The sequence below is a fragment of the Momordica charantia genome (assembly GCF_013281855.1).
Source record: "Momordica charantia cultivar OHB3-1 chromosome 3 unlocalized genomic scaffold, Mcharantia_2.0 BLBB01000003.1, whole genome shotgun sequence".
In the NCBI taxonomy this organism is placed as follows: Eukaryota; Viridiplantae; Streptophyta; class Magnoliopsida; order Cucurbitales; family Cucurbitaceae; genus Momordica; species Momordica charantia.
The window spans coordinates 14,101,775-14,237,251 of record NW_028275161.1 but is presented as its reverse complement, the minus strand read 5'-3'; the positions used below and the strand labels follow the sequence as shown (position 1 = coordinate 14,237,251).

The 135,477-nt window shown below is 36.9% G+C and overlaps 8 protein-coding genes and 2 long non-coding RNA genes across 23 annotated transcripts in view; 7 read left to right on the top strand and 3 right to left on the bottom strand.

Annotated features, from left to right (window-relative positions):
• Positions 1-16,576: 16,576 nt before the first annotated feature.
• Positions 16,577-19,604, top strand: LOC111020490 (pentatricopeptide repeat-containing protein At2g13600-like). 3 transcript variants are annotated; one of them, XM_088121889.1, is made up of 5 exons: positions 16,577-16,814; positions 17,335-17,484; positions 17,926-17,955; positions 18,072-18,243; positions 18,751-19,602. In XM_088121889.1, exons 3-5 carry the CDS (start codon positions 17,927-17,929, stop codon positions 19,456-19,458), a joined length of 909 nt encoding a protein of 302 aa, XP_087978015.1. In that variant the 5' UTR covers positions 16,577-16,814; positions 17,335-17,484; position 17,926; the 3' UTR covers positions 19,459-19,602. The 3 variants fall into 3 exon arrangements, with proteins under 3 accessions (XP_087978015.1, XP_087978013.1, XP_087978014.1); XM_088121887.1 differs by having other exon boundaries at positions 17,926-18,243; positions 18,751-19,604; XM_088121888.1 differs by lacking the exons at positions 16,577-16,814; positions 17,335-17,484; positions 17,926-17,955 and having other exon boundaries at positions 18,108-18,243; positions 18,491-19,600.
• Positions 19,605-20,213: 609 nt separating this feature from the next.
• On the bottom strand, positions 20,214-48,377 carry LOC111020456 (calmodulin-interacting protein 111). The gene is given in 13 exon segments (XM_088121469.1): positions 20,214-20,781; positions 31,668-31,855; positions 31,947-32,137; positions 32,285-32,365; positions 32,548-32,974; positions 34,033-34,168; positions 34,170-34,449; positions 35,210-35,417; positions 35,898-36,102; positions 43,339-44,183; positions 46,995-47,153; positions 47,297-47,586; positions 48,195-48,377. Coding segments are annotated over 12 exon segments (3,114 nt in total). The 5' UTR covers positions 47,585-47,586; positions 48,195-48,377; the 3' UTR covers positions 20,214-20,675.
• LOC111020457 (uncharacterized) lies at positions 24,201-31,661 on the top strand. Its single transcript, XR_015789675.1, has 4 exons — positions 24,201-24,498; positions 24,590-24,667; positions 28,328-28,435; positions 28,512-31,661. It is a non-coding gene; the product is annotated as an uncharacterized LOC111020457 (long non-coding RNA).
• A 9,601-nt stretch (positions 48,378-57,978) lies between the features above and the next one.
• On the bottom strand, positions 57,979-61,447 carry LOC111020489 (psbP domain-containing protein 6, chloroplastic). Its single transcript, XM_022297171.2, has 3 exons — positions 61,051-61,447; positions 59,351-59,667; positions 57,979-58,268 (listed from the first exon to the last, which is right to left on the bottom strand). Exons 1-3 carry the CDS (start codon positions 61,352-61,354, stop codon positions 58,098-58,100), a joined length of 792 nt encoding a protein of 263 aa, XP_022152863.1. The 5' UTR covers positions 61,355-61,447; the 3' UTR covers positions 57,979-58,097.
• An 11,552-nt stretch (positions 61,448-72,999) lies between these two features.
• LOC111025730 (pentatricopeptide repeat-containing protein At2g13600) lies at positions 73,000-78,642 on the top strand. 4 transcript variants are annotated; one of them, XM_088121478.1, is made up of 5 exons: positions 73,000-73,382; positions 74,420-75,603; positions 76,123-76,272; positions 76,927-76,956; positions 77,074-78,642. In XM_088121478.1, the coding sequence occupies exons 4-5, from the start codon at positions 76,928-76,930 to the stop codon at positions 78,434-78,436; spliced, it is 1,392 nt and encodes a 463-aa protein (XP_087977604.1). In that variant the 5' UTR covers positions 73,000-73,382; positions 74,420-75,603; positions 76,123-76,272; position 76,927; the 3' UTR covers positions 78,437-78,642. The 4 variants fall into 4 exon arrangements, with proteins under 4 accessions (XP_087977604.1, XP_087977606.1, XP_087977605.1 ...); XM_088121480.1 differs by lacking the exon at positions 76,123-76,272 and having other exon boundaries at positions 74,420-74,495; XM_088121479.1 differs by lacking the exon at positions 76,123-76,272.
• Positions 78,643-79,380: 738 nt separating this feature from the next.
• LOC148212439 (uncharacterized) lies at positions 79,381-120,849 on the bottom strand. 3 transcript variants are annotated; one of them, XR_015789678.1, is made up of 5 exons: positions 120,664-120,849; positions 119,162-119,237; positions 118,054-118,963; positions 80,155-80,454; positions 79,381-79,934 (listed from the first exon to the last, which is right to left on the bottom strand). It is a non-coding gene; the product is annotated as an uncharacterized LOC148212439 (long non-coding RNA). The 3 variants fall into 3 exon arrangements; XR_015789677.1 differs by lacking the exon at positions 120,664-120,849 and adding an exon at positions 120,274-120,657; XR_015789676.1 differs by lacking the exons at positions 119,162-119,237; positions 120,664-120,849 and having other exon boundaries at positions 118,054-119,155.
• LOC111025799 (psbP domain-containing protein 6, chloroplastic) lies at positions 83,054-84,951 on the top strand. Its single transcript, XM_088121703.1, has 3 exons — positions 83,054-83,076; positions 83,203-83,512; positions 84,595-84,951. Exons 1-3 carry the CDS (start codon positions 83,054-83,056, stop codon positions 84,763-84,765), a joined length of 504 nt encoding a protein of 167 aa, XP_087977829.1. The 3' UTR covers positions 84,766-84,951.
• Positions 86,302-94,800, top strand: LOC111025708 (protein RDM1). Of its 6 annotated transcripts, none has more exons than XM_088121484.1 (7): positions 86,302-86,551; positions 89,213-89,288; positions 91,141-91,213; positions 91,291-91,364; positions 92,628-92,762; positions 93,805-93,979; positions 94,133-94,800. In XM_088121484.1, exons 6-7 carry the CDS (start codon positions 93,823-93,825, stop codon positions 94,498-94,500), a joined length of 525 nt encoding a protein of 174 aa, XP_087977610.1. In that variant the 5' UTR covers positions 86,302-86,551; positions 89,213-89,288; positions 91,141-91,213; positions 91,291-91,364; positions 92,628-92,762; positions 93,805-93,822; the 3' UTR covers positions 94,501-94,800. The 6 variants fall into 6 exon arrangements, with proteins under 6 accessions (XP_087977610.1, XP_087977608.1, XP_087977607.1 ...); XM_088121482.1 differs by having other exon boundaries at positions 91,099-91,213; positions 92,654-92,762; XM_088121481.1 differs by having other exon boundaries at positions 91,099-91,213.
• LOC111025707 (ubiquitin carboxyl-terminal hydrolase 5-like) lies at positions 98,020-114,951 on the top strand. 2 transcript variants are annotated; one of them, XM_088121523.1, is made up of 13 exons: positions 98,020-98,324; positions 98,932-99,186; positions 101,241-101,385; positions 101,509-101,568; positions 101,677-101,772; positions 107,098-107,505; positions 108,711-108,851; positions 108,927-109,097; positions 111,301-111,558; positions 112,024-112,172; positions 112,609-113,178; positions 113,930-114,203; positions 114,518-114,951. In XM_088121523.1, the coding sequence occupies exons 1-13, from the start codon at positions 98,200-98,202 to the stop codon at positions 114,662-114,664; spliced, it is 2,799 nt and encodes a 932-aa protein (XP_087977649.1). In that variant the 5' UTR covers positions 98,020-98,199; the 3' UTR covers positions 114,665-114,951. The 2 variants fall into 2 exon arrangements, with proteins under 2 accessions (XP_087977649.1, XP_087977650.1); XM_088121524.1 differs by lacking the exons at positions 98,020-98,324; positions 98,932-99,186 and having other exon boundaries at positions 101,266-101,406.
• Positions 120,850-130,245: 9,396 nt separating the features above from the next.
• The window catches only part of LOC148212438 (psbP domain-containing protein 6, chloroplastic-like), a 5,416-nt gene continuing 184 nt past the window's right edge, over positions 130,246-135,477 (top strand). The window contains exons 1-5 of the mRNA XM_088122224.1: positions 130,246-130,375; positions 130,508-130,813; positions 132,301-132,588; positions 133,972-134,288; positions 135,372-135,477. The exon at positions 135,372-135,477 is cut by the window's right edge and continues 184 nt beyond it. Coding sequence (XP_087978350.1) covers positions 130,246-130,375; positions 130,508-130,813; positions 132,301-132,588; positions 133,972-134,288; positions 135,372-135,477 — 1,147 coding nt within the window. The remainder of the gene's footprint in view (positions 130,376-130,507; positions 130,814-132,300; positions 132,589-133,971; positions 134,289-135,371) is intronic.

Below are 135,477 nucleotides of genomic sequence, written 5' to 3'. Positions count from 1 at the left end.
GGCGAACTTTGTCTTGAAAACCTACTTCAAGCCACTTGCACTTTTGCCTTTCGGTAAGTCCACTATTTCCCAAGTTGCATTCTTCTCAATCAATGTCAATTCTTCCACCATCGCTATCTGTCATTCTTTCTTTTCTGTTGCTTCCTCATAGCACATTGGATCTGAAATCATTGAAGCAAACTGATAAGATTCATAAATGTCAGACAAGAATTTAAACTTTCTTGACAGTAATTCTTCTAATGATCCTGTAGAGTTTAAACTCTAAGGCGATGATAGGGGACTTTTTGAAGGTGTTGAATTTGGTGAACTGGTAGAGGATCCATCGGATCTTGATGAAGTCGGTCATGGATCTTCATTTGCTGATTCTTCATTCACCAAAAGAACTTGTTGCTGCAACCTTTCTTCATTGTTCTGCCAATCCCAGCTTGCATTCTCATCAAATACTACATCCCTTCTTGTTAGAATTTTGTCATTAAAAGGGTTATATAATCTATATGCTTTGGACTGAGTACAATAACCAATGAAAATACAATTTTCAGACTTTTCATCAAATTTTTGACGAACTTGGGAATGTACCAAAGCGTAAGAAATGCAACCAAAAACTCTTAAATGACTTACAGGTGGTTTCCTTCCATGCCAAGCTTCATATGGGGTTTCGATTCATGACCGCCCTTGTTGGAGATATGTTCAATAAATAGATAGATGTCGCTACCGCTTCTACCCAAAATTGATTCAGAAGCCCCTTTGCGTGTAACATGCTTCTCGCCATCTCCACAACGGTCCAATTCTTTCTTTCGGCGACATCGTTTTGCTTTGGAGTATAAGGAGCGGTCAACTCCCTGTGAATGCCACTTTCTTCAACAAAAAACTTGAACTCATTGGACAAGAATTCTTCACCTCTGTCACTACGAAGAGATTTGATGAATCTTCCACTTTAGTCTTGTAGTGCCTGAACTTCTCAAAAGCCTTCTGACTTGCTTTCCAAAAAATACACCCAACTCATTCAACTATAATCATAAATAAAAAGCAAGAAATAACGTCTCCCACCAAGAGACTTAGTTTGCATAGGTCCACATAAATCGGCATGAACCAATTCAAGGCACTTAGAGGCTCTCCAAGCCTTTCCACTAGGAAAAGACTTCAGGTTTGTTTTCCATAAATGCACAATTCACATAAATCAATATAGACAATTTTCAGTAGCCCAATAACCATACCTCTATGATTTAGCCATGACAGACCCTTGATGTTGAGATGCCCATATCGCAAGTGCCACAACTTCGAGTCATCTTTTCCTTCAACAACAAGAACAAAACTTGACACATTTGAGACTTCTGATGGGAACATTTTGTGTTGGGTCATCTTAACCCGAACCATCTCTTGACATGTCTGCTTATCTTTGACCACACAGGCATCATCATCAAATATTATGGAATATCCACTAGTCATTAGTTGTCCAACACTCAATAAATTGTATCCTAAACCGCGTACAAATTGAACATTATGAAGGAGCTTGAGTGTACCATGGCTAGTTTCAATACCCACCGTACCTTTGCCTTCAACTTGTAATTCCTTGCCATTTCCGAGTTGCACCTTCATATTTTTCTGTCTCATCAAGTTCTCTAAAGATGGATTTTGTACATGTCATGTGATTCGAGCAACCACCATCTAGAAACCAGATATCAGTTGGCTTTTGGTTAGTTTCTACATGAGCCGTAAAAAGCTACTATCTCCAGCATTCGTCGATACTTCATTCTCTGCAAAATTGACTCTCTGATTATTGTACCAACAGTCTGTCGTGGTTTCGCTCCCTCATTCGGATCTCTCAAATCTCGCTTCATATTTCTTAGATTGTCTCTTTCTCGCTCAGATCTGTCTCTCTCTCGTTTTTGGTGCACTCTTGCTCTCGCTCTCGTTCTCGCTCTTACTCTGGCTCCCATGCGTTGTCGTTCTTGATTTTGGAGCACTCTCGCTCTCAGTGCGTTTCGTTCTTTCTATCAGTGCAATCTGCTCTCTTTTTTGTGCGCTTCTACTCGCAGTGCACTCTCCCTCTTGACCCAAGACTTTTCATATCAACGTTCGGTGCTAGATTTGAAGTTTAGAAACAGCATCCTTTTATCCTTTTCATTTTATCTAATTTCTCTTCTGAAATGTATTTCTAAAATGCTAGCTCATTGCATTTAATTTCAAACTACTCTGGTAGTATTTTCCTTCTCTTGAGTGCATTTTTTGCGATAAAGCATTATCCATGTCATCTTATGTAATATCTGCCTTATATCCCGAAAATATAAGTACCATCGATAAAAATGAAAAATAAATTTACAAGACTAGTGTGAAAAATAAATAAAAACAAAGAATTAATATAGAGATTTTGGGGTTTGTTATTATTTTAGACAGAGTAAAAGAACAAAGGCACAAAAAACTCATTTTTGAGAGAGAGCAAGGGTGTCTTTCTTTTTTTTTTTCTTTTTTTTTTGTAACATAGCAAGGTTTTCTTTTAGAGAGAGAGGGAACTTGCTTGGTTGAAGATATATGTCAATTACCATTTAGCTATGCTCGCTTTGACTAGAATATAAAGAGTTAAGAATATGTATAGTTTTGTCTCTTTGTTTCCATGAATTAATTAAAAAGTTATAACTTCTTTTAATTATAATTAATAAGGAATTTCAAAGTTTGGTAACTTTTTATTTTCTAAATTACAAAATAGTTTTTTCTTACTATTTCTCTCAACTTTTTCTTCATCAAAACATGAGCTTCTTTTCTCTTTAGGTATGTTTTCTACTTTAGTCAATGCCTTGTGTTTTCTTATATTTTAGTTAGATTGTTTGATCCAACATTCAACTTTTAGTTTTTTTTTTCAATGCAATATATAATTGTTATTTTAAAGTATACTTGATTACCTACAATATATAAGTAATTTATTAAAAAAAAACTTAAGAGATGACATATTTGCCCTTTTTTATCATTTTCTTTTTCAATAACTCAAATAAGAAATCAAGACAAAGATTTATTTCATTTTATGAAAGAAGCTCAACCTCGAGGTTGAGCCTCGAGGTTGAGACTCTCTCGAATACCTCGAGCTCAACCTTGAGGTAACCTTGAGATTGAGCCTCGAGGTTGAGCCTATTCCAATTACCTCGGGCTCAACCTCGCCCGAGAAAATAAATAAAGAGCACAAACCCTCATGTAACTTTCAAATTTCTGTATATTGTATATTTCTCATCATATATTTTAGTGTGAACTTTATTTGATTTAATCTGAGTATACATGTTTGTGTGTATTTACTTATAGGAAATGGAAATGGTATCGAAGGCCCCTCCCGCAATGTATGCCTCGTCCCAACTGACCTGTCCATCGCACTTAGCGAAGACAGTCGAGATCATTAAAAAGAAACTTACCCCCCGTCAGATGCGTCTATTTAGGAAGACTGTAGTTGGCCATCTGCTTGATGTGGACCTCGTCTTTAACGGGCCATTGATTCATAGTTTGCTGCTTAGGGAGGTGAACAAGAGTCGTCCAGACTTCATTAGCTTAAACTTATTTGGGAGTAAGGTGTCCTTTGGTCGGAGAGACTTTGACATAATTAGCGGCCTAAAATATTCGAGATCCCCCGTTAGGAAGAACACCTTTCCCCTTAGGCTTAGGGTTTTGTACTTTGATGATAATGTTGACCTGAGCTTGGGTGAATTTGAGAAGAAGTACGAAGTTATGAATTTTGAGGATGGTTGGGATGCGGTGAAGTTTGTACTTTATGGGGTGGAGAGAAGCTTGAAATACGACAGTAGTCTACTTGGAACAACAAACGATTGAGAAATGTGCTGCAACCATGACTGGAGACAACTATCGTGTGAGAAGACAATAAGAAGTCTGTAGCTAGCACTGGCGAAGAAGACACCGGAGGGGACATTGAGAAAATCATACAGTCTATACGGTTTCCCGTGGGTGTTCCAGGTAAATAAATATATGTTAATCTTCACATTAATTTGGACCCAGTAATTGTTATTAACATTCTTTGTAATTTGTACAGGTCTGGAGGTATGAGACTATATCTTCTATGATGAGACGAGTTACTAGAAAGATTAGTGACGATGTGATCCCCTGTATGCTCCGGTGGAGGTACGGTCTCTCGACAGGATGGGTCGTGCTGGAGAGGGACATCTTCCAGTCTACAACAGTAATTGACACCCTTTATTTTTACTTGATTTTGAATTGTATCGTAGTGATATCATTTTCTGTGCAGGCCACAATCAGGAGCTTAGAACCGACTGAAGCGGAGATGATGTTTTTGAATAGGGTATGCGAGCCACTAGCATTAGATGAGGTGGAAATTGATGAAGAAGTCCTCAAACCTTCAGAGACTACATGTAGGGGTCAAGATGGAATCATTGAACGTCCACCAGCCAATGTTGGTGCTCTACCGATGCCGCTGTTGATGATACACAGGACGGAGAGGCCACAAAGAAGGAAGATAAAAAGAAGAAAAAAAGTAACAAGAAAGTGTTCAAGCGGCTGAGAAGTTTGGACACGCGTATGGGCGCTATGGAGAAGAGATTAGAAGGTGTGGAGCGTGAGTTGAAATCCATACGCAAGTATTTGAGACGGGTTGCCAGGGTAAGTTTTTTATTAATTTTGTATTATATAACATTTTCACCATCGCCCTCATGCAATATGTCATTTTATGTACAGGGTCCACCAGTTGACCCAGCCGATATGCAAAGAGGTAGGGGAGGTGACGATGTTGGTGGAGTGGGAAGTGCTAGTGATGAAGGGCGTACTCATTGGGGTGCAACGGACAATTATCCTGAAGGCGATGGATGTGAAGATGTAGTGGGCAATGGACATGGGAATGGTGCGTCAGATGTCAATGATGACACAATTGTGCAAAATGTCCGAAAGGAACCAGTGGACCCCAAAGTAGCAGATGTTGACACTGGTGCAGTTGGCAATGAAAAAGTTGTGGACTTTGAGGTAGCAAACGTCAACACTAGTGCGGTTCGCAATGAAAAAGCCGTGGACCCTAAGGTAGCAGATGTGCATCAAGGAAGGCCTCTTGATCATCCGAAGGATGTCCAGAGTATGGGCGTTAGTACATCGAGCATGTGGGAGATGTTGAGTCCGACGTCATTCGGTACCAGTCACCGATACAGGTATCTGAACTGCTGCGCACTAACTTATTTTGTTTGGGGTAACTTTGACGTCGTTCTAACAATAACATCTTTTCAGGTACAAATTCTTGATGATTTATCGGACACCAACACTGACTCAGATATCGTATCCCAGTCACAAGCGTCCAAGGAATTCCAGTCGCAGGCATCCGAGGAAACACAATTGCAAGGAGAATCACAAGGCCAGACACATGTTGATGACGACGAGGTACGTGTGTTATCTCAGCCAGTCACACGTCCAGTCGTGGAGAACGAGAAAAGAAAGTGCCATGGAAACTTCGAGGCTCGTACGAATTTAAAGTTGGCAGGAAGCGAAAAAGGATAATCGAGTACAATCCAGTTCCAAATCTCCCAACCACACAGGAGGCCAAATTCCAAAAATGGATTGAAGATTACGAAGAAATTCGTTCGACACGAAAGACACCATATGCTTCCAGAGGAAAGCAATGGTTTCGTGACCTACTTAAGCCGAACAATTGGTGCACGAATGAGGTACATAGGCTTATAATGATGTTTGATATTAATTCCTTTTTGGTTTTGCTGTCTATTGGCTTTAATATTACGGTGAGACAAGTAGGTTGTTGATTCACTGGTCATGTTCGTGCGAAAGAAGCTGAAACAGCGTCCAGACCTATGTTCTCGCAGGTTCACCACGGAAGAACCGTTTTGGCAGTACGTGCCACTAAATGCCTCCTTTTTTTTGTTACAGTACTTTTTTTATTTGTTTCTCTTGACTAACAACATCCGTATTGAATGTACATAATTTTTTTCGGCGAACTGATGGCCTATACGAGTTCGTGAAATCAAAAAATTCTCCACCGTCAAAGTGGTGCAAGAGTACGACTGGGATGGGCCGGAGAGTACCATCATGTCATACATCGACGGAAGTCATTCGGACTATCCGCTATGGTGGCGTGAGGTGGAGGCTATCTATTTACGAGGTCTCTCTATGTTATTCCTTCATCAACATTTAGACCACCCATAACGCCACCTTCATATACAATGCCTGTTTGATTCCACTGACCCCTATAGCTTACAAAAAGGCGAACCATTCTGTCCTGCATTAGAAAGCACAATTGCAAGATAATTAGTGATGAAAAAAATTGTATATGAACATATACCCCGGCCAATAACTACATTTTCTCGTCCGAGGTGAGTTAAATCAACATTCTGTATTGATAAACTTTGACCCCGAGCGAAAACTAAGGCACCCCGCCCGAGGTTCATGAAATACATGATTTTTGACCGAGAATCAAATAACCCCGCGCGAGAATGGCACGAAAATTACACCAAAAAATGCAGGAATGGAAAAATGGGTTTCAAAATAAAAACAAATGTTAGTCGCACTATAATAAAAACAAACAAAACGAGAACCGAAATAAAAAACAGCTTTCAAATGTAGACTTCAAGCAAGGTTCTTGAGAAAACTGAGAAAGCATCAAAATTAAAGCACTACATCTTTCAAAATCTTGAAACTTCCAAAAAGAATATTCAAAATACTTTTCAGATTTTCTAGGATTGTGCAGAGAGAATGTTAACGATAAGGATTTTGTTCTCTGACATTAGTAATGACATGTACTGATTGGTTAGGTTAAACTTAATATGACTATAGTAGGTTGGTGTGAATTAAAGGATCCTCGGGCGGGAATTAGAATTACATCTATCCGGGCGGGACCTCGGGCATGAATTACATCTACCGCCTCATCAATGCTTAAAGTGGGTCATTTGGGCTCAATAGTGGGTCATTTGGGCTCAATTAAAAGGGTGGGTCATTCAAACATTTCAAAAACTTTCCAGGGTTAGTCAATTTCCCCCAAAAATCCCTCTTCGATCAATATGTGTTTCACTACCCGCCCCCTCTTCGACCATCTTCGATAGTAGCGACCATCTCCAGCGGCAAAGGTTACCGTCTCCAGTAGTGGCGACGTTCACTGTGAACAACCCTGCTTCCATTTTTAATGGATCTTCTTCCTCCTTTGCTTTCATTCTAAAATCGTAGTGGACTACCCTTCGTCTCAGTTCAACTCTCACCTCGCCGAATCTCTTCATCAGTGGTACGTCTTGTATACAAAATATATTTCTGATTTTACACAATTAGGTTTTCGAGAATAGCGTGGAAATTTGATATTGCTGTTTAGATGCTGCCATCCTTTCTCCCTTGCGTTAAATGGGTTATCTTCTGCTGTATTCGAATTTCACTTTGTTTGGTGTTTCTTCTTGTACGATAATCCAAATTCATGTTCTAAGAATCTAATAGGGACAAACATCCATCGTTTGCTGCAGTGTCGTAATAGAATCTCATTAGTTGCTCCGAAATTACCCCCGCGATACCGATTGTTATTTGAGTGCACTGCTAATAATCTGAGTGTTTCTAAAACTGGGCATTGCTTGAGTAGTTCCGTGCAGGAGTTGGCCTTTGAGAATGAAGATGTGTAATAGCAAGATAGCGATGGGGTTGAAGTTGTATCTGTGAGTACCCAGAATTGAATTGTTTGATTAAACTCAAGTTTGTGATTCAAATTTTGTTTTGAGCATGAGACTGAAATTTCAAAATGCATTTTGTTTTATGCTTAGTAGAAGCATTTGTGCATTCTTTAAAATTTGAAAAAAGGAAATTAGGAGGAGAAGAAGTGGGTGGAGATTTGGTGGGACATGGGAGAGGAAAATTAGGAGGAGGAGAATAAAACTTAGGGGGAGCCACGACCTTCGATGCGGGCAGATGCCTCGAAGTCCAATGAGTTCTTAGCGTGAACGAGTAAGATTTCTATTTAGTAATTTCTAACATTTCGTTGTTTTTGCTTCGAACTGATTTATTTTAATGTTGTATATACTTTGGGTATTTACTCATGAGATTCGATGATGTTGATGTGCATTTTCTTGAGGAAACGTGGAGTACTAATGATTCTGTTCTTAGTTTGAGTTATATTATTCCAATGTTGATCTACATTTTTTTTAGTGTAATAATTATTTTATTAGTTTTTGAGTTGAGTTTCTTGACATTTTCGGTTTGTTTTTATTTATGAGGTCTAATTTTATCTTATTAATTCACAAGATGGCTTCATCAGAGTTTTCCAAAACAAGTCATTCTAGTCAAAGTGTTCCATTACTTGAACTTGAACTTGATAACCCTAATCTTGCTACTAGTAGTAAAGTAGGATTGCTTGGTAAAAGAAAACAAAAATTAATTAGTCAAAGTTTGCATAATTATGAGCAAAATTGACGAAGTATGCTCTCTGCTCTGCTCTTAATTCTTGTGCTAAGACTTTGAATTTGTTTAATGGTCTGCAAATTCACGCTCAGATTGTTAAAATTGGATTTTAAGAGAACTAATTTTTTAACAGCATTTTACAGTCTTAAACTCTTCTTTTTCCTTGGCCAAGATTTCCTGTTCTCTCCTAAGCTCTTCCAAGAGGGAATTGTACTCAGCTAATTGAGCATAGCAAGTCTCAGATTTTCTGGTGACCTCCGCGAGTTTAATTTTGTTCTTTCGCTCAGCAATATCACTTTGGGAGAGGTCAATTACAATAGAAGTCATTCCACGACATGAAAGGGCTAAGGCGTGAAATTGAAAATAAGGCACAGAAATCAAGTTCATCAGTACATATACAAACAAATCAGGTAAGATAGCAGGAATTACCCTTGAGATGCATGAAGCAGCTTTCGTGAAGAGTTCGTTAGACGATGAGGGGTCGACGTTGCGAGCATGCTTGTCCAAACCTTTGGAAAAGAAAGAACAGAGCTTGTCTGTAAGGGACAAGACGTCCTCTCCACGCAAGTCATACAGAAACGGAGGAATATCAAACGAGTAGGTAGAGAACCAAATACTTCAAAGGAATTATCTCTGGTGTTCAAAGGACAAGCAGCAAAAATGGTGTTTCCCCTGTCGACATTGTCGACCAAAGGGGAATGAGATTGGACCTCGTCGAGATCTTGGAACGATTTACCAGGATCGTCTCCTAAAGTTTCAAATTCGAACCCGGACCTTTCGGGATCTCTAGGAGGTGGGTGGATGACCTCATGAGTGGCAGGAATAGCAGGTTCGGTTTGAAAACCCAGGGGCACCTCGAGTAGAGGGTGTTCAGAAGCCGGGATGACGAGAACGTCCTCGTTGTCCACCGGGCGAGGGTCGGGTCGGCTACCCTCGGTCGCGGGCCCGCAGTCCCTCAAGTTCCTGTTGGACAAAAGGTCGGGACTGTAACGATCTTTGGCTTATAGAACTACACAGCCAGCTAAAACCGACCAAGTCTCCTTAGTCAGTTCCTGTAGAGGGTCAATTAGAGTTGCGGATCAAGAGACTGGTTACTGCGATAAACACGACTACGTGCAAGAAGGGAAAGAAGAGATTGAAGGGCTTACTTAATCTATTAAATTCCATTAGAACCTCACAATAAGGGATTCCTTCACTAGTGGTCATTAACTAGTTCCCCGGAATGTAGAACCACCTATATTTCCAGTTTTTTATGAAGGTGGGGTCGTTGACGATTGAAGAGAAACCCTTTTTCATCACTGGGTCGTTGACCAACTTAGCAATACCAGGGAAGTTGCTTAAGTAAAACCGGCCAGGGGCCTTAGAGGACTTCTTAATGGTATGAATGGCTAACATTTGTTCGACAGACAGGATGCAGGTTCTGTCTTCACAGAATCTCCACCATAGATACTAGAAGCCCGTACCCGCTGTTAAGGAAAAATAGGACAAAAGGATGTAGATGCAACCTAACTCCATACTCAAATATCTGTGAGGTAGAAACTAACACAGCCCAGGGGGAGGGTTTGTTAATCGTTTCATCCACAACAGGGATTCTTAGCTCAATGTCACGGGGAATGGAATAGTTATACCTAAGTATTCCTAACAGTTTCTCAGGGCAATTTGAATATGAATGGTCAGAACAATTACCACTAATTTCGGACGACTCGCTTCGCCTACGCCGACGAGAGTTTATGCCTCTAGTCGAAGGGTTTTCTGAAGGGGTCTGAGAAGACGGAGGCCTATAGGAACTAGCATCGAATGATTTGGTCCTAGCCATTTACGAAACTCAAAAACTAGAAGGAGAAAAGGAAATTAAGTATCAGTACGAGGGTTACCTAGTACAGAGCAGGCAGAGGGGGCAGTAAACTCCTTTGATTCGTGCCAATCGAAGGAGAAAATTCCTTGACCTAAACGTTCAACAGGATACCCGAGCGACGAAGACTTACCAAAACGAGCACCAGAGCGTTATGAATACCTAATGGAAGACAGCACCAGCTCGGAGAAGTGGAGGAAAAACGAATTCGGGTCCACAACCATACAAGACGAATTGAAAATTAAAACCCTTGAACTTTCTTGAAGTAGGGGGCTATTGTTTGGCTCTTGATTTCGCGGACACGTCATCATTAAATTCAAATAGAAAAAAGGACGTACAGAGAAGTGTACTTGAATTATACTACCAGTTCGGACCAAGATCGAACTAGATGCTAATCAAGTAGAGTTCATGTCGATCTCCCACCCACGTGGTGTTCAAACTGTTTCCCCCACTAAGTGTGCGGTTTCCCATTTTCACGGAAAATAAACTGCATGATTCAAACGGGAGGTTCCATCTCGTTCCAACGGTTACTTTTTCACCCATTATAAATACCAGTTGAACGAAGGAGAATGGTATTCGAAAACTGATTGACTATTTTACTTATCAATTGCCATTAGCATAAAGATTAACAAGAACGTCGGAGTGCTAACTTGTTTTTGCATGTTTCTTTATCTTGGAGTGTTCTCGAAGATTTATTGTGACTATCAATATTTTTCGGTACGACAAAATTATTTTCATCATGTTAAAACTAAAACTCCTAAACATGTCCTAATCTCAAACATACCTCGGAATATTTGAGAAAGTACTTGTAGAATAAGTGTTTGAAAGAAATGCCAGATGATTAAGGTAATTTTAACAATGACAAAAATGATTTTAAGACCGAACATTATAAATAATATTAGAAATAATTTTTAATATTATGCATCATAGTATAGCTCTTGAAAACACTTTCATATGTAATTTTTTTCAATTTTGCTTTTATCTTTGGACATTTTTCATTTTTTTTATAGCTGAATATTTTTCAATTATATTATTTTTATGTTTATGGGTGAGTTTTAAAATGAGTTGATGATAAATTTACATGATACTTAAAAGTATATTGGGATGAACTCTCTAAGTAATTTTAGAGGACCAAAATATTTCTTTTTATAAATCCACAAATAAAAATCATTTTGCAATAATAAAATTGATTTATAATCATTTAGAATAGTCAGTTGATTATCTAAAAAATGAGTCTAGAGTGATGATAACGTATAATTGTGTAGTCTTAATTTATAGTAATATTTACATACATATATCCGTGTTGTTAATTTTGACAGTACGGATTTGAAAAGTGGTACGATTAACTTAGACGTGCATTAAGAAATGTAAAACTAAAGAGATACAGAGAGAATAAAATTTGTAAGATTTGCATATATCAAAAACAATTTCTTTATAAACTATATTCTTTGTACGTAAATTATTATCATGGTCTATCGGCTTGATCCGAACTTTTGTTGTCTTCATCGAAATTCCTACAACATTATATTGGGCTTTGTGAAGGAAATAAAACATTATAATGGTATTGTTATTTCTTTCTATAATATCAAGACATAAAATATAAATCATAAAATTTGTGATAGCACATATAAAAATGGAAAGTTTAATAATGTGTTCAATTTACCTACACTTTGATGAACATCAACTTATTACTGGAAGGTAGTTCCAAATGTGAGGTTCAAATGAAATCGGTCACGTTAACCTTACTAAAAGGTTATGGTATAAATATGAGAATCCAACATACAAACAATTATAAAAAGAAAAACGAAAAATCAACTATAATATAATCTATATGGTTGAAAAAGATAAAATTTGAAAAATTATTGTTGTTTGATAATTTAGTAACTTCTCATACTAAACTAAGTATCAAATTTATGTGAAATTTTTTAAAAGGAATGTTTTTTACTTTTTTTTTTTACTAAATGTGGTTGTCATATCTAAAAAGTCAATTACAAAAATAAAATTTGTGTTGTCATATCATAAAATCCAAAGTATTAAAAAAAAATTTAAATTTGTGTCGCGGTCCCAAAACTTTCAAAACATATATTCTTTTTAAAACGGAAACCTCCATTTTACGCATTATATTAATTAATTAAGTGCATAGTAAAAAAAGTTTTGACATAACAAAAAAAATATTTATTATTTTAAGTTTATTTATTTTAAATTAAATTACATATATAAAATGGATCATAAAAAATTGTAACTATGGTTAAATATTTAACTTTTTTTTTTCTTTTCAAAACATTTAAATATTTCCTTGCTTTGAATAGGCACCTAGGAGGACTAATTTATTATTTTCAATTTAAAAAATGAATTTTTAACCTATAATTAATATTGTTACCATATCTAAAGGTCAAATTTTCAAAGGCTAACATTATTAAAATATGGGGCGAAAATATGGAATAATTAAGAAATACTAATTTTGTAAATCCTAATTACCACATTCTTAATGATTTAAACCATTTTTTAAAATCTATACTTAATCTTTTTTCTATATCTAAGAAGTCAAATCTCAAAAAAATAATAAATTAAAATTAATGATTCACATTAATAAAATATGCGATAATGAAGGAATACATATTTTTGTTTCCATATCACACACGTTTCACCTATAAACTCTAACCTACAACATTCCATTTTTTTTTTATGAGATTGCACCATATGAATATAGAGAAAGACAATGATTTAGAGTTGTACATGATAAACATTAGAGAGTTCGTGGTTTTCCTAGATCATCATTTTGTAGTATTGTTTCGATCTATCAAATTGTTTCGATCTACCAAATCTGAGGCTAAAATGCGGTAAAGTTTATTTACAGTTTTGTTTTAAATCTTTCCATTTTATATCTATTTATGTTTTGGTATTTGCTATCATACTGTTCCTCACAACTTATATCTTCACTACTTATTGAAAATTTATAACTATTTTTTTTTGGTAAAATAACAAAAAAAAAACTAAAAATTAAATATAATTTAGTTTTACCTCTAATCGGCTTGATCTTGAACTTGTGTCAAATTTGAAACTCGTATCAAAGGAGATCTACCAAGAAATAATATGTATTTCTAATGGAAGAGGTAAAAATTATGAAAAGAAGCTTCGTGCTAAGAAGCTTTGGTGCAAAGAAAGGTAATATCTAATACTTTTGTTAATTATACTCATAAAATAGACGTTTTAGATGAGGAAATATAGAGAGGCAAAATATAAATTCATTAGGATAGTATTAAATTAATGGGTTTTAATCATAAAATTATATTAATTTCCCTCTATTAAACCTTTTAATCTATATCTACAGTATATATAAAACGTGGGATGAGGAGAAACTTTTTAGGTCAATTTTACCCTTCTTCAATAACTCATTTTTATAAAAGTTTGATGGTAAATTTGTTATTTACCTCTCCTACTTTCTTCCTCTCTCTCATTCCCACGCCCACTTCCCCATTTATCTCTTTTTCTTTTCTTTGAAAATATTTTATCTCCACCTATACAAATTCCTTTCTTGCATTCATTTATCTTAATTCTTTCACATTTACTCTCTGTTCATTTTTTCTCCACCATCCAAATGCATTACTCAAATTAACCTACCCAAATAATCATTTATCTTTTTTTTTTCTTTTAAAATTATAATTTCACTTAATCTTGTATTTAATCTTGTATTTAAAATGTTTAGAATATGAAAAGTTTTATGATCTATTTAATTTATTTTTTACTCCTAGAATTTGAAGTGTTTTCTCCCCTCTCTCTCTTCTATATAATTAACTCTATATACCATTTTTGCCCTCTCACTATAAGTCTTCATTTTTCTTTTGATGATAATTGTGTCATTTAAATACAAACTTTCTCTCCCTCAATTAATCTCTTCCCTCTCGATCTCACCCCTCTAAATTCCCCTATTTTCTCTTACTAATCTTCTCTCTCTTAATTATTCTTTCATTATTTTTATCTTTATTTTTTTCAACTCCTTTCATCTACAACATACCCTCCCCCAATTCTTTCATCTTCCTATCCCCTTCCAATTATCACATACCCTCTCCCAATCCTTTCATCTTTCAAACCCCCTTTCAATCCGTATATAAATATGTGTCCTCTCTTTCTCATGACAACCAAAAATCAAGAGGTGGTGGATGGAACAAAGTGGAAAATTTTCTAAGTGGTGTGAAGGCATGAAGATTACTCTCTTGTTTTAGCAACGACAACAACAATGCACATATGGGTGATCGAGAGAATAATTGATAGTGAAGAGAAACCAAATTAAAGCTAAGTTGATGACATCAGTTCGCTTTCTCTAAATTTATCATTGTTCAGATTGAAAGAAATTCTAGAGTACGATGTGTCGAGATGGTGGTCGATGGAATCGAGATCAAGCAAAATTCGATCATTCTCATAATTTGAATAATAAGAATGCTTATGAGTTTGATTTTTATTTATTTATTTTTTAAAGTGATGCTTTTGATTTATATATGTGAAATGTTGTAATTATTTTTACAAAGTGAGGGCAAACAATTTTTATCCCTCTCAATATCATACCTTGAATTTATATTTATATATAATCACTTTCTTTCTTTAAAATGATAATATTATAAACTTAAAAAATACTATTTATTTTACTTTAATTTAGAATATAAGATTCTACGTGCAAGACACGTGTTTCTTACTAGTATCTAAAACGTCCACAATCTTCCTTTTTTTATTATTATTATTTTTTAAGAACGTCCACAATCTATTTCCGTCCTAATTTAAAAAAATGATGGTCCTTAGTCACTTGACTTGTAATAGTTCATTATTATATTATTAAAATAAATTAAAAGTAAGAATATCATGGATCTATTTTCCAAAATCTGATGAATTTCTTTAATGAGTCTCAATAAAAAAGTGGTACTAATTCAAGGATAAAATGTTGGAATATGAAGCCTAACATTTATTTCCACCCACTATTCATCTATTTATCGTTTAATCTCATCTTAATTAATCACGAAATAATTATAGCTGCAGTTTTTTATAAATATAATTATAACTAATGAATTTGATACATGTAAAAGGATCAATTTGCCATCAAATTCATATTCAAATGGGTAAAAAACGAAAGACAAAAACAGCCAAAAAAAAGTTTCTCTAATCCTGTTATTTATATATACTATAGATTTTACATTTGTAGAATTACTTTTAAATTTAGTGCGATCAAACAAACTCGTGATTAAAATTGATTTTAAGAATAGGTAACAGAACCCGCAAATTTTTTAAATAAAACTATTTTATAGAAATTGTTACAACAAATAGTACTTTTTATAAACGCTCAAATTAGAAAGTATTGTCAACCTCATCCTCACTAAGTTGAAAAAAAAAAGAAAAGAAAAAACTAGAGGAGAAATTAGAGTACTTAAGAAACGAGAAATTGAAATTTTCTACTAACTTCATAGAAATTTGAAAAGAGAATTAGAAAATTTCCCCTAAAAAACTAGTTTAATTCTTCTTCTAAATTTCTACGAACTCATTAACTATCATAATTTTATCATTAGTCAATCATAACATTCGTCATGAAAAAATAATGATAGAAAAATGTTAAAATGCAAGGGATTGAATTGAAACTTTTTAAATCATAAGTCTAAAAAATCACTTAAGCATACAAATAATATATATATATATATATATACACCTTTTAATTTAATTTTTAAACATACTGGACTAAAAATAAAATAAATATATATGCCCTTTTCAATTTAATTTTTCAATGAGTCCACACATGAAAATGTTTACCGTCTTTGATAGTGAAATAGGATAAAATAACATTTATGAATATTAGTGTAATATTAATAAATAAATAAAATCAACATCTCTTTAATTTAATTTAGTCTGGTACCTTTTAAATTGTATTTAATAAGTCGTTAAATTTTAAAATGTCTAAGAAATTTTTAAGCTTTTATTTTTACTTTTCTTTCTAATGGTTAGTTTAGCTTTAAAAATATATAATAAATTTCTGAATTTTCAATTTGTGTACAAGATTTATGACTTATTTAACCTTTGGTTAAATTCACAAACCATTAAACATAAAATAAATAGACTTAATATCTAATATAATTCTAGTATTTTAATTGTTTTTAATAGATACGTAAATTTGTAAAAAAAAAAATCTAATAGATCACTATAAAAATAACATATTTTTATAGTAACATATTATCTCGTGAGATTAGTCAGAGTTTGTGCAAACTCACTCGGACATTCATATATATAAAATAAAATAATAAAATAAAATAAAAATAGAAGATATTAAATAATATATAATTTTTAGACTGAGGGGCCAATTCTAACCTCGCTCTCACTGGGAAATGGGAATTTTGTTCCTTTGGTAAAACACCTACTTGTGTATACCGTCGCCCTCTTCGATCAATATGAGTTCACGACCCCCCTTCACTCTCTCTCTGCGACCATCTCCGGCGGCGGCAACCATCTCCGACGGCGGTGACCATTTTTAATGGATCTTCCTCCTCCTCTGCTTTCATTATAAAATCGTAGTGGACTACCCTTCGTCTCAGTTCAACTCTCACCTCGCCGAAGCTCGGTACGTCTCGTATACAAAAGTTGATATTTCTGATTTTACACATCTGGGTTATCGAAAATAGCATGGAAATTTGATATTGCTGTTTGGATGCTGCCATCCTTTCTCCCTTGCGCTAAATGGGTTAGCCTCGAATGTATAGAACTAGCTGATCGTTAATATGTCGAATTTCACTTGGTTTGGTGTTTCTTCTTGTACGATTATCCAAACTCATTAGTTGCTCTGAAATTACCCTGGATACCAATTGTTATTTGAGTGCACTGCTAATAATCTGAGTGTGTCTGAAACTGAGGGCATTGATTGAGTAGTTGCGTGCGGGAGTTGGCCTTTGAGAATGTAGATGTGTAATAGTAAGATAGCGATCGGGTTGAAGTTGTTTCTGTGAATACCCAGAATTGAATTGTTTGATTAAACCCAAGTCTGTGCTTCAAACCTTGTTTTGAGCATGAGACTGAAATTTCGAAATGTATTTTGTTTTATGCTTACTAATAGCATTTGTGCATTCTTTAAAATTTGAAAAAAGGAAATTAGGAGGATAAGAAGTGGGTGGAGATTGGGTGGGACGTGGGAGAGGAAAATGAGGAGGAGAAGAATAAAAGTTGGGGAGAGCCACGACCCTCGATGCGGGCAACCCACGATGCCTCGAAGGCCAACGAGTTCTCAGCATAAACAAGTAAGATTCTATTTAGTAATTTCTAACAATTCATCGTTTTTGCTTCAAACTGGTTTATTTTAATGGTGTATATACTTTGGGTATTTACTCGATGATGTTCGATGATGTTGATGTGTATTTTCTTGAAGAAATGTGAAGTACTAATGATTCTATTCTTAGTTTGAGTTTTATTATTCCAAAGTTGATGTGCTTTTTTTTGAGTTTAATGATTATTTTATTAGTTTTCTAGTTGAGTTTCTTGACATTTTCGGTTTGTTTTTATTTATGAGGTCTAATTTTATCTTATTAATTCACAGGATGGCTTCATCTAAGTTTTTTAAAACAAGTCATTCTAGTCAAAGTGTTCCATCAGTTGAACTTGATAACCCTAATCTTGTTGCTGCTAGTAAAGTAGGATTGCTTGATAAAAGAAAACACAAATTAATTAGTCAAAGTTTGCAGAATGTGCAGCTTAGGAGCAAAATTGACGAAGTATGTCTCTGCTCTGCTCTTAATTCTTGTGCTAAGACTCTGAATTTGTTTAATGGTCTGCAAATTCACGCCCAAATTGTTAAAATTGGATTTGAAGAGAACTTATTTTTGAACAGTGCACTGGTTGATTTATACGCCAAATGTAATGCCATCGTGGATGCAAAACGAGTCTTCTTTGGCATGAGAACTCACGATCAAGTTTCTTGGACTTCTATAATATCTGGACTTTCCCAAAATGGGCGTGGGAGCGAAGCCATCTTCATGTTTAAGGAAATGTTGGTAACTCAGGTTAGACCCAACTGTTTTACTTATGTCACCGTTATTAGTTCATGCCCAACACTAGAGGATGATCTTCAGCTTCGTCTTGCAAATTTGCTTCATGCTCATGTTATCAAATTTGGTTTTACATTTAGCAGTTTTGTTATTAGCTCCACTATTGATTGTTACTCAAAACTAGGAAGAATAGAAGATGCTGCTCTGCTTTTCTATGAGACAAGAGTGAAGGATAATATCATATTTCATTCTATGATATCAGGGTATTCTCAAAACTTATATGGGGAAGAAGCATTGAAACTGTTTGTAGAAATGAGGTCTAGTAATTTGAGCCCAACTGATCATACATTAACCAGTGTTTTAAATGCTTGTGGGAGTCTAACAGTGCTTGAACAAGGAAGGAAAGTGCACTCTCTAGTTACAAAAATGGGATCAGAAAATAATGTGTTTGTGGTCTGTTCTTTGCTAGATATGTACTCAAAGTGCGGGAGTGTTGATGAAGCCTTCTTTATATTCAATCAGACGGTCGAAAAGAATAGCGTGTTGTCAACTTCGATGATCATGACTTTTGCTCAATGTGGTAGAGGCTCAGATGCGTTAAAGCTCTTTGAGATTTTGTTGATTGAAGAAGGTTTCTTGCCAGATCATGTCTGTTTTACTGCAGTTTTGACTGCCTGCAATCATGCTGGATTTTTAGATGAGGCAGTTGAATATTTCAATAAAATGGGCAGCGAATACGGATTAGATCCTCAAATCGATCATTATGCTTGTTTGATTGATCTCTATGCCAGAAATGGCCACATAGAAAAAGCCAAGCAATTATTGGAGCAGATGCCTTACGAATCTAATTACGTCATGTGGTGTTCCTTATTAGGCGCTTGCAAAGTTCATGGCGAGGTCGAGCTCGGGAGGGAGGTCGCATATCGACTCATTGAGATGGATCCAAGTAATGCTGCACCTTATGTTACACTTGCTCATATCTATGCTAGAGCTGGTTTGTGGGGTCAGGTGGGAGATATTAGAAAAAAGATGCAACAAGAAAAGGTAAGGAAAAGTGCAGGGTGGAGTTGGATTGAGATAGATAAGAAATCTCATGTCTTCTCAGCTGGTGATGCAACTCATCCTAAATCCTTTGAGATTTATTCAAAACTTGATCAACTGGACTTGGATACGAAATCAGCTGAACATGCATCAAAAGCACTTCAGTATGATGAGTTTTATTGCCACTGATGGAATATAGTTGTTATTGGAACTGAGAATCTTGTTCTAAAGTAGAATCATGTTTGCAATGAACTTTAGGATGAGTGATTCAATCTACTATAATCACACATGTTCTTCGATTCCCAATCGATTGAATCGTGTTCAATTTTGAAGTTTTTTTTTCCTGTGTTTGAAAAAAGTTCTCTATTTTGACGATAATTTGTAAAAGTTGTTTTCGAAACAAAAAACAATGGCAAATATTTTATCTGGAAATGTGATTTTGTATTGTTTTTGTGTTTTCTAAGTGTTTGTAAGGGTGTGTTTGGGAGTGATTATGACCAAAATTACTCTTGCCATTGTCAAATTTTTTTTTTTGTTAGGATCCATATTTGACAAATTAAAAAAATTGATTTTTGAAAGGGTAAAAATATTTTTAAAGTATGACTCAGATGATAATTTTTAAAATTCAATTATATATCTCTTTTTTTCAAAATTAATTATTCTACCATTACTCCCAAATACTGATATTTGATTTCAAGATGGAAATAAAATTTTATTCATAACTCTTTTGACACTCGTTCTTTTTTTCTCCCAAAAATTAATGGCTATGATTGAGATTCATAAAGAGCGTAAACTAGTATATTTGAGTCTAAACTCTCTATTCAATCTTATCTACTACTTTCAACTCAAGTCGCTTGCTTTAATCCATTTGCCAACCTGAGCTCAAGTTAGCGGTAACTCAAAATGAAAAACAACTTGAAACAAGAGTTGTCCAAATTTAAGAATACAAGAAGCAAGAGCAATAGTTATTCAAATTATATACTATATATCTCAAACTAAAAAACTAACATAAATCACTCCAATTCGAAAAAAAAACGAGGGATCTTAGTTGCTAGAACTTTAGTAGGATAAGATAAACCGAAATGAAGGTATGATACCTAGTCGAGACCGATACCTCCTCTTAAGACCTCTCCACATTACTGAACACTCACTCCAGCCATATATTTCATAAGACCACAAAAGAAACTGCAAGACAAGGAGTAGAATAACATATCCATCATAGGTTTTGACACAACTTGTGCTACAAGTCCTCTACACTTTTTTCCACCATTTCTGCTCGTGCTACTGTCCCGGAAATTTTTGAATTTCTTGCTATATGAGATTGAATATCATAAATCTGCACAAGTAAGATTGCATACTTGGTCACATGATGCTATGGAGGGTCCCACTCTAGCATCCGCTTCAATTTATGCATCAACTACGGTAACAGCAAGACATTTCCATGATGGCAGGTTGTTTTTTCTTTGTTTGCATCCACCCCACGAGCCTCGTAAAAACTGTCCCATATCACACCTGCAAACAAGCACCCGCACAATGATACTTCGTCAGTTCTCTAATTTTTACCAACTTCATTAATCCATCCTTGACTATAACTAAATAGCTATCCTACATTATATTCAACACAAAATGACCAGAAGGAGAGAGAGTAGATAAATTTCAAACTAGAAACTATATGCTCAAAAAAGAAAAATGAACAAGAATCTGTAAGGAAAGAAAATGAATGCACACCTCCAGAGCAGGATATTTTCAAGGAACATGGTGAATGAAATCATGCGAGCCCACAATGTGTTATAAATGGTATCTTCATACTTGAGGGGACAGCATATTAAACATCGTCTTCAAAAAGAATGTGTTGGAGCACCCAATTTTGAGAAACCTCAGTATTTGAAAAAACCATTGTGAGAAACCTTGTTCATGATTGAGTTTGCTGGAGCACCCAATTTTTTGCTACTCATTTGAAGCCTTCGAGCATGTGATGAACACGAGCTGGAAACTGAGAGAAGAGCGACAAAGTAGATTTTACAAGGGACCTACTTTATCAATCAAAGAAGAGTTGTGGAGAAAAGAATTAGCACTAAATAAAGAATTACCTCACCACAAAAGACTGAAGAAAGAAATAAAAAGACATAAATTACAAGAAGGGAGGACTCCAATAATTAAAATTAAGGGCCATTACAAAACTCTTGAATCACATGCATTCAAAAGAAGACGTTGGACCTAGTCCTAGTCCACCTCATTGGTGTTTTATAAAGCTCGAGGCTCATTAAAGCGTAATAGCCCTCGAGAGTTTAAGTGCAAAGTGCAAAAAAAAGCAAGGAATTTTTTTTGTGAGGCACACAATAGAAAAACATAATTAAATTTTTTAGAAATTTTAAGAATATAGAATTTTTGTGAGTGATTGGAGACAAGATTCTTCACCTCAAACCACTTCCCCATTCTTCTATTTCAGGAGAATGCCAATTAAGTTTAGGATTGAAAATATGTGGTTGACGCACGCCTATTTCCTCCCTTAGAAAATTGGTGGAAAACTCAGATTGTGGGATGGCCCGGGCAACGGACAGATGATGAAATTCAAGCAACTAAAATCTGCTCTCAAATTCATGGAAGAAATAACATTTTGGCTGCATCCATACAAAATATGTCCCTCACATCAGAATTGAAGGCTATCAACTCCTAGGAAGATACGACCCTCTTCCTCTGAATCATACAAAGAAAGATCCAAAATCAGGGAACAGCTCCTCACACTTGCAGCCAAGGAGGAATCTTTCTGGAGACAAAAGTTTAAAGTGAAAAGGCTTGGAGAAGGAGATAAAAATACAAGATTTTACCAGACTGCTTGCCTCCAAGAAAAAGAGAGGATCCAGAGGTTTAATCACAAAAAGTCTCCATTGGAGAGACTTCACTGAAGCAGAGGTATACAAGGGAGTTATGGACTTGGGTACCAATAAAACCCTCCCGCTAGATGGTTCTACAGCAGAATTTTTCAAAAAGTATCATCGAACATCATCACAGTTGATATTAGGATGAAGTTCCAAGATTATTATTATTTTTTTAAATGAGATCATAAACATCAGCCGAAACCCATATATGTCTTATTCCCAAGAAAAGGGACGAATAACAGTACATGACTACAGACCCATCAACTTGATTCTATGCGTATAAAATTCTTGCAAAGAGTTTTATCATAAAGGCTTTAAAGCTGCCTTGCCATATACTATATTTGCCATTGTGGAAGGAAAACAGATTCCAGATGCATCTCTTTTTCTTTTTTTTTTTAATAAGAAACAAAGACTTCTCATTAACAAAAAAGACAGCCTAACAGCAGGGCCGAGAAGCCCCCCAGAGCAACTGCATTACATTTTGCCAATCATGTTGAAACAAAGCTATACTGTAATTACAAATTTTCTATAGGTAAGGCACCACAAGGCCTTAGTAAACTGAAGTTTCTCACAAAAAATGTCAAAAGAGAGAGCAAGATTGTTGAAAACACGTTTGTTTCTTTCCTTCCAAATGCTCCACAAAAGCGCCTGAGCTGCACAGCTCCACAAGATCTTCCCTTTTCCTTTCAAAAGTCCCCCTTGCGTTACTTCCATCACCCAATCCTCAATCGAACGGGGGAGACAGCCTACAAACCACACCTTTGCATGATAAAGATTAAAGACCCACCCTTGGTAAGCAAAAGGGCCGTGTATAAAAAGATGGTCTATATCCTCTGCATTTTTGAGACACAAAAGGCAGGCTGAGGGGGATAACATCCAATTTGGGAGTTTTTCTGAAGCTTCTCATGTGTATTAAGGCTTCTGTAAGCAATACTCCACAGGAAGACTTTCACCATCACCTTCTTTGGGCAAGGGAATTTCCAAATGGCCTTAACAAAAGGAGAGAGGAATCTTGGAGTCACTTCCGTTAGCTTGTGAAAAGCTGATTTCGTGGTGAACTTCTTCTCCCCTTCGATGCTCCATTCTATCTTATCCTCCTCATTTCTTAATCGAAAGGAAGCCAATAAGTTCACTAGCCGAATCCAACTATCCACCTCGTGGTCTTTTAGGCCTCTTCTGAATCCCAGGTTCTAATCCGCCTGATCTTCCGACCAACAATCAGCCACAGTACTATCTTTTTTATCAAAAATGCTAAACAAAACGGGGAAGCTAACCTCAGAGAGTCCTGCCCAATCCACAAGTCTTTCCAGAATCTACCTTTTTCCCATTTTGGTCCTCGTAAGAAGTGAATCGAAGAAAGACCAGTGTTTGTTTGGCAATGTCAATCCAAGGCCCGCCACTGCCCTTCCTCCTCGGTAAAGAAGGAAGCCAACTCCCATTTTCTACCTCATAAATACTAGTTATCACTTTTTTCCACAGCGGGTCTTCTTCTTGAGTATATCTCCAAAGCCATTTCTATAATAAGGCTTCATTCATCTGTTTGAGATCTCCTATTCCAAAGCCATACATTCTTGGGAGTGTACTATCCCAATTTACTAAATGGCGTTGGGGGTGAAGACCATCTCTGTGATAATCTTCGAGGGGGCCTTAAAAATTGAAAAGGCATAGATGGGGATGCTACTTAGAACCGACGAAGCCAAAGTAAGTCTTCCTCCCTTCGAATGCAACAGATTACTGTAAGGGCAACTGATTTCGTTTGGATCTCTTATTGCAAACGAAATTGTTGATGACTGGATCTTCAAAAGTAAAAAATGCCTCGTGCTCAAGTTGGACCTCAAGAAAGCTATCGACTAAGTTGAAATGGACTTCTCAGATGCAATTCTATAGGCCAAGGGCAGTGCTTTCAAAGCACAAAATCTTTTAATCACCTCAAGGCGAGGAGTGATAGAAAGGCATTGCTTGAGTGAAGCAACGCGTACTTAATAAAATAGTAAATAATAAATAAATATCATCTTACGTTAGATATCCTATAAATGAATTAAATACACCCTAACTCGTCAACTTAATTGTTAGGGGAAAACAAGAGCTTTTGCCAATTTAGAAGCTTGAGCGTAAGAGAAGAGTAAGGCGAAGAAGAAGACGACACAAGGGTTTAAGTGGTTCAGCCTAACGTTGGCCTACGTCCACTGTAAGGCTAATCTTTCACTTCTTTTAGAGAGAATTACAAAGGGAATTTCTTCATAGTTCTTCCAGAAGTACATAATGAGCTATTTAAAGGGCTTTAGCCTAATAACTAACTCTTTACAGAAGTACTCTGTTTTACCCATAGTTTCTGTTGTATTCAACCACGGTAAATATTACAAATCTCCACCTTTGAAGACATACAGAAGGTGAAAGACCAGCCCTTTTAACCTGCTTTTTATCCTTTCTCAGGTATGTAGATTCCAGCCAATCTCAGACAATGTTCAAACTTTGCTTGGGTGACTGTTTTAGTTAACATATCTGCAGCATTATCAGAGGTATGGACTTTTATCACTTCTATTGTACCTTTTTCAATTTGTTCTTTGACAAAATGAAACTTTACGTCAATGTGCTTGGTCCTGCTGTGGAATTGTTGATTTTTCGACAAGAAGATTGTACTTTGATTATCACAGAAGATTTTTACTTTGGATTGATCAAAACCAAAATCTTTCAAGAGACCCTTCAACCACAAAGCCTCTTTGACTGCTTCTGAAAGGGCTATAAACTCTGCTTCTGTGGTGGAGAGTGCTACCACTGATTGGAGTGTAGCTTTCCAACTTATTATGTTCTCTCCAACTAGGAATAAGTATCCTGATAAGGACCTTCTCTTGTCTAAGTCCCCCGCATAGTCAGAGTCAACATAGCCATAAAGTTCCAACTCTTGTCTTTTCACTTGCTTGTATGTAATGCCTACGTTTTCAGTTCCTCTTAGGTATCTCAATACCCATTTTGCAGCTTCCCAATGTCTTTTTCCCGGGTTTGACATAAATCTACTAATTACACTGGTTGAGTAAGCCAAATCTGGTCTTGTACATATCATTAAGTACATTAAGCTGCCTACAACACTTGAATAAGGTATTGAGTTCATGTACCTTTTGTGTTCAGTATCATTTTCATCAGGTGAATTTGTAGATGACAGCTTGAAGTGTTGAGCCAAAGGAACTTTTACTGGTTTGGCTTCATTCATCTTGAATTTCATAAGTATTCTTCTGCTATACGAAGTTTGAGTAACTCTCATCTCAGCTAGTTTTCTGTTTCTATAGATTTCCATGCCTAGGATCTTTTTTGCTTCTCCTAGATCTTTCATGTCAAATTCAGCTTTCAAGCATTTCTTCACCTGTTGTAAATCTTCCATTCTCTTGCTGGCTAATAACATGTCATCTACGTATAGTAGTAGAAAAACATTATTTCTTTCTGAAGTAGTCTTCACATAAAAACAACTGTCATATGCACTTCTAATGAAACCCACTTTTGTAATAAATTCATCAAATCTATGGTACCAACATCTTGGTGACTGTTTTAATCCATATAAGGATTTGTTTAAGAGACAAACCTGGTTTTCCTTTCCCTTTTGTTGGTATCCCTCTGGTTGCTTTAAAAATATTGTCTCTGTCAAATGACCATGTAAGAAGGCTGTTTTTACATCTAGTTGATCTAGTTCTAACTCCATTTGTGTTACTAGAGCTAGAAGCATTCTGATAGTCGTTTGTTTCACAACTGGAGAAAAAATTTCTGAGTAATCAATACCTTCTCTTTGTGTGAAACCCTTGGCAACTAGTCATGCTTTGTATCTGGGTTGTTGGAATCCTGGAATTTCCTCTTTGAATTTATAGATCCATTTGGATGCTATCGGTTTGTATCCCATAGGTAGTGGTACTAGGGTCCATGTGTTATTAACTTCTAATGAGTGCATCTCATCATTCATGGCCTCAATCCACTTATGAGCATTTGGCCCATTTACAGCTTCTTCAAAACTTTGTGGTTCAACATCATTTAGGGTGTGTGCAACACTCAAGGCAGCTGCAATTACATTGGAGTCACTATACCTCTTTGGTGGATGAATTTCTCTTCTCTGTCTGTCTCTAGCAAGTGAGTAGTCAGCCAAATCAGATTGTTGCCTAGAGGTTTCACCTATATGTTGAGTTTCATCCCCTTCCACTACTTCAGATTCATCGTGACCAAGACCAACTTGATTTCTACTAACCTTTATTTCAGTTGGTAACTCCACCTCAATCTTGGATTGTTCAACTGCTTTGGTAGTTGATTCATGAACTTCTTGATACATAAACATATCTTCTTCTCTAAAAATTACATCCCTGCTGTTTATGCATCTCTGATCAGTGGGATGCCACATTCTGTAACCTTTAACTCCCTCAGTGAACCCTACAAACATACATCTTATCGCTCTTGGTTTTAGTTTACCTTGGTTTATGTGTACAAAGCCAACACAACCAAAGATTTTTAAATTGTTAAGCTTTGGTGGACGCTTTGTCCATTTTTCTTCAGGAGTTAGAAAACCAAGGGATGTATGTGGGCATCTATTGATGGTAAACACTGCATATGAAGCAGCTTCTGCCCAGAATCTTTCTAGTAGGCTAGCATCTGATAAAAGACACCTTATTCTCTCAGCTATTGTCCTGTTTAGGCGTTCAGCCACACCATTTTGTTGAGGTGTGTGTCTAACGGTCTTGTGATGAGTAATGCCATTGTCTTTGCAAAACGAGCTAAACTCTTCCCCACAGAATTCCAAACCGTTGTCTGTTCTTAAGTATCTTACAGTTCTTCTAGTTTGATTTTCAACTAATTTCTTCCAGTCTCTAAACCTTTCAGTTGCTTGATCTTTAGTCTTTAGAAAAAATATCCATGTTTTTCTTGAAAAATCATCAATGATAGTGAGAAAATACCTCGAACCGCTTAATGACGGCGTTCTGGCAGGTCCCCATAGATCTGAATGGATGTAGTCCAAAATTCCTTGTCACATGATCTGATTTCTGAAAGCTCTGCCTTTTAGCCTTTCCGACAATGCAGTGTTCGCAGAAACTCAATTCTTCATTTAGGCCTGTCGGTAGAATACCTTGCTTACCTAACTCTTGTAAGCCTTTACCACTTATATGAGATAAGCGTTTGTGCCAGATATCTCCTCTTGAAAGACTACCTTCTGACGATACAAGTGCCGCTCCTACTGACTCTACATTTTGGATTACATATAGACCATTGACTTTCTCACCAACCAATACCACTTTTGAATCCTTTTTTACTTCAAAAGTACCTCCAGATCCACTGTATTCACAGCCAATGGCATCAAGCATGCCAAGAGAAATTAAGTTTCTCTTTAAGACTTGGAACATGTCTCACATTTTGGAGCAATTTCAAAGACCCATCTTTCATATTCAGAGATACAGTACCAATACCGACTACCTTGCAAACATGATTATTTCCCATATATACAGAACCACCATCCCATTCCTTGTTAGTTCTGAACCAAGCTTTCGAAGGTGTCATATGGTAGGAGCACCCCGAATCAAGAACCCAATCTTGATTTTCTTGAGATCCACTTTGTTCAGCACTGTGATAAATTGCAGCTAGAACATCTGAATATGTGAGGGCATTTTCACCAACTGAGGCTTCACCAGATTTGTTTTTCTTATTTTTCCAGTTCTGTTTTCTTTTAAGGAAAAAATAGTCTTTCTTTAAATGTCCCTCCTTATGACAATAGCTACATTTGATTTTAGATTTTCCTTTATCATCTTGTTGATTTTTCTGATCTTTCCAGCCGGTTTTATTTTTGTCATTTGCAAAATGACCTTCACCGTTAATTCTCTCTCTTTTAGACGCCAATAGCTCTAATTCTTTGGTTCTTACTCCTGAAAGTATTGCATCAGTAGATATTGATTCTCTTCCATATTTCAAGGCCACTTTCACTTCTTTATATGCTTCTGGAAGAGAGTTAAACAAGATAAAAGCTTCATTTTCATCTCCTATTTTTTCACCGAGATTTTTAAACTCTGAAGATAGTTTCTTGAAATCATCTAAATTCTTACTCAAGGATCTTGAATTATCCATCCTACATGTGAAAAATTTCTCTCTGATATACGCCTTATTTGGTAAATCTTTAGCAAGATATATCTCATCTAATTTGTTCCATACCTTGTATGCAGTTTCGAGATCAATAACTTGCCGTAGGACACTATCACTAAGATTCAGAATGATTGCCCCATAAGCGATCTCTTCCATTGTCTCCTTTTCTTCAGTTGACATCGACTCAGGTAGCTTTGCTGGATCAAGAATTGCTTTGGAAGCTTTCTGCTGTCCAAGAATAGCTTTAATCTTGATTTTCCACAGCTCAAAGTCGCCTTTTCCATCGAACTTCTCAATCTCATACCTCGCTACAGCCATCGCTGGATCTTGCTTCGTGAATTAACCAAAACTCCTGTGAACTGTGGCTCTGATACCAATTTTGTTAGGGGAAAACAAGAGCTTTTGCCAATTTAGAAGCTTGAGCGTAAGAGAAGAGTAAGGCGAAGAAGAAGACGACACAAGGGTTTAAGTGGTTCAGCCTAACGTTGGCCTACGTCCACTGTAAGGCTAATCTTTCACTTCTTTTAGAGAGAATTACAAAGGGAATTTCTTCATCGTTCTTCCAGAAGTACATAATGAGCTATTTAAAGGGCTTTAGCCTAATAACTAACTCTTTACAGAAGTACTCTGTTTTACCCATAGTTTCTGTTGTATTCAACCACGGTAAATATTACATTAACCTTTTGGGTTCATGGATAATTTAATCATGTTTAAGATGTTATCAGAGCATGAGGTCTTGGGTTCGAACTCCTCTATTATCAGTTCTTCCCCATTTATATTTATTTCCACTTGTCAGGCCTTATGCAAATTTCCAGACCCACAAGTGAGGGAGAGTGTTAGTGTTAGATATCCTATAAATGGATTAAATTTATACTCACTTTAAGCTTTTGAGTTCATTGGTGATTTAATCATATTTAAGATTTTATAAATAGATAATGAAATAAATACTCAATTCTAGAAGCATAAAAATATTTTTTTTCTTCCAAAAAAACAACTTTTCATGGATAGATGAAAAGATACGAAGTGTTCAAGGATACAACCTCCAAAAGGAGAAAAACAAAAACCAACTACCAACCAAATAAACAAAGCCAAAACAACTGCTCCCAAAAGAAAAAACAAACCAAAAAACCAGACAAAAAACCACCAAACTAACCAGAACTAAATACAACTCCAGCTTAACAAAACCTAACAAAAGAACAGCAAACCAAAGCCTCAAGAAAAAGAAAAAAAAAAAGATATGAAACATAGCTAAGAACGTGTCGTCTTGGAAAAAGAAGCTAAGCTCTATCTATCGGAACAAGAGTAATGCCCACTTGGTTGAAATAATCAGACAAATCTTTGGGGATCGAACATTCGCCGAAAAACTCTTGCAATGAGTCATCTTCAGACGGTAAACAAGAAATTTCTTTTATCTTCAGTCTTGTTGAAATTTTACAAAACTATTGAGTCATCTTCAGTAAACAAAATATATCTTCGGTCTAAAAGCATAAAAATATTACAAAACCATTTAATATTTTTTAAAAAATAACTTAACTAATATAGAAAAAGTGGGGATGTAGAGACAATCTTTTTAAATATGTTAAAAAATGTGGTCGAACCATATCAACGATTAAAAAATATATATATTTGATAGCTCGGAGTCAAGCTTTGCTCTCCTATATCCGAGGTACCCGCACCCGCCCCAAGGCCTGGATCTGGAAAACATCAAAGATTTTTTATATTAAGCTCACTTAAATATTCGAACTTGAGACCTCCAAATCGGTATAATCAAGAGGCCCCAAGCCCTAGCCCTATAAAATTATATTTATGAGGAAGAGATACTGCCATCCATGACTCTTCTTTTTATACTTATTTTCTTCCATATTAAGAAGACCCACGCAATCCATATAGGCTCCTTGACTCTAGCCAAAATGCCTTTTAACTCTATTTTTAGAAGGCCCACACACCCGATAATCCAACTTGATTAATTATCTGAGAATTTGAATGAAATGACATCGTAAACACCCCTCTAACCACGTCCAAAAATGACAACCTACAATCATCACAAATAAACAAGATACTCAATAAAGCACCATCGACTTCAAGAGCATCTTACTCCACTCCATACCTACTCCGAACTTTATTAAAACTCACGGAAAGGTTGACTACTAGGTTTCTTCTTTCAATAAGGATTGCAATATTAGGACCTTTCTAAGAGCAATTCCTTAACCGATTGCTTGCATCTATCCCTAGGCTCCTTGGGTCCCCGAATAATTTTGGAACATTTACAGATCTAAATTCTAGGAGCTATTCCCAAAAACAACAAGAAAAGAACAATAAAATTGGGTGTATTAATTCATGCATCAAGTAGGATTTTATTAGCCTCATACATGCCATTGCTTTGATGATGTGTGTATCATAGCAAAAGGAATGGCAGAAAGAACTCAACCAGTGTTTCAAGCAATGAAATCGCACTTGTGTCAACAAGGCAAATCATCTACTCAATTTTGATAGCAAATGAAGCAGTAGACTAAAGAAGATATGCAAGGAAAAAAGAGTAGGTATTCGAAATAATACTGAAAGGGCATTAGACATGGTAAATGGTGGCCGTGTCGGACAAGAAAGTTTTGCTCTAGTTGGATAAAATGGATGCAGTCGATTTCAAATACTAAATTCTTCGTTTTTTTTTTTCTATAAATGGAGAGCCAAGAGGTAGGGTAGTGTACTAGCATCACAGTTGAGACAAGAAAACCCTATTTTCTCTTTTCATTTTTGTAACCATCAGTGGCATATTTGAGTACGTTGGATTGGATCAGAGAGCAATACAACTCTTAAGCTTAGTTTTCTCTATTTTCGAAGGAATCGCCGTAATTTGGATAAAAGGGTTAATTTTGTCCTTTGAAGATTGATGACCTCACTAACTAAATCATGCTCAAAGAGTTAAATTCATTCAAGTGTTGGAAGTTGCAAGTTACAACACATGTCAATAGGTAACACAATCCTCACCTATTCACATAGTTGGACATGTCTCACATATGGTACAACTAAATAAAGACCTTAACTTTTTGACAAATTTCTAATTAGACAATTTAAAATATTAACAAAATATAAATATAATGCAATTTACATCAACAATAAAATGGCTCGACTTCATCATAACAATTCCATGAATAGCTCCATCTTAATATGAATGTTGTAATTTTAAATAATATATTCCATAACGTAAATTTCCTAGATACCCAACATCGTGTTCAGAGGAAATCACAAAAATACTTTCCAATTGACAATGATCAAACAAAAAAAAATATCTGCAATTTCCTTTAAGTGTATTAACCACAAATCTTATGCAACATAAATTACAAATTCAGTGAACAAAAATCTAGCCTATCCAACCGTGCATCAACAACAAGAAGTTAAAATAAATAAATAGGATATACTCACCATTTAGAAAGCCAGTTAGATTGTCTTGCGCACTGCTGATACACTACATCAGTTCCTTGTGATGTAGAACAAACAAGTCTTTGAAACTTGGATGATAACTCTTGATAAGGTTCAGTTTCAGATGGCTTCACGTGTCTAACAGCAGTTTCTAAATGCAACATATTTATTTTTGAAGCCTCAAGGTTCTCCTAAAAATAAAAGTAAGATATACATTAAAATAATCAATGAATCTTTAAAATTGAAGTTCGAAAGACGGGGAAGAACAAGAACTCAATAAACCTCAAGGGCTAATAAAGCTGCTTCTCTACAAATTAATGATATGTCAGCCCCTGAACAGCCTTGAGTAAGAGAAGCTAACTTCCTTGTACTGACATCTCGGCTGCACGGAACTCTGCACAAATGGATACGAAATATCTCTTCTCGTTCAGATTCATTTGGGGGCCCAACATATAGCAGCCGATCAAAACGTCCTATTCAAAGGTACTATCAGCTAGATTAATACAATCATTTGCTTATTAAAACCAGAAGCTGGGCACAATGCATTTGTTCCGGTGCATGTGTTGTATTAGTAAATGGGAGGTGCATGAGTTTAGAAATGTTCTTATATGGGGTAATACCTGGCCTAAGAAGGGCTGGATCAATCTTATCTGGCCGATTGGTAGCAGCAATGACAGTAACACCAACTCTCTGATGTAAACCTAAATTTTAGAAAGAAAACACAAATGATTAGAATAAAAGGCTAAGCATATCTCTAAAAACATTAAACTCCTAATCTCTGTTTCTCTGTGATGAAAACTCATCAGTATTATATAGTATACTGTATAGCTAGTAAAAGAACCAGAAAATATTGAAGATTGAATTAAACAAATGTTCAACTGACCATCCAATTCAACAAGAAGTTGACTCATAACTCTATCAGAGACAGAAACTCCATCACTTTCCTTCCCACGAATGACAGCAAGACCATCAATTTCATCAAAAAATATTATTGATGGTGCATTAGCTCTTGCCTTAGCAAATAGAGATTTAACAGCCTTCTCAGATTCACCAACCCATTTACTGAAAAGTTCTGGGCCTTTTACTGCAAGGAAATTTAGTCCTGCTTCAGAAGCTACAGCACGTGCCATGAGGGTTTTGCTGCATCCAGGAGGACCAAACATTAACACTCCTGTTGGAGGTCGAGTCCCTATTCGCTTGAATGCATCTTGATGTTTTTGAGGCCATTCTACTGCTTCCATTAATTGAATCTTAACCTCCCTTTGTCCACCAATATCTTCCCATTTTACCTTTGGTACCTCAAGTATGACCTAGAATGAAGTGGTCTTTAGTGAGATGTTTGACCAACATATATGATTTGATAAGAAATTAACTTTCCATAAAGAAGTGAAAAGAACAAGTTTACAGAACACTCCAAATCTAACGGAGCTAATGAAAAGTTGATAAATTCGTATTAATCACAAGGGAATCACAACTACAAAAAAATTTACAAAAACAAGAACAAGCTAAAAATGAATAAGATTGAAAGTTCAGGCCCATTTCTAAATTCATTTTCATGCGTATATAGGTTTATTTCACAAGAATTTTCCAAAGGTATCTAAACTACACACAACAAAATACTCTATAATCTTTTCCCATCATATACTAAGCTCGTCCAATGCTTCATAATGTAGTTTCCATAGAACCATAGTTTTATAATATAGGGTCAGATGTCACTAAGATACTTTTGATGAAAAACAAAACTTTCATTAAGAAACATGAAAGAGATACAAGAGCATATAAAAAAACCAACCTACAAAATACTCCAATCCAGAAAAACAAGGTCTAACCTATAATAAAAAAAACTAGAACTTAAAACATAAAAAAGAAGCCCTAAATGCGTAGACTACAGCTACTGTTTTCTGCCTTTCCCACGACGAAACGCATTAGACTCCTTCCCCAATTGCTTTCCCTGTCACCGTTAGCCTTTGCTGCAACCACCACTTCTGTCCATCTTCGCCGCCACCCACCTTTGCCACCTTTGTAACTATGTTCATCTTCAGCTTCCCCATTATTTTTGTTAGTATTTCATTTATAATTCTATTTTTACTTCTTTTTATTTTCTTAACTTCGTACGAGTTAAACTAAATTAGAATAATTTTCAACTAAATTGCTATGGCCGTGTCTCGTGTCCATGCCTGTGCTACTTAGGATCTAACTTATTACAAAACAACATAGAAACTGCCTAAAGAAAAGAGTTGACCCTAACCACAGACCTCTCAACCGCTTTGAAAATTCTCCCATTTCTAACTAATAACTGTGCATAATAAGACCTGTCAGTTGTCGCTAACATGATCATATCAAGACAAAAAAAAAAAGGTAGACATACCTCTCGCATAGCACTAGGCCTCACTTTCATTCTAGCCATCTCAAAATCTTCAAAAACAATCTTCAACCTACACCTGATTCCAGAATAGTTATAAATATCTGCATTATCGGCTACCACTTCGTCAGAAAGGATGAAGATGCAAATTTTGAGCAACCCCTGAGATACTTTTTTCATCTTTAGAGAGAATAGGTTCTAAAATCACATCATCAAAATAGCCTTCATCCTCCACCTTGGTAAACTTATGATAACGCCTTATACAAACTAAGGCTGCCTCATTGCAAAGGGCAGCCAAATCAGCACCCACAAAACCATGTGTAACCGTAGCTAGATGTTGAACTTGCAGGTCTGACAGAGAGTGCTTCATTTCACTTAGAATTATTTGTAGAATATCCAACCGTTGATTGGGAGATGGCACACCTATATACACCCAAGCGAAGATATAAATTTCTTACATGTTTCTTCCATAGTAACTAGTAGAAGTGTGCGAGCTTCTTCTGTTCTTTTTTCATCAAATGTAGTTTGAAGGCTAAAGGTGCACTGAATTTAGTTTTCATGTGCGTGCGTGCATGCATATTGCATGCATACATGTATCCATATACATATGTAAATTATTTCCATCATTAAGAGCATCACGTTACATTGATTAACTAAACTACATATATTTCCTATTTCTTATTAGAAAAATAAGATTCCTATTTCAGTTTCTCAAATTATTATACATATATAACTATTTTAAAACTAACAAAAAATTATCCAAAAAAATTTCCACATAATTGCAGTTATCTCTCATCCCAATTTGGGATGGGATTGAAAGATCATCTTTTCTCTATCCTAATTGAACTTTGAACCATTACATGTTGAAATCAACCCTACAATTAACACAAGTTATAAGATCATACTGCTAACCAATAACTTGAATCAAACAAGCAATTCAAGATTGCAGACATATGGTCGTACAAGCCACAACAGGATTTGAATTAAAATCTTAAAAATTAAATAAAGGAAAAAAAAGCATTAGTGTCACACTGATATAGACATAGACTTGCTGTCCTATAGAAATTTTGATACTATTACTTGGCACTTCCTAGCAAGGAACCAGACACATAAAACAAATTAATTCATGGTATGTATAATATACTATCAGAAATGGAAAACACATGAAGAAACTATAAATCACCAATTTCAATTTCTCGATCAAGTCTCCCAGGCCGCCTTAGCGCAGGCTCAATGCTATCAGGCCTATTCGTAGAAGCAATTACAAGTGGCCCACCACTTCGATTGATCCCATCCATCAGATTAAGCAATGTAGCAACAATTCTTTGAGACAGCTCTTCACCTCCATCTTTTCTTGCCGGCGCAATAGCATCCAACTCATCAATTAATATCTGGTTATAAAAGTTATGGTGGAAAATTAGCCAGCTTCCAGAATAAGAATTAAATGATAGGGATAGCCAACCACTCAATGAAAAATGTCAATCATGCAAGTTCATTTAGTCCAACTTCTTGTCCACCCTTTCAAATTTGCTTTTAGAATTGAACACGGGGCAGGGGAACGAATTTAGAAATGCAGGTGAAGCTAACAACCCAAACGATGTTTTCTTTGTCCACCCTTTCAAAATCAACACCCATTTTAAATTAAATGTTAAAAGAACTACTCATTTTCACTTAACAGATATATGTATGTGCAGAGAATATGAACAAAGCATACCGTCAAAACTATATTCAATCATTATTATCTTAAAATATTATAATATTTGATTGTGAAACTCAAATATTAACCATAAAAACAACTTTAAAAAATTTATACAACTTGAAGGATAATCAAGACATCCATGGCAAAGAATTCAGAATTCAAGAAATCTAACCACAGCAGGTGTAGCTTGGCTTGCCGACTCGAAAACTTCATGCAAGGCCTGTTCACTTTCCCCATGATATTGACTTATAATTTCAGGTCCATTCAAATAGAATAAGTTGACACCAGCATCATGAGCACATAACTGAGCCAAGGAAGTTTTTCCAGTACCAGGAGGACCATGGAGAAGTACTCCCTTCATAGTTCGTAAACCAAGGCTAAATAGGTTCATGGACAATTATAATTTTAGATAATGTTCATGGAATAGTAACAAAAGGTGCAAAAGTCTAGAAAGCCAAGGATATACAATAGATACTTCCTTGCTGAGTGGGGGAAAAGAAAAATCATAAAACTCTACAAATATTCAAGAAGGGAAAAGAAGAAAACTTTTAGTACTTGAAAACCATGAAGCTACAAAGAGACAACCATAAACCTAAACTAAATACAAAAAAAGGCTCAAATCAACCCAAATATGACCTAACAAATAATTAATAAAAAGTTAAAAACCTTTAGAAACAAACACCATTGAAAAGCATTGAATCTAGCTAGATTTGTCAAATCAAGCATAGCTCAACTAGTTAACCTATCTCCGACTAAAAGGTCGTGAGTTTGAATCCTCACCCCACATGTTGTACTAAAAAACTAACTAGATTCCGAACCACAAAGCTACATACAGGTTTAATTAATCTCACATTCTCAAATATGTAAAAGCCCCACTTTTAGTCATTCAAGCCGATGACAAGCTATCCATATCTCAAATCAAATGACATATAATTTTAGATTTTCCCTAATAACATTTAACAAATGTTCAAAAATGAAATTTAACGTAGAGCTAGTTTAAGAAAACTCTTTGCATATCATCCAATCCGGCTAACAAATCAAACACAGATTACATCACAATCAGAGTAAAGATTTTTTCTCTCACCATGAGTCTCTCCACTCCTCCCTCCCACCCTACCACAGTCCCCACCTTCCATCCATCTCCGACCACATGCCGATATTAAGCTTCTGTTAACCATGACCAAATAACCAGAAACAACCCACAGATCCCCAACGATTGAAAGGAAGCATTTCTCGATAGAAGTGGACCATAGATACCGAGGTAGTTGCCTCAAACTTTCAGAGATCTCAAAGGATAAGTCCTTCTTCATTTCCCTACACTGGTCCTCCATAACATGACTCACCTCCTTTTTCTCCTCCCTCCTGACTGTCACACTCAATTAGAGATTCTTTAGAGAAACGAGGATTGACAATCAGACCATCTGGGTTGAAAAATCTTCAATAGGAAAGGCACCATTGCGGAAATATTTAGGCTCGACAACAATAGGAGTATTACAAAATTCTGGTCCCTGTGGGAGAAGAAATTAGAGGTTGGCACTCTTTTTACAAGCTCATTAAAGACTTCTCACCAAACATCCAACCCCAAAAATTTGTTGCCACACCACAGGTTAGTCAACAACAACCCTCTACCTCGTACTGTGATCTCTAAAATCAGGCGCAACCTTCCCCATGGAAGATTTAATGAACAAACCAGGACCACTAGAATTGAGAAAGGTACTTCACCCCTATTTACTCCCACGCAAACCCGAACCTAAGCTCTTCCATTATTGTCTTTAGAAAGCACTTCCACGATGACTGGTATAATTTAAAATTATGCGGGCCTTCCAAGAACACATTAACTACTTTTGCTCCCTTAACCCTTTTGGGGCTGACAGAGTCCTCCCAAGATGTGAAGGTAGTGAACAGCCCAGGTCCTCACCAACTTCAAAGACTGGTATAGAGTGGGAAGCTTTGATCTCACCAAACTTCAAAGCCTCTTACAAAGCCCCGGTAGTCCCCTCCTATGGAGGATGGATCCGCATTAGAAATCTGCCTCTCGATTGCTGGGAGCCTGAGATATATAGGCGACCTATGTGGAGGTTTCCTAGAAAAATCTAAAAAGGCACTACCAAGGCTGGATCTTTTGGAGCCTATGATTCGCGTGGAGAAAAATCCCGTGGGTTTCATCCAGCCACAATCTCTTTAAACTCTAGAACAACGTAATCAATACCCATCCTAATTGACCCCTATTTCACTAAAGAAAATAACATAGGTTATGCGGTTGGAATCAATGGAGATAGATCGCCAAAAAACTCATCCTATTGCCCGTTGAATAAAGGAGCTGGCAATCCTTGGGTCGTACCCTCCAGACATGCCCCCTGACAAGGTCAGCGACAGTGTTTCAAAAACACAGCAAGCGCTTTCTGATCCTAGTATAGAATTCGACTACTCCACGGCAAATGAAGCTTTTATTACGACAGCTGTCCAACACTTAACCCCTGCCAATGCTCAAAAGGGAAGAACCCTAAGGAAGAGAGCCTAGAGGTTAACTCTCTCCTACCTCACCCTTGCCCCCCTTCGCCCCTCTCTATTTCCGTACCTATTCAGCCAGCATCCCCCCATGCGCCCTCCCCCGAACACATATCCCCATAACCCGACCCCTGTCTTATCCAACACAACCCTACAAGAGCCATTGTGATTGAGACAAAAAAGGCCTTTTTCGTACCTGACACAAAATTCTAGACAAATCCCCCTCCCTCCGAATCAGCTATGGAAAACCACCTTTCCAATCCTTATCCAACCTCTCAGGCCTCTCTTTTACACTCTTCTCCTCCTCATTCACCCACCTATCAACACTCTCCTCCAATCAGCCCCCAACCAATGTGGACTTCCTAGCTATGCAAGTTATCGATGATAGATAGACGAACTTGACCCCCCCTCCTCCCCCCTCCTCCCATCTTTCTTGACCCCTCCATCCACCCCTCTTTCTACCTTAAACCAGCCGTCCCCTGGTTAGGCATCCTCCCATTGCCCACTAAGACCCCAAAATTGAACAAAGAACAGAGATAGCAATCTAAGTTCGTAAGAGCGCTTTCCGACCTTTATTCATCCATCAATTATGATGGACCCTCTTCCTCCCTCACCACTGGCGGACCCTCCCTTTCTATATGAGCATTCTCTCTTGGAATATTAGGGGTATCGGCTCTAGAGAAAAACGTGCCCAAATCAAGAGCATCATCCAACACCTCAACACATCCATTGTGATTCTTCAAGAAACGAAGTTGGAATTTGCTGACAGATTTATAGTCAAATCTCTATGGAGCTCTAGAAACGTTGCTTGGGCTTTCAAAGGGGGCAACGGGGACATCTGGCGGTATCATCATTCTTTGGAATGATCCATCCTTCTCGGTGGCAAATATTACTATCAGTACTCACCCCCTTTCCCTCAAGATCGCTCTTTTGGATGGGTTCCATTTTTGGCTATTTGGGAATTACGGTCCATCTAGAGCTAGGGACAGACACCTTTTCTGGGAGGAGCTTCAAAATCTTTCCCTGCATTGCTCTGCATCATAGTGTCTTGGAGGCGACTTTAACACCACCAAATGGTCGCATGAAAAATCCCATCAACAGAGAACTACGTGCAACATGAGACTTCTCAACGATTTCATTGAAGAAGCCAATCTCAGTGATCTCCCCCTCACCAATGAAACCCAATCCAGCTCACTTTGGGAATTAATCAATGGGTCCTTCTCCCTTCCATTTCGAAAACATGTGGATGCAGCACCCATCATTCTCTCCTATTGTTCCTATGGTGGAATAGTGGTGGAAATCAAACCCTTTGCAGGGTTGGTCGGGCGATGGTTTATCCTAAAATTAAAAGGCCTAAAAGCAGTTGTCAGATCATGGAAAAAAGATACTTTCAGATGCATCCACAGGCAAAGGGATCAACTTCTTATGGAATTAGCTGCGCTAGACACAGATGAAGAAACGGGGTCTTTTCAACCTGAGGAAATCCCCCGGCGAATAGCTCTGAAAGCACAACTCCTTTCATTAGCTGTCAAAGAGGAAACACATTGGCGTCAAAGATGCAAGGTGAAATGGCTCGATGAAAGAGATGAGAATACGAGCTTCTTCCATCGACTGGTGGCTGCTAGACATAGAAGAAGCACCATTTAGGAAGTGTTTTCCCGAGATGGCAGAAGCTTGACAGAAGACGGGGACATAGAGCATGAGTCCCTCTCCTTTTATGAAAGCCTCTACACAAAGAAGGAAGGTACTAGATTTATTCACTATCCTCTTCAATGAGATCCCATCTCCTCTCACCAGAGAACCCTTCTTGAGAGTCCCTTTACAGAAACAGAAATTTGGCAGGCCGTGAAGGATTTGTGACACAACAAAACTCCTGGCCCCGATTGTGAATTCTATAAAAAATACTGGAACATTCTTAAAGAAGACATCCTTATGGTGTTCCAAGATTTTTTTCAGAAAGGGATCATAAATGTCAGCCTCAATGAAACATATATCTGCCTAATCCCCAAAAAAGTCGATGCTCAAACAGTCAGTGACTTCCAGCCCATTAGATTTATTTCATCTATGTACAAGATCATTGCTCGAGTCCTAGTTGAGAGTTTAAAGAGGGTCCTTCCATCCTCTATCACTCCCCAACAATTCGCTTTCGTGGTTGATCGACAAATCCTAGATGCTTCTTTAATTGCCAATGAGCTCATTGATGAATGTAGGCGGAAAAAGGAGAAAGGGGTGGTGATAAAATTAGACATTGAAAAGGCCTTTGACAAGGTTGATTGGGATTTCTTGGACGGTATCTTAGAAGCCAAAGGTTTTGGACACTGTAGGAGGTCATGGATTAGAGGTTGCATCTCTTCCACGAACTTCTCTATCATCATTAATGGCAAGCCTAGAGAAAAACTCAAGGCCACTAAAGGCCTTCGACAAGGTGAACCCCCTTTCCTCTTTATCCTTGTTCTGGACTGTTTAGCCGTCTACTCTCACATGTAGCAACATCAAAGCTGATAAAGGGCTTTACGGTGGGTCAGAACCAATTGGAGATTCACCGCCTCCAATTTCCAGATGACACCATCCTCTTTTTTCTCCTTGGATGATTTTCATCTTACAGATCTTTTCAACACGATTCGGATCTTTGAGTAAGCATCCGGCTAAACTCCAACCTCCAAAACACTGAATTATTGGGTGTCAACATGATGGGTTCTGATTTAGACCTCCTAGCCCGAGCGGTTTTTTTGCAAAAGGGGATCTTGGCCTAATTCTTACCTCGGCCTCCCTCTGAATGGTAAACCTCAATCGGTCTCCTTTTGGGATCCCATCATGGAAAAGTTGAGGAAAAAGTTGAGCTCTTGGGCAAATTATCCCATTTCAAAAGGGGGTGGCTCACCCTCCTCCAAACTACTCTAACCAATCTTCCTATTTATTACCTATCCATCTTCTCCATGGTGGCCAAAGAATTGGAGAAACTCATGGGGCATTTTCTTTGGAGTGGCACCAACACAAAAAGGGGACAGAACCTTGTGAGACAGGAAAAGATCATCCATCCCACAAAAGATGGAGGGCTAGGAATCAGTAACATTAAAGGCAAAAACAGAGCCCTCCTTGCTAAGTGGTTATGGAAGTACCATGTGGAAGAATCCGCCCTTTGGAGGAGAGTCATTGTTGCAAAATATGGGCCCATCAACCATCACCAAAACACCCTTCACCATTCCCTTGTCACGGTCCCTGCCCCTTGGAAGTGTACCCTCAGACACCAATCGCTTATCATGGACAAGAGCATCTTCAAAATAGGTGATGGCACTAAAACTTACATTTGGAAAGACATTTGGCTGGAGAACGTGCCTCTGTTTATCGCTTACCCGCTTCTCTTTGCCTTACACACCAAAAAATATGCTTTTGAAAGGGATATGTGGTCATCAACAACAAGCAATTGGGCCTCAGTTTCAAGCGGAATCTTAAGGACGCAGAAATTACTTAATTAGCATCGCTCCTTCATAGTCTTTCTTCCTCTCACCCAAACCAAGATAGTGACAGAATCTTTTGGAGGCTGGAACCGTCGAAATCATTCACTACCAGATCTCTCATCCATGATTAGCCCAACCACACTACCTCACCCAATGAAGCTTTCCTCTACAAATCGATCTGGAAAGAACACTACCCAAAGAAGATCAAATTCTTTCTCTGGGAGGCCAGTTCGTCTGCCTTAAACACCCATGAAAAGCACCAAAGGCAGCCATCGACTTGCCTTTCTCCACATTGGTGTGTTCTCGACCGTCAACATGGTGAAACACAGGGGCACGTATTTGTTACTTGCAGATTCGCATCCTCACTATGGGACACCCTCTTATCATCTTTTGGTTGGCCAATAGCCTTACCATCAGATTTACACATCCTATAATCATCTACACTAACAGGTCACCCTTTTGGAAAGAAGGCAAAAATCCTTTGGATGCTATGCTTTGGTCGATATGGTTGGAAAAAAATCATAGGCTCTTTCAAGGCAAAGAACGATCCAATAGCAACATTTTATATTCTATAGTGTCTTTGGTTGTATCTTGGTGCAAATGTTCTCCTATCTTTCAACACTATAGTTTTGTCTCTCTATTAACCAATTGGAAAGCCTTATTGTAGCTCCAATGGTTTGGGATTCTCATCCCCTTTTGTACATCTTTCATTTCATTACATTAATAAAATCGTCTCTTTTCCAAAAAAAAAATCATTCAATCTGGATCAAAGAGCCTATTTACTTTAAGTGATCCAACGATTAAGTGACAATTAACTAGCAGTTGGTAACTAATAGATAACCTAATACATACAAGAATACTTTGGAAACAGTCAAACTAACACATCCTAGTTAATCAGTGCTAACTCCAATCTTGAAAACCTAAAAACCGACATCCTCTTAAAGTACTACATTATATACAATTGACATTAACCATGAAAATAGTAATATAAAGAAACATTGATAAATTTTAAATTAAAAAATAAAAACAAAGCCAGATATAGAGCATTTTCCTTTTCTAATAACTACAGAGCAATCACAATTACAACTCATGACAAGACATCCAAAATGCAAAGATGAAAATGTCTTCAAAAATACAAGACACATACACCATGCAAGGAGACTAATAATAAACAGACAAGAAGTTGCATATGGAGATAGTTCATTCTCAAAATTAACTAGGCAATCAAAGCATATGAAACATGAGGAGTGGAACATTAAAGGAAAAAAATAATTTATCATAAGCCAAAGTTTTAAAGGAAAATATTATATATTATATCATCTTAATATGACCAGATCTTTTAAATGACAAAGCCACACCATTCTACTCCAAACTAACATCTTATTAGACAAGAATTTTGAGACAGTTAAGTTAGCAAATGCTACAAGATATCCTAGATTTTTTATCAAAGAATACAGACATAGAATTCTAGATTCAATTACAGTGGATAGATAGCTAACAGCACATCAAATATGGAGTTTCTATTAGCAAGGGTATGATTTATTGACACATTTATAACAGTTGCACAGTCAATCATAAAAGGAATAGGATGCCAACAAAACGAAACAAGGTTAATCAAAATAACAAATTCAAGTTGTATACACATACCTTGACACAGTGCCATTTAATGATGAGGCAATTATAATATCCTTTAAAACTGAATATTCTTTAGAAAGACCGCCCAATTTTGAAACTTTACGCTTTGCTTTAGCTGTAATATTTAGATTTTGAGATTCCACATTCGATAAAACTCTATCTTGCACTGTCTCCGAGACTGTAGTTGATTGAACATTTATAAATACTTTTGTCAGCTGGTCAATTTTGAAAGCATAATCCACATATTCATTTGACATAGAAGGTTGAGAATGATTGTTACTTCCATTGCACACGGAATTATAAGAGTCATCATATGCTGATGGTCCTTTACCACCCCTCACATGGAATGTACAAAGATCTGAAAGCACTGGGATAGTTACAAGATTTCCACGGAGCAAACAACGTTTATACAACTCATTGGAAGCAATCGTCTGCAGAGTTTTTTTAACATTATCATCTCCTAAGGCTTCCTTAATAAGTGAGTGATCGCAAGGACTCTCCACAGGTAAATTTGACACCATGTCATCACAATTTGGAGATGCAGACATCCCAGTACTTGGTGATGATAAATTACCATTTTCACCACGATCATGAACCTTTCTTAAATAAATAGAGGAGGAAGAGAATAAGTTGTCTTTTGTGGATTTATTGGATGAAGAAGCCAGCTCCAAGAACAGTTCCTTACAATTATATATTCTCAGAGATTCAACGTCTGTGCTCTTTAATTTCCCATTTTCATTTAACTTACCATTGCATTGGTGGTTTTTTAACGGAAATATAAACACAACACGGCCTGATCTAGGACAACCCAAGGTGTATGAGAGATTTGTTGATAATTGCACTCCATCATTTAACTCCTATAGAGAGAATAAATTAACATAAGAACAAATTTCAAGCTAAAGTTTCTAACATGTTCATATTTCCAAAGTGAATTTTTTTTAAGAAACAACCAAAGATCTAGACTCGACATAAGATTTTAAAAAGTTTGCAACATAAGAGCATAGCTCAGCGGTAATTGGCATATACCTTCAACCATGAGGTTGTGAGTTCAATCCCCCACTCTCACATGTTGTACTAAAAAAACATAAGAAATGTGAACAAAATATATTCTACAATGTCTATACCCTATATAACAAGGGTTATATAATAACAAAGCTCAAATTTGTGAAGCCCTCTTCCCCATTCCCCTCTTGCTCCTCTTGTTCATTTATTAGTTTTTGTATCGACTGAGTGATAGGCCCTTATTAGATTTACTTATGCAAGAAGAACTAAAAGGAGGGCCTGTAAGGAAAATTAAGGTAGTAATTAGGCGGAAAAGTAGTTAGAAGGAATGTAAAGAGTGGCTATGCCCATGTCAGTCAGTATAAGATGAAGGTATGTAGCCAGAGGAAAATATGTGCACATGATAGGAAAAATCTAAGAAGTATTTTGGGAGAAAAGAGAAGCTCTCAAACTCTCATCTACTACCAGCCGTTCAAGAACAATTCCCTGCAATTCTACCTCAGTGTCTTTTGAGCACAGGGGTAAAGTTAGACCTCCAATTAAAAAATTACACGTTAGAACGGGTAGGGAGGATAACCACATAACTCTTACTTAGTCATTGATTCAAGCAATTGCTATGGGACGTTAGTTACAGGTAGGCTAGTTAGGCAAGTTATACAAGTAAAAGATCATTTTGTAATGAGGATTTTTTTTTTGTTTCAAAGAAAGTTAATGTTGATAGAAGAGATTCCAGGCCTTTCAAATTGGCCAGAAGAAGATCATCTTTCTTGGGAATACCTCTAAACTAAATAAATATATCAATCCGTGTCAATAGTCAATCATTAAACCGGTTCGGCTTTTGCGACCCCGTGAAAATGTTTTGAATGACATCTTGATGAATTGTACCAAGGCAAGGATTACCACAATCTGAGGGATATAATACACTACTTTGCTGGTTATGAATTACTGAACAAATGTAATAACTTGATTAACTTCCTTCGAAATTTTCGCTTTCTTATTTTGGACTAAATGGTTCGGTCGCAAGGTACTAGTTGCAAAAAAGCACAACTTACCAATCCAAAGTCATAGGCAAACAGCAGTTAATCAATGCTCGGAGATTCATAGAGTTCTACCCTATTATTTATGTATAAGAGGGGAATTTACAGGCTGAGGGAGAACTCGAGAACTCCCTAGCCTGACAATTCCTCACAAGGAACAAGTCAGCAAAAAGATACCTCACCCCCCCCCCCCCAAATTACAGCAGCTCATATAACCACCCTATACTCCTTTAAGTGACCAAATTACCAACTAACTAACTCGGGCCCACAAGAATCTATTCTTTTACCTTCTTGCCCTTCCTCCTTACATATTGCTTAATGATCGAGGGCCTATCAGAGACTACTTGTATTGCTATGCATGTTGAAAGCCTATGCAATGGACTAAGTGATTGGTATGGGCAGAATACAACTACAATACTTCCTTTCATAGTCCCCTACAGGAAATATACCCTTTCAAGGTGTTATAGTCGGGATTCTCAGCCCATTATCCAATACCATGATAAAGCACTTAATTGATCCAATTTCCATGCCGACACCAGTAGAGCCTAAATTCACTAAAGCAACGTAATGAATCAGAATGTTCGATAAAACAATAGGTAGACAAATGAACAATTTCAGCTAGAGAATTGGTTTATCTCAAGCTGCAACTTTAAAGATAAACCCCTGTCATAAAGAAATTGTTACAAAACTTGGCTCCTCAATTTTATGATTATTTTTGCTACTTGGAAAGGGTAGGCCAAGTTAATTATAAAATAGAACTACCACAAGGGATCAGGGTTCAACTAGCTTTTCATGCATTGCAATTGTGACAAGTTATGGAGCTTCACTACCAACTAGAAGACAATGAGAACCAAAAGTACACCCATGCTTAATTAACAGTGTTCTCGAGGCGCACCCGGGCGCTCGTCTCAGGCGAGAGGCGAGGCGTTTTCGTCCAGGTGCGCCTCGCAAGGTGCCCAGCCGAGCGACTTCAATCGGGCGCTGGCCTTTGGGTGCCTTGGCGCGCCTGTCTTCTGAGGCAAGGCGATCGCCTCCTTCAAGGGGGCGATCTGCCTTTTCTTTTTTTTTAGTTTTTAATGTGTATCTTTTTTAAAACACCCTCCCCCTGAGCGACCAAACCCTATCTCTGCCTCCCCTCCCTCTTGACATTCACCTTAACGGGCTTCACCACCATCAAGATGAAGAGAATTTAGATTTAGATGAGGATGATGATCTTTGATCACTTATATTTACTTTTGTTCTATTCCAAACTCTAGAATGTCTTAATGTTGCGTGTCTTTATTTGGAACTAAACTTATAGAATTTGGTTGTTTTATGCATCTTGTTGACATTTACTATTTTGGTATTGATTTTTTTAAGGTAATTTATGCACTATATATATAATTTTTACTTATTTATTAACGTGCGCCTCGCTTCAATCTGGCATCGCCTTTTTATCGCCTCTCGCCTCAATGCGATCAAAGCGTTTGTCGCATTGCAATGGGCCTTGCGCCTCAAAAACACTTAATTAAGTGCACTAAACACAAGGTCTAATGTAGAGTCTTTCATCTTCCTCCTTGAAGGATGAAGAAGTACTTGCTATTAGTTGCTTATACAAGAGTTCAAGCAATAAAAACTTTACCTCCATACCTTATTAGAAGAAAAAATTCTCGCAAGAGCAAAGTAATTTCCCACTTCATTGGTTAAAGAATCTTCATAATCAATCCCAAAGTGTCTACTACATTCATCTGCAAATGAGGAAAGAGGAAAACCTTCTAAATTGCTCCCTTCTACAGAAGCAAGTGCTACCTACCAAAGGAAAAAAATGATAATAAGAAAATATTGCTTTTCCAGTGTTTATGCTAGTACTACTAATTATTAACCTAAGAAAATTTTTGTCATGGTTTTAAATTTTAATTCCATTATACAGAAAATAAGAGGAAGAATTTTACCGAGACGATAGCTCCTTGGGTGAAGCTAGAAGCAACCATAGAAGATTCAGAAAGCCAAACTTTACAACCACCAGATTGGATTGGAGCATTAGTAACTCTCCCAATGAACGCAGATTTACCGATCAAAGAAGGATATTTACTTGAAGCTTCTTCAATGGAGGAAACAAAATCATCTTCACCAACTTCAGAGGCAGGAGGTATCGCCAACCGTGGCAGAGGTGATTGAGATTTGTTCGAGTTAGACAATCTAGAGAGCGTCTTTGAGTTCTTCTTTCCCTTTGAAGGCATATCTGTGCGAGGATGAACGTTCTTAGGAACCCTTTAGAGAAATTTCTTTGAGCAAGCTGCAAAAGCATAACTCAGAAGCAAAATATAACCAATAACTACATAGTGAAGAATTGCAAAGTTCATAATATGCTTTTATTTAGTAACTTGATAACTGCACACAACATTCAAACAACATTTTAGAGCTGTGAGAGAGATTAAGCAAAATAAAAACAAAAACATTCCATCGTAGAAATAGTAACTTAGCAAAATCATTCGAAAAAACAAACATTTAGTCACGAACACACTTTGAAGCAGCCGAGTAAGTGGAATATTGATGTGGATGAATAATCCAAAATCAAGTGGGAGACTAAACCAAACCCAACACTTATATTTTTGGGTTGGGTTGGGTTACCAGGTTGAAAATTTACAATGAAACCAGCAAGTTCACAAATCACAATCAATTATCAAACCAGCAACAAATTACAATCAAACTAGAAGATCACAATGCACCTTGAACACAAACAACAGTAACGTCAAGTCAACGGATGCAACATGAACCCAGCGACAGTAACATCTAAAACACGAACGTCACCATTCAGGTGAGGTGGCTAGAGAATGGAGAAAGATCTACCCCGTGTGGCTGTGCTGGACACAACGAAGACGAGAGAAACTGCAACGTGGATGGACTGGTGGCGGCTGTCGGCGAAAGGACCTACTATGGCGGGCTGCGGCGGCCAGCAGAAGGAACTGGTGTGGGCTGTGGACTGGCAGCTACGGCTGAAAAAAAAGGGGAAGAGAAAGGTAAACTCCTGACTCCTAAGATTCAATTAATTTTAACACTTACAAATCAAGAACCAATTGATGGAGTGATCAAAAAACCAAAAACCGATTTAACCCAACCAAACCCAATATATACGGTTTGGGTTGGGTTTTTTTGATAAGAAAAAGAATATATTAAACCAAAAGCAGAAAACCTCGTATGGGCAACCTAAACATATTTATAATCGAATTGAGTTGGGTTTAAATAAATGAAAATTCTATGAGTTGGGTTGGTACAATGGTTCATTTAAAATAAGTTTGGGTTGAACTGAACCAACTCGAACTTGTTATTAATTTTAAAATCATTTCTTTTACTTACCAAAAAAATTTACATTTGATATATTTATTTTAATTGAATTTCATTGAATAGTTCTCTATGGATTATTTATTCTACAACCACTTTTAAAAATAAAAATTTAAGTTTTTAAGGTGTAATTTTTCACCATATAAATAAACGTTGACTCACAGATTGTGATTAAATGTTAAAAAATATGTAAATAAATGTTTAAGATATTAACATTTACTTTTTATTTTATACAATATTTTGAATGATTGACTCAAATGACTCCAACCAACCTAATCCAAATATTTTATGGTTGGGTTGGATTGGGTTGTTTGGGTTGATAAATTTATAACCCGAATAATTTGGTTGGGTTAAAAAGTACCTCAACCCAACACATACTCAACCCATGAACACCCCTAAAAAACCACCCTTTAAACTTTCATTTTTCTAATATACAAATTTGTGAGTTGGATTCCATGTCTGTCTTAACCAGTTAAGGTAAGTTTGCAATTTAACGTTTATACTTCTTACGAATTTAAAAATTAAAATTGAGAGTTCTACATTGTTTTTAAAAATGCTACTAAGTTCAGTTGGGTCACTCGAATATAAGTAGATACTTTATACTTAAAAAAATAACAGATTATTTATTCTAGAGTTACATTCCTTGGCTAAGAAGCACGGACATGATACAATAGGATACGGTCATAATTCAATTCTTAAAAAATTAGGACACGGACACGTTGGATATACGTTTTTTTTAGGATATATATACTATTTCAATGTGTATAATTAAATTTATAAAACAAGGAAAAAAAAAAAACAAAGACTAAGTGGACAGAAACAAAACGCACGAACAAGAAAGTATCATTTTACTCCAATTGGGGTCGGAAAAAAAGGGACTTAAAAGATAGATAATTGTTTTTTGTATATGAAAATGAAAGAAAAACAGAGGGTTATAAAAAAAAAAGTGTTTACCTAAGAAAAAAGAAAAATAGAGGCAGGGGCGGTGTCGGCGGCGGCAGCAAGGGCAAGCGGCAGCAAGGGCGGGCGGCGGCGGCAACAAGGGCGAGTGGCGGTGGCGGCGTGGGCGTCAGCGGGAAAGAATGCGTGCAGCGGCGTCGGCGTCGGCTTCGTGGAGTGTGTGTTGTGTTTTGTTTTCGTTTGCGAGTATTAAGTTTTTTATCATTTATTTGTTTTTTTTGTAATTATTAATGTGTATTGGGTCTTCTTACTTGGACTAGAAAACCCACAAAATTGTCATTTCGTGTCCACCTAGGTCCAATTTTTAAAAAATAAAAAGAGACAATTGTAGGAAGGACTAAAATAAATAACATATTTTAAAATGGTCAAACATACGAGATTTCATATAAATTACTAAATCACATTTTTTTTAATTCCTGAATTAGTATTTTAGACCAATATATCCCTGTAACAAAAATTAGGTATATATGCTAAATTTTAGAGATTTATTTGATAGAACAAATATGGAGGAATCAATCAACTGTATCTAATTAAACAATTGTTCAAACAACTCAAAATTGGAAAGAGATTCTGAAAATATATTTTAAAATTATAAAAAAAGTTTTTGTTAATGTAAGATTTTCAAATTTATAGATTTAAAATCTGTAGACACCGTATTTGGTCCGGCTTCATTTTAGTTATTTAATTTTTATTTTATTAAGTTTTATTTTGATTTAAAATACTATAAGATTACTTTATTATTGATTATAAGCTAAGGTTTAAATTAAATTAGATTTTGTTTTAAAGAATTTGATTTAATATTAAATAAACGAAATAAAAAGATTTGATTTTAATTAAATAATTTTGTTTTAAATAAATGCTTTTTTAATTAAAAAAAATTTAGATTCTCCTCCTGTTTTTCTTCGTCAAAACGAACGCTTCCCATTCCCTCTTTTTCTCTGGTTTTACTTTCACTCACAGTATTACCGTTTTTTTTTCTGGTATTTAAGGGGGCAATAGAAGGAACACAGAACATGGCAGAGAGTTAGAAACTCATCACTGTATCTTATTGTCTCCGTCTCTAAAACTTATCTTTTTCCTATCAATAACCACCAATTCATCTCTTCTCTCCTCTTATCCCACGAACGACACAGCAACAACAACCTTCTTCACAGCTCCTTCCAAGCCCGCAGGCACTTCGACGATCACCCGGTAGTGCGTTTTAAGTAAGTATAAAATACCTTGGAAATAACCTTTTTTTTTAATAAGGAAAAATTGGTTTTGAAAATCATGCTTTTAATTTGGTTTCAAATTATTATAAAAAGATTTTTTTTTTAGAAAAAAATGTTTTTTTAAGAAAAAGTTTTTTTTTTACTTTTTTAAAAGAAAATGCTTTTATTAAGAAACCATTTTTTAAGGTAAAAAAAATCTTCTAAATTAATTTTAAATAAGTTTTTGAAAATAAAATAAGGATTTTGATATTTTAAAATTTGTTTTAAAATAAAAAGGTTTTTCTTTTTCCAATAAAGAAAGATTTTTTTTAATGAAATAAATATTAAACTTAATTTTATTTTAATAAAAGATTTTACTTTTAAATTTTGGTTAAAATACATTGAAAAAATATGAGTTTTATAAAATAAATCTTGTTTAAAAAAACTTTGGATTCTTAGAGATAGTTTTTATTTAAAAGAATTTTTTTTAACGAGGTTTACTATGAAATCTCATTTTTTTAATGGTTTGGTGGTTATGGTTTTGAAAGGAATGTTAACAAAAAATGCAAATAAGTTTTGTTAAAGTAAATTTGACTTTATTTTTATTTTAAATAAAAGTTTTTTTTTCTTTTAGATAATCGTTGTTAATTTTGAAATAAAAAAAGATTATTTATTTTTTGTTTTAATTTAACAAAATTCGTAGGTTTTTTTTAGTTTAAAAAAATAAATTAAAACTTTTGTTTTTGTCAAAAAACACAATGTTTACATCTTAGGATGTTGGAATAGTGGTAAGACATATAATATTTTTTAATGTACATAACCGAAGTTCGAGTCTTTGCATGCCTCATTTTATCTTTTTACTAAATAATTATTTTAAACAAAATTACAAAATACAAAATTTGTATTTTAAAAAGGAATATAGTTTATATCCTAAGGTGGTGGCACATTGGTGAGATGTTTGAATATCAACACTCATATTGCAAGTTCAAGTCTTAATGTTCCATAAAATTAAAATTATTTTTTATTTATTATTTTTTGCTAAATAATTATTTCAAAAACTCCAATGACGAGAATTAGACCCTTCAAATATTCTCGAGGTGTCAAAATTTTTCTAATGGCCTTGTGCCACTTATACCTATTAATTCATATCCTATTACAAAATGTGAATTAATATAATATGTGACATTTAAAATAAAATAAAAATATTTCTTTTTTTTTTTACAAAATAAAATAATAGGATAATTTTTGACAAAATGTGGTACCGTTTTCAAACGGGTGTCGTAGGGTGCTAACACATTCCCTACGCTCAGTCGACTCCCGAACCAACAATCTGTTTTTGCAGATCTTGCCGGTTACCAATCACACCTCATAGATGATTGGTGGCGACTCTAAACCCTTATCTCGAAAGAGACCCTTCAGGAGATGACGTCGGCCGCTCCGCGTCGCGATGACGTTGCGACAAAATCTATAATTCATAAATAAGAAGGGTAAATATGAATATTGTTAGGGAAATTTATGAAAACTTAGGATCTTAACCTTGTGTTCAAGAAGTTGGATTTAGGGTTTGTATAGTAGCAACCCCTCCTTTTTGCCCCACATCTCCATCTCTCCTCCAACTTTCATCTTCACATATAGTTCTCCATCATCCCTATCAGGTCATCGATCAATCATTAACCGATCAGTTGCCTTCGTCCGATACTAATAAGTTTCATCCCATTCTGGTTGGTTTCTCCCAGTTTCGTTCAGCAATTTGGCTTCGCCCAATTCTGGTATGCGCGTCGCTGCCCAACATTCCGCAGGCCGTCACTGTTGAGATCTACCCTAGACAATCGACTATCGTCTAGTTGCCTCTTCAACAGCTTAGTATTTTGTTTTGATTTTGGGACTTTGAACGATGTAAAACGAATAAAGGAAATGTTTAAAAGCTTGTTATTTGTCTTCCCATAATTTGGGGAGAATTTAAAAATAAAACTTGTTTTTTGGGATTAGTACATTGATGGGCTATTTAAAGAACCTAATTACATAAAAGGATGAAATGTATAGAATTTACACATTTGTTATGTATCAACCTTATTTAAGAGGGTACCCATCATATAAATTACTTAAATAACCTCTTGTATTTACAAATTAATTTTAAATTCATTTTAATATACAAAATTGATTAATTTGAAGGTTATAATTTAGATCTCATAATAGGTTAATGATACTTTCCAAAACAAATAAAAACACCAAAACATTAAAAACAAAACCCTAAATTCCATAATTTAGGGTTTTGTTTGGAAGGTTATAATTTAGATCCCATAATTTTAGGTTAATGATACTTTCCAAAACAAATTAAAATACCAAAACATTAAAAACAAAACTCTAAATTCCCCAAAATTGAAATCATAACCTCCCAAAATATCTCCAAATCCCGTCCAAAAATCTCCCAAATTCGAAATCAATAACTTTTTTTCGCTTCATCCATGAGACGTTTAAAACTTCAATTTTGGAGGACCCTTTCTACATTACTATAGGATATATGTGTTTATATCTTATATATAACTATAACATATATACACATATACAATATATACCTATATATACGAATATAATCAGGAATACTAAGAATATGAGACATTTAGAACTTCAATTTTCTATACACATAAACAAAATATATCTTCATATATACCAATCTTAACGGAAGACTAATAATTACAAAGGGTATGGAGGACCCTTTCTATAGAACTATAAGATATATGTATACACATATAAGATATACTCACATATATAATATATACGAATATAATCAGGAATACTAAGACTGTGAGACGTTTAGAACTTCCATTTTCTGTACACATACATAAAATATATCCCCATATATACCAATCTTAACGGAAGACTAATAAGTATCAATGGTAAAAACAGAAGGGGACAGAAGACGAGGAACGCGCTGAACGACATCGGAAACATTCAAAGACGTCGACGGAAAGTTTATTCGGCGACAGAAATTGAAGGAATAAATACCTCGTTGACGCGTCGAAAACGTGGAACGAGGTAGAGGGAAAGTCTATTCGGCGACGGAAAGAAGAAGATCTCGACGGAAAGAATAGGTGAAGCAAATCAAACCCATTTTCAGACAAAGAAGATAAAAAAACAAAACGAGAGTGGCTAGGAAAGCCCCGGAGATTCTATGGGAAATTGGAAACGTCGAAGTGAGCTGTGGCTTATAAATAGGAAGATGAGGAGATAACGGGCGAAGGATATTCATGATATTAGGTTCGATTTATGTTCTCTCGCTCCTTGCTCGCGGAGCGGCATACCAGAAAAAAAAAAGCCCATCTTCCATTAGGGCCCCTCTTTCACTATCAAGAGGGGGGCGAGACGATATTGATAGAAGCTTCTTTTTCATTCTTGGAAAATGAAAGAGAGAAGATTGCGTTCAATATTGCGTTTGACCAAGGAAAAAATCGCTCGTTGATGGAAGCTCTGAAGAAGTACACAGACGGTATGCACTTCAATGCTGTCGACGTTGATGAAGGTATGCACGAAAAAAAGGAAGACGCCGGGGAAAAAAAAATCAAGGTTGGAGAAGGAAGCAGACGTAGCAAACGATTTGATTAATTCAAAAAATGATTTCACAAATTTGGAAGTTCTTAATTGGTGAGAGAATAAAATCTTTTTTGAAAAAGAGATTTGTGGAATTTAGGTTGAATAATTGAACGGGGCCCACAATAATTAAATGAATATAATAACAAATTAAGGTTTCAATTCTTTTAAATTTTAAAATTATAATAAAATAAAAAGCAATGGTAGAAACGGTATTAGAATAAAATCCTACATGAAAAAAATCTAAAAGTGTAAGTTTAGAAAACTAAAGATAAAGATATTTATGAAATTAAGAATTAAAAATAGTCCTCGCCCGAGATATTATCTCTTGTTTTTTTTTACTTCCTATAATTTAGGAAGAATTTTAAAATAAAATAGACGTGGGACCGACCACATGAATTTGTCATTTAAAATTAAATTTGAGAAGTGTATCTACATAACTCCAACTGCTTTATATATATATATATATCATGTTATTGGTGAGCTTCTAATTTTAATATTTATTTAATTAGTATTGATCTCCTAGTTTTGATATTTCTTCAATTAATATATATACATGTATTGAAGTCTTAATTTTGATAATGAGTTTACATTGTGATATATACATGTATTGACATCCTAATTTTGATATATAAATATAACGAACTCTTAATTTTGATAATTGAGTTGCATTCTAATTTTGATAATTGAGTTGAATTATGATATATACATGTATTGACATCCTAGTTTTGATAATTCTCAAATTGGTACTTATATGTATTGACCTTATAATTTTAGTCATTAAGTTGCATAGTGATATATACATGTATTTCCAAATTTAATAATTCTTCTATTGGTATATATATTTATCAATCTTCTAATTTTTATAATTGAGTTGCATAATGATATATACATGTATTGTCTTTCTTATTCAATTGGTATATACATTTATTGACATTCGTTTTTAAATAATTCATCAAATGTTTCGAAGGATAACAGAAAATTTGATGAGAATGAAAAGATGAATGATGAGTCTACATATGAAGATAAGAGAAATAAATCAACGTCGAAAGAACATTCAGAAACTTAATTTGATAATGATATGCAGCCAAATAAATCCAAACAATCTATTGTTGCAAAGAGAGAAGAGGAGGCTTAGAAGATACAGTAGAACAATGGCATGAGACGGTAGAACAATGACAAATCATTTAAATTAACTGAAATTCAAAACAACATAATTAAAATAAGTAATTATAAATCCTTTAATGTAGGAAAAATAATTTGAATTTAAAACAAGGTTGTTAGGTGGTTGAATATAAGAAAAACCCAAAAAAATCATGGAAAAGGATAGGAAAATCACAATATTTTGTAAAACTACTAAAATGCCGTTTTGCCATTTGTGCAAAATTTAAAACTAATGACTATTTTTTAAAGTGAGTGCCAAAATTAATAAAAAGCAGACACGCATTTTGACACGTGTCCAGGCATATCCGGTGTGTCCAACACAGATACTTCGCCTAAAAATGTGTGTATGTGTTTTCCAGTTCCTTGACAACCAAATGTAGTAGGGTCACCTAGTTGTCTCGAGATAGGTGTACGAACAGTTACGGATATCAAAAAAAATATATATAAAAAGTTACATTCATTTATATAATTAATATTAAATTATTTATATAAAATTTTATCTTTATTTATATTTATTTTAAGTTCAATGACATGGGGTCATTTTCACTATATTAAAAGTCTGAGTAATGGTACAGTTTAGCCTAGGTTAATGGTTAAGCCACAAATATTATAAGTTTGAATTTTCATCTATTTGTATGATAATTATAGTGCTTACGGATTGAGTTGGGATAAGTTGGGTCAGGAGAGTTTTTGGGACGAGTTGGCCATATGTGGGAACCGGCCGAATTAAATGGCTAATCCAACCCAAAGCAAAAACAAAACTAAACAATACACAAATTTAACAAAACCAAAAAGACAGATAAAATCACTTTGTGAACATTCAATTCTGACCAATGAATACCATGCCACAATAAATAGAGTTAGTTTCCTAAATAAATCAAAAATCTAACCCTTTTGCAAAATCATAACAAAAAACCTGCAGCACAAATACAGGAATTTTGAAAATCTAATGCTACGCACATGAATAAAACCCAAACAACAAGAAGTTTGATGCAAAAACACAAAAGGGTACTAAGGCCTCCACATTCAAAATCGTGCAAATAATTTTTCAGAAATTAGTTCCTAAGAGCTACCTCTCTACGGCAAGCCAGCCAGCGAAGACGGAATACAGAAGGCGATGCACTGTAGAAGACAACAGAGCAACGACAGACGGTGGAAGACAGTAGCGCGGACGACTATGGATGACAGCACACAGCAACAAGTACAGAATACGGGCGGACGGCCGGTCGAATATCTAGGAGGCTGTGAGTTCCAATCTCCTACTCAAAGGAAATTAAATTAAAAAAAAATTTAATCCTGAACAAATATTTAAAATTAAAACAAATTAATTTTAAAAAACCAAGATTTTGTTTTTCAAGTTGGTTAAGATTTGAATCATGACCGTTAAAATAAAACTTAAAATCGCTTTCAAATGAAGTCTTAGATTTTAGCAAACATAGGTAAAAATGGCATCACAAGTGTTGTAGTTATATAACAATGGCTTTATATATAAATTAATCTCTAATCTGTTAACAAAATTTCAATTGTATCCTTAATTTATACAAAATATCAATTTTACATTTAATGTATTGGTTTTCTCAATTCCTGTCCTTAATTTATAAAAATTGTCAAGTGTTCATTTTTGTAGGTTGATTTTTATTGATCAAGTCCTTAATCAATTCAGCTTTCAATTAGTCTCATAAGCTACGAAAACAAGATACAAATATGACACAACACAAACACAATGACATGCCATTTTATAAAAAACACGGATACGCCAAAGACGCGTTTATTGAAATATACAATTTTTTTTTAAGTATATAGCATTTTTAACTTGAAGGTAATGTTAAGTTAATAAGTTTAAAAATCTTGATGCTTAAAAAAATGTGTGTGCTGCATTTTGTCCTCATATTTTATTATTATGACTACATATATTATTATTATGTCTATTTATTATGTTTTACCAATGACTCATTGGTTCAAAAGGGTCGAGTTAAATCATAAGGATTTAGAGGAAAGGGATTCAAATCTCACGATAACTACCTACCTAAGAATAAATTAGGGTCAAACAGTTAACCCGTGAGAGAGATGCACCCATAGAACACTCATGGATATTAAAAAAAAGTATATTTATTATAATTAACAAGTGTATGATACATTTATAATAAGTATTAGATCTATACTATTAAAATGATCTTTAAAAACTATTAATGTGTCTAACTTAGAAGTCTTCAAACCTCCCGATGAGCTTAATACCAAAAATTCTTGATGCCTCTCAATCCGGACAGACACGGACTCCCTTCTTAAGTATATGAGAGGAAAGCTCTGCTCCCATTATTTAAAAAAATAATAATAATAATAAATGAGATCTTCTAGATTTTTTGTTTTACTAAGAATGTCAAAGAATGATATTCCGCAACAGGAATGCTAAACTCAATATATATTCATTCTTCAGTATCTGTGAAGCGAAGAATTTTCTCCAGAACATATACTATCAAATATAATCTCAATTGCAATTTGTGTTGAGAAATTACAGCTGGAAAGAATCGAGCATGGTTCTCAGAATTTTCTCAGATGCCGGCCATTGTTTATCATTTGCACTAGCCACAAACAAGACAACTGTGCTTCCTTTTGCCGTTGCCTTAGCTAGATTGTGTGTCCCCGTCAGAGCATAGGGAGTCTCAAGTGTGTATTTGTAGTACTGCATAAACGTCGTAAAACAACGCTCTAATAAGTTTTTACCATCAAACTTCTGAAACTGATATGTAACACAATGCACCTAAAAGTAACTTAGACCTATTTGATAACTATATTTATAGTTCCTATGTGGTTTTGCAAGTCTTATTACCTACTTGCTTCTGAATTTTAACTCAGAATTCAAACGTAATTTTTAATAAAGGAGAAAAAGCATACTAAAGAAATGGTGAGAAAACAAGCACAAATTTTTCAAAACAAAAAAAACTACAAATGAAACCGTTATCAAATGACCAACAATGCCTTAACTATCTTCAGTTTCACTAAGAGAAACTGAGAAATGTTAGAAGTTAGAATGATGGCAGCCACATGCAAGCTTCAAAGCTGCTATGGAAGAAGTGGAGTCCTAGCTAGATAGATAGTTCAGCAAGAGTTCAAATGAAGTTGATCTAAATTGGGGATGTACTTATGAAGGAACTAGGCACATAAATCTAAACCAAAAGAATCCGCTACATATATACTTTTTTTTTCCCGACAGAATCCGCTATATACTATTGGTTAAAATAATTTAGTTCTTAGCTTTAATTTAAGTTTCAACTTTGGTTGATATGGTTTTAAAAGTTTTCTTATCATTCTTGTATTTTGATTAAAGCTTGCTAGATGTCCTTGAGAGGAGTAATAGAGATCGGGTCATATTCTCTAACATAAACATTATTTTGATTAAAAAGTTGAAAGGGCTGGCTAATCTCGTTTTGGAGTGCAATAACATAACTAACATATATTTGTTTTCTATGACTCGTTTTAGAGCACAACTACAAATAACTACTCACATTGGGTTTTTGTTATGTCTTGCTAATGGTAGGGACATCAGGTAAGCAGGGATGATAACAAAGCTTTTAAAAGCACAAGGAGTAAAATAAATCTTAGGTTAAAGTATAGGAATTAAAAGTATTACTTAACCTATGCTATACTAGAGTGGGAGTACGCAAATCTCACATCTCCAAGTTATATCTACAGCTTTATTGTACTCAAAGAAGGATTATTTATAAAACAAAAAATTAGAATCTACGAGTCACGAGAGGATCATACCGTCTGATCACCGAGTTTCTCAACTGATGCTTCAAGGAGCTCTTCTGGGTCGTATGAATTTCCAGTAACGAAAGGGCCAAGCGAAGCGATCACCTTCTCAGGGCTACCTATGTCTTCAATTGTAGCATTAGGCTTATTAGTAAGACGAATCAAAGGGGAAGCCACTACCTGGATTTTCCCTTGTTTGTCATCTTCAAATTTTACCTCTACCCATGGCTCTGCACACTTCGGTTGACAGTAATTACCAGATAAAATATTTGCTACACGAGTTTGTTTCCAAGTTGGGGGCAGAATGAATTGGTATGGTTGCACATTTCCTGCGAAGAACTAAATCTCAAGTATCATTAGCATGTAACATTTAACAACTTAGAAGATGGTGACAATAAAGAAAAATATAACCAATAATATGCTTCGTGCATCTATCCTATATAGCAAGTGCTTTCTTAATTTCAGATGCAAAATGCATAGTAATACATCAAGGTAACAAAAGTATATAATTGGATGCAATCTCTCACAACTGAAACTAACAGAAAAACTAGTGGTAACCTCTCACCATTATCTAAAACCTATTTGCATTTGTCTCAGTGGGAAGGATCTATTGTTTCTACTTCTTAGGATAGATATGGTTGAAATGAATTCATTTAACCTTGCATAGATCTCAGGTGGCATAACAATACGTAATCGACATAATGAGTTCACAGCCAGTCTGATCTTCAGAATCCTCAGGAAATTTTTAAACTCATGGAAACTAATGGTGTTTGGTTCTTTTTTTAGCCCTTGAGAGCCTCTATCTATACAGTTCTACACTTCTACTGGGACAATAAACAATCTACCAAAAAGATATCTTCATGTACCATCCTAAGTTCGTTAAACAATAGAGATGTCATATCATTTGGAGAGAACTTTTCAAGTCTTGGACAACATTTTATTTTTACATCTAACCAGGGGTAAACCATAAATTTTCTCGGGAAGTGGCAACATTTTACATTTTAACCTTTTTTTACCTATAATCTACCAATTCTATAAATTTTAGTGCATGTGAAACTAGAGAGAACTTTAAAATCTCAACATTTTTCTTTTATTTTCTTAATCTAAGGTGAACTAAGAAGGGGCAGTTGCCCCATTATTTCTTCCTCAGCCATCCCTACATCCAACCAGAGAACTCGCTATAAGACTCAAGAACACACCCCCAAGATTAAAGTTCACTCCGCTTCAATTTTTAAAGAACTTTCTCACACCCTTGCTAACTCAACTAATGCAAACTAAAACACCAGTTCTCAAATGAACTAACTAATTCAAGGAGTAACTACTGTTAGCTATGCCATAAACATAAACCACCTCAAAGTTATGGATGCTAAACTGATCAACAACCAAATCTCACAGACAGCTTTCCAACTAAGTTCAGATGAGCAATTAACCACTACAATCAACCAAAAAGTCTTGGATTCTCTCGATCGGTTCACAATTCGAGTTTGAACCTCGAAGGCAAGCCGAAGAATCAATCATGAGCGAAACGGAACATTATAAAATTATTTCCGGCCAAGAAACTTAAAGAATCCCCTTGCGCAATTTCGGTTTGCGCCTTCTCAAAATAGTTGAACACTTAGCTCCACAAACTAAAACTGAGTTCTGAAAAACACGCATTGCCCCCATTCCCAATTCGATTATTGGAAGAACAATACAGAAATAAGTCATAATACCTGCACGAAGAGCCGGGGTGTCGGATGGGGAAGCTTTGAAGAACACAAAAGAAGGGTCTGACTGTGAGGGCGGGAGATAGGAGCCAACTTCGACCTCCTTCGATTCAGAAGGAAGTGGAATTATCGATTCGAAAAGAGGGAGCGAAAGAGGAAACAGCGACAACCCTTTCAAAATTTCCCGCCGGAGGCCGAATTGGGAAGACCTTCGACAGAAGATCGCCGGAGAAATGGCTTTCCTCTTAGGTTTCCGACAGGTGGAGCTCGGAAATGATGGAGGGAATGTAAATGCAGAGGCTGATGCCATATTCAGAGAGGAATTTTGAAGAATGGGCAGAAAACTGACACAGATGATGGTATCGTCCGTCCACGTCCCCCCGCTCCTTATCCGGCTTATCGCGTGAAATATAATATTATAATGTCAGGGCTTTTATGTAAAATCATTTTCTGACCGAAAATCAATTATCATCGAATTTTATAGTAAATTATATTTTAATTTTTAAATAATATATTTAGATTAAATTTTTAATGGGTGGACCTGTGTCCTACTTGGCGATACTACCTTGTGGGAAGTGACCGTACTTGGTCCCGAATCCGTTGGGAAGCGGCCACGCGTCTTGTTCGAGTTTTACCCCAATAATATTATAAAATAACGTGTTTTCTTAAATAGAAAAAATGAACTATTTGCACGTCTAAAATACTAGTAGTACAAAAATATCCTCAAATTTTCTAACTCTTAATTTATATAAAAAAAAATCTCAAATTTGAAAATCCAAGCTCGTAATCTCGAGATCTATTTTTCTAAAAACATCTCAAACTTCCCCTTCTTCCAGATTTAGGGCAAAAGTCACTGTTAAAGAAAATCGAAATTATCACGAATCTTGTCTTTTTATCACGGGATTTATGATGAAATCCTAGTATGAGATTTAGAAAATGCTAGATCGAACCCTACCATAAAATTAACCAAAGTTATCTTCTTTTTTTTCGTTTGTCATTCTGTGGAGAGGGCTTTTATGATAATGGTTTTGTCGTATTAATAGTGAAATCTTTAGGATTAATTTTCGCAAGTTTTAGATCGGCGAAGAAGCCATCACGCCGCATCGTTGGAAGAAAATCAAGAAAGTCTTGGATTTATGCAATCTTAGTTGAAATTGCATAATTCCACCCGTCAAAGAGGAGGAATAAAATATTTCCGCCGCCATTTCTGGTAAAACTGAAAGCAGAAACGTTTAGTTAAAATTGAATGGAACAATTTTATAGCGAGTTTCAAGAGTGAATATTGGGGAAGATGATTGATTTCCTTTTGTTTACTGAAAACATAAGGAGATAAAATTAGGGTTTGATTTATTAACAATTGAATAGTATTCGAATACAGGATGATGCTTATATAAGTCGTTAAGCCTAAATAAGAAAATATTAATCTACCTCAAAGACAAATAATAATAATAACAAAAATATTAATGCTAACATTTCCCCGCAAACTCACGATGCTACAGCGATAGGCATTGAGAGTTTGTCAAATAAATAACAAAAGACAATGTAATAGAGCCATGTTGGAGATGATGGTGAGTGACATACATGACAATCAATCTTAATATGCTTGGTTCGCTTATGACAAATGAATTGCGCGCAATTTGAATGGCACTATGGTTGTCACAATGTAAGAGAGTAGGATGACAAAGATAAACGCTCATATATGCAAGTAGCCAACGTAACAAAACAATTTCACAAGTAGTCGAGGCTATGACACGATACTCATCTGTAGAAGATCGGTAAATAACATATTGTTTCTTACTCTTCCATGAAATAAGTGAATCACCAAGGAAAATACAAAATCCAATGGTTGACTTGCGATCAGTAGGATCACCAACCCAATCAACATCAGAGTAAACGTGCAACTCTAAAGATGACATGGAGGAAAACAAGAGGCTCTGAAACTGAGTGCCTCGAAGATACCTGAGAATACGAAGAACAGTAGACCAATGAACTGTAGTAGGAGTAGTGACAAACTGACTAACTACATGAACATCGTGTGCAATGTCTGGACGAGTCACAGTTAGATAGACCAAACTACCAACAATAGTACGATACAAACTGGAATCTAACAAAGGAACACGATCCGACGAAGAATATCAGGCATTGGGCTCTAAAGAAGTATCAACAGTCCTGTTGTCAGTGAGATGCGTATGATCAAACAAATCAGCTATATACTTTGACTGAGATAAGAGATAACCTTTTGGAGAATAATCGACCTCAATACCAAGAAAGTAGCATAGCATGCCTAAGTCTTTCATAGCAAAACAACGAGAGAGATCAGACTTTAAAGATTCTATTCCATCATAATTATCACCAGTAATGACCATGTCATCAACATACAATGACAACAAAATACGACCTACACTTGTCGGAATCATGATGACTATAGATAAAACCGAGTGAAGTAACAACTGTGGAGAATTTCTCAAACCAAGCATGAGGTGCTTGTTTGAGCCCATAAAGTTGTTTGGGTTTTTTTTTTAATTCAAAATAAATGAGAGCGCAAGTGTACACCCGTCACAAGTAGTAAAAACGGAACGAGTATTCCGAGTATCGATCCTCAGGGACAAATGAAGTCTTTTTATAGGAAATGTTAATGATCGGAGACTTTGTAATTGGATTTGGGATGACAAATAATAAGGACAATGTTGGTTTTGATATTTAAAAACTCAATGCAATAAACCCAGCCCAGTTACTTCAAATTAGCTAACAATACACAAACTTTTTTCAACTAGGTGCCGGCGGCTCTCATAAATTTTATTCGGGTTTACTTCGCCATCTTCTTATGTCTAAGTGATTTTGAAGGTTTAAGTCCATTCCTAATATGTCTATTAGAAAAAAGAACTTAATTTAGTAAGAACCAACCGTAACCTTAGGTCGAGGTCCTATGTCTAGGCTACCCGAGCGAAATCTTTATGTCTAAAGTATTCCTCTCTAAAGTTAAATCAGTAAAGTTGTGAAAACGTATCAACCCTTTCAGTATTGATGTTTGGTTAAGACATTAGTTGGCCAAATCAAGTTCCAACTTATGGAAACAACTTTAAGTGATAAAATAGGAGAAAAATGCCTTTTGCCTCGTTGGATTTAAAAAAAAAAAACTTTAACTAACTATCCATAACTGGGCTTGGGAAAAATAAATTTAGCTCATGATGATAAAGGAAAAACAAAATTTAATGTTCATGGAAGTAGACGACATAATCAAAGGATGAGTAAAATTAAAACAAGCTGGAAATTATGAAGTTGTAACCCGAATGACCCTAACCCGTTCTCTTTCAAGATTGGGGAGCAATACTCAGTCAATTCCACAAGGTTGTGTGATTACAACTTCGTAATGAGAATGAGAGAGATAAGAGTAACAAAGAACTTGCTGGAATTTTAATTAAACAAGACTAAAATTTACAATTGAAGAATAATAAGTTGGAAAATAAAGGGAAAACTTGAAATAAGTAAGGTTAAAACAGTAACAACTCAAAAACTTAAAAGGAAAACAAAAACAAGCTGAGAAGTAAATGTCTAAAGCTGAAATGATCACTCTGGGATGATGAATGAAGAGAATGAAATGTTGAATTTATAGGGACTTCAAGGTGGTTAGGAGGTTGAGAGCTTTGTGGAGAGTCATCCATTTCAAACACCTTTTGGTTAGGTAGTTGTTGAATTGGCAACCTTTAATGTATGTAAGACACGTGGTAGAGCTTTTGAAGGCTTCAAATCACACCAAAACGTGCGTTTTACATTAAGGGCAATCTCGGGATTGGGGAAGGCGTCATGCGCCTAGCTCGAAATTTTTCTGCACAAAAGTGTAATTTTCGTTAGAAATCAACTCTAAATAATGTAAAAACGTCCTATGTGCATGTATAACCTAAGATAACTTAAAATGAAAGGTTTTGGATACTATAATAAGCTTAAAATACGGTTTCCGAGTTTAAAACATTAGAAAACAGCACACATTTAGCTTCTTTTTACCCTTATGAACAAGGGAAATCACACCGCCAAACTTGGCTCTTTGCTTGTCCCCAAGCAAACTTAACAATTTATATCTCTTAAATCACATGCAACAATCATAAGCAAACTTGGCTTTTTGCTTGTTTCATTCTTCTTTGGCACCTACGGTAGAGATCAGAGGTATTTGGCCCCCAAAAGGGATTGGGGTTTTAGATCCTCGGGAAATCCCTTTTCTTAATACCCATATTCTCCTTTCATCCGGAGTTGCTGTAACTTGGGCTCATCATGCTATACTCGCGGGGAAGGAAAAACGAGCATTGCCAATATCTTGTCCCTCCCAACATATCTAGCATTGGGGTGGACCAGGTAACGGCTGAAAAAAAGTTCAACACCGTTGGTTGGATTCTCTGGAGAATCGGTCTCCCCAGAAGGGTGTATTGACCTGCCGGTCACGATCGGACAAGATGCTACCCAAGTAACGCAGATGGCTGAGTTTGTAGTGATCGATGGCAGGTCGGCTTACAACGCCATCTTTGGGAGACCTATCATCCACTCATTCCGGACCGTCCCTTCCACACTGCATCAAGTCATGAAGTATTCAACCCCTAATGGAGTCAGCACGGTCCGAGGTGAGCAAAAGACTTCAAGGGAGCGTTACGCATCCGCGCTCAAAGGGTCGTCAGTATGTGCCCTGGAAGAGCAAACTAGTCAAGACGACCTTCCGAGGGTAAGCAAAAGGCAGTTCTCCCCACCAACAGAGGAGCTCGAGCTCGTTCCCTTGCTTAGCCCTGAAAAACAAATAAGCATAGGAACCAAGCTGGGGGCCACTGACAGGGAAGAACTGATCAACTTCCTCAGGTCCAACTCGAACGTCTTTTCATGGTCTCACGAGGACATGTCTGGCATCGACCCAAAGGTTATGGTGCATCGTCTCAACATAGACCCATCATTCCGACCTGTAAAGCAAAAAAGAAGACCTGTAAATAAGGAGAGGAGTGATGTAATTGTTGAAGAAGTAAACAAACTTTTAAAAGCTGAATATATACGAGAAATTTTGTATCCTGAGTGGCTCTCTAACGTTGTATTAGTTCAAAAGTCCAACGGGAAGTGGAGATTGTGCGTGGACTTCACGAATTTAAATAAAGCATGCCCAAAAGATTGCTTCCCCCTTCCGAGGATCGACCAGCTCGTGGATGCAACGGCCGGGCACGAGCTACTCATTTTCATGGACGCCTACTCTGGATACAATCAAATTAAAATGCACTTACCAGACCAAGATCATACCGCGTTCATAACAGACCAAGGTCTGTACTGTTACAAAGTGATGTCTTTTGGCCTAAAGAATGCGGGTGCGACCTACCAAAGGATGGTGAACAAAATGTTCGCCAAGTATATCGGTCGGAATATGGAAGTGTATGTGGACGACATGCTTGTCAAGAGCAAGCAGTCAAAGTCGCATCTTTCCGATCTGACCGAAGCCTTTGGAGTACTGCACAAATACCAAATGAAGCTCAATCCGACCAAGTGTGCCTTTGGAGTCTCTTCGGGAAAATTCCTTGGTTTTATGGTGAACAACCGTGGGATCGAAGCTAACCCAGAGAAGATAAAGGCCGTGCTCGAGATGGAGGCACCCAGGACTCTAAAGCAGCTCCAGTGCCTTAATGGTAGGATTGCAGCCTTGAATAGATTCGTGTCAAGATCAACGGACAAGTGCCTTCCTTTCTTCAAGGTTCTTAGGAAGAAGGGACCATTCGAATGGACGGTAGAGTGTGAGCAAGCACTAGAGCAGTTGAAAAACTATCTCTGCTCAGCACCTCTACTCGCAAAACTATTGCCAGGAGAGAAGCTCCACTTGTACCTGGCAGTATCTGATAGCGCCGTCAGCTCGGCCCTGATCAAGCAGGAGGGTGCGCGCCAAAGTCCCGTTTATTACACCAGTAAGGCCATGACTGAGGCCGAGACCAGATATCCCCAAATGGAGAAGTTGGCCCTCACTTTAGTCACCTCGGCCCGAAGACTTAGGCCGTACTTCCAAGCACACACTGTCATAGTACTTACAAACTTGCCCCTGAAGAATATCTTCAGTAAGCCTAAAACATCAAGGCGTCTGATGAAGTGGGCATTGGAATTGAGCAAGTACGACATCCAGTTCGGGCCAAGAACCGCGTTAAAAGGGCAAGCTGTGACGGACTTCATCGCGGAGCTTACCCCACCGACCTAGTCGACCGAGTCCGACCTCTCGTGGATGATCTACGTTGATGGATCTTCCAATGAGAGGGGATGCGGGGCAGGAATTCTCTTGCTCACACCAGGTGGTGAGCGATTTGAGTTCGCTCTGCGATTCAACTTTCGGACTTCAAATAATGAGGCCGAGTACGAAGCACTCCTGGCAGGCCCGTGCGTTGCCAAAGGACTGGGAGCCAACCACATTAAGGTCTTTAGTGACTCCCAACTAATTGTAAATCAGATTAAGGAGGAGTACCAAACGAAGGACCCCCGAATGGAAAAATATCTAAGCAAGGTCAGATCGCACCTCGCCCAGTTCGGGACTTACGAGGTGAGTCAAGTTCCAAGATCTGAAAACTCCAATGCGGATGCCTTAGCCAAATTGGCATCAGCATATGAGACCGACCTGGCTAGATCGGTCCCGATCGAGATCTTGGACAACCCTTCAATCTTGGAGCCAGATGTGATGGAGGTTGACACTCCATCACCCTCTTGGATGGACCCAATCGTGGAGTTCATCAAAGGAAATCCAACGCAAGAACCGAAGGAGCAAAAGAAGATGGCACGGAGAGCAGCTCGGTTCACACTCTGAGAAGGAACGTTGTACCGACGTGGCTTCTCCCTGCCTCTGCTTAAATGTGTGACTCCCGAAGAAGGTCTTTACATTCTTAGAGAAATCCATGAAGAAGTGTGTGGAAACCAGTCAAGCGCTAGGTTGTTGTCGGCCAAAGTGGTTCGACAAGGGTACTATTGGCCCACTGTCGAACAGGATGCAAGTCAATTTGTGAAAACCTGCGACAACTGCCAGTGCTTTGCAAACATTATCCATCAACCTCCCGAACTGCATACCCCCATCTCGGCCCCATGGCCATTCTCGCAGTAGGGTAGATATCATAGGTCCTTTTCCCCTGGGCAAAGGGCAAACCAAGTTCGCTGTTGTCACTGTAGACTACTTCACCAAGTGGGCCGAGGTCGAGGCGTTATCCCACATCACGGAGTCCAGGATCACATCTTTTATATGGTCAAGCATCGTATGCCGTTTCGGCATACCGAACGCCATTGTGACAGACAACGGAAAGCAATTCGACAATGCAAAGTTCAAGGACTTTTGCAGAAAGTTGGGCATAAGCCACCTCAGCTCGTCCCCTGCGCATCCAAAGTCAAATGGGCAGGTTGAGGCGATAAACAAAATCATAAAACGAGGCCTCAAGATAAGACTGGATTCCAGAAAGGGAAGATGGGCCGAGGAGCTGCCTGAAGTATTATGGTCATATTGAACCACCCCGAGAGAGTCAACCGGTGAAACTCCGTTCTCGCTAGCCTTTGGCTCCGAAGCTGTTGTACCAGTCGAGATCGGCATACCAACAGACAGGGTAGAGCAATACGAGCCAGCGAAGAACGAAGAAGAGCTACTCCTTAACCTGGACTTATTGGAAGAAAAGAGGGAAATGGCTCAGCTGCGCCTAGCAGAGTATCAGAACAGAATGGCCAGACATTACAATGCCCGAGTTTGACCTCGAAGCTTTCAAGTTGGACATTTGGTCTTAAAGAGAGTCCAGAGTCATGTGGGCACCCTTGACCCAAGTTGGGAGGGACCGTTCGAGGTCAAAGGCATAGTCCGACCTGGAACTTATATGCTAGCTGACCTGGAAGGAAGAGTGTTTGTGTATCCATGGAACGCGAAGCACTTGAAGCGCTATTACCCCTGAAATGTCAAAATAGTCCTAAAAGGGGCTTGTAAAAATTTTCAAGGGGCGGAACTTTTAATAAATGGAGTGATTTAATTTCATAACTCCGAGTTCGATTAGAAATTAAATGGGGCCACGGACTCCCATAAGACTTAAAATCGGCAAGGTAAGGGCAAAAATTAATCAAATTCGATCCTCAGAACCCACGGGTTCGAGGTGCGATGTCAAAATCAATTACGAACCAAAAATTCAACCCTTTAAACGTTCAAGTTAAAGGTGCGATGTTGAAGGGAAATTCGGTCCTCTAAACCTACGGGTTCGAGGTGCGATGTGAATACTAATTATGGACTAAAAATTCAACCCTTTAAACGTTCAAGTTAAAGGTGCGATGTAGGAAGTTCAAATTGTTGCTTAGTATTATCTTCTGGACTTCTGAGTTCGAAGAGAAATATTAAGGACCAATTAAAGAAACTCAGATTCAAACCTTAAGGGTGCGATGTGAAAAAGTATCTCACGCTCAATCCTTCAAACTTACGAGTTAAGAGGTGCGACATGGAAATTATACATAGATCAGTTCCAGCTTACAAAAGCAAGTTTAAAAAGATTAAGGAAAAAGCAGTAAAATAACAGAAGTGGAGAAAGACGATTTCATTGATTAAAAGGACAGAGCCAATGCTTATATACCTTGCAGCTCTGCCCAAAAAACTTACAAAAGAAATAAGAAAAGAGAGCCTCAGCTACTTCCGAGGTGGGAGGACAGCTCGCCTTGAGAGCTTAGAAGGTTGACCTCCTGTGATCCGTTCTGCTGAGAAGGAGCTCCCTTCTGGGTAGTGCCGACCTCAGTAGGCTCCTGACTTGGGGCCTCGTCTTCATCCAGGTCGGAGTAGTCAGAGTCTAGATCTCTGACATACTTGTCCACCAGGGATGCAGGACCTGGAGTGCTGTTAGGCCCAGAAGCCCATTTCTCCGCGTACCTCTTCTTCAGATCGCCGAGGTCGACCTGGAGGTGCGGCATGTCAGCAGTGATGCCCTTCATCAGAAATTTGAAGCCTGCATCGCTGAAGTCTTTGGCAAACCCATCAAAATCTGGGTGTTGCCTGAAGGCCGCTTCAAGGAGTGCTCCGTTGGCGAGGCGCTCATTCTCCGCCTTCAGTTCAGCATTGAGACGCCCAATTGCAGCGTCCTTCCCTTCAAGGGCCTGGAGCATGTCGTCCTTCTCCTTAAGGAGTTGGAACTTTTCCTTCTCCAGCCCTTTGGTGATGGCGTGGGCAGCTCGGAGGTGGGCCTTATGCCTCTCATCCTCCCTCTTCAGCAGCTCGGCCTTGGCTTCAACCTCGGCCCTCAGTATGTTCACCTCGCTCCGAGCCTTCAGCAGCTCGCCCTTGAGCGTAGTGACAGCCTCCAAGGCAGTAGAAGAATTCTCCCTCTCTTTCGCTGCCAAGGCCTCCCTTCCATCCAGCTCGGCTTTGATCATGATCGCTTAATGGATGGAGGCAGTGAACGCCTGTAGAGCGCAGAAGGCAAACATATGTTAGACTAAATCGCAAGTTAAGAAATTAAAAACAAAGTTCAGAAGTATATTTTACCTCGACAGTATGATCGATTGTCCGTTGCAGTACGGACCCAAGATCGCTTACAAACTTGGATGCTCTTCTGAGACAGCGATCCAAGCAGGCAGCCGAGACGCGTGACACCTGGTCTTTCACCCCGGAGCTTGACGGTTCCGTTCTAAACCGCATCTTCACGTCGGATGTCCCCCCCATCCGAGCTGTCGAGTCATCTATCAGGTCGGCGTGGCTTGAGGGCAGGGGGCCACGAGGTCCAACCTCCAAGAAGGAGGTGGCTTTCTTCTTTTTCTTCCTTCTCTTCAAAGGAGAACCCTCTCTCACTTCGCGGAGAGGTGACACGTCCAACGCTTCAGACTCGCTCCTCGAGCGCTTCTCCCTGGAGCGCTCCCCAGTAGAATCCAAGTCGATCACCGGAGTTGGAACTTCAGTTGATGGCCCAGCCTGGTCCTGAGCTGCAGGTTGGTCCACAGCGGGAGTCACTGGATCAGAGCTTTGAACTGTCTTAAGGGCGTGAGCACGACCCTTAGACTTACGTTTCACGCTGCTCGTGAATCCACACACCATGGCTGCAATACGAATAAAACGGAAAGTTAGAAATGAAAACTTAAAAAATTGAGATTGAAGTCGAGATCGAGCACGGCTTACCGTGCTCGGAATTTGGCCTTGAAGCTTCAACCGGGCGCACTAAGGGGTTGTAGTCTAACAACCCAGATTCCAGAAGCAGCTTATCGGTCACCAAAGTTCCGATCTTTCGACCTCTAAGGAAGTGATCTTTGTAAAATTTGAGGGTGTCGAAAGAGGCTTGTGTAAGCTCAGGGATTGGTTTGATCGACACTGCACAAGACAAAAAAGATTCAAGTTAGACATGAAAAGGGAAGAATGGAAAAATTTAAAGAGGTAAACGCAACGACCTCATACCTAGGTTCCCAAACCTAACAGGCACATCAAAGAAGGGATGACCTGACTCGTCATTTGCTAGCCATTCACCTGAGGCAAAGAACCATTTACCTACCCATCCCTTGATGGAGGTCGGCCCCTTGACTATGCCACCCGCGCCCTTCCTCGCGCACATATAGTACCGACCTGGTTTTTTAGCTATCCTCTTGGCCTCAAAACACCCAAGAAGTTGGTCAACGCTTAGCAGCTCGACCTCATCCTCGTCCCGAGCTCGCAACCAAAAAAGAATGGCTAAAGCAAAAATGACACCCCACCCATTGGGGGCCACTTGAGCAAGAGACAGTCCAGTTCGGTTTAAAAACTCATGGGCAAAGGGATGAAGGGGAAGTCTGAGGCCGTACTCAAACATCTTTAAATAAAGAGTGACCCATCCCTCTGAGGGATTGTCAGCTCTTTCCCCTTCCTCTGGAATCCTAAGAAGGATATCGTTCGGAATTTTAAACCCCTTACGGAGGAGTCCGAGATAGTGCTCGGGCATCTTTGAAGGGTACTCCAGACCTTGGCCCGAAGTGGAGGTATCACTATCCTCTCCATCATCTGAGAACCTAAAGTTCTCTATTTCATTTAGCTCAGACTCTAACCTACGAGCTAGGACCTCCCCAGAATCGCTTGGTTTGGGTGGCGAACTACTTATGGTCCGACCCGCACTACCTATGGTATCACTACTGGAGGGGGAAGACAAGAAAACTACCATGTTTGAAAGAAGAATAAGAATAAGGAAAAGTGACTGACCTACAGAAAGGGTTCGAGCTGGTTTCAGATCGAACTCCAAAAATTCAGGAAACGTAAGGTTTGACCTGAAATTTCGGGACTATTTATAGCTGATCGGAAAAACCTCTGCGCCGTACACGTGTAATCAACGAGCGGCTAGGATCTTCTCGAGATACTCAACTTATTATTAGTATTACAAATTTATTAAAAGTTGAATAAATGAAAATATATATTAAAAAAAAAGCAAAAATTTGAGCATAATGGGGATTGAATTTGGAGATAGAAATTTTAAGTGCACTAACGAGTAATGAACCAAAAGAAATTTTATTATTTCAACGCAATATAAATTTATTAAATTGTTTATGACGATAAATAAAAAAAGAAACTAAAACAGCGTCGTTTTTGTCGCTGCTAATTTCCTTCTCCATCTCCCATAATTTCTTATTCGTTTTGTCCCGCTGTTAATTTCCTTCTCCACGCCGTCGTCTCAAATATCGCCGGTTTCTGTTCCCCAGAAACTTCTCCTGCATCATTTCGGCTCTGGTTTCAGCTTTCTGAATCCAAGTACGAGATTTTCATCAACAATCATGGTAGTCTTTTTTATTGATTTTTGTTGTTGTAGTCGTTTTAATTAGAGAGTTCTTTAATTTATTCCGACTCGGCGTAGCTCAAAATTAGCAAAAATAAAAAAGAAACATCCAACGACGTCGTTATCCAAAATTTAAATGGTTTATCTTTCTTCTTTATGCTTTACCATTTTCGTTTTCACCATTAGTTTTCCTCCAGGGTGAGGACTCTCAATCGTTGGGTCGTTCAAGGTAAATTCGATAGTGGGATGGATTTGATTTTTTTTTCTTTGCAGCGTTACCTGTTTAAATTTCAGCCTGAATTTTGAATCTCTGATGGCTCATTCTTCTGTGGTTTTTGATTTTTGATCTGATTTAACGTTTTTGTTGTCTGTAACAGCCTTTCCCTTTTTCTTGATCACTTTCTGGTTACTTCCATCTGGGCTACTTTCATTTTTTTCTCTCTATTTCGTTACTTCCATTTCTAGTTTGGGGGTTGGCTTTCTTTTCTTTTCTTTTATTTTTTGGTGTGTGATTACAATTTGGGTTAGTTTGGAGCCTTTGGAATCTGAGTGGAAGTGGGGTTAGAGGAGAAAAATGTTGGGAGTGGATGTAAGAAGAGGGCACATACGCTCCAAAAGGTAGGTTCCAATGTGTTTCTTTGTTAATTACCAAAGATTCATTCATTATTCATATAAACTTCTAAGATTTTGGTATGTATTTTTTATTGGGTGCTGAAATTTTGGAAGTATTATTGGTTCTTGCAAACTCTATTATTTAAGTTCAAATCCTCAAAGAGGCTCTAGGGATGGTTAGGAGGGCAGGCGGATTTGGTCACGTTTTTCTTCTTAATTGGCTGTTTCTTTTAACAGAATTTGTTCTCCTTGTTGTTTTAACTTTTATATACTTTGAGATTAACCAGAGAGCACATTTTTTGATGTTTGGTTTGGAATTGGATGATGAATTGTCGCATGATGGATTGGATCAACATATCTTCATATCATAATGGATTGTTGAATTTATAAAACATCACCTAACACATTCGGGAACATTAAGAGAATATGTTTTTTACTAGGCAGAAATTTAGACCCATCATTCAAGCTTCTGTTTGCTGTCTTCCCTCACTCAATTTTTCCTAATTTGACTTGTTAAGTGTTATCTTACTCCCATTAACTTGTATATTTAAAGAAGTAAATGTTCATTTAATTCCAAACACTATTCATGGATGTTATATTTTGTTTAGTGTTATCTTACTACCGTTAACTTGTATATTGTATTATGTTTGTACATCTGCTTTATCTTATTATTTTATTCTTTGATGTATTTTAGATAGAAAAAAACCGAGGTTGATACTAAGGTATGTAGCGTGATATAATAAAAGATGGTGATTTTCATCATCTTTATTAAACAAATGCTTCTTTTAATGCGTGTTATGCGCCGGTAGTTGTAGTCTTTTTTCATCTAGATGTGTTTTCTGAAATCTATCATTTGTATTAATTCCTAATAATATGTGTGTTGAAATATGTCCTTCATAAATAATTTATGAGTTCTAGGAGAGTTTGATTTTTACTAAGTTCAAGTTTGGACTTGATTGAGATTTTCTTTTTTCATTAAGAAATTGGATACTAAAAATAGTGGAACAATGGATTGACTTGCTTCTGTAACATTGCTCAATTAGTTCTTCACCTAGAGCTTTGTGGTGGATTCATAGCCTCGTGCCTCATCAATAAGCCATTGAACGGTTATTCACTGAGGTATAATTTTAATATGTCAAGTTTTTTTCTTTTTAATTTTAATCGTAATCATTGTATGAATCACGTCCTTTTATAATTATTCAAACATGCATATAGTTTTGATGATAGGAGATGTAGGTATGTGGCTATTCTGCAATTATGGTAGCCAATTAATAGTTAATAATTATCGTATGAAGTAATTGTGCGGCTATCCTGCAGTTGGAGCTAGTTGGAGGAGTTGGGTTGGGCCCAAAAAACCCCCTAACCCGACCCAACCCAACCCGTAAACACCCCTAGACACTTGGTTTGGTGTTTCTTCTGGTACGATAATCCAAACCCATGTTCTTCCCTTCCAGATTTCTACTTATCGACTCTCGTAATCTTTAATTTCCCTTGTTCTTGCATTTCTTCTAAAGATTTTTATAGGATTCGGATTGCCTGGTGCATATGAAAAAATTTCTTGTTTGTTTGTTTGAAATGTTAATTGTAATTGTCCATTATTGGAGGGATTTCCAGAATGTTGCTAAGAGGGATGAACATCCATCGCTTGCTGCATTGTTAGAATCTCATTTGTTTCTCAGAAATCACCCTACTACCGATTGTTATTTGAGTGCACTGCTAATAATCTGAGTGTGCCTTGTGCTTGAGTAGTTTCATGCGAGAGGTGGCATTTGATAATGGAGATGCGTAATAGTAAGATAGCGATGGCAAAAAAGTAGTAGGATAGTGATGGGGTTGAAGTTGTTTCTGTGAGGACCCAGAATTGAGTTGTTTGATGAACCCAAGTCTGAGAATGAAATAAAAATAATAAGATATTAAATAATATATAATTTTTAGATTGAGGAGCCAATTCTAACCTCGCTCTCACTAGGAAATGGGAATTTTATTCCTTTTGTAAAACACCTACTTGTGTGTGCCGTCCCCCTCTTTGATCAATATGAGTTCACGACCCCCCCTTCACTCTCTCTCTCTGCGACCATCTCCGGCGGAGGCGACCATCTCCGGCGACGGCGACCATCTCCAGCGACGGCGACCATCTTTAATGGATCTTCCTCCTCCTCTGCTTTCATTATAAAATCGCAGTGGACCACCCTTTGTCTCAGTTCAACTCTCACCTCGTCGAAGCTCGGTACGTCTCGTATACAAAAGTTGATATTTCTGATTTTACACATCTGAGTTATCGAAATAGCATGGAAATTTGTTATTGCTGTTTGGATGGTGCCATCCTTTCTCCCTTGCGCTAAATGGGTTAGCCTCGGATGTATAGAACTAGCTGTTCGTTAATATGTCGAATTTCACTTGGTTTGGTGTTTCTTCTTGTACGATTATCCAAACTCATTAGTTGCTCTGAAATTACCCTGGATACCGATTGTTATTTGAGTGCACTGCTAATAATCTGAGTGTGTCTGAAACTGAGGGCATTGCTTGAGTAGTTGCGTGCGGGAGTTGGACTTTGAAAATGTAGATGTTTAATAGTAAGATAGCGGTGGGGTTGAAGTTGTTTCTGTAAATACCCAGAATTGAATTGTTTGATTAAATCCAAGTCTGTGATTCAAACCTTGTTTTGAGCATGAGACCGAAATTTCGAAATGCATTTTGTTTTATGCTTACTAAAAGCATTTGTGCATTCTTTAAAATTTGAAAAAAGGAAATTAGGAGGAGAAGAAGTGGGTGGAGATTGGGTGGGACGTGGGAGAGGAAAATTAGGAGGAGAAGAATAAAAGTTGGGGAGAGCCACGACCCTCGATGCGGGCAACCCACGATGCTTCGAAGGCCAACGAGTTCTCAACGTGAACGAGTAAGATTCTATTTAGTAATTTCTAAACATTTCATCGCTTTTGCTTCGAACTAGTTTATTTTAAAGTAAATTTACCATAATGGGATGGTCCAAGTGGTTGATGAAGACCAATGTAAATAGCAAAGGACTTAGAGGGAATGAGTTCAAACCATGGTGGCCACCTACTTAGGATTTAATATCCTACGAGTTTCCTTGTCAACCAAATATAGTAGGGTCAGGCAGTTGGCCCGTGAATAATCGAGGTGCGTGTAACCTGGTCCGGACACATGGATATAAAAAAAAAAAAGAAGTAAATTTAATGTTGTATTTACTTTGGGTGTTTACTCGATGAGATTCGATGATGTTGATGTGCATTTTCTTGAGGAAACGTGGAGTACTAATGATTATGTTCTTAGTTCGAGTTTCATGATTCCAACATTGATTTGCATTTTTTTAGTTGAGTTTCTTGACATTTTCGGTTTGTTTTTATTTAGAAGGTTTAATTTTATCTTATTAATTCACTGGATGGCTTCATCTGAGTTTTCTAAAAAAGGTCATTCTAGTCAAAGTGTTCCATTAGTTGAACTTGAACTTGATAACCCTAATCTTGCTGCTGGTAGTAAAGTTGGATTTCTTGGTAAAAGAAAACGCAAATTAATTAGTCAAAGTTTGCAGGATGTGCAACTTAGGAGCAAAATTGACAAAGTATGCTCTCTGCTCTGCTCTTAATTCTTGTGCCAAGACTCTGAATTTGTTTAATGGTCTGCAAATTCACGCCCAGATTGTTAAAATTGGATGTGAAGAGAACTTATTTTTGAACAGTGCACTGGTTGATTTATATGCCAAATGTAATGCCATCGTGGATGCAAAACGAGTCTTCTTTGGCATGAGAACTCACGATCAAGTTTCTTGGACTTCTTTAATATCTGGACTTTCCGAAAATGGGCGTGGGAGCGAAGCCATCTTCATGTTTAAGGAAATGTTGGTAACTCAGGGTAGACCCAACTGTTTTACTTATGCCACCGTTATTAGTTCATGTCCAACACTAGAGGATGATCTTCAGCTTCGTCTTGCAAATTTGCTTCATGCTCATGTTATCAAATTTGGTTTTACATTTAGCAGTTTTGTTATTAGCTCCACTATTGATTGTTACTCAAAACTAGGAAGAATAGGAGATGCTGCTCTGCTTTTTTATGAGACAAGAGGGAAGGATAATATCATATTTAATTCTATGATATCAGGGTATTCTCAAAACTTACATGGGGAAGAGGCATTGAAATTGTTTGTAGAAATGAGGTCTAGTAGTTTGAGCCCAACTGATCATACATTAACCAGTGTTTTAAATGCTTGTGGGAGTCTAACAGTGCTTGAACAAGGAAGGCAAGTGCACTCTCTAGTTACAAAAATGGGATCAGAAAATAATGTGTTTGTGGTCTGTTCTTTGATAGATATGTACTCAAAGTGTGGGTGTGTTGATGAGGCCTTCTTTATATTCAATCAGATGGTCGAAAAGAACAGTGTGTTGTCAACTTCGATGATCATGGCTTTTGCTCAATGTGGTAGAGGCTCAGATGCGTTAAAGCTCTTTGAGATTTTGTTGATTGAAGAAGGTTTCTTGCCAGATCATGTCTGTTTTACTGCAGTTTTGACCGCCTGCAATCATGCTGGATTTTTAGATGAGGCAGTTGAATATTTCAATAAAATGGGCAGCGAATACGGATTAGATCCTCAAATCGATCATTATGCTTGTTTGATTGATCTCTATGCCAGAAATGGCCACATAGAAAAAGCCAAGCAATTATTGGAGCAGATGCCTTACGAATCTAATTACGTCATGTGGTGTTCCTTATTAGGCGCTTGCAAAGTTCATGGCGAGGTCGAGCTCGGGAGGGAGGTCGCATATCGACTCATTGAGATGGATCCAAGTAATGCTGCACCTTATGTTACACTTGCTCATATCTATGCTAGAGCTGGTTTGTGGGGTCAGGTGGGAGATATTAGAAAAAAGATGCAACAAGAAAAGGTAAGGAAAAGTTCAGGGTGGAGTTGGATTGAGATAGATAAGAAATCTCATGTCTTCTCAGCTGGTGATGCAACTCATCCTAAATCCTTTGAGATTTATTCAAAACTTGATCAACTGGACTTGGATATGAAATCAGCTGAACATGCATCAAAAGCACTTTAGTATGATGAGTTTTATTGCCACTGATAGAATATAGTTGTTATTGGAATTGAGAATCTTGTTCTAAAGTAGAATCATGTTTGCAGTGAACTTTAGGATGAGTGATGAACCATCATATTTGTTTAGAAGTGTGATTATTTATGGAAGACTATGTATATAGTGAATGAGTGATTTAATATGCTATAATCACACATGTTCTTCGATTCCAATCGATTGAATCGTGTTCGATTCCAATCGATTGAATCGTGTTCGATTTTGAAGTTTTTTTTTCCCTGTGCAAATCAATAGTGATAGTAGTGTTTGAAAAAAGTTCTCTATTTTGACAGATAATTTGTAAAAGTTGTTTTCGAAACAAAAAACAATGGAAAATATTTTATCTAGAAATGTGATTGTATTGTTTTTGTGTTTTCTAAGTGTTTGTAAGGGTGTGTCTGGAAGTGATTATGACCAAAATTACTTTCGTCATTGTCAAAATTTTTTTTTTTTTGTTATGATCATATTTGACAAATTAAAAAAAATGATATTAGAAAAGGGAAAAATATTTTTAAAGTATCACTTGGATGATAATTTTTAAAATTCAATTATATATCTCCTTTTTTCAAAATTATTTATTCTACTATTACTCCCAATGATCATTGAAAAATCAAATAGTATTTGATTCAAGATGGAAATAAAATTGTATTCATAACTCTTTTGACACTGGTTCTTTTTTTCTCCCAAAAATTAATGGCTATGATTGAGATTCATAAAGAGCGTAAACTAGTATATTTGAGTCTAAACTCTCTATTCAATCTTATCTACTAAACTCTCTATTCAATCTTATCTACTACTTTCAACTCAAGTCGCTTGCTTTAATCGATTTGCCAACATGAGCTCAAGTTAGCGGTAACTCAAAATGAAAAACAACTTGAAACGAGAGTTGTCCAAATTTAAGAATACAAGAAGCAAGAGCAATAGTTATTCAAATTATATATTATATATCTCAAACTAAAAAAACTAACATAAATCGCTCCAATTCGAAAAAAAACGAGGGATCTTAGTTGCTAGAACTTTAGTAGGGTAAGATAGACCCAAATGAAGGTACGATACCTAGTCGAGATCGATACCTCCTCTTAAGACCTCTCCACATTACTGAACAGTCACTCCAGCCATATATTTCATAAGACCACAAAAGAAACTGCAAGACAAGGAGTGGAATAACATATCCATCATAGGTTTTGACACAACTTGTGCTACAAGTCCTCCACACTTTTTTCCACCATTTCTTCTCGTGCTACTGTCCCGGAAATTTTTGATCTTGCTATGTGAGATTGAATATCATAAATCTGCACAAGTAAGATTGCATACTTGGTCACATGTTGCTATGGAGGGTCCCACTCTAGTATCCGCTTCGATTCATGCATCAACTATGGTAACAGCAGACATTTCCACAATGGCAAGTTGTTTTTTCTTTGTTTGCATCCACCCCACGAGCCTCCGAAAAAACTGTCCCATATCACAACTGCAAACAAGCACCCGCACAATGATATTTTGTCAGTTCTCTAATTTTTACCAACTTCATTAATCCATCCTTGACTATAACTAAATAGCTATCCTACATTATATTCAACACAAAATGACCAGAAGGAGAGAAAGAGAGTCGATACATTTCAAACTAGAAACTATATGCTCAAAAAAGAAAAATGAACAAGAATCTGTAAAGAAAGAAAATGAATGCGCACCTCCAGAGCAGGATATTTTCAAGGAACATGGTGAATGAAATCATGCGAGCACACAATGTGTTATAAATGGTATCTTCATACTTGAGGGGACAGCAGATTAAACATCGTCTTAAAAAAGAATGTGTGTTGCAATCACATTGTCCAACCTCAGTATTTGAGAAAACCCTTGTAAGAAACCTTGTTCATGATTGAGTTTGCTGGAGCACCCAATTTTTTGCTACTCATTTGAAGCCTTCGAGCATGTGATGAACACGAGCTGGAAACCGAGAGAAGAGCGACACAGTAGATTTTACAAGGGACCTACTTTATCAATCAAAGAAGAGTTGTGGAGAAAAGAATTAGCACTAAATAAAGAATTAGCTCACCAAGGGTGGGTCTTTGATCTTTATCATGCAAAGGTGTGGTTTGTTAGGCTGTCTCCCCCGTTCTATTGAGGATTGGGTGATGGAAGTAACGCAAGGGGGACTTTTGAAAGGAAAAGGGAAGATCTTGTGGAGCTGTGCATTGTGGAGCATTTGGAAGGAAAGAAACCAACGTGTTTTCAACAATCTTGCTCTCTTTTGACATTTTTTGAAGTTAATCCTGCTCTCTTTTGACATTTTTTGTGAGAAACTTCAGTTTACTACGGCCTTGTGGTGCCTTACCTATTGAAAATTCTTTTGTAACTACAATATAGCTTTGTTTCGACATGATTGGCAAAATGTAATGCAGTTGCTCTTGGGGGGCTTCTCGGCCCTGCTGTTAAGCTGTCGTTTTTTGTTAATGAGAAGTCTTTGTTTCTTATTAAAAAAAAAAAAAGAAAAAGAGATGCATCTGGAATCTGTTTTCCTTCCACAATGGCAAATATAGTATATGGCAAGGCAGCTTTAAAGCCTTTATGATAAAACTCTTGCAAGAATTTTATAGGCATAGAATCAAGTTGATGGGTCTGTAGTCATGTACTGTTATTCGTCCCTTTTCTTGGGAATAAGACATATATGGGTTTCGCTGAGGCTGATGTTTATGATCTCATTTAAAAAAAAAAAAAAATATCTTGGAACTTCATCCTAATATCAACTGTGAAGATGTCCGATGATACTTTTTGAAAAATTCTGCTGTAGAACCATCTAGCGGGAGGGTTTTATTGGCACCCAAGTCCATAACTCCCATGTATACCTCTGCTTCAGTGAAGCCTCTCCAATGGAGACTTTTTGGGATCAAACCTCTGGATCCTCTCTTTTTCTTGGAGGCAAGCAGTCTGTGATTGTATTTTTATCTCCTTCTCCAATCCTTTTCACTTTAAACTTTTGTCTCCAGAAAGATTCCTCTTTGGCTGCAAGTGTGAGGAGCTGTTCCCTGATTTTGGATCTTTCTTTGTAAGATTCAGAGGAAGAGGGTCGTATCTTCCTAGGAGTTGATAGCCTTTAATTCTGATGTGAGGGACATATTTTGTATGGATGCAGCCAAAATGTTATTTCTTCCATGAATTTGAGAGCAGATTTTAGTTGCTTGAATTTCATCATCTGTCCGTTGCCCGGGCCATCCCACAATCTTAGTTTTCCACCAATTTTCTATGGGGGAGGAAAGAGGCGTGCGTCAACCACATATTTTCAATCCTAAACTTAATCGGCATTCTCGGTGAAGAATCTTGTCTCCAATCACTCACAAAAATTCTATATTCTTAAAATTTCTAAAAAATTTAGTTATGTTTCTCTATTGTGTGCCTCACGAAAAAAATTCCTTGCTTTTTTTAGCACTTTGCACTTAAACTATCGAGGGCTATTACGCTTTAATGAGCCTCGAGCTTTATAAACACCAATGAGGTGGACTAGGACTAGGTCCAACGTCTCCTTTTGAATGTATGTGATTCAAGAGTTTTGTAATGGCCCTTAATTTTAATTATTGGAGTCCTCCCTTCTTGTAATTTATGTCTTTTTATTTCTTTCTTCAGTCTTTTGTGGTGAGCTAATTCTTTATTTAGTGCTAATTCTTTTCTCCACAACTCTTCTTTGATTGATAAAGTAGGTCCCTTGTAAAATCTACTTTGTCGCTCTTCTCTCGGTTTCCAGCTCGTGTTCGTCACACGCTCGAAGGCTTCAAATGAGTAGCAAAAAATTGGGTGCTCCAGCAAACTCAATCATGAACAAGGTTTCTTACAAGGGTTTTCTCAAATACTGAGGTCGGACAATGTGATTGCAACACACATTCTTTTTTAAGACGATGTTTAATCTGCTGTCCCCTCAAGTATGAAGATACCATTTATAACACATTGTGTGCTCGCATGATTTAATTCACCATGTTCCTTGAAAATATCCTGCTCTGGAGGTGCGCATTCATTTTCTTTCTTTACAGATTCTTGTTCAATTTTCTTTTTTGAGCATATAGTTTCTAGTTTGAAATGTATCGACTCTCTTTCTCTCCTTCTGGTCATTTTGTGTTGAATATAATGTAGGATAGCTATTTAGTTATAGTCAAGGATGGATTAATGAAGTTGGTAAAAATTAGAGAACTGACGAAATATCATTGTGCGGGTGCTTGTTTGCAGTTGTGATATGGGACAGTTTTTTCGGAGGCTCGTGGGGTGGATGCAAACAAAGAAAAAACAACTTGCCATTGTGGAAATGTCTGCTGTTACCATAGTTGATGCATGAATCGAAGCGGATACTAGAGTGGGACCCTCCATAGCATCATGTGACCAAGTATGCAATCTTACTTGTGCAGATTTATGATATTCAATCTCATATAGCAAGAAATTCAAAAATTTCCGGGACAGTAGCACGAGAAGAAATGGTGGAAAAAAGTGTAGAGGACTTGTAGCACAAGTTGTGTCAAAACCTATGATGGATATGTTATTCTACTCCTTGTCTTGCAGTTTCTTTTGTGGTCTTATGAAATATATGGCTGGAGTGACTGTTCAGTAATGTGGAGAGGGCTTAAGAGGAGGTATCGATCTCGACTAGGTATCGTACCTTCATTTGGGTCTATCTTACCCTACTAAACTCTCGTTTCAAGTTGTTTTTCATTTTGAGTTACCGCTAACTTGAGCTCATGTTGGCAAATCGATTAAAGCAAGCGACTTGAGTTGAAAGTAGTAGATAAGATTGAACAAACTCGTGTAGCAAATATTTTATCTGGTAATTACTGTCAACCGAAGTGTGCAGAGCCATGGGTAGAGGTAAAATTTGAAGATGACAAACAAGGGAAAATCCAGGTAGTGGCTTCCCCTTTGATTCGTCTTACTAATAAGCCTAATGCTACAATTGAAGACATAGGTAGCCCTGAGAAGGTGATCGCTTCGCTTGGCCCTTTCGTTACTGGAAATTCATACGACCCAGAAGAGCTCCTTGAAGCATCAGTTGAGAAACTCGGTGATCAGACGGTATGATCCTCTCGTGACTCGTAGATTCTAATTTTTTGTTTTATAAATAATCCTTCTTTGAGTACAATAAAGCTGTAGATATAACTTGGAGATGTGAGATTTGCGTACTCCCACTCTAGTATAGCATAGGTTAAGTAATACTTTTAATTCCTATACTTTAACCTAAGATTTATTTTACTCCTTGTGCTTTTAAAAGCTTTGTTATCATCCCTGCTTACCTGATGTCCCTACCATTAGCAAGACATAACAAAAACCCAATGTGAGTAGTTATTTGTAGTTGTGCTCTAAAACGAGTCATAGAAAACAAATATATGTTAGTTATGTTATTGCACTCCAAAACGAGATTAGCCAGCCCTTTCAACTTTTTAATCAAAATAATGTTTATGTTAGAGAATATGACCCGATCTCTATTACTCCTCTCAAGGACATCTAGCAAGCTTTAATCAAAATACAAGAATGATAAGAAAACTTTTAAAACCATATCAACCAAAGTTGAAACTTAAATTAAAGCTAAGAACTAAATTATTTTAACCAATAGTATATAGCGGATTCTGTCGGGAAAAAAAAAGTATATATGTAGCGGATTCTTTTGGTTTAGATTTATGTGCCTAGTTCCTTCATAAGTACATCCCCAATTTAGATCAACTTCATTTGAACTCTTGCTGAACTATCTATCTAGCTAGGACTCCACTTCTTCCATAGCAGCTTTGAAGCTTGCATGTGGCTGCCATCATTCTAACTTCTAACATTTCTCAGTTTCTCTTAGTGAAACTGAAGATAGTTAAGGCGTTGTTGGTCATTTGATAACGGTTTCATTTGTAGTTTTTTTTGTTTTGAAAAATTTGTGCTTGTTTTCTCACCATTTCTTTAGTATGCTTTTTCTCCTTTATTCAAAATTACGTTTGAATTCTGAGTTAAAATTCAGAAGCAAGTAGGTAATAAGACTTGCAAAACCACATAGGAACTATAAATATAGTTATCAAATAGGTCTAAGTTACTTTTAGGTGCATTGTGTTACATATCAGTTTCAGAAGTTTGATGGTAAAAACTTATTAGAGCGTTGTTTTACGACGTTTATGCAGTACTACAAATACACACTTGAGACTCCCTATGCTCTGACGGGGACACACAATCTAGCTAAGGCAACGGCAAAAGGAAGCACAGTTGTCTTGTTTGTGGCTAGTGCAAATGATAAACAATGGCCGGCATCTGAGAAAATTCTGAGAACCATGCTCGATTCTTTCCAGCTGTAATTTCTCAACACAAATTGCAATTGAGATTATATTTGATAGTATATGTTCTGGAGAAAATTCTTCGCTTCACAGATACTGAAGAATGAATATATATTGAGTTTAGCATTCCTGTTGCGGAATATCATTCTTTGACATTCTTAGTAAAACAAAAAATCTAGAAGATCTCATTTTTTATTATTATTATTTTTTTAAATAATGGGGAGTAGAGCTTTCCTCTCATATACTTAAGAAGGGAGTCCGTGTCTGTCCGGATTGAGAGGCATCAAGAATTTTTGGTATTAAGCTCATCGGGAGGTTTGAAGACTTCTAAGTTAGACACATTAATAGTTTTTAAAGATCATTTTAATAGTATAGATCTAATACTTATTATAAATGTATCATACACTTGTTAATTATAATAAATATACTTTTTTTTAATATCCATGAGTGTTCTATGGGTGCATCTCTCTCACGGGTTAACTGTTTGACCCTAATTTATTCTTAGGTAGGTGGTCATCGTGAGATTTGAATCCATTTCCTCTAAATTCTTACGATTAAGCTCGACCCTTTTGAACCCATGAGTCATTGGTAAAACATAATAAATAGACATAATAGTAATATATGTCGTCATAATAATAAAATATGAGGATAAAATGCATAACACACATTTTTTTAAGCATCGAGATTTTTAAACTTATTAACTTAGCATTACCTTCTAATTAAAAATGCTATATACTTAAAAAAAATTTTATATTTTATAAAATGATATGTCATTGTGTTTGTGTTGTGTTATATCTGTATCTCGTGTTCGTAGCTTATGAGACTTGATTTTGAAAAATAAATACACTAAAAGTAAGATTGATAATTTTAAAATATTGAGTACATAATTGAAAAAATTGACACCTTAAAAGCAAAAAATTGAAAGCTGAATTGATTAAGGACTTAGATCAATAAAAATCAACCTACAAAAATGAACATTTGACAATTTTTATCAATTAAGGACAGGAATTGAGAAAACCAATACATTAAATGTAAAATTGATATTTTGTGTAACTTAAGGATACAATTGAAATTTTGTTAACAGATTAGAGATTAATTTATATACATAGCCATTGTTACATAACTACAGAATTAGTACATGAACGACACTTGTGATGCCATTTTCACCTATGTTTCCTAAAATCTAAGACCATTTTGAAAGCGAGTTTAAGTTTTATTTTAACCGTCATGATTCAAATCTTAACCAACTTGAAAAACAAAATCTTGGTTTTTTAAAATTAATTTGTTTTTATTTTAAATATTTGGTCAGGATTTAAAGAAAATTTTTAATTTAATATATATTTTTTTTCTTGAGTAGGAGATTCGAACTCATATGCTAATTGTCGTTGAAAAAAAAAACGGGTTGAGTTGGACCCTTAGATGTTGGGTTTGGATTGAATTATTATTTTTTGGTTCGGTTCACTGGTTCGAGTGTATCTAAAGATTAACAAAAAAATATATACATATATATAGGTTTATTTATTATTATTATTATTAATTTTTTTTTTTATGTTTTAGCATTTTAGGATTTTGTTTTGCGCCGGTTTCACTTTCACTTCATCTCTCTCAGTAGCTGTTTCTCTTCCTCTCGCCCATCGTCGCCAGTAGAAGTAAGTCGACCGGCCGTCCGCCCGTATTCTGTACTTGTTGCTGTGCGCCGTCATCCATCGTCGTCCGCGCTACTGTCTTCCACCGTCCGTCGTTGCTCTGCTGTCTTCTGCCGTCGACTTCTGTCTTCCGTCGCCGCTGGTTGGCTCGCTGTAGAGAGGTAGTTCTTAGGAGCTAATTTCTGTAAAAGTATTTGCCCGATTTTGAATGTGGGGGCCTTAGTACCATTTTCGTGTTTTTGCATCAAATTTCTTGTTGTTTGGGTTCTTATTCATGTGCGTAGCATTAGATTTTCAAAATTCCTGTATTTTTTCCGCAGGCTTTTTGTTATGATTTTGCAAAAGGGTAGACTTTTGATTTATTGAGTAAATTAACTATATTTATTGTGATAATGGTACTCATAGGACAGAATTGAATGTTCACAAAGTGATTTCATCTGTCTTTTTAGTTTTGTTAAATCTGTGTAACTACTTGCAAAATATTCTTAGATGGATCCTTGTTTAGTTTTGTTTTTGCTTTGTTAGTGTTGTTAAATCAATAGCTATACATTTTTTTGGTTTTGTTAAATCAGCAGCCATTTAATTCAACCGGTTCCCATATATGGCCGACTCGTCCCAAAAACCCTCCTAACCCGACTTAACCAAACTCAATCTGTAAACACCTTAATTATCACACAAATAGAATTCTTATAATTACGAAGTATAAACTTAGTAGATATATTTGATCAAAGAAAAAAAATAAACAATAAACTCAACTTATTATTAGTATTACAAATTTATTAAAAGTTGAATAAATGAAAATATATATTAAAAAAAAAGCAAAAATTTGAGCATAATGGGGATTGAATTTGGAGATAGAAATTTTAAGTGCACTAACGAGTAATGAACCAAAAGAAATTTTATTATTTCAACGCAATATAAATTTATTAAATTGTTTATGACAATAAATAAAAAAAGAAACTAAAACAGCGTCGTTTTTGTCGCTGCTAATTTCCTTCTCCATCTCCCATAATTTCTTATTCGTTTTGTCCCGCTGTTAATTTCCTTCTCCACGCCGTCGTCTCAAATATCGCCGGTTTCTGTTCCCCAGAAACTTCTCCTGCATCATTTCGGCTCTGGTTTCAGCTTTCTGAATCCAAGTACGAGATTTTCATCAACAATCATGGTAGTCTTTTTTATTGATTTTTGTTGTTGTAGTCGTTTTAATTAGAGAGTTCTTTAATTTATTCCGACTTGGCGTAGCTCAAAATTAGCAAAAATAAAAATAAAAAACATCCAACGACGTCGTTATCCAAAATTTAAAAGGTTTATCTTTCTTCTTTATGCTTTACCATTTTCGTTTTCACCATTAGTTTTCCTCCAGGGTGAGGACTCTCAATCGTTGGGTCGTTCAACGTAAATTCGATAGTGGGATGGATTTGATTTTTTTTTTCTTTGCAGCGTTACCTGTTTAAATTTCAGCCTGAATTTTGAATCTCTGATGGCTCATTCTTCTGTGGTTTTTGATTTTTGATCTGATTTAACGTTTTTGTTGTCTGCAACAGCCTTTCCCTTTTTCTTGATCACTTTCTGGTTACTTCCATCTGGGCTACTTTCATTTTTTTCTCTCTATTTCGTTACTTCCATTTCTAGTTTGGGGGTTGGCTTTCTTTTCTTTTCTTTTACTTTTTGGTGTGTGATTACAATTTGGGTTAGTTTGGAGCCTTTGGAATCTGAGTGGAAGTGGGGTTAGAGGAGAAAAATGTTGGGAGTGGATGTAAGAAGAGGGCACATACGCTCCAAAAGGTAGGTTCCAATGTGTTTCTTTGTTAATTACCAAAGATTCATTCATTATTCATATAAACTTCTAAGATTTTGGTATGTATTTTTTATTGGGTGCTGAAATTTTGGAAGTATTATTGGTTCTTGCAAACTCTATTATTTAAGTTCAAATCCTCAAAGAGGCTCTAGGGATGGTTAGGAGGGCAGGTGGATTTGGTCACGTTTTTCTTCTTAATTGGCTGTTTCTTTTAACAGAATTTGTTCTCCTTGTTGTTTTAACTTTTATATACTTTGAGATTAACCAGAGAGCACATTTTTTGATGTTTGGTTTGGAATTGGATGATGAATTGTCGCATGATGGATTGGATCAACATATCTTCATATCATAATGGATTGTTGAATTTATAAAACATCACATAACACATTCGGGAACATTAAGAGAATATGTTTTTTACTAGGCAGAAATTTAGACCCATCATTCAAGCTTCTGTTTGCTGTCTTCCCTCACTCAATTTTTCCTAATTTGACTTGTTAAGTGTTATCTTACTACCATTAACTTGTATATTTAAAGAAGTAAATGTTCATTTAATTCCAAACACTATTCATGGATGTTATATTTTGTTTAGTGTTATCTTACTACCGTTAACTTGTATATTGTATTATGTTTGTACATCTGCTTTATCTTATTATTTTATTCTTTGATGTATTTTAGATAGAAAAAAACCGAGGTTGATAATAAGGTATGTAGCGTGATATAATAAAAGATGGTGATTTTCATCATCTTTATTAAACAGATGCTTCTTTTAATGCGTGTTATGCGCTGGTAGTTGTAGTCTTTTTTCATCTAGATGTGTTTTCTGAAATCTATCATTTGTATTAATTCCTAATAATATGTGTGTTGAAATATGTCCTTCATAAATAATTTATGAGTTCTAGGAGAGTTTGATTTTTACTAAGTTCAAGTTTGGACTTGATTGAGATTTTCTTTTTTCATTAAGAAATTGGATACTAAAAATAGTGGAACAATGGATTGACTTGCTTCTGTAACATTGCTCAATTAGTTCTTCACCTAGAGCTTTGTGGTGGATTCATAGCCTCGTGCCTCATCAATAAGCCATTGAACGGTTATTCACTGAGGTATAATTTTAATATGTCAAGTTTTTTTCTTTTTAATTTTAATCGTAATCATTGTATGAATCACGTCCTTTTATAATTATTCAAACATGCATATAGTTTTGATGATAGGAGATGTAGGTATGTGGCTATTCTGCAATTATGGTAGCCAATTAATAGTTAATAATTATCGTATGAAGTAATTGTGCGGCTATCCTGCAGTTGGAGCTAGTTTGGGGAGTTTTGATTCGATTAGATTGTAGCTAAAATTCTTTTTTAGTGTAAGAAACAATTTCATTGATGTGTGAAATTACAAAAGTCAAAGAAGTGTTACATAAGACACTTCCAATTTGTCAAGAGGGAAGTATAGCTATAGTGGTGGAAAATAGGAGAAGTTTTACACCAAGTGACCACTTTGTAAACTATAGCATCAAAAAACCTCTCAAAAGGTTGTTGTTTATCGTTGAAGGTCTGCTTATTCCTTTCGCACCAAATAGTCCATAGAAAAGCTTGTATAAAACTCGTCCAAAGCAATTCTTTTTTGTTTTCGAAAGTGTGCCCGACAAGATTGTAGCTAAAAATTAAGATGGAAGTTTTATAATTATGCATGAGTTTGTGTCTTGTGATATAGGTTTCATTGAGAATTTGACTTATGGTTTATAATTTGCATCATGATTGTGACTATAAAATGTCATTATGGTTTAGTCGGAATTGAGAATTTCACCTATGCTTAATAAAGTGAATGATGATCGAGAGAATTGGAGGGTGGCTAGGGTGTTTGGGATTATGCTCATGTTGTTCAATTGTTGAGTCACTAAAAGCCAAGCGAAAAAACTTACGGAGAATGTGTCATATTACAACTGAATAGCACAAAAGAAAAATAAATGGGCAGCTAAAACTTAGGCTACTATACAATGTAATAATAGAGAGATAAATTATCAAACTTTTCTTAAGCCATGATCATCTCATAAGCATTTATTAGGGATTAGCACTGTTATAACTCATGGTGAAGCAATTTAGATCTCACCAACCTTGCTCATTGTTTGCAGTTGCTCTCTATTTACAGTGAGGTGATTTCTTTGATCAATTCGCTATACAACTTCATCTTATTTAGGCTTTTGTTGTTTTATTTAAGCATTTCTTTACATGCCTTAAGTCAAGCTTGACAACTTTCCCCCTTAGTTTTTCAGGTTGTCCTCTGTTTTAATATTTTGTCAGGTTGTTTTAATCTTTCCCTCAATAAGCCAAATCTTCCTCATTTGTTGGTTTATCTTTATCTAAAATATTATGATATTTTCTTATTAAAAAAAAGTATTGCATTATTTCCTTCTAGATGGCTTTTCTTTTAGGAAATCACATGGAAGGTTTTGGCTATCCCTTTTCTTTATTTTTCTTATTGTGCAACTGTTATCTTCACTCACATTACTTGTTTTTACTACGTGTTAGTTAGGCTTTGATAATGCTGTTGGTGGATGGGTCACCATTGGATAGGTTCTTTTTTAAGTATGATTGTTCTATTTTATCAAGTTCCAATTGTGTTTTTCAGTTTCTTTTACCCTGACCCATGTCTGGATTTCATAACGGTAAAAATAGAGAACTTGTGAGCATCCAAGAGGTTGTTTGGTGGGGCTGTGTAGGGATTTAACGTTTGCTTTAGAGGGGGAATGGGGGATTTGGAATCCGTTTTTCTTGCTTTCATTTGTCTCCTCACCTACAAATTGTAATTTTCATATGGTATTTATGGAACTTGAAGTTATTTTGTGGTTTAATTCTGACATGGCTTTCTTGGCCAATTTGTATTACATTACTGTACTTTATTTAATTTGTTTTATAGGTAATATTAAGGATTTTTCTCACCTTTGGAGGAAACTTGCAGTTTATTTTTTCTTTATGGTTTGAATTGGAGAACTTTCAATCCCCACATGCTCGATTGAGAAAGCTTTCATTAGGTAAATGCATGTTGAGATTGCTGGCTAGTTGTGTAAATGTAAGTTTTAAAGTCGTAATTAGTTTTATGTTTATGCAGGAAGATTTGCCATCGCTATTGGTTGTCTCTCACTGCTGCACTACCGCCCTCAGTTTTCTCTCCACAACTCAAAGGTAAGTGACCTTCATTCTTTTGCTAAATCATTGCCACAGCTTTTCAAAATCGAAAATCAATTTACCAATTGATTAGTTTGGTGTGGTATGGTATGAGCAGAAACTTTTTTCTTATGGATTTATTTGATGTAGTTTTTCCACTCTAAACTAGGAGGCTTGTTGCAGCAAATGAGATTGATCAATATCTAGTACAAAAATTGATTAATTTATTTTTCGATAAGAAACAGGGAACCTTGTTTTAAAAAAACACCAAAAAACAATTAAGTCATAGGGAGATGACGTCTCTTCTATATTTTAACGGAGTTAACAGGCATAAATTACTAAGTTACTAGAATCATAGAGTTAACACAATGAGAATAAGAATAGGCGCAATGTGTACAAATTTAAGCAAAGACAAATGATATAGACTAGGAGAGGTAACAGAGGGACTATCCCCCAACCAATAGTCCTCCCTTAAGAAAATCGATGCCCCATCCTCAACAATTAACCTGATAAAGCTTGAGAAATTCAAGTACCCCAGGGCAATAGCTCTCCACGAGTTCCTGAGAGTGCCTTTGATCTTATGCTTGGAAATCCACTATGAAGGAGTACTTGCTCACAATGATCCTACGCCAGAGAGAGATCTCCAAAGGGTAAGGGCCAAAGCCATTTGAATCACCGGGATCCAAAAAGCAACATGCTTAGGGTTGTCTTTCAAAGGAAGGCCTAGGTAATTGAATGGAAGGGATCCTACCTTGCAACCCACTAAAGAAGCCCATCTCTCAATCTTAGACTCCTCACAATTACTTCTGCAAATAACGCTTTTCAGAATTTGAGGATTTAATGGTCCCAAGATTCCACTGGTTGTTTTTCCTGTTACAAGTACCCTAGAGGATGCAATAAAGTGATCAAATGAGTTATACAACAAACAAGTATCAAAACCATCAAGAAGCCAGAGTTGTTTGACACCTTACATGTATGGGATTCCAGTTCCGGTCCAAGATTTGAGATTTCAAACCAACAACTCTGTACCTGAACAACCTTCTTGGCCTTTCCCTGTAACTTTATATGAAATGACAACCAATAAAAGGGACAGACCAAAATTAACTGAACACATGAAAAACCAAACCTAATGACAAATCAAATTAGGTTTAAATTATAATACCTTTAAACTTTTTATCTTTAATCTCAACCATTTAAGGGTTTTCTTCTTTTTTTTCATCTTCCTCTTCTTCCCTCCTTTTGAATCTCTCTCTAATCTCTCCATCTCTCCTCCCACTCAAGCTCTCTCCTTCTCTCCTCCCATCAAGCTCTCATCATCGCTGCTCCACCGTCCGCCCACGGTCGCCGCCCCCGCCGTCCGCTCGCTGCACTGTCGCCGCCCCTCCGCATCAGCTCCTGTCACCACCGGTGAAGGAGGTAATGACAGTAGCATTTTTTTTCTAGACATACTTTAATCATTTGAATGAGGAATTTTTGAAGTTATAATGCTACATTTGAGACTCACTTATCTATATTCGTATTTTGTTCGTGAGTTTTGTGGTAATTTTTTTTTTCTTTAGAAGTTTAGATTCTTGCAGAGACAAATACTTCAGTAACTATTAGATTAGAGAAAAAAAAAAGTGTGACAACCTGACAACCCAACCCGACCCAACCTAAATTTTCTGGGTTGGTTTGGGTTTTGTTGGCCATCAAATTGGGTTGGGTTGGGTTCCACATATGGCCAACCCGAAAATTCGGGCTGGGCCTAAAAATCCCCCTAACCCGACCCAACCCAACCCATGAACACCCCTAGACACTTGGTTTGGAGTTTCTTCTTGTACGATAATCCAAACCCATGTTCTTCCCTTCCAGATTTCTACTTATCGACTCTCGTAATCTTTAATTTCCCTTGTTCTTGCATTTCTTCTAAAGATTTTTACAGGATTCGGATTGCCTGGTGCATATGAAAAAATTTCTTGTTTGTTTGTTTGAAATGTTAATTGTAATTGTCCATTATTGGAGGGGTTGCCAGAATGTTGCTAAGAGGGATGAACATCCATCGTTTGCTGCATTGTTAGAATCTCATTTGTTTCTCAGAAATCACCCTACTACGATTGTTATTTGAGTGCACTGCTAATAATCTGAGTGTGCCTTGTGCTTGAGTAGTTTCATGCGAGAGGTGGCATTTGATAATGGAGATGTGTAATAGTAAGATAGCGATGGCAAAAAAGTAGTAGGATAGTGATGGGGTTGAAGTTGTTTCTGTGAGGACCCAGAATTGAGTTGTTTGATGAACCCAAGTCTGAGATTGAAATTTTGTTATGCATTTTGTTTAATGCTAAAAGCATTTGTGCATTTTTTTTCCACCTCAATGGTAATCTTTTGATACCCTGTATAATCACATAGAATTTCAAATCGTGATGGTAGACTGTTGTGTATTAATCAGCATGGTTACTGATCCATGATCTGTTTTCTCCAGAATTACATTCTTTACGATATGAAGAGGCCAATGCCATGGAACGAACAAGTGGATATTATTTCATCAGGTGAATCTTCTTCCTCTGATTCAGAAATAGGAGGTCAAAATGATGGGTTTGAGTTCAAGCCTTCCATGGATGATTTGAAAATCCCTGCCAAAGAAATCACATCTGAAGGTAATTTGGCCTTTGTCTTCGTTAGATTGACAATTCGACATATTGCACGAGTCCAATTCAAAATTACTAATAATCAACACTGCTGCATACATTAATTTTCACATTCATAAGCTCTGGAAAAGATCTTTAAAAAAATGTCTTCTAATGATGCAGGTTTGTTGACTAAAAGAGCAGAAATGTATCAAGAATACATGAAACAGATACCAATCCCAGCACACCGTGGTTCTGTAATACCATTTACAACATGGGTGGGATTGGGCAAATCTATAAAGCAGCTATATAGTCAGCCTTTGCATTACCTGACTAATATTCAACTAAAACAGTGGGATCAATTAAGATTCGGAAGTTCGGATGAATATAAGCCATTGGATACTTTAATTCATCCGAGTAAAGCTGAAGCAACCATATGGATGGTTGAAGAGATTCATAGGCGCACCTCGTCCCATCATCATGTTGCTAAACTCTGGCTATCAGACCCAATGCACCATGCGTATGTTGACTCCATTTTCCCCCAACTATGAAAGCTGCTTTCAGTTATATTATGATCTGTGTTGATATTATAACATATTTCTAGGAGGCTACCATGTCATTGACAATGTGAATCGTTATAGAAACAGCATATTTCTTTTGTCACATTTCTCTAAAATCTGTAGGTTTCTTATCAACTGATAGAGAACGTGTTCTAGCATTGTGCTGCTTATGTCCATAGTTGCTGTCTATCTGTGAAGTAGTTGATTGCATTTTCTTTTGTATCTTACAGATAGAAAGACAATCTTAAGTTCTGCATAGAACGAATGTAAATCAAAATTTTTGAAGATGCATATTTTCTTTTACAGTTCTGTTCTATCCGAGAATTATGTTACCAATAATCGCCACATGAACAGGACCCATGTTGAAAGAAGTGAAACCTATTATTGTCTCGTACTGTTATTTCCCTATCAAACACTTCTGAAATGTATTTGGCAAATTCATAGCACATTCGGAGATGCTTTATAACACGAATCCTCACATGTTTTTCTGTACTTATAAGCCCGTAAGCCATGACTAGCCTCTCGCTATGTCGGTTGAGGAGGTATTGTTTCTTTTGCTCATTTACATCAAGCATAACATTGGTTAGATCAGGAACATAGCCAGCATCACCTAGCCTGCAGGTAACTTCTTCTAGCATCATGTCAATGTCATAGTTTTCTGGGTGTGATCTGTCGCCTGAGGTGAACTCATGGATAACTCCATCGACTTCGATCGAGCTTGAACCAGGCGTTTTCTGAACCCCTTTGCCCTTCAACTGTAGCCTCACATTTGCAACATCGGCTCACTTTCCAGTTGAAGCATATATGTTTGATAGAAGCACATGAATCCCAGTCCTTTCTGGAGCCACTTCTGCTAACCTTTCAGCTGCAAACGTTGCCATATCGATGTTTTTTTTTATAGGTACGGCATGCAGCCAATAGAGATCCCCATATGATCCCATTGGGTTTCATTGGCATGCTCTTTATAATATCTACAGCTTCTTCTAAAATAAAAATTTTAAAATATTCATTTTAGTTTCTGAATTTAAATAATTATTATTGTTTTGGTATGTGAACTTCATAAATGTATATTTTAATTTTTACGAAATAGTTATTATGGTTCGATTGTAATAATTACACGGTCATGTACTAGGATGTCATGTCGAAATCTAAAATCTCATTGGTTTTTTACAACAAATTGTAGAATTAAACATTTGACTCAAGCTAGGTTGACACTTGTAAATACTATTAAAAGAACTATTATTTATGAATATTTAACTCCCTCTCGATGTAGAAGACCCAACAATAATAAAGGGGGAAAATAATAATGTAAATGTTTGAACACAAGACTTCTTGTTCTGATACCATCTTAAATATGAAAACTACCGATGAATTTGGGTAAACTTAATTAATTGATATATATCTAACCTCTGTCATTTTCTTCATTTGCACTCTAGTTTATGCTCAAAAAGTCTTAAGAGAAAATTGGTTGAATAATTTTTACTGATGTAAATTCTATACACTTTTGTTTCAAAACTAAAGTTGAAATGTTTCCGTGTATCTATATGAATTTCATATAGTTTCAAAATGAAAATATACAAGGGACGTTTACATTTTAACTCGAGAATGACAAAGCATGGGATTCAAATAGAGAGTTTAAACGAAGTTGGACTAAAGAAACCAACATGAGCATAATTCGATGATAATTCACACCTATCTCTTACTAAAATGTCATGAGTTCGGATCTCTTCACATTACTTATTCTACTTAAAAAACTTGCACTTAAGGAAAAAAAAGAAAAATTTTCCTTTTTTTCTTTTAAAGATGGAAGGGATAACTACGTAAAGTATATCAAATAAGTTCTATCACTTGCTTGCATTAAGATAATATGGTGTTATTATATAGGTGCTCGACAATGAACCAAATTTTTTTAAACAATTACCAATATTTTGAAACAAAATTTCTATTATTATTATTATTATTATTTTGAGTGTGGTGAAATATTTGAATTTTTTATTTTTAAAAGGTTAGTGGCACCTTAACTGATAGACATAATTTTTTTTCTTTTCTAATAACCAATATACATCATTTACTAAGTTATATAAAAATATATATATATATATATATATATATATATATATATATATATATATATGAACGGCAGTCACCAATCTTTGAAAATGTTAAACCGGCCTTTCGAACCAATGCTAAATATTTGACCGGAGATGTTGAACCGGTCTTTTCAAAAGAGGGTCTCCGGCCCCTTTGATGGGTTTTGAAATTGTTGGATTGCTGAGTGTCAATCGCACTTTTTCAAAGCAGCTCGAGCGATTGTGCGGCACTTGCTCTAGCTCAAGCGAGCAAGTCAGCCGGGAAAAACTGTAAGTTGCAGACAATCTCGATCGTGGGTCTAGCCTGCGCTCACGTTTTAGGAGAAAATTGGTTTTAGAAAACGTGAGAGAGAAAAACAGTTGAAAACATCTTTAAAACAAGCATTGTAAACATTGGATGCAAGAAAGCTTTGATTGCAAGAAAGTATACAACGCTTGGTCGGGGGAGGTTTGATGACTACTTAGTCCCCCCTAAGGTACATTATAAGGCATATTTGGTGTGGCAGGTGTAGACGTCCTAAGTGGTGAGGAGTCACTCGGTAGCCTACAGGGCCCGTGTGAACTCCGATTGGCTTGAAATTTGGCGCGATACAAGAAAATTACACTAGAAAGCTTTAAAGACATGAAAGGAAAGCGAGTGGTAAGGATGATTTGGACATGCGGCCATGGGGAACACACCCTGGACAAGCATGCCCACAACACTGAGCTTTACGATTCCACGCTCTCTCTCTTCCCATCGATCCATTATTGTCCATGTTCGTTCATATGTCGAATTTCACTTGGCAAGGGTTGTCAACCCGACAAACCCAATCAAACCTGAATTTAAATTTTAAATACTCTTTGGAATTGTAGGAATTAAAATAAAGATTTTTTAAAAATGCAGAGTAAAACCGATTAAAATTGTAATTACACGAACACTTACCGGTAATTGACATATTTCCAACCAAGAATTTTGAGTGCCGATCCTCACCACTCACGTGTTTGACTAAAAAATAAATAGAAATTAAATCAAAGCCTAAAGAAATAAAAAATAAAGCTGATGGATATCTTAATTTTTAACCAAACTATTATAAACAACACTTGGAACTCGTTTTTTGTTTACTATTGTTGTAAATGAAACTTATTTTAAAAATATAGTTATTTAATTAAAAATATTGTAGATTTTGAAACTTATTTTAAACATATTATAGTTTTAAAAAACTAAAGGTCAAGAGACGACTATTTAGACGTGGGCGCCACGTAAATTCTTTTTAAATTTGAAAGTGATCATCCCTGAAAAAACGTCTACATGGTCTTAAGTTTTTTAAAACTATAATATTTTTAAAATAAGTTTCAAAATCTATAATATTTTTAATATTTTTAATTAAATAACTATATTTTTAAAATAAGTTTCATTTACAGCAATATTAAAAAAAAATCCACTCGGAACTGGTGTATCGTCGAACGAGGGTTTGGCTTTAACCAGCGAGAGGGATATTCAACTTTGAAGTCAATATTCTTCGGAAATGATAGAAATCTAGCGCAGTTCAGAATTAAGTCCAGAATTCGGAATTCTTCTACCTTGAATTTGAAGTATTTTTTCTCAGAGGCTGAGGTTTCTATGTGTAGCAGCGGTGGCAGAACGGAGCTCACTCCAGAGGAAGAGAGGATTATGATCAGAGACATTGCTCTGACTGCCGAAGCTAATACTAAAGAGGGCGATGTCTTTTATTTAATCACTCAAAGGTTCTCCTTCTCCCTCCTCCACTCATTTTAAATCCAGAGAAAATCATGTGATTCTTTCGCTTAATTAGATTTCCAATAGACGGTATTTGTCAGAGAATTCTTACATTCGGGGATAATTTGTGCTGGAAGCATTTCTTATCGATCCTCACCCTGTTGTTGTTGTTCTCCTCCATGCTTTTGTTCGTTTGTGCAACCTCCAGGCACGTATGAATAAATAATGCTTTCTGGGCACCCTGAATGTGAGATTTTTGTTCACGTCTAATGATGTTTCAACCATCTATGAAGAATTCATTGTTTAGCCATCTAGGCCCAAGCTTTGTTTATTTTGTTCCCTGGGGGATTGAATACGAAAGGCTTGTTATTTAATGCGAAAAAGTGATATTTTTGGTCATAGTATTATGGTGGAAGTAAGATGCGGGGAGCTTGCTTCTTCGTGAAATGTTTTGTATCTGTTTAAGAAAATCTGATAAGAAGTGGTTTTTGGTAGACATGCTTTCGTGCAATGTTTTTAAGAGTCTGCATTTTCATGAGAATTCAGGAAACATATCCATTTCCTCAACTAAGCAGCCGACAAACATATTGTGATGCTTGAATGTTACTGTAACAGATGGTGGCAACACTGGATCGAATATGTCAACCAAGACCAACCGGTTAATGCAAATGATGGATCCTCCTTCGCGGAAATTTATGATTCTTTTGGTTCAAGCATGTTAAAGAGACCTGCTAATATCGATAACTCTGACCTCATTTATGATGCTGCATCAGAGGACTCTAGTGTGAGCATTGAGATACATGATACTCTTTTAGAAGGGCGTGATTATGTTCTGCTTCCGCAAGAAGTGTGGAAGCAACTATACTTGTGGTGAGTCATAATAAAAAGGATTTAGGCCATTGAAACATTGATTTTATAATAGTCAATGAAAGTAACTCCTAGTCATCAGGCTTGAAAGGGGAAAATCATAAATTTTAGGCGTGCTGTTTCATTGTTACTTAAAATGGTGCTGTTTCATTGTTACTTAAAATGGAATTCTGACATAAGCAATGTGACCTTTTTGATAAACTAAGCTCTGGAATGTGGTATTTGGGCTGCATTCACAGAGTACTTCTTGTGGTGAATCGGTTGAAAACTTAGAGAGTTTCTAGTCAGAAAATAATTGATTGCATTTGTTTTTGCATTATTTAGTTTTGCTGAAGTAATGAACATAGCCTCAACCATCGAGGGGAAAGTTATAGGTTTTTGGTTTCACATTTCTTCTTGTAATTTACGAATGAATTCTTTTATTTATTTTCTTCAAAAGGCTTTTCATTGAATGTATAAAAAGCATTATCTAAAACCTTAGGAGCTTACAAAAAACTGCCCTAATAGTCTGTTGATTGTTGGTTTTATTTCATGAGTATAGATATTAAATGTCTGAGAATAAAATGTTTGAAATATTAGGGGCCATTTGGTATCTAATCTATTTTTGTTTTTATATTTAGGAAAACAGGGGATACTAAATAAAATTGGGTTCACGTTTGGTAGGATTGTTAATCAATGGTCCATTTATGTTAATTTTGGAACACATCATTTTAATGTTTTATTTGTTTCCAAATTCAATATTTTAAAATTATAGAAGTACAGTGTGAGGTCTTTTGCAAAGTGGAATCCTGTGTCTTTCTTTTAAAGCATAGTCTCTACTCCTCCTCCCTTTCTCCCTCTCTCTCTCTCTCTATATGCATTTCCTCTCGAATGCCCCTCACTTTCCCTCTCTCTAGGCATCCTCTCTCTCTAAATATCATCTATTTATAAAACATCTTCTCTCTTGCTCTCTCTCTAGACATCCTCTCTCCTTCTCTAATGCATCCAGAGGTCTTCCTTTTCAGTCATAAAACACCTGACCAGCCCCATTTGGCCAAGGGGGCTGCATTTTTTGCCGATTTATTTCCTGTTTCAAGCTCCACCTAAAGAGATAGGAAGGGCAGTAGTTTCCCACCATATTAGATTAGTAGCCTACTTCTAAATATTTTTGTAATTATGGTGCGATGCAAATCTTGGTCAATTGGGAGTCTTTTCTGTAACCCTTTGGCATGTGGGGATATATCATCTCCCCTTTTTGTACCTCTCTTTTGATGATGAAATTTTCAGTTTTTTATAAAATAAAAAAGGAAGAGAAGATGCTGAAATGTTGGCATAGAGCTTGAAGTTGGAGTTAGTTCAAATGGAGATCATGATGCTTGAGTTCTATAAAGCGATTTCCTACTTCATTTCAAGAATCCTGCCGTCTAGAAAGGGAAAGGGCAATGATGGAATAAGGGAGTTGAAACAACTTATTCTCCAACAATTTCCTTTTTTATATGAATGAGTGTTTGGGCTAGCTTGCTCTAATCTCACGGGACAACTACCTAATGCACTATAGTTGGTCTCCAAGAAAATTCATAGGATATAAAATTTTAGGTAGTTGGTTTCCATGGTTTGAATATGTTCCATTGAAGTGCTTTATTTTTATAAAAAAAGAAGTAGAAGAAGAAGTAAAGAACAAAAAAAAAAAAAGAAAAAAAAAGAGAGTAAGAAGAAAAAAATAGAAAGGAACAAGAATGGAGTTTTTTTTTCTGCTGTAACTTTCTGCTGAGTTGTGTGTTTTTCTGCTATGAATTGTGTTGCTTATAACTTTGTGCTCCGAGACAAACAATATGTTAAATTTATTATTATTATTTTTACGACCAATTAATAATTAAGTAGTAATTAAATGAGGGAAAAATACTATTTAAGACTTTAATGAACTTAAAAGAGGAATTCAGAAAGGTGGATCCCCCTTAGGCGCCTTTTATATAATATACATCCAATTGTTTACGAACTTTTAACTACATGTCTCCCTTTTATGTTGGAAATCTATATGAACCATTTATAAGTTAGTCAAATCTATTGGTTGATTTTAGGTATGGTGGAGGTCCAACATTGGCACGGAAGGTAATTAGTGCAGGTCTTTCTCAAACTGAATTGGCTGTTGAAGTATATCCTTTGCGCCTTCAATTATTAGAGGTGGGAAAGGGTGACCGTTCCACAATAAGAATAAGCAAGAAGGTATTATGAGAACGTGTCATGGTATACCACTTTCTTCTGTATCTACCCGTCTCAATTTTACTCAAACATGTACTTCATTGTATACCAGTTAGTTTTATTAAAAATTTCGTGTTTCTTTGGCAGGAGACAATTGGTGAGCTTCACAGACGAGCTTGTGAAATTTTTGATCTTAACTTGGAACAAGTAAAGTTCATATGACCCATCTACATGCAGAGTATTCCATTTATAACTCTTTTTGCCAATAAACTTTTGCTTGTTCATTTGTATTAAAGTATTTGCAACTTTAATTAGGTATGCATTTGGGATTACTATGGCCACCGAAAACATGCCTTGATGAACGACATGGATAAAACTCTTGATGATGCAAACATTCAGATGGATCAGGATGTAAGTTTGTCCACTGCTACTACTTTTCTGGGAAAATAGTTTTTCTTTTTTATATTTTTGGTTGAATTTTTATAATAAAAGTGGTTTATACTTGATTACCTTTAGACGTTTGAAGCAGCATTATTTCCTTTCTGCAGAAATGTCAATAAATTGTGGGGAAGTATGGTTGTTAGATGGTTTAATAAAGAGATAATATAGCTTCAACTTCTGAGATATTGGTTTTTAGTGATGAATACAGGTTGATTGACATTGACTGCAATTATATCATAAAGTTTGGTCTCTAGCAACTTAAATTCAGCGGCCAACTTTGAGGTTTTCTACTTGATTTAGAGGTGTAAATGGTGGGGAATAATTTTTCTAAATGGGGATGGGTAAGAGGGACTGTTTTCAGTTTTCATTTCGAGGATGAGATTGGGATCCAAGATTTATTATTTTGTAAAGAATACTTTATTAGAAACCATGTCCTCTCCTGTGGTCAATTTTTTCCTCTCCTGTACTTTGTCCCTTCTCCCGCATCTCCTCCGACCACGCTTTGGTTAGCCCTCCTTTTGTTTTGTCCTTGCTTCAACAGCCTTGCATAAACTTTCTATTTCGATAGAAAACAAGACTTTCTCTTGTGCGTATGGTTAAAAGAATAGAGGGAGGATAATTAAAATCACAAAGGCCCACCTGCAAAGGTTCTTTATTATTACGGCAGACAGGGTAGTGATTGTTTGGATAGTTGATACCATAGGAAAGATCCTTAACTCAGGGATAAGAACATTTTTCCTTTGAGAAATGAGTTTTAGGGGTCTGGTTTATGTGCTTTGCTTCAAGATTTTCTCTAAAGGAAAGAGCCTCCTCCACCCATTCACCTAGTACGGTGAGAAAAGGGACCCACCCCTTTTGCAAATGTAGTTGTAACTTTCAGCTGCGTCTAACTCTCCCTCAATGACAACAACGCTTGGTCAGGTCAGAAAGATCTAGTGGAAGGAGGTCATAGTGGTCGCTAAGAGAGACTTTCATGATGACCGGAGTAGAATTCCAATAAATGTAAATAAATCAATCAATTTATTGATAAATATATCTGTTAGTACAAATAAATATATCACTTTAACAATAAGACATTTTCGGAGGCTGTGGGCAATAATTATTATATTATTGATAAATATATAGTAAATCTGAACACAGAAAAGGAGAAAGACAATGAAGAAGTGGCAGTGACAGTTTTTTTTTTAACAAGATTTGTGTATAGATTTGTGATCATCTAATTTTTTACCAGACTCGAAACTCACGATGCAACTTTTAAAACTGAGAAAAATTGAGATACAGGCTGGTAGTAGGGAGAAATAAGAGCTGCAAAATATCATGGATATTAGAAAATATTGATGAAATATCGACAGATATCAATAAAGTATCGTCGATATTTTGGCAGTCAATGGTCAATGGAAAATATTGAAAAAATGTCAACAAGTATCGATGATATCAACAATTTATTGCCCTTTTTTTTAAAAAAAAAAGACTTTCCCATTATCATTGTCGAATCCACAATTTTATCGATATACACCGATAGATTGATGAATATCAATGATATTTTCACCCTTGCTTCTCGTAGATAAGCAAGAAATGTAGAACATACTAGGTGAAATGATTGTTACGATGGGGTATATGGCTGGAAAGGAATCATAGAATGTTTAGGGGGTGGAAAAGTCTATAGACTATGTCAAGGATTTAATTAGATTTAATACTTCGTTATGAGGCTCGGTTTCTAAGCCCTTCTGTAATTATTCGCTAGGCCTTATTCTTTTGGATTGGAGTCCTTTTCTTCAGGGGGCTTCCTCTTTTTGGGTTGTTTTTTGTATGCCCTTTAGATGGTCCTTTTTTGTAGTTCTTGTATCTTTTTCATTATTCTCGATGAAAGTTTTGTTTCGTATATAAAAAAAATGATTGTGACAATTTCTTCAGGTAAATCCAGAACGAGTATTAAAATAAAGCTATACGCAAGAAAGAGGTTTTTGCATCTTATACTAGAAAAAGGAAAATGAAAAACTAATTTCATAAAAGAAACCCATCTGGAAAACCTGGAAGGCTGGAAGCAGAGGTATACAAGCAAAAATAAATAATCGGTCTATCTCGTAGTATTTTCTTTTTGTGTTTTTCTTATCATTAGTTTAAAACTATCTGTTTCTTTTAGTCAATACATTTACATGTTATGACTAGTATTTGAAATAAGTGGTCTTGTAAGCTCATTCTGCTTGTACAAACATTAGAGAATATAGGCTAAGTTGTGAATTTTAAATTGTTATTCTGATGTTTGTTCACTGTGGATATTGATAACCAAGTTGCAAATGTTGATCCGTCATTTCCTCTGTTGGTATCTTAGAGGCTAATGGAAGTTCATAATCTTGCCTTTTTTGAGTGTCTTGTTTATGTAGAATTAAATAAATTGGGAACTTTTTGGCCCCGCGTCACTTTCAACTTTCAGCTGCCAAAGATAATTCCTGTATTTGCGCATTGATGTGTTAGAGACTTCTGACATCTTGGAAATATGATGATCTAAGAAGCATGGACATGATCACACTAATTTTTTTTTTTGATAAGTATTAAGGATGAATAAACCACCACTCAACCCAAAAGCTTAAACTGATGGGTTGGGTAAATTTAATTCATTTATGGATGTCTCAACACTCCCTCTCACTTGTGGGCTTGGAAAATTGCACAAAAGCCCAACAAGTGAAAATCATAATAAATGGGGAGGAAACAACAACGCAAGGGTTCGAATACAAGACCTCCCGCTTTGATACCATGTTAAGGATGAATAAACCACCACTCAACCCAAAAGCTTAAGCTAATGGGTTGGGTAAATTTAATTCATTTATGGATATCTCAACAATATGAAACTAGGTTTTTATTGAGAAAAATGAAAAGAAGTACAAAAAATGCAAGAAGGGCATACAAAATAAAATAGCTCTAAAAGAGGAAGCCCCCTAAAGGGCTCAAATCTAAAAGAATGATGCCTAACTGATAATTGCAAAAGGCCTTAGTGACCGAACCCCATAAAGAGGCTTCCTCTATCATCGTCCTACACTCTCTAGAATGGACCCAGGCCATCCCAAAAAACCTAAAGAACCGAAGCCATAAATCCTGCACAAACTGACAAGTCCACAACAAATGCTCGAGGTCTTCCGTGGCACTCTTACAGAGAACGAGCCACTGCGAGCCTAGACAAAAGGAATATATCCTCTGAATACGATCCATGGTATTGACTTTCCCAAGTAAGACTTGCCACCCAAAGAACTTAACCTTCTTTGGAATTTTAATCTTCTAAAGAGAAGTAAACCAAGAGGTCCATGGGGAAGAAGAAGAAGAAGATGGGGAGTTCAGGATATGGAAAAAAGAGCTACAAGAAAAACCTTTCGAAGGGTTGGGGGTCCACACCCTCACATCCTCCCTCTCAGAATAGAAGGAAACCTCAGACAAAAGATCAAGTAACGTAGAAACCTCTAAAGTTTCCCGATATGTCAAAGAACGAGTAAGCCCCAAAGAAATGGTTGGAACCGCCCCCTTAGAACTCAAAATTTCAGCCACCGATAGAAGCTTCTTTTCAGAAAGATAGTAGAGCCTAGGGAACACAAGGCACATAGGTTTATCTCCTATTCAAGTGTCCTCCCAGAAGTAAGTATTACGACCCTCCCCCACCACGGAACGTAAGGACGGAGAGAAGACGGGAAAACACAAAGCAATAGCCTTCCAAGGGTTGTAGTTGCTCACCTTGGACCCACCTGCCAGAACCCAATCAAACGGATGCAACCCATACTTGCTCACGATGATCCTTCGCCACAAGGCGTTAGGTTCATGGAGGTGACACCCAATTTTTTAAAACATAGGAGGTATACATGTCCCCCGACATGTTATTTTTTAAACAATATGTTGCCAAAGTGGCTTTGATTCATCCTTAATATTAGAAGTGGAGATTGAAGATTTGGTTGGGATTGATTGACTTTGACTATTATGGCTAGAGGAGGAAGATTCCATCTAATATATATATATATTTTTTGATAAGAAACCGAACTTTTCATTGAGAATAATGAAAACAAAACAGAAACACAAGGGCATATAAAAACGCAGACTTGAAGAAGGAAGCTAGACTAGAGAAAGAACTCCCAATCCAAAAGAATATGACCTAACTGATAATTACAAAATAACTTCGAAACAAACCCCATAAAGAAACATTAAACCTCATGAGATCCCAAACAAACTCCCAAAATACTTAAGTTGTTTTACTAGCTATTGGAGGAAAAAAACCCAATCCTAGTTGCCGGTGGCGGTAGCAGGGAAGGGCTTCTCTTTTTCATGAGATTTGTGGGAGGCTAGGGTTGTGTTCTAACTCCTCGTTTCTTTCTTTTTTTTTTTGGTTGCTTTGCTGCTTATTTCTTTTAAATTATGGGCTTCTGTTATGGGTGTCTATTTAATTTTTAGGGCTGTGCATGTCATGTGTCCAAAAAAAAAAAAGACATGTAAATTGACATGTCGGACACGTGTCCGGAGTGTATCCGAACATATCCACATTTGACACGGACACTTTGCCTAAAATGGAGTGTCTGTGCTTCCTAGGTGATTATCAACTGGTTACACATACGTTCGACTAATCTTTGGGAACTAAAAAATTGAACACAAGGGCAAACACAGCCCTGAAGAAGGAAGCTAGACTAGAGAAAGAGCTCCCAATCCAAAAGAATATGACCTAACTGATAATTACAAAATAACCTTGAAACAAACCCCATAAAGAAACATTAAACCTTATGAGATCCCAAACAGACTCCCAAAATACTTAAGTTGTTTTACTAGCTATTGGAGGAAAAAAACCCAGTCCTAGTTGTCGGTGGCGGTAGCAGCGAAGGGCTTCTCTTTTTCATGAGATTTGTGGGAGGCTAGGGTTGTGTTCTAACTCCTCGTTTTTTTTTTGTTGCTGCTTATTTCTTTTAAATTATGGGCTTCTGTTATGGGTGTCTGTTTAATTTTTAGGGCTGTGTGTGTCATGTGTCCAAAAAAAAAAAAGACATGTAAATTGACATGTCGGACACGTGTCCGGAGTGTGTCCGAACATATCCACATTTGACACGGACACTTTGCCTAAAATGGAGTGTCTGTGCTTCCTAGGTGGTTATCAACTGTTTACACATACGTTCGACTAATCTTTGGGAACTAAAAAATTGCCTTGCAAGGTGTATTAGATTTGGTGGAGTCTCTTATACACTTGAATTTATTGAGAGCATTTATTGTCTGTTTTTTTTTTTAATTTTTATAAGAGCCTTCTGAAACCTTTTCATTCTTGATTTTGGTTAGATTCTGGTGGAGATCATAAACCATGACAATAATAATGCATTGGGTGGCTGCACAAGTTACGTTCAAGACAATGGAACAACAGACAAGGAAGCTACTTCTATTTCTTTAGAGTCTTCTAAGTCAAACTTAATCATTGCAGGAGGCGTGTCTAACAAGGGAGCGTCTAAAACAGAAGTAGTACAAAGCCAGAGTCTGACTTCTTCAATTAGAGAGTCGGATAATACATATGGGCAAAGTGGTGTTAGTACGAGGGGATCTTCTTGTGGTTTAACAGGGTTGTTAAATCTTGGTAATACTTGTTTCATGAATAGTGCGATTCAATGCCTTGTTCACACACCTGAGTTTGCCAGATATTTCCGCGAGGATTATCACCAGGAGATTAACAGGCAGAATCCTTTGGGCATGGTTGTAAGTTTTCATGTGCATTCCAGATTCGTGAAACCTAGAATTATGTTGTTAATGAACTTGTCTGGATTACAAGAGTTTTGTGCATGCAAGTTTTAATTTCACTTCTTAGTTGTGTGAATATTTTTTTTTACTCTTTTTTTCTTGGAGTCATGGCATCGAGTCCCTAATTCCTTCCTCTTTACTCAGCGCACATGCTATGAGTATAAGACAGAATACAAGACAGAATACGAAATTCCTGAAAGAATTAAATTTTAACTTATCTTGAAGAACAGAAGTTCCTCAAGAGCAATGGAAAACCAATTATGGTTTGTTGTTGAGAACACTTTTTTTTTGTTTTTTGTTTTTGTCAAGACATCAAAAAGAGCTTTCGTGCTTCATAGGTTATTTATTATTGTTGTATTGCCTTTTAGGTTGATCATGTCTCTTTGTCACTTGTGTAGTGTGTTCATTGAGTTGTATCTTAATTAGTTTGGACCTAAAGTCTCTGCCTTACTCTTCACCACCATGGAACATTTGGGATCATGAACCTTGCACCATCATGAGCGCTGTACTTGAATAGATGTTAGCAAATTTCTTATTCCAGCTTGCTAGTTATCCTTGTGTTGTTATTTGTTGTCGAATCTTTTTCTATATAGTCCATACCCTGTCATTATCTTTAGGGTTTCTGTTGGGAAATGGTTCAGTTGAACCCTAAAAAACTTTTGAGTGGTGTTCTAGCCACAAGAAATTATTTTGTAATTATAGCCTTCCTCATGATGGTTAATGATTAGAAGGCGTTGCTTGTGTAGCCCTTAGGTGGGGGTTCCCTCTACCCCAGCCCCTAGGTTGTCACCATTTTTGTCTATTAATACTCGGTTTCCCATTTCTCATTAAAAAAAAATGTTGAACGCCCTAAAGCAGGAAAAAAATCCTGACACCCTGTTTGTTTTATCTGTCTCAATTTTTCTAGAAAGTGGTGACAGGTGCCTTGATATTTCTGTTAAATTTTTGGTAATAAATAGTGCTAGGGATTCTAGTTCATGATTGGAAATAATTCCAGTGTACTTTTTGGTAAGGGAGTTTCCATGTTCTGATGCTTTTGCTTAATTGCATTAGAAATTATATCTTTGAAATTTATATACAGCCATTTTTAGTGATATTCATACGGATTCTTGCTAAGCTTTTTGTTATATTTATTCTACTAAATTAGAGTTGCCATAACACAGGGCGAGCTTGCTATGGCATTCGGTGACTTGCTTAGAAAGCTATGGGCTCCTGGACGAACATCTGTTGCCCCTCGTCCATTTAAAGCAAAGCTTGCTCGATTTGCACCCCAATTTAGTGGTTATAATCAGCATGATTCCCAGGTTTATTACTCACGTAATCTTACTGTTTTCACAAATCATTTTATTGGATCAAGAAACCAAGAAGTCTTTTTGCAGGAACTTTTAGCATTTTTGCTTGATGGTCTACATGAAGATCTGAATCGTGTAAAGCACAAACCCTATATTAAGTCTAGAGATGCAGATGGCAGACCCGATGAAGAAGTTGCAGATGAATATTGGGCGAATCACATTGCTCGTAATGACTCCATAATTGTCGACGTCTGCCAAGTGTGTAAAATTACCCATTTCCATTGCAAGTCTAATTACTTTTTGGTTATTATTTTTATAATATGTAATGTGTTAATTATATTATTATTATTTTTTTACAAGTCTCATTTTTAAACCATCATGGGATGACCTAGTGGTCAATAAGGGCCAATGTAAATAGCAAATAGCTTATAGGGAATGAGTTCAAATCATGGTGGCCACCTACCTAGGATTTAATATCCTACAAGTTATCTTGTCAACCAAATGTAGTAGGGTCAGGCGGTTAGCCCGTGATTAGTCGAGGTGCACCGGCCCGGACACACGGATATAAAAAAAAAAAAACTCATTTTCTAAGCATAAAAAATCCATAAGCTTATTGAATTTGAGTTTTCTTCCTGTGTAAAAATGATATATACTTTAAAAAATAGTATATTTTAATAAACGTGTCATTGCCGTGTCCGTGCTCTAGATTTTTTGGACACGACGTGTCACCGTATCTTGTTGTACCCGTGTCTTCTCACGTCCATATCCATGCTTTTTAGCATCAAAGGATTGGGACTCCAGTATGAACTTACCAAGATAAACAGTTCTCCATATCCATGCTTTTTAGCTTCAAAGGATTGGGACTCCAGTATGAACTTACCAAGATAAACAGTTCTCCAAAACACTTCTTGGTTGTTGCGTCACAAACTAGCCTTTTGTTGAGTCTCTAAGTGCGCTTGGTAGACCTACTTTTTTAATCAAGATTAAATCATCGTTAAAGAAAGAAGTGTTAAGGTATCTATAAAAGAATAATTTACCGTAATCCACCTTAAGCTTTTGGCTTGATTGGTGATTTGACATTGTATTAGAACATTCTTGTGTTCGAACTTGTATAACTTTATTTCCTCTCCATTTAATATTCATTACCACTTGTTTGGTTTGTATAAATTTCCAACTCACAAGTGAGACGGAGTGTTAAGGTATCCATAAAAGATTAGATTTAGCGTAACCCATCAGGGTAAGCTTTTGGATTAGATTGGTAATTTAGTAGAAAGTTTCACAACATTTTGGACTATATGACTGCGTTCTTTAGTTGTAGTTTGTAAATTTCGAATTCCTAATCTTTAGGCTCTGTCATCTTTTTTTTTTTTTGGGTTTTTTGGGTTAACAAAATACGAACTTTTCATTGATAGAGTGAAAAGAAAGATTAAAAAGAGTGAAATAGTGAAAGGAAAGCATTAAAATGCATAAACTGAAAGCCTAGAACAGAGTCTAAGTAAGCCAGTTAAACAGAACAAATAAAAGCATCCCAATTGCTAATATAAGAGTAGGGGAATAGTGTGAAAATGACTCAAAAAGGGAACACCAGTGAGATGTTTGAGCTTGGCAGATGTGAGGCAAGCTTTCTATTAAATTAGAGGTATAACGGACAATGCAATGATGCCACATATTAGGCATCTTGCAATCTCATCCATCTCTTTATGAGAAGTCTTTGCTTATAAGTTGAAAAAATTCATGAAACTAGGCTCAACTTTCCTGGATACACGTTTACCTGCCTAATTTACTTTTATTCTATCTTTAATTGTTATGTATTTCTTGACCATTTAAATATCTTGAGTGGTTCATGATCCAAATGTCCGTTTGTATTCTTGATTGATCTTATATCAGAAGCATAACGGACAATGCAATTATGCCACATATTCAGGAATCTTTGGAATTCATGGAAGTTCATAACGTGAACATTATTGAAATGATCAGTGCTATTTTTAGTGATTTTATGTTATATTAGTGGGAGATGCACAAACGATGCTGTGGGTTTCATCATGGTATTGTTGTTAATCAAGAGATGCAGTTGTTTCAGTATAATCATTTATATATTGAAGAGTGAAATTTTGACTTGCTTTGATTGGGCGAATTATCATTTCCAAGGGAATGCATTACGATCCTTTCATTGGGTTTTGAATGAAAAGGATATAAAGGAACGTGAAGTTTTGGATACAGGATAGAGAAAAGAACTCCTTATGTTATCCATTCAGTAAATAGAACAGGATTCTTTTTTATCCATCCTTTTACATCCGTGTGTTTGGCCTTCCTCTTAGTCTCCACAGTTTTATTTTTTGATATTAATATTATTTTGCTTGGGGTTATTGTTCATCTCATTCTCCTGCATTTTTTGTACCTGGCGTACCTTAATTTAAGACCACTTTTAAGTTCATTAATCTGGTTATCCTTTATTTTACAGGGTCAATACAAATCGACTTTGGTCTGTCCAGTGTGCAATAAAGTTTCTGTCACGTTTGACCCCTTCATGTATCTCTCATTACCACTCCAGTCAACTACCACCCGTACCATGACAGCAACTCTTTTTACTAGTGATGGAAGTAAGCTGCCATCAACTTTAACTGTCACTGTACCAAAGCAGGGTCGGTGTAGGGATCTAATCCAGGCACTTAACAGCGCTTGTTTGTTGAAGCACAGTGAGAAGCTCTTGTTGGCGGAGGTTTGCAGCATTTAACTTTATGCATAAATGTGTAACATGTGTATATATAAGTATAGAACTTATTCTGTTTCTTACAGAAGCATGTGTACACCAAAGGTTATGTGAAGTTGGGGCATCAATGATGAAATGTTTGGGGCTTCAATTACTGCTTATTTTTGCTTCACAATTTTATTTATTTACATATTAAACTACACGGGCTTATGTATTGAAGTTTTTGTTTTGTTACTTACATCATTCTATAGCTTGGGAGTATTTTAGTTTTGTTTTCCCAATCATTCAACCTTCACATGTTTATGTTTCACAGTTGTGCCCTAGCAGCTTCGGTTACTTAGTTGTCCTTCTTAATGGAATTTTTTTATGTGCGCGTGAAGATAATGAATACTGACTAGGAATTGTTTCCTATGATAATGTATAAGAGTGCATAATGGGAGGTGCATACTGACATTGCAAATGTCCCCTATGTAGGTGCGAGACCATTTGATTCACAGGTTCCTAGAAGATCCCTTGATATCATTGTCCACAATAAAAGATGATGACCATATTGCTGCCTACAAGATTCCAAAGTTGACTAAGAATACTAAATATCTTCAATTAGTACATCGGAGACAAGAACAGTATGTGCAATTTCATTATGAATTCATGTTCGCAAAGCTTATTAAATAGATGGCTGTTGTTTATTTCTATCATATCTCATTTTCTTGTCAGGTTGCTCCATGTGATTGAGAATCTCTTTCAATAGGATTTGACAAATTTCTGATTGAGAATCTCTTTCAATAGGATTTGACAAATTTAGAAGTTCGTTAAGGAGGCATATGCTTTTTGAACAAAATACCTAGTGCCATTTTTTTCCCCATTAATTGATGGTCAAAGTATCCTTCACTCCTTGATTTGGTTGGCGGTGGTATTGGTTAAATTAGAAATTACAATGTTAACGTAGGCTGGTCTCATGAATTTCTACTACAGATTGGCTCTCAGAAAAAAGTAGTTGTACTTCCTTAAAGTAGGGTACAATCTTAAATGTTAATTTGCAATTTATATCTTTTATACCAGGGTAACTAGTGATGCCCACGCTATGTCAGGATGGAGACCTTTTGGAACTCCTCTTGTGTCGGTCGTCTCATGTGATGATCCGGTGACGAAGGGCTACATTCAAAGAATAATTAAAAGAGTGCTCTCTCCAATGGCGAAGACTGGGACTTTGATGGATACTGATGTATTTGATTCTAGTGTGTCACATGCAGGAGAAGATCTTCATCCTCGTGACTCTTCTATTGAAACATGCACAGTATCCATATCAAGTTTAATGAACAAGGATGATCCAAAGTCCAAAGGAGCGGAACCTTTTAAATTACCTCTTCAGTTGTTGAATAAAGACAATGTTTGCATTGACCTATCAACTGGAGAGGAATCCGTGCAATTACCCCCATCATCATCAGTCCTGGTGTATATTGATTGGTCTCAAAAGCTTATGAAGAAGTTTGATACTTTTTACCTAGAAAACTTGCCTGAAGTTTTTAAATCTGGGCCTGTGATGAAAAAAGCTCGAACTGAGCCACTCTCCTTGTATTCTTGTTTGGAATCCTTTCTTCGGGAAGAACCACTTGTTCCTGAAGATATGTGGTTAGCTTTTTTATCCTCTCTTCTCTACTTCCTGCTGTGATATACTCATATGACTGAAATAATGTGTGTACAGTATTTTACTTACCGTTGAAAATACGATGAGATGTTTCATTTGCTAGGCGCTTAATAATTTAATGACTAGTCAGATTCAAGATGTATGATATGCTATTTGAACTTTTGGGATGATATTTTGTGCCTCATGTATGTGAATGAAATTGACTGTTCTTTCAGTTCTTATAGAAACTCTGAAGTGCTCTTCACGATTTCATGAAATTGTTTAGTTTTGGCACTTTCCTACTAGAAAATTTAAACAGAACTGCTTGATTCACAGTTCACTTTGATGATTGATAGGTTAATTTAGCTTTTTGGATTTTCAATACTGAAGAGTTTTGTAAATATTATTTTTGTTTATCAATACCGAAGCTCCTGTGTAATCTCCCTAGCCCCCAGGTTCTTTTTGGTGCAATATGATAGTTTCTTATCAAAAGAATAAACTAAAATCAAATGATGATTTTACCATGTATTAGCATTTTATTTTTTGGAAACCTTTCCAATAGGAATGCTAGTGCTAATACTATGTAACTTAAATTTTAGCCATTTTAGCTGGATACGTATTGAACCCTGTCAACACATCCTAGTCTGCCGCTTGTATTATGAGGGACCGTGTAGAGAAATAGTAACAAATTCATGAACTGCTCTGTGATTGGAGTATATATCTTATGTGGTTTATTATTAATGTGTATTAATGAAGGTTCTGCCCTCAATGCAAAGAGCGACGACAAGCCAGTAAAAAGCTTGACCTTTGGCGGCTTCCAGAGGTGTTAGTCATCCATCTTAAAAGATTCTCATACAGCAGGTCGATGAAGCATAAACTAGAAACATTTGTTAACTTTCCGATTCACGACTTTGACTTGACGAATTACGTAGCTAATAAAAATAACTCCCAACGTCAACTGTATGAACTCTATGCTTTAACCAACCATTATGGTGGCATGGGTAGTGGTCACTACACTGCACATATAAAGGTCAGTGGAAATTAGCCAGTTTCTCCTTATAGATTTATAGACACGTATGTTTATTTGTTTATTTTTCAACTTTTGGAGGCCATCCTGATGTGGTTAGGAGAACAACATACCCTTTGATTGATTCTTGGTGCTTAATTTTGCATATTATTTTGTTAACGATATTGCCCTTCCATAAATTGTACATCATATTTGAAGTTTGTCTTGTACTTGAGCTTTCGGGAGCATTCTTGCCTTTTCTCCCTCACTACTGATATATATCATCCTTGCTTCTTACATATTCAATCCTTATTTTGTTCTTTTTTTTCTTTGTCTAGCTTATCGACGAAAACAGGTGGTACAATTTTGATGATAGTCATATATCACTTATAAATGAAGAAGAAGTGAAATCAGCCGCTGCTTATGTCCTCTTTTATCGGCGGGTGAGGACGGAAGATGTATCAGTCAGTAATGGATTACAATGATGTGCCTCAACTCAGAAGTAGATGCTATTGATCTCTGTGCTTATTTTCCTTAAAGAAATGGGATTGCAGGTATGTGTACATCGAAACTTTATTGCATATGTACTCCCCACCCTTGTTCTGGTTTCAATAATTCCAGAAAAGGGTGAAAGTTACAAAAACTATCCACTATAAGTGGCTGTTTAGCATGTGAACCTCAACTTGTGAAGTAATGCCACCCACATGGGGTATTTATTACCCCAATATTTTCATTAAATAAGCATATAAACAGAAATCTTGAAGACTTTTAATCTGAAATCCAATGCTGATAGTGTTTAGGAAGCTTTTATAACAGCGCATGTATGTGTTTTCTTTTCATCTTTATGTCTACTGAATGACTGGAGTATACATAGTTGTACTTGTATCCCTTGAGACATTGAACTGAATTTTGCTTCCTTCCATTGAGTAGAATCCTTACGTTTGGTGAATTTCCGATCCTCATTCTTTTTAAGAGATTGAGAACATATTTTGGATGACTTTTGAAAGTAGTAATTTAAAATGAAATATTATTTTATAACATTTTTGGAAGAAGTAGCGGTGTTATCTAAGGTTGTATTAGGATGAGTTTGATTGATGTCTTTTGGAATGACAAAAAGTACATTTAACTGATTAAAAGCACTTTTCAAAGTTTCTATAGTTTCAATTACCTTAGGGCTTATAAAAAATGATCTTGAAAATCTTTAAAACACTTAAAAGTATTTTAAAGTGCTTTTAAAGAAAATACTCGAAGTGTTTCACCAAAAAGATACTATTTTAAAAAGTCATCTCAACTTCACTCTTAAGTATTCAAAATCACTTTTTAACTGCAAAATCAAATACTTTAGAAGTTTTGAAAGATTCTTTTAATCGGCTAAAAGTATTTTTTACCATAAATCTCAAAAGTTGTACTAATTCTTACTTTCTGGATAGCCTGTCTTGTGTTTAGTGGAGAGTCTCATGGGCATCCCCAATATCTGGTAAAACCCACAGAGGGACTTGAGGCTTGTTTGAATATATATTTTCTTTTTTTCTAGTACAACAAATAGGAATGAGATGATTTGAACTCATGATCTGTTGGTCAGAAACAGATGTCAATTACTAATTACGAACCAAACTCATATTGACAATGCTGTTTGAACTTAGTCCGTAGGCAAACATGGGGATGCAACCAATATGCAAAGATTACATAGGCTTAGATTGCTTGTTATTTTCTAGAAAAATTGTGTAATAGTCAATTCAGCTGAGTCTGAAATATAATCATCTTTTGACATTTTCATGTTTAGACTCTTTTCCTTGTGGGCTTGATTGTTATATATTCTTCTCTCAAATTTGCCCTCACTGTGTAAATGGAATATGTTTATTTGAATTTCAAGATCTTTTAGCTGAATTTTTGGTAGTATTTAATCCTCACATTTATGATTGTGTCATACTGTTTTTTGCCTTTCTTTATTTCAAAATGAGCATATTATTACTTTGAATTTAAAATTATTGTTTCTTTTAATTTAGACTTCCATTTGGAGATAACAATGGTTTGTTCATAACAGCTTTTTTTTTTGCCATTGCCAATTAGCTAATGCTGCGCTTAAATTTTTGTTCACAGCATCATCATATGTACTTTTTCTCTAAATATTGGTCTATTAATTGCAAGGTTTATAATTCGCGTATATGAAATATATAAATTTTTTGTGGGCAAATTTATTTATTATTTTTTTAGAAACTTTTGTGGGCAAATTAAACTAGTAGAAATATGTTGAATTATTATAAAGATTTAACATCATCATTTACTATCTTAAATTGAACGTATTAAAGAACTCACTAGGTATTGCATCATTCATACAAAACCGAGGCACAAAACATTTGTAGGTTTTGTAGAACTGGTAGGCTTAGAAAATGTCTTAAACAATTTCAAATTAGTCGCGTTAAATTAAAGTTTTAACCAAGAGAAAAATTTATAGTACTGATGGATTTGTTCATGTTATAAAAAAATACTTACATATTTTTTGTCAATACGAGTATAGTTCAATAGTATTTGATATGTACTCCTTCCCTTGAGGTTCGAGGTTCAATCTCCTATATCTCTGTACTAAAAAACACTCCTACGAGGTTAAGCACAGGACTTGCAAAAAAACTTGGGAAATCCTTAGGAATGGCTACTCACAGGTTGGCCAAAGTTTTTCTAAATTGCATGACATGGTCAAAGTTGGTTTCCTAGATTTTAGGAGAGGTGTATAATTCTTTATTTATCCCTCTACACATTTCATACCCATATTGTCCTTGCAGTCTTTCTCCATTTTACCCATTCACATTTTATGCCTCTTACATTCCCTTAAATCTCTCATAAACTAGCAATGTTATCGAGTTAATATTGAAACCACCTTAACTACAAAATCTACATAATTCCTAAAATCTTTCCACAAAATTTAAACCAGAAAATCTACCTATATCATACTTAATATTGAAACCACCTTTAACTACAAAATCTATATAATTCCAAAAATCTTTCCACAAAATTTAAACCACCAAATCTACATATATGATTCAAACAAGTTTAAAATGTGTTTAATTTTTTTAAACAAACCTAACTAATTGGTTTGAACATTCTACTATAATCAACAACCTTAAATACAGTGTTTCTTTAATATTCTTACATTTTATTAATCCCCACCCATTTTATTTTTACATTTTTTCAAGAATTAAATCAATCAACGCGGGAACATTATGCGATCATTGTTAGCCACGATTTTAGTTGGGAGGAGCACAACAATTATCAAGGGTTCATTACCAGACACGTTTCAATTCCATTCGATTTCACCCTACAACTCTGTGAATGTATCTCTAGAGATCTTTATTTTCTAGAAGGAAAAAAAATTACAAGTTTAAAGAATGCTTTTAGTAAGCATAAAACAAAATGCATTTCGAAATTTCGGTCTCATGCTCAAAACAAGGTTTGAATCACAGACTTGGATTTAATCAAACAATTCAATTCTGGGTATTTACAGAAACAACTTCAACCCCACCGCTATCTTACTATTAAACATCTACATTTTCAAAGTCCAACTCCCGCACGCAACTACTCAAGCAATGCCCTCAGTTTCAGACACACTCAGATTATTAGCAGTGCACTCAAATAACAATCGGTATCCAGGGTAATTTCAGAGCAACTAATGAGTTTGGATAATCGTACAAGAAGAAACACCAAACCAAGTGAAATTCGACATATTAACGAACAGCTAGTTCTATACATCCGAGGCTAACCCATTTAGCGCAAGGGAGAAAGGATGGCACCATCCAAACAGCAATAACAAATTTCCATGCTATTTCGATAACTCAGATGTGTAAAATCAGAAATATCAACTTTTGTATACGAGACGTACCGAGCTTCGACGAGGTGAGAGTTGAACTGAGACAAAGGGTGGTCCACTGCGATTTTATAATGAAAGCAGAGGAGGAGGAAGATCCATTAAAGATGGTCGCCGTCGCTGGAGATGGTCGCCGTCGCCGGAGATGGTCGCCTCCGCCGGAGATGGTCGCAGAGAGAGAGAGTGAAGGGGGGGTCGTGAACTCATATTGATCAAAGAGGGGGACGGCACACACAAGTAGGTGTTTTACAAAAGGAATAAAATTCCCATTTCCTAGTGAGAGCGAGGTTAGAATTGGCTCCTCAATCTAAAAATTATATATTATTTAATATCTTATTATTTTTATTTCATTCTCAGACTTGGGTTCATCAAACAACTCAATTCTGGGTCCTCACAGAAACAACTTCAACCCCATCACTATCCTACTACTTTTTTGCCATCGCTATCTTACTATTACGCATCTCCATTATCAAATGCCACCTCTCGCATGAAACTACTCAAGCACAAGGCACACTCAGATTATTAGCAGTGCACTCAAATAACAATCGGTAGTAGGGTGATTTCTGAGAAACAAATGAGATTCTAACAATGCAGCAAGCGATGGATGTTCATCCCTCTTAGCAACATTCTGGAAATCCCTCCAATAATGGACAATTACAATTAACATTTCAAACAAACAAACAAGAAATTTTTTCATATGCACCAGGCAATCCGAATCCTATAAAAATCTTTAGAAGAAATGCAAGAACAAGGGAAATTAAAGATTACGAGAGTCGATAAGTAGAAATCTGGAAGGGAAGAACATGGGTTTGGATTATCGTACCAGAAGAAACACCAAACCAAGTGTCTAGGGGTGTTTACGGGTTGGGTTGGGTCGGGTTAGGGGGTTTTTTGGGCCCAACCCAACTCCTCCAACTAGCTCCAACTGCAGGATAGCCGCACAATTACTTCATACGATAATTATTAACTATTAATTGGCTACCATAATTGCAGAATAGCCACATACCTACATCTCCTATCATCAAAACTATATGCATGTTTGAATAATTATAAAAGGACGTGATTCATACAATGATTACGATTAAAATTAAAAAGAAAAAAACTTGACATATTAAAATTATACCTCAGTGAATAACCGTTCAATGGCTTATTGATGAGGCACGAGGCTATGAATCCACCACAAAGCTCTAGGTGAAGAACTAATTGAGCAATGTTACAGAAGCAAGTCAATCCATTGTTCCACTATTTTTAGTATCCAATTTCTTAATGAAAAAAGAAAATCTCAATCAAGTCCAAACTTGAACTTAGTAAAAATCAAACTCTCCTAGAACTCATAAATTATTTATGAAGGACATATTTCAACACACATATTATTAGGAATTAATACAAATGATAGATTTCAGAAAACACATCTAGATGAAAAAAGACTACAACTACCGGCGCATAACACGCATTAAAAGAAGCATTTGTTTAATAAAGATGATGAAAATCACCATCTTTTATTATATCACGCTACATACCTTAGTATCAACCTCGGTTTTTTCTATCTAAAATACATCAAAGAATAAAATAATAAGATAAAGCAGATGTACAAACATAATACAATATACAAGTTAACGGTAGTAAGATAACACTAAACAAAATATAACATCCATGAATAGTGTTTGGAATTAAATGAACATTTACTTCTTTAAATATACAAGTTAATGGGAGTAAGATAACACTTAACAAGTCAAATTAGGAAAAATTGAGTGAGGGAAGACAGCAAACAGAAGCTTGAATGATGGGTCTAAATTTCTGCCTAGTAAAAAACATATTCTCTTAATGTTCCCGAATGTGTTAGGTGATGTTTTATAAATTCAACAATCCATTATGATATGAAGATATGTTGATCCAATCCATCATGCGACAATTCATCATCCAATTCCAAACCAAACATCAAAAAATGTGCTCTCTGGTTAATCTCAAAGTATATAAAAGTTAAAACAACAAGGAGAACAAATTCTGTTAAAAGAAACAGCCAATTAAGAAGAAAAACGTGACCAAATCCGCCTGCCCTCCTAACCATCCCTAGAGCCTCTTTGAGGATTTGAACTTAAATAATAGAGTTTGCAAGAACCAATAATACTTCCAAAATTTCAGCACCCAATAAAAAATACATACCAAAATCTTAGAAGTTTATATGAATAATGAATGAATCTTTGGTAATTAACAAAGAAACACATTGGAACCTACCTTTTGGAGCGTATGTGCCCTCTTCTTACATCCACTCCCAACATTTTTCTCCTCTAACCCCACTTCCACTCAGATTCCAAAGGCTCCAAACTAACCCAAATTGTAATCACACACCAAAAAATAAAAGAAAAGAAAAGAAAGCCAACCCCCAAACTAGAAATGGAAGTAACGAAATAGAGAGAAAAAAATGAAAGTAGCCCAGATGGAAGTAACCAGAAAGTGATCAAGAAAAAGGGAAAGGCTGTTACAGACAACAAAAACGTTAAATCAGATCAAAAATCAAAAACCACAGAAGAATGAGCCATCAGAGATTCAAAATTCAGGCTGAAATTTAAACAGGTAACGCTGCAAAGAAAAAAAAAATCAAATCCATCCCACTATCGAATTTACCTTGAACGACCCAACGATTGAGAGTCCTCACCCTGGAGGAAAACTAATGGTGAAAACGAAAATGGTAAAGCATAAAGAAGAAAGATAAACCATTTAAATTTTGGATAACGACGTCGTTGGATGTTTCTTTTTTTATTTTTGCTAATTTTGAGCTACGCCGAGTCGGAATAAATTAAAGAACTCTCTAATTAAAACGACTACAACAACAAAAATCAATAAAAAAGACTACCATGATTGTTGATGAAAATCTCGTACTTGGATTCAGAAAGCTGAAACCAGAGCCGAAATGATGCAGGAGAAGTTTCTGGGGAACAGAAACCGGCGATATTTGAGACGACGGCGTGGAGAAGGAAATTAACAGCGGGACAAAACGAATAAGAAATTATGGGAGATGGAGAAGGAAATTAGCAGCGACAAAAACGACGCTGTTTTAGTTTCTTTTTTTATTTATCGTCATAAACAATTTAATAAATTTATATTGCGTTGAAATAATAAAATTTCTTTTGGTTCATTACTCGTTAGTGCACTTAAAATTTCTATCTCCAAATTCAATCCCCATTATGCTCAAATTTTTGCTTTTTTTTTAATATATATTTTCATTTATTCAACTTTTAATAAATTTGTAATACTAATAATAAGTTGAGTATCTCGAGAAGATCCTAGCCGCTCGTTGATTACACGTGTACGGCGCAGAGGTTTTTCCGATCAGCTATAAATAGTCCCGAAATTTCAGGTCAAACCTTACGTTTCCTGAATTTTTGGAGTTCGATCTGAAACCAGCTCGAACCCTTTCTGTAGGTCAGTCACTTTTCCTTATTCTTATTCTTCTTTCAAACATGGTAGTTTTCTTGTCTTCCCCCTCCAGTAGTGATACCATAGGTAGTGCGGGTCGGACCATAAGTAGTTCGCCACCCAAACCAAGCGATTCTGGGGAGGTCCTAGCTCGTAGGTTAGAGTCTGAGCTAAATGAAATAGAGAACTTTAGGTTCTCAGATGATGGAGAGGATAGTGATACCTCCACTTCGGGCCAAGGTCTGGAGTACCCTTCAAAGATGCCCGAGCACTATCTCGGACTCCTCCGTAAGGGGTTTAAAATTCCGAACGATATCCTTCTTAGGATTCCAGAGGAAGGGGAAAGAGCTGACAATCCCTCAGAGGGATGGGTCACTCTTTATTTAAAGATGTTTGAGTACGGCCTCAGACTTCCCCTTCATCCCTTTGCCCATGAGTTTTTAAACCGAACTGGACTGTCTCTTGCTCAAGTGGCCCCCAATGGGTGGGGTGTCATTTTTGCTTTAGCCATTCTTTTTTGGTTGCGAGCTCGGGACGAGGATGAGGTCGAGCTGCTAAGCGTTGACCAACTTCTTGGGTGTTTTGAGGCCAAGAGGATAGCTAAAAAACCAGGTCGGTACTATATGTGCGCGAGGAAGGGCGCGGGTGGCATAGTCAAGGGGCCGACCTCCATCAAGGGATGGGTAGGTAAATGGTTCTTTGCCTCAGGTGAATGGCTAGCAAATGACGAGTCAGGTCATCCCTTCTTTGATGTGCCTGTTAGGTTTGGGAACCTAGGTATGAGGTCGTTGCGTTTACCTCTTTAAATTTTTCCATTCTTCCCTTTTCATGTCTAACTTGAATCTTTTTTGTCTTGTGCAGTGTCGATCAAACCAATCCCTGAGCTTACACAAGCCTCTTTCGACACCCTCAAATTTTACAAAGATCACTTCCTTAGAGGTCGAAAGATCGGAACTTTGGTGACCGATAAGCTGCTTCTGGAATCTGGGTTGTTAGACTACAACCCCTTAGTGCGCCCGGTTGAAGCTTCAAGGCCAAATTCCGAGCACGGTAAGCCGTGCTCGATCTCGACTTCAATCTCAATTTTTTAAGTTTTCATTTCTAACTTTCCGTTTTATTCGTATTGCAGCCATGGTGTGTGGATTCACGAGCAGCGTGAAACGTAAGTCTAAGGGTCGTGCTCACGCCCTTAAGACAGTTCAAAGCTCTGATCCAGTGACTCCCGCTGTGGACCAACCTGCAGCTCAGGACCAGGCTGGGCCATCAACTGAAGTTCCAACTCCGGTGATCGACTTGGATTCTACTGGGGAGCGCTCCAGGGAGAAGCGCTCGAGGAGCGAGTCTGAAGCGTTGGACGTGTCACCTCTCCGCGAAGTGAGAGAGGGTTCTCCTTTGAAGAGAAGGAAGAAAAAGAAGAAAGCCACCTCCTTCTTGGAGGTTGGACCTCGTGGCCCCCTGCCCTCAAGCCACGCCGACCTGGTAGATGACTCGACAGCTCGGATGGGGGGGACATCCGACGTGAAGATGCGGTTTAGAACGGAACCGTCAAGCTCCGGGGTGAAAGACCAGGTGTCACGCGTCTCGGCTGCCTGCTTGGATCGCTGTCTCAGAAGAGCATCCAAGTTTGTAAGCGATCTTGGGTCCGTACTGCAACGGACAATCGATCATACTGTCGAGGTAAAATATACTTCTGAACTTTGTTTTTAATTTCTTAACTTGCGATTTAGTCTAACATATGTTTGCCTTCTGCGCTCTACAGGCGTTCACTGCCTCCATCCATTAAGCGATCATGATCAAAGCCGAGCTGGATGGAAGGGAGGCCTTGGCAGCGAAAGAGAGGGAGAATTCTTCTACTGCCTTGGAGGCTGTCACTACGCTCAAGGGCGAGCTGCTGAAGGCTCGGAGCGAGGTGAACATACTGAGGGCCGAGGTTGAAGCCAAGGCCGAGCTGCTGAAGAGGGAGGATGAGAGGCATAAGGCCCACCTCCGAGCTGCCCACGCCATCACCAAAGGGCTGGAGAAGGAAAAGTTCCAACTCCTTAAGGAGAAGGACGACATGCTCCAGGCCCTTGAAGGGAAGGACGCTGCAATTGGGCGTCTCAATGCTGAACTGAAGGCGGAGAATGAGCGCCTCGCCAACGGAGCACTCCTTGAAGCGGCCTTCAGGCAACACCCAGATTTTGATGGGTTTGCCAAAGACTTCAGCGATGCAGGCTTCAAATTTCTGATGAAGGGCATCACTGCTGACATGCCGCACCTCCAGGTCGACCTCGGCGATCTGAAGAAGAGGTACGCGGAGAAATGGGCTTCTGGGCCTAACAGCACTCCAGGTCCTGCATCCCTGGTGGACAAGTATGTTAGAGATCTAGACTCTGACTACTCCGACCTAGATGAAGACGAGGCCCCAAGTCAGGAGCCTACTGAGGTCGGCACTACCCAGAAGGGAGCTCCTTCTCAGCAGAACGGATCACAGGAGGTCAACCTTCTAAGCTCTCAAGGCGAGCTGTCCTCCCACCTCGGAAGTAGCTGAGGCTCTCTTTTCTTATTTCTTTTGTAAGTTTTTTGGGCAGAGCTGCAAGGTATATAAGCATTGGCTCTGTCCTTTTAATCAATGAAATCGTCTTTCTCCACTTCTGTTATTTTACTGCTTTTTCCTTAATCTTTTTAAACTTGCTTTTGTAAGCTGGAACTGATCTATGTATAATTTCCATGTCGCACCTCTTAACTCGTAAGTTTGAAGGATTGAGCGTGAGATACTTTTTCACATCGCACCCTTAAGGTTTGAATCTGAGTTTCTTTAATTGGTCCTTAATATTTCTCTTCGAACTCAGAAGTCCAGAAGATAATACTAAGCAACAATTTGAACTTCCTACATCGCACCTTTAACTTGAACGTTTAAAGGGTTGAATTTTTAGTCCATAATTAGTATTCACATCGCACCTCGAACCCGTAGGTTTAGAGGACCGAATTTCCCTTCAACATCGCACCTTTAACTTGAACGTTTAAAGGGTTGAATTTTTGGTTCGTAATTGATTTTGACATCGCACCTCGAACCCGTGGGTTCTGAGGATCGAATTTGATTAATTTTTGCCCTTACCTTGCCGATTTTAAGTCTTATGGGAGTCCGTGGCCCCATTTAATTTCTAATCGAACTCGGAGTTATGAAATTAAATCACTCCATTTATTAAAAGTTCCGCCCCTTGAAAATTTTTACAAGCCCCTTTTAGGACTATTTTGACATTTCAGGGGTAATAGCGCTTCAAGTGCTTCGCGTTCCATGGATACACAAACACTCTTCCTTCCAGGTCAGCTAGCATATAAGTTCCAGGTCGGACTATGCCTTTGACCTCGAACGGTCCCTCCCAACTTGGGTCAAGGGTGCCCACATGACTCTGGACTCTCTTTAAGACCAAATGTCCAACTTGAAAGCTTCGAGGTCAAACTCGGGCATTGTAATGTCTGGCCATTCTGTTCTGATACTCTGCTAGGCGCAGCTGAGCCATTTCCCTCTTTTCTTCCAATAAGTCCAGGTTAAGGAGTAGCTCTTCTTCGTTCTTCGCTGGCTCGTATTGCTCTACCCTGTCTGTTGGTATGCCGATCTCGACTGGTACAACAGCTTCGGAGCCAAAGGCTAGCGAGAACGGAGTTTCACCGGTTGACTCTCTCGGGGTGGTTCAATATGACCATAATACTTCAGGCAGCTCCTCGGCCCATCTTCCCTTTCTGGAATCCAGTCTTATCTTGAGGCCTCGTTTTATGATTTTGTTTATCGCCTCAACCTGCCCATTTGACTTTGGATGCGCAGGGGACGAGCTGAGGTGGCTTATGCCCAACTTTCTGCAAAAGTCCTTGAACTTTGCATTGTCGAATTGCTTTCCGTTGTCTGTCACAATGGCGTTCGGTATGCCGAAACGGCATACGATGCTTGACCATATAAAAGATGTGATCCTGGACTCCGTGATGTGGGATAACGCCTCGACCTCGGCCCACTTGGTGAAGTAGTCTACAGTGACAACAGCGAACTTGGTTTGCCCTTTGCCCAGGGGAAAAGGACCTATGATATCTACCCTACTGCGAGAATGGCCATGGGGCCGAGATGGGGGTATGCAGTTCGGGAGGTTGATGGATAATGTTTGCAAAGCACTGGCAGTTGTCGCAGGTTTTCACAAATTGACTTGCATCCTGTTCGACAGTGGGCCAATAGTACCCTTGTCGAACCACTTTGGCCGACAACAACCTAGCGCTTGACTGGTTTCCACACACTTCTTCATGGATTTCTCTAAGAATGTAAAGACCTTCTTCGGGAGTCACACACTTAAGCAGAGGCAGGGAGAAGCCACGTCGGTACAACGTTCCTTCTCAGAGTGTGAACCGAGCTGCTCTCCGTGCCATCTTCTTTTGCTCCTTCGGTTCTTGCGTTGGATTTCCTTTGATGAACTCCACGATTGGGTCCATCCAAGAGGGTGATGGAGTGTCAACCTCCATCACATCTGGCTCCAAGATTGAAGGGTTGTCCAAGATCTCGATCGGGACCGATCTAGCCAGGTCGGTCTCATATGCTGATGCCAATTTGGCTAAGGCATCCGCATTGGAGTTTTCAGATCTTGGAACTTGACCCACCTCGTAAGTCCCGAACTGGGCGATGTGCGATCTGACCTTGCTTAGATATTTTTCCATTCGGGGGTCCTTCGTTTGGTACTCCTCCTTAATCTGATTTACAATTAGTTGGGAGTCACTAAAGACCTTAATGTGGTTGGCCCCCAGTCCTTTGGCAACGCGCGGGCCTGCCAGGAGTGCTTCGTACTCGGCCTCATTATTTGAAGTCCGAAAGTTGAATCGCAGAGCGAACTCAAATCGCTCACCACCTGGTGTGAGCAAGGGAATTCCTGCCCCGCATCCCCTCTCATTGGAAGATCCATCAACGTAGATCATCCACGAGAGGTCGGACTCGGTCGACTGGGTCGGTGGGGTAAGCTCCGCGATGAAGTCCGCCACTGCTTGCCCTTTTAACGCGGTTCTTGGCCCGAACTGGATGTCGTACTTGCTCAATTCCAATGCCCACTTCATCAGACGCCCTGATGTTTCAGGCTTACTGAAGATATTCTTCAGGGGCAAGTTTGTAAGTACTATGACAGTGTGTGCTTGGAAGTACGGCCTAAGTCTTCGGGCCGAGGTGACTAAAGTGAGGGCCAACTTCTCCATTTGGGGATATCTGGTCTCGGCCTCAGTCATGGCCTTACTGGTGTAATAAACGGGACTTTGGCGCGCACCCTCCTGCTTGATCAGGGCCGAGCTGACGGCGCTATCAGATACTGCCAGGTACAAGTGGAGCTTCTCTTGGCAATAGTTTTGCGAGTAGAGGTGCTGAGCAGAGATAGTTTTTCAACTGCTCTAGTGCTTGCTCACACTCTACCGTCCATTCGAATGGTCCCTTCTTCCTAAGAACCTTGAAGAAAGGAAGGCACTTGTCCGTTGATCTTGACACGAATCTATTCAAGGCTGCAATCCTACCATTAAGGCACTGGAGCTGCTTTAGAGTCCTGGGTGCCTCCATCTCGAGCACGGCCTTTATCTTCTCTGGGTTAGCTTCGATCCCACGGTTGTTCACCATAAAACCAAGGAATTTTCCCGAAGAGACTCCAAAGGCACACTTGGTCGGATTGAGCTTCATTTGGTATTTGTGCAGTACTCCAAAGGCTTCGGTCAGATCGGAAAGATGCGACTTTGACTGCTTGCTCTTGACAAGCATGTCGTCCACATACACTTCCATATTCCGACCGATATACTTGGCGAACATTTTGTTCACCATCCTTTGGTAGGTCGCACCCGCATTCTTTAGGCCAAAAGACATCACTTTGTAACAGTACAGACCTTGGTCTGTTATGAACGCGGTATGATCTTGGTCTGGTAAGTGCATTTTAATTTGATTGTATCCAGAGTAGGCGTCCATGAAAATGAGTAGCTCGTGCCCGGCCGTTGCATCCACGAGCTGGTCGATCCTCGGAAGGGGGAAGCAATCTTTTGGGCATGCTTTATTTAAATTCGTGAAGTCCACGCACAATCTCCACTTCCCGTTGGACTTTTGAACTAATACAACGTTAGAGAGCCACTCAGGATACAAAATTTCTCGTATATATTCAGCTTTTAAAAGTTTGTTTACTTCTTCAACAATTACATCACTCCTCTCCTTATTTACAGGTCTTCTTTTTTGCTTTACAGGTCGGAATGATGGGTCTATGTTGAGACGATGCACCATAACCTTTGGGTCGATGCCAGACATGTCCTCGTGAGACCATGAAAAGACGTTCGAGTTGGACCTGAGGAAGTTGATCAGTTCTTCCCTGTCAGTGGCCCCCAGCTTGGTTCCTATGCTTATTTGTTTTTCAGGGCTAAGCAAGGGAACGAGCTCGAGCTCCTCTGTTGGTGGGGAGAACTGCCTTTTGCTTACCCTCGGAAGGTCGTCTTGACTAGTTTGCTCTTCCAGGGCACATACTGACGACCCTTTGAGCGCGGATGCGTAACGCTCCCTTGAAGTCTTTTGCTCACCTCGGACCGTGCTGACTCCATTAGGGGTTGAATACTTCATGACTTGATGCAGTGTGGAAGGGACGGTCCGGAATGAGTGGATGATAGGTCTCCCAAAGATGGCGTTGTAAGCCGACCTGCCATCGATCACTACAAACTCAGCCATCTGCGTTACTTGGGTAGCATCTTGTCCGATCGTGACCGGCAGGTCAATACACCCTTCTGGGGAGACCGATTCTCCAGAGAATCCAACCAACGGTGTTGAACTTTTTTTCAGCCGTGACCTGGTCCACCCCAATGCTAGATATGTTGGGAGGGACAAGATATTGGCAATGCTCGTTTTTCCTTCCCCACGAGTATAGCATGATGAGCCCAAGTTACAGCAACACCGGATGAAAGGAGAATATGGGTATTAAGAAAAGGGATTTCCCGAGGATCTAAAACCCCAATCCCTTTTGGGGGCCAAATACCTCTGATCTCTACCGTAGGTGCCAAAGAAGAATGAAACAAGCAAAAAGCCAAGTTTGCTTATGATTGTTGCATGTGATTTAAGAGATATAAATTGTTAAGTTTGCTTGGGGACAAGCAAAGAGCCAAGTTTGGCGGTGTGATTTCCCTTGTTCATAAGGGTAAAAAGAAGCTAAATGTGTGCTGTTTTCTAATGTTTTAAACTCGGAAACCGTATTTTAAGCTTATTATAGTATCCAAAACCTTTCATTTTAAGTTATCTTAGGTTATACATGCACATAGGACGTTTTTACATTATTTAGAGTTGATTTCTAACGAAAATTACACTTTTGTGCAGAAAAATTTCGAGCTAGGCGCATGACGCCTTCCCCAATCCCGAGATTGCCCTTAATGTAAAACGCACGTTTTGGTGTGATTTGAAGCCTTCAAAAGCTCTACCACGTGTCTTACATACATTAAAGGTTGCCAATTCAACAACTACCTAACCAAAAGGTGTTTGAAATGGATGACTCTCCACAAAGCTCTCAACCTCCTAACCACCTTGAAGTCCCTATAAATTCAACATTTCATTCTCTTCATTCATCATCCCAGAGTGATCATTTCAGCTTTAGACATTTACTTCTCAGCTTGTTTTTGTTTTCCTTTTAAGTTTTTGAGTTGTTACTGTTTTAACCTTACTTATTTCAAGTTTTCCCTTTATTTTCCAACTTATTATTCTTCAATTGTAAATTTTAGTCTTGTTTAATTAAAATTCCAGCAAGTTCTTTGTTACTCTTATCTCTCTCATTCTCATTACGAAGTTGTAATCACACAACCTTGTGGAATTGACTGAGTATTGCTCCCCAATCTTGAAAGAGAACGGGTTAGGGTCATTCGGGTTACAACTTCATAATTTCCAGCTTGTTTTAATTTTACTCATCCTTTGATTATGTCGTCTACTTCCATGAACATTAAATTTTGTTTTTCCTTTATCATCATGAGCTAAATTTATTTTTCCCAAGCCCAGTTATGGATAGTTAGTTAAAGTTTTTTTTTTTTAAATCCAACGAGGCAAAAGGCATTTTTCTCCTATTTTATCACTTAAAGTTGTTTCCATAAGTTGGAACTTGATTTGGCCAACTAATGTCTTAACCAAACATCAATACTGAAAGGGTTGATACGTTTTCACAACTTTACTGATTTAACTTTAGAGAGGAATACTTTAGACATAAAGATTTCGCTCGGGTAGCCTAGACATAGGACCTCGACCTAAGGTTACGGTTGGTTCTTACTAAATTAAGTTCTTTTTTCTAATAGACATATTAGGAATGGACTTAAACCTTCAAAATCACTTAGACATAAGAAGATGGCGAAGTAAACCCGAATAAAATTTATGAGAGCCGCCGGCACCTAGTTGAAAAAAGTTTGTGTATTGTTAGCTAATTTGAAGTAACTGGGCTGGGTTTATTGCATTGAGTTTTTAAATATCAAAACCAACATTGTCCTTATTATTTGTCATCCCAAATCCAATTACAAAGTCTCCGATCATTAACATTTCCTATAAAAAGACTTCATTTGTCCCTGAGGATCGATACTCGGAATACTCGTTCCGTTTTTACTACTTGTGACGGGTGTACACTTGCGCTCTCATTTATTTTGAATTAAAAAAAAAACCCAAACAACTTTATGGGCTCAAACAAGCACCTCATGCTTGGTTTGAGAAATTCTCCACAGTTGTTACTTCACTCGGTTTTATCTATAGTCATCATGATTCCGACAAGTGTAGGTCGTATTTTGTTGTCATTGTATGTTGATGACATGGTCATTACTGGTGATAATTATGATGGAATAGAATCTTTAAAGTCTGATCTCTCTCGTTGTTTTGCTATGAAAGACTTAGGCATGCTATGCTACTTTCTTGGTATTGAGGTCGATTATTCTCCAAAAGGTTATCTCTTATCTCAGTCAAAGTATATAGCTGATTTGTTTGATCATACGCATCTCACTGACAACAGGACTGTTGATACTTCTTTAGAGCCCAATGCCTGATATTCTTCGTCGGATCGTGTTCCTTTGTTAGATTCCAGTTTGTATCGTACTATTGTTGGTAGTTTGGTCTATCTAACTGTGACTCGTCCAGACATTGCACACGATGTTCATGTAGTTAGTCAGTTTGTCACTACTCCTACTACAGTTCATTGGTCTACTGTTCTTCGTATTCTCAGGTATCTTCGAGGCACTCAGTTTCAGAGCCTCTTGTTTTCCTCCATGTCATCTTTAGAGTTGCACGTTTACTCTGATGTTGATTGGGTTGGTGATCCTACTGATCGCAAGTCAACCATTGGATTTTGTATTTTCCTTGGTGATTCACTTATTTCATGGAAGAGTAAGAAACAATATGTTATTTACCGATCTTCTACAGATGAGTATCGTGTCATAGCCTCGACTACTTGTGAAATTGTTTTGTTACGTTGGCTACTTGCATATATGAGCGTTTATCTTTGTCATCCTACTCTCTTACATTGTGACAACCATAGTGCCATTCAAATTGCGCGCAATTCATTTGTCATAAGCGAACCAAGCATATTAAGATTGATTGTCATGTATGTCACTCACCATCATCTCCAACATGGCTCTATTACATTGTCTTTTGTTATTTATTTGACAAACTCTCAATGCCTATCGCTGTAGCATCGTGAGTTTGCGGGGAAATGTTAGCATTAATATTTTTGTTATTATTATTATTTGTCTTTGAGGTAGATTAATATTTTCTTATTTAGGCTTAACGACTTATATAAGCATCATCCTGTATTCGAATACTATTCAATTGTTAATAAATCAAACCCTAATTTTATCTCCTTATGTTTTCAGTAAACAAAAGGAAATCAATCATCTTCCCCAATATTCACTCTTGAAACTCGCTATAAAATTGTTCCATTCAATTTTAACTAAACGTTTCTGCTTTCAGTTTTACCAGAAATGGCGGCGGAAATATTTTATTCCTCCTCTTTGACGGGTGGAATTATGCAATTTCAACTAAGATTGCATAAATCCAAGACTTTCTTGATTTTCTTCCAACGATGCGGCGTGATGGCTTCTTCGCCGATCTAAAACTTGCGAAAATTAATCCTAAAGATTTCACTATTAATACGACAAAACCATTATCATAAAAGCCCTCTCCACAGAATGACAAACGAAAAAAAAGAAGATAACTTTGGTTAATTTTATGGTAGGGTTCGATCTAGCATTTTCTAAATCTCATACTAGGATTTCATCATAAATCCCGTGATAAAAAGACAAGATTCGTGATAATTTCGATTTTCTTTAACAGTGACTTTTGCCCTAAATCTTGAAGAAGGGGAAGTTTGAGATGTTTTTAGAAAAATAGATCTCGAGATTACGAGCTTGGATTTTCAAATTTGAGATTTTTTTTTATATAAATTAAGAGTTAGAAAATTTGAGGATATTTTTGTACTACTAGTATTTTAGACGTGCAAATAGTTCATTTTTTCTATTTAAGAAAATACGTTATTTTATAATATTATTGGGGTAAAACTCGAACAAGACGCGTGGCCGCTTCCCAACGGATTCGGGACCAAGTACGGTCACTTCCCACAAGGTAGTATCGCCAAGTAGGACACAGGTCCACCCATTAAAAATTTAATCTAAATATATTATTTAAAAATTAAAATATAATTTACTATAAAATTCGATGATAATTGATTTTCGGTCAGAAAATGATTTTACATAAAAGCCCTGACATTATAATATTATATTTCACGCGATAAGCCGGATAAGGAGCGGGGGGACGTGGACGGACGATACCATCATCTGTGTCAGTTTTCTGCCCATTCTTCAAAATTCCTCTCTGAATATGGCATCAGCCTCCATCATTTCCGAGCTCCACCTGTCGGAAACCTAAGAGGAAAGCCATTTCTCCGGCGATCTTCTGTCGAAGGTCTTCCCAATTCGGCCTCCGGCGGGAAATTTTGAAAGGGTTGTCGCTGTTTCCTCTTTCGCTCCCTCTTTTCGAATCGATAATTCCACTTCCTTCTGAATCGAAGGAGGTCGAAGTTGGCTCCTATCTCCCGCCCTCACAGTCAGACCCTTCTTTTGTGTTCTTCAAAGCTTCCCCATCCGACACCCCGGCTCTTCGTGCAGGTATTATGACTTATTTCTGTATTGTTCTTCCAATAATCGAATTGGGAATGGGGGCAATGCGTGTTTTTCAGAACTCAGTTTTAGTTTGTGGAGCTAAGTGTTCAACTATTTTGAGAAGGCGCAAACCGAAATTGCGCAAGGGGATTCTTTAAGTTTCTTGGCCGGAAATAATTTTATAATGTTCCGTTTCGCTCATGATTGATTCTTCGGCTTGCCTTCGAGGTTCAAACTCGAATTGTGAACCGATCGAGAGAATCCAAGACATTTTGGTTGATTGTAGTGGTTAATTGCTCATCTGAACTTAGTTGGAAAGCTGTCTGTGAGATTTGGTTGTTGATCAGTTTAGCATCCATAACTTTGAGGTGGTTTATGTTTATGGCATAGCTAACAGTAGTTACTCCTTGAATTAGTTAGTTCATTTGAGAACTGGTGTTTTAGTTTGCATTAGTTGAGTTAGCAAGGGTGTGAGAAAGTTCTTTAAAAATTGAAGCGGAGTGAACTTTAATCTTGGGAGTGTGTTCTTGAGTCTTATAGCGAGTTCTCTGGTTGGATGTAGGGATGGCTGAGGAAGAAATAATGGGGCAACTGCCCCTTCTTAGTTCACCTTAGATTAAGAAAATAAAAGAAAAATGTTGAGATTTTAAAGTTCTCTCTAGTTTCACATGCACTAAAATTTATAGAATTGGTAGATTATAGGTAAAAAAAGGTTAAAATGTAAAATGTTGCCACTTCCCGAGAAAATTTATGGTTTACCCCTGGTTAGATGTAAAAATAAAATGTTGTCCAAGACTTGAAAAGTTCTCTCCAAATGATATGACATCTCTATTGTTTAACGAACTTAGGATGGTACATGAAGATATCTTTTTGGTAGATTGTTTATTGTCCCAGTAGAAGTGTAGAACTGTATAGATAGAGGCTCTCAAGGGCTAAAAAAAGAACCAAACACCATTAGTTTCCATGAGTTTAAAAATTTCCTGAGGATTCTGAAGATCAAACTGGCTGTGAACTCATTATGTCGATTACGTATTGTTATGCCACCTGAGATCTATGCAAGGTTAAATGAATTCATTTCAACCATATCTATCCTAAGAAGTAGAAACAATAGATCCTTCCCACTGAGACAAATGCAAATAGGTTTTAGATAATGGTGAGAGGTTACCACTAGTTTTTCTGTTAGTTTCAGTTGTGAGAGATTGCATCCAATTATATACTTTTGTTACCTTGATGTATTACTATGCATTTTGCATCTGAAATTAAGAAAGCACTTGCTATATAGGATAGATGCACGAAGCATATTATTGGTTATATTTTTCTTTATTGTCACCATCTTCTAAGTTGTTAAATGTTACATGCTAATGATACTTGAGATTTAGTTCTTCGCAGGAAATGTGCAACCATACCAATTCATTCTGCCCCCAACTTGGAAACAAACTCGTGTAGCAAATATTTTATCTGGTAATTACTGTCAACCGAAGTGTGCAGAGCCATGGGTAGAGGTAAAATTTGAAGATGACAAACAAGGGAAAATCCAGGTAGTGGCTTCCCCTTTGATTCGTCTTACTAATAAGCCTAATGCTACAATTGAAGACATAGGTAGCCCTGAGAAGGTGATCGCTTCGCTTGGCCCTTTCGTTACTGGAAATTCATACGACCCAGAAGAGCTCCTTGAAGCATCAGTTGAGAAACTCGGTGATCAGACGGTATGATCCTCTCGTGACTCGTAGATTCTAATTTTTTGTTTTATAAATAATCCTTCTTTGAGTACAATAAAGCTGTAGATATAACTTGGAGATGTGAGATTTGCGTACTCCCACTCTAGTATAGCATAGGTTAAGTAATACTTTTAATTCCTATACTTTAACCTAAGATTTATTTTACTCCTTGTGCTTTTAAAAGCTTTGTTATCATCCCTGCTTACCTGATGTCCCTACCATTAGCAAGACATAACAAAAACCCAATGTGAGTAGTTATTTGTAGTTGTGCTCGAAAACGAGTCATAGAAAACAAATATATGTTAGTTATGTTATTGCACTCCAAAACGAGATTAGCCAGCCCTTTCAACTTTTTAATCAAAATAATGTTTATGTTAGAGAATATGACCCGATCTCTATTACTCCTCTCAAGGACATCTAGCAAGCTTTAATCAAAATACAAGAATGATAAGAAAACTTTTAAAACCATATCAACCAAAGTTGAAACTTAAATTAAAGCTAAGAACTAAATTATTTTAACCAATAGTATATAGCGGATTCTGTCGGGAAAAAAAAAAGTATATATGTAGCGGATTCTTTTGGTTTAGATTTATGTGCCTAGTTCCTTCATAAGTACATCCCCAATTTAGATCAACTTCATTTGAACTCTTGCTGAACTATCTATCTAGCTAGGACTCCACTTCTTCCATAGCAGCTTTGAAGCTTGCATGTGGCTGCCATCATTCTAACTTCTAACATTTCTCAGTTTCTCTTAGTGAAACTGAAGATAGTTAAGGCATTGTTGGTCATTTGATAACGGTTTCATTTGTAGTTTTTTTTGTTTTGAAAAATTTGTGCTTGTTTTCTCACCATTTCTTTAGTATGCTTTTTCTCCTTTATTCAAAATTACGTTTGAATTCTGAGTTAAAATTCAGAAGCAAGTAGGTAATAAGACTTGCAAAACCACATAGGAACTATAAATATAGTTATCAAATAGGTCTAAGTTACTTTTAGGTGCATTGTGTTACATATCAGTTTCAGAAGTTTGATGGTAAAAACTTATTAGAGCGTTGTTTTACGACGTTTATGCAGTACTACAAATACACACTTGAGACTCCCTATGCTCTGACGGGGACACACAATCTAGCTAAGGCAACGGCAAAAGGAAGCACAGTTGTCTTGTTTGTGGCTAGTGCAA

Bases quoted from the DNA above. Each gene is read 5' to 3' on its own strand.
- LOC111025799 (XM_088121703.1), top strand. From the start codon at position 83,054: ATGTGGAGAGGGCTTAAGAGGAG. The intron at 83,077-83,202 runs GTATCGATCTCG...AATCGATTAAAG, and splicing joins TGGAGAGGGCTTAAGAGGAG to CAAGCGACTTGAGTTGAAAG. The intron at 83,513-84,594 runs GTATGATCCTCT...ACGTTTATGCAG, and splicing joins AGAAACTCGGTGATCAGACG to TACTACAAATACACACTTGA.
- LOC111025708 (XM_088121484.1), top strand. From the start codon at position 93,823: ATGAAGAGGCCAATGCCATGGAACGAACAAGTGGATATTATTTCATCA. The intron at 93,980-94,132 runs GTAATTTGGCCT...CTAATGATGCAG, and splicing joins CAAAGAAATCACATCTGAAG to GTTTGTTGACTAAAAGAGCA.
- LOC111025730 (XM_088121477.1), top strand. From the start codon at position 76,928: ATGTGCAACTTAGGAGCAAAATTGACAAAGTATGCTCTCTGCTCTGCT.
- LOC111025707 (XM_088121523.1), top strand. From the start codon at position 98,200: ATGTGTAGCAGCGGTGGCAGAACGGAGCTCACTCCAGAGGAAGAGAGG. The intron at 98,325-98,931 runs GTTCTCCTTCTC...TTACTGTAACAG, and splicing joins TTTTATTTAATCACTCAAAG to ATGGTGGCAACACTGGATCG. The intron at 109,098-111,300 runs GTGTGTAAAATT...TTTATTTTACAG, and splicing joins TAATTGTCGACGTCTGCCAA to GGTCAATACAAATCGACTTT.
- LOC111020489 (XM_022297171.2), bottom strand. From the start codon at position 61,354: ATGGCATCAGCCTCTGCATTTACATTCCCTCCATCATTTCCGAGCTCC. The intron at 59,668-61,050 runs GTATTATGACTT...AGTTCTTCGCAG, and splicing joins CACCCCGGCTCTTCGTGCAG to GAAATGTGCAACCATACCAA. The intron at 58,269-59,350 runs GTATGATCCTCT...ACGTTTATGCAG, and splicing joins AGAAACTCGGTGATCAGACG to TACTACAAATACACACTTGA.
- LOC111020490 (XM_088121887.1), top strand. From the start codon at position 17,389: ATGAGGAGGAGAAGAATAAAAGTTGGGGAGAGCCACGACCCTCGATGC. The intron at 17,485-17,925 runs GTAAGATTCTAT...CAAAGTTTGCAG, and splicing joins CGAGTTCTCAGCATAAACAA to AATGTGCAGCTTAGGAGCAA. The intron at 18,244-18,750 runs GTTAGACCCAAC...ATATTCAATCAG, and splicing joins AGGAAATGTTGGTAACTCAG to ACGGTCGAAAAGAATAGCGT.